The sequence below is a fragment of the Lygodium microphyllum genome, chromosome 13 (genome assembly GCF_053477565.2).
Source record: "Lygodium microphyllum isolate KBCC chromosome 13, Lygodium_microphyllum_v1.1.10, whole genome shotgun sequence".
In the NCBI taxonomy this organism is placed as follows: domain Eukaryota; kingdom Viridiplantae; phylum Streptophyta; class Polypodiopsida; order Schizaeales; family Lygodiaceae; genus Lygodium; species Lygodium microphyllum.
This window is the reverse complement of record NC_141147.1, coordinates 17,441,377-17,585,555: the sequence shown is the minus strand read 5'-3', so window position 1 is coordinate 17,585,555 and position 144,179 is coordinate 17,441,377. Positions and strand designations below refer to the sequence as shown.

General features: G+C 41.3%; 1 protein-coding gene across 4 annotated transcripts; it reads right to left on the bottom strand.

Moving 5' to 3' along the window:
• Positions 1 to 64,851: 64,851 nt before the first annotated feature.
• Positions 64,852 to 130,387, bottom strand: FIE (Transducin/WD40 repeat-like superfamily protein). Of its 4 annotated transcripts, none has more exons than XR_015692831.1 (13): positions 129,997 to 130,387; positions 97,064 to 97,129; positions 96,705 to 96,827; positions 96,543 to 96,623; positions 94,974 to 95,066; positions 94,813 to 94,888; positions 94,288 to 94,367; positions 69,637 to 69,708; positions 69,469 to 69,531; positions 69,234 to 69,330; positions 65,727 to 65,783; positions 65,557 to 65,616; positions 64,852 to 65,462 (listed from the first exon to the last, which is right to left on the bottom strand). XR_015692831.1 is itself a non-coding variant. In XM_087690820.1 (13 exons), exons 1-13 carry the CDS (start codon positions 130,183 to 130,185, stop codon positions 65,405 to 65,407), a joined length of 1,122 nt encoding a protein of 373 aa, XP_087546946.1. In that variant the 5' UTR covers positions 130,186 to 130,383; the 3' UTR covers positions 64,852 to 65,404. The 4 variants fall into 4 exon arrangements, 2 of the variants coding, with proteins under 2 accessions (XP_087546946.1, XP_087546947.1); XM_087690820.1 differs by having other exon boundaries at positions 65,727 to 65,790; positions 129,997 to 130,383; XR_015692832.1 differs by lacking the exon at positions 64,852 to 65,462 and adding an exon at positions 68,787 to 68,855 and having other exon boundaries at positions 65,727 to 65,790.
• Positions 130,388 to 144,179: the final 13,792 nt, after the last annotated feature.

Here is a 144,179-nt window from a genome sequence, read left to right as displayed (position 1 = left end):
TATTTTGAGTTTTGTGATTTCATTATTTTAATATATATGAAGGAAAATGAATGATTGTTTAAAAGTATAGGCATCAACAAACATATTTCAACCGTTTCCAATCATCTTTCCATCATATATCCAAAAGAAACATCATAATAATTAAATAAGAGTCACTTACTCTAGAATCTACATATGTGCATATCATATTTCAAGAAAGTGGAGCCATTGATGCTATTTTTGATCTGTTGATGCATCTAAATCACCTAATCTACGTGCAATTATGCTTCAAAACCATCGTCCATCCTTGATTCATTGAATCAGCCCTCCCTCTCTCTCATACACATCCATATGAACAAGGAATAAAGAGGAGAGAGAAAGATTGAAATTGGATCTTTTCATTCACTACATCATTTTTTGCATGGTTTGAAGCATTGAAGAGTAAAGAATTGAGATATTTCATACCTCGGAGATGGGAGAGGATGACAATAGTCATGAAATATCATTTTTAAATGAGGAAGGGGGACCGAAAAAAAATGCCCCTTCCCTCTCATGTAAATTTTGAGGCTTCTTGCCTTCTAAACCTATAAAGAAACTAATTCCCATAGAAAACAATTAAATTGAAAATACAAAGAAATAGACTAATGTGCCAAAAAACTATAGCCAAGGTGGCCAAGTTGAAATGATATTACCATTAATGACTAAGAATCAGTTGATGAGAGGTTGCATCATGGTATGCAACCCAAGCTATGGTGGCCAAGAGTATGCACCCTCTTAGATGGTGGGAGGTTGAGACCTCAAATATGAAATGTTAGAAATAGAAAATAGGTTCTTGGCTAGTCACAACTTAGTCTTTTATACTTAACCCTAGTAGACTAAATATTGGCTAAGACATTAAAGCATTTTTACTCTACTACAAGCCATCCCGACCTAGAAGAGCTTTATCCTCAAAGTTGAATTTGAGACAAGATATAAGGATGAGCACAAGAATAGATGAAATCATGCTGAAATAAAATTTCATACTGAAGAAGACCAAATAACTTAATGAAGAAGGACCATATAAGTGGAACAAACTGATATAGGTTGTCTAGAACATGCTGCAATACAAATTTGGCCATATCTTGAAGTAGAAGTATCTAGTTTTCATGTGCAAGCTATAGAAATGTAGAGGACAATATGTAGTATCCATCCATCCCATCAAAATTGAATTTTGATGCAGATAAAGCAATTAATTTTAATATAGAAATTTTGTTATAGCAAGCTAATTACTGTTCAGTGAGTGAACTATCCTCTTGAAGAAGCCATGGAAATTGTTCCCAATATGAAGCATATTTCCAAGAAGACTCTTCTATAGGCAAGCCCTTCCACTCTATAAGATACTTCATAAGAACTTGGTTCCTTAGAGCTTTATTCCGCTTACCAAAAATATTTTCAGGTTCATAAATGATCAAACCATCTTCATCAAGGGAAGGCAATTCTTAAAGAACTTGGATTTTAGGGCTAACATACTTCTTGAGTTGAGATACATGAAAGACATTGTAGATATGTGTAGTTGAAGGTAAATTAAGTTGTTAGGCAAGATCCCCAGCTCGCTTAATTATTTGGTATGGACCATAATACCTATGAGCAAGTTTATTATATCCTCCCCTAAGAGAAGCATAACATGATTTTGAAACCTTCAAGAAAACCCCCTCACCTTTGTCAAACTCCACATATCTTCTTTTCTCATATGCATAGGCCATTATCTCTTGAACTTTTCCAATGTTATCCTTGCATTGCTTCATAAGAACCTCCATCTTTTCTAACTCTTCATGAGCATTAGGATTCACATCATCATGAAACAATACGGAAGGAACTTGAACCTTATAGCCATATAATGCTTCAAAAGGAGACATTCCAATACTCATGTGATGAGTATTATTATAACAAAATTCCCCAAGATGAAGCCAATGATCCCATGAGTTTTGTGAATCATGGAAAAAATGATGCAACCTCTAGCCATTTTTGGACCCTTTTGGTTTGCCCATCTGTTTGTGGATTATAAGCCGTAATGGGAGTCAAAATAGTCCCCATAGAAGAAAACAAACTCCTTCAAAAGCTACCCATAAATTTAATGTCACGATCGCACACAATCTTCTTCATTGGGATTCTATAAAGCTTAAAGACACATTTCATAAATTGATTAGCCACGTGCTTTGCTATAAATATTGAGTATTGGTTGGAATGAAATGGGCTAATTTAGTCAACTAGACTACCACCACATAAATGCTATTCCATCTATGTTTTGTTGTAGGCAATCCTGTTATGAAATCCATGCTAATATCAGTCCACTTTCCATGAGGAATAGGTAGCAGCTGAAGCAAACCATAGGATAGAAGAGTGGAATCCTTATTATGTTGACACATAAGACAACTCAAGACATAGTCTTTAACATCTCTCTAAATACCCTTTTAATAAAAACTCTTATAGATATTATCAAATGTTTTGAAAAAACATGATGTCCCGCTAAAGGTGAAGAGTGCATCTCTCACAAAATGTGGTCTTTAAAAGATGATTGAGGAGTCAAGAAAACCTGTCCTTGATACCATAAAAAACCATTGTGCCATTTATAATTTGGGTACTCTTCTCCTTTTCCTTGCTACAATTCCTTCATCATTTTGGATGCTTTCTTATCAAGCAAATACTCTTCTTAAATATCACGGATCCAATCCTTATGCACGATTGAAATGGTAGAAATGGAACATGTCCACATTCTTAGTAAGGCATCCACTACCACATTATCTTTTTTAGCCATATAAGATATCTCAAAGTCATATCCTTGAAGAGTAGCTAACCATCTTCATTGCTTGGGAGACAAATTTGGTTGTGAAAGAAAGTATTTTAGCACACAATGATTACTTTTGACCTTGAAATGGCTGCCATAGATATAATGATGTCACTTTTTAATAGCGTGCAATATTGCCAATATCTCTTACTCATAAACATGTAATTAGTGCTCCTTGTCATCAAAATTTTGAATTTCATGAGCTATGACTCCATGATCTTGACACAAAATAGCCCTAATTCCTCTTTCACTAGCATCACATATATGATAAACTCCTTAGAGAAATCTGAGCATACAAGGATATGTGCTTAAATTAAAATAAATTTAAGCTCATTGAAACTTTTATTGGCTATGAGTTCCAAAAGAAAGGCTCTTTTTTAAGCATATCAGTCAATGGAGACGTCACATGAGCATAATTCTTGATGAACCTCCTATAGAAGGATGATAACCCAATGAATTCTATTAAAGAGGTTGTATTCGTAGGAGTATGCTATTCTTTAATACATTTCACCTTGTTGAGGTCTACTCAAATACCTTATTCTCCCACAGTATGACCTTAGTATTCCACTTCATCTTCCATGAATGAACACTCTGTCATCTTGGCAAAGAGTGTGTGTCTTCGTAATATGTCAAAGACATCTCGTATATGCTTCAAATTCTCATCCTTGGATTTGCTATAGATAAGGATATCATCAAAGAAAACAATGAATGTTTTGAACAAGAAGGGCTGTAGTATTTCATTTATAAGTGCTTGAAAAGTAGCAGCGCATTATTGGAAAGCCCAAATGGCATAACCAAGAAGTGATATAATCCCCTTTCATTCCTAAAAGCACTTTTGAACTCATATCCTTCCTTCACTTAAATTTGATGATAACTCGAATGAAGATCTATTTTGGTAAAGTCCTTTGCATCTTTAAGTTTATCCAAAAGATCATCAATTCAGAAAATAATATACCTATTCTTGACTATGGACTTGTTCAAATCCCTATAATCAATGCACATACAAAATGATCCATCCTCCTTCTTGACTAAGAGCATGGGAGAGGCAAATGGTGATTGGATTGGCTAAATTAAACCCATTTGTAGCAAGTCTTTGACTTGTCACTCCATCTCTTCCCTCTCAAACTTGGAACATCAATAGGGAGGTTTGTTGATGGGCTTTGTGTTGGGCAATGACTCGATAGGATGGTCAATCTCTCGCTTTGGAGGCAAAGATGATGGTGGTTGAAATAAATCCTTGTATTTCTCCAATAGCTCTTTCAATCTTGGATCCCTTTTCTTTGTGAAGAAGATGACTAATTTGATGATTTTTTATCATCTACTTTGCAAGCAAAAGAGTGAAAATGCATGACTTGGCATTGATTTCCTTTTGCAATTTCTTCATGGAGATGAGTTCTATATGTTTTTGATCTATGTCTTTCAATTCTATGTGCTATCCTTGCCAATTAAATTCTATCTGTATTTGTCCCAAATCTAAAGTAAACTTGCCAATGATTTTCATGCAATTATAATAGATAACAATGTCAATAGGCCCCATGTCCAATGTATTCAAATCCACTTGTATTGTGTAAGAGGGATAGTTCAATTGAAGTACATGGACACACTTCTTTACTCATATGCACCATTGGCAACTTGTATCGGCAAAGATGATTCCATATCAATCGGTAGCAACTTTAGCCCATTCAAAGATTTGGTGTTGACAAAGCTATGAGTACTTCTTGTATCTACTAAAATATATGCAACCTTACCATTAATGATACCTTTGAGTCTAAGCGTACTTTCTCGTTTGCATCCCATCCACACATCGTGTGAAATAGCACACAATGAATAATGAGAATCATAAGTGCCACCCAAATCAAATGGAAACATGTCCATGGGATCATAGAATCCTTCATTAGTGGCATCCTCTTCTTCATGAATTTCTTCGACCATTGGATAAGCATCAACATATCGTAAATTTTCCCCTTGCTCCTCTTCTTCTTCAACTTCCACATCTTGAGTTATTACCATATTGATTTTAGAATTCTTGGCTTTGCACTTTAGCTTATGGTATTGTGACCAATTCTCTCCACATTTGAATATAATCCTTTTTGCATGCATTTTCCTAAGCTTGTCATGAGGAAGGAAGTTGAAGTTAGAATTTTTTTGGGATATTTTAGAAGCACTTTTAGCTCTTGAAAATTTTCCTCTTATCTCAACCACATTTTTGAAATTTGTCCCTATTTCTGTGCATAATTTCCACCCTATTTAGAGGCATAAACAGTAGGGAAAGTTGGCACTTTGCTGTTATAACTGTTATGACTATTATAACCTCTATTTTCTTGCTTTAAAGTGTCTCTTGATTGGTTGAAAACTTTCCTATATTTTATAGGTTGATTGGAAAAATTATTGCCCAAACTCCTTTGCTGGAATTTTATTGCAGCTCTCTTGTACTTCAAAGAATATCTTTTAGCCAATTGTATGGCCTCATGCAAGGTTTTTGGTTGGTGAGCTCCCACCTCTGATGATAGGGTAGGGTCAAGAACAAAAATATATTTATTCAGCTTTGCAAAATCTTAAATACCTTCAATGTACATGGAGAGATTTAAGTAGGTGTTGGAGTAGTCTCTAACAAACATCCCTCTTTGAGCACATGAAATACCTTCAATGTACATGGAGAGATTTAAGTAGGTGTTGGAGTAGTCTCTAACAAATATCCCTCTTTGAGAACATGCATACCATCTTCTTTGAAGCCTTTCTTTTTCCAAAGGGGAAACAAAAACATCAATCATTGCTTGCTTGAACTCCTCCCAAGTGAGAAAGTCTTGCCCAATCTTGCACATGTATTGCCATCAAGTATGGGCACAACCTTCAAGATAAAGAGTCACAAAATAAATCTTAGCTTCTTCACTTTGAGGATAAAGGGTAAAGTACAATTCAAGCTTGTTAATCCACTCCTCCCATTACAAAGGTGAAACATTATCCCTTTTTAAATTGGTGATATTGATATTTTCCTTATACTCCTTTTCATGTAAGATGGTTGCCCATAAGAATATTGCTTCCATGAATCTTTGTTCCAAGAGTGTTGCCTAAAAGTAGGGGGCCCAAAACTATAAGATGAGAATTGACTGTTTGAAACATGCTCTTTATTTGAGAGATCATGGGTTGATCTTCTCCCATCATTTCTTCCACCTTCATGAACTTGATGGTCAATTGCATTTCCTTTTTGCACATTAGAGGATTGAAAGTAAAAAGACTTGTAGAAGGGTTGCATCCATGATAATCATCATCCCATCGATTGTTATCTTGTCGCCCTTCATGTTTAAGACTATCTTTTGGGCTGCTGAACTGAGGCCTTGAATTGAGGCCTTGTGGTATGAATGCCATGGATTTGTGAAGGGTGATGGTTATCCCTCACTCTTGATGGTTATCCTCTTTCAAAAGTATGCATAGCTGACTGAGAAATTTCTTTGTTTGGATAGGATAAATTATCAACAAGAGGGGTTGCATGTGAATCTTCAATAGTTTGAGGTTCCCTTTGTGGTTTGCTACCAAAAATTGTTATGGCTAAGATGAGTTCTTGAAATAAGGATTTATTTCTTTGCTGCAAATTAGTGATACCCTTATTTATTTGTGCCATCCCTTGTATCAAACCTTGATTCATATATATTAAGCCTTCACTTGACAATGTTTTTAAATCTAAGACCTTCATTCATATGTCCCAACTCTTTTGACGGTAATAAGTAATCATTCATTGCATGTACTTCATGTGTGTCCTCCCTTTCTTTGTGTATGTTGTAAGTAATTACAATACTTTAGTCTTCATCTATTTTCTCAAAATTATTGGCTTCATTTTTGTAATTTAGATCCTCTTGAATGTTTCTGACACCCTCACTCAATGCTTTTGTAATAGGGCATTTCTTCTTATTCATGTGGCCATTAGAAAACAATACTGTAGTAGTAGATAGTTTGTCAATAAATCCCCTGTTTCTCTCAAAATATAGCACCAATCCCAATTCTTAATAGCTAAATGGGAAGCACATTATATGAGAATATAATAGATTTGAAAATTTTTCAATTTGGGTTGGAGATTTTAGATGAAACAATGATAAATAGTGTCCCATGTATGTTATCTAGGTGTTGTCTCAATGTATCTACTATCAATAAATTAGCAATAACTTGAGCTCCCGATATCGGATTGAGAAATTTTTTGATTCAAATTGAAGCTTAGGATCCCCTCTTCAAATGGATCTATCAAGTTTTCAATATGGATCAGTAAAAAAATTTCTATAACAGGATCTCCAGTGCTGAGTAGAAGTTCCTTGCACCCTGTCCATAATTTGTAAGTGCCATGTTTGACTGTGAGAGTTCCCTGAGTGAGAGTAACCCTTGTACACCCCTGTAATAACTTGAAGGGGTTTATGAGACACATGTAGGGCTCAATAATGACATGTAGAATGGTAGGTACGTGCTGTATAAACCTGTGAAATTGTGACCACCTGTAGGTATCCAAAGAATAAGAGATGCCATTCACCTCTTCCAATATTATACCAATGGAACTTCAACCACTTGTAGCTCTTTAAATAGGGCTGATCATTGCTGTGCTACTACCAAACTCTAACAATGGGCATGTACCTATACTTAAACTTGAGCATGGGCTTTGAGACTTGAGGGGTGTGTAAAGTTCCTCCTCAAGCCAAGTTGTGCACCCCTTCAAGGTCATAATCAAAAAGGGAGGGTCAACTCACTATTGTCTTCCTGACTCGCTTGACATTTACTTTTCCTCATAGAAATCAACATTCTAATGGCTAATCAAACAAGGATGCTATGCATTGATGATATTGAAAAAGCCGTTGGATTCTTCAATGAAGTGCAAGTGGGTGTTAGAAAATGACTGAATTGAAAGGGCTAGGGATAGGGCATTACCCTTTTGTAGCGACTCACTACTTTTACAAATATTCCACTTACCATTTTCATCATTATTTTAGTCTTATAGCATTAATATTCAATCATCCAATCAAATTCCAAGTTAGCTAGGCAATGAATAGTATTTATGCAATCAATTTGGCATCAACTTATGAATGGGCAGGAAAGAGAATTCATAAAGCAATCACAACCAGTCCTAGGTTGAATTCTACATGCTCTTAAATGGTGATTTAAGAGGATATATTACACTCAATCTCTCTTTATCAACAATAGGATTGGTTCAAAAATTAGATGAAAAGAGATATTCACAGCTGAAAGCAATAGAATTACCTCTTAATGTTGATGAAGAGTAGTAGTTGAACCACAACAATCAATACTCAACACAATCCATCATCAATGGATCAAGATTGAAGAGCATAAGACTAGCTGCTGCAAGAAGAATTTATCCCATGATGATCGCTTCCATATAACTTTAGCTTCCAATCATTAAGATTGCTCCAATGCATCAAGAGAATCCAATACTTAAGTAGAAGTCCATGATAGTTTGTTGGAGAAGAACCTTTGAGCCTTGAAGAATCCAAATTCTTGATAAAATCAAGAAATTTGAGAATTTTCAGACATTGCCATGTTCAAGAGACTGAAAATGTCTTCAATCTTGATGGAATGCTTCAATGTAAGCCAATCATTGATAGAATAGCTTCAACCTAACCTTCCTTGGGTTGTAGACAATAAAATCCCCATGGATTGATGCCTCAAGAAAGAAAATTTTGATGAAGATTAATGGCTGCCTTGTTTTGCCCCAATTTGAGATGGAAAAAATGCTTCTAATCTTGCTTTAAAGCTTCAATGTATGCCCAATATCAGTTGTTGTAGATGCTTACCTTTCACTTCTTGGAGCTAAAAGACACCAAGATTGACCCAAAACTTCAAGAAATCTCTAAAATGTTCATGCTATCTAGGCTTAGCCATAGCTAGCATTGTGATTAGAGCTCCAAGGTTGAAGGAGAGTGAAAGATCAAGTAAGAGATAGCTAGTAGTTCATGCCAAGGTTATATTTGATCAGGCAAGAGAGGGCATAGCTTCCTCATGATCACGTTTGTTGATTCAAAGGAGAAGAGGCTACGATAAAAATGGCACAAACTATCCAAACACCTCCTCTTGCATCACCTATTGATAAATGGCTGAAGATGGGGTATATAGGTAGTCTACCAATTGCTTAAGACCTCAGCAATCATCCTCTGTAGGTAGCATGAGAAGTGATGGCCATAGGAAAGAGATATGAGAAGAAAACTCCATGAAATCTCTCACAAGGAAGCTTCCAAAGAGGAAAGAGAAGCATGCTTTAAAAAGTAACTACAGTTTGACTCTTCCAAATCCTATTTAGACTCCAATCAAGTCTAAGAACCTTCAAAATGACCCCAAATTGACCATGAGCCACTAAAATAACCTTAAATTTGCCATTATTCCTTCAAGCCTTCTTCAAGATCCTCAAATTTAGTCCCAACTTACTGCACATAACCTTAACTAGTTATGGTTTTAACTGTGTCAAGTATTGTGGCTAATTCTTGACTTCAAGCTACCATGTGCTTAGTCTTGTAACCGGATTCACCATGAAAATGACCTTTCCATTGGATCAAATATTTCCTCTGATACCAATGTAAATAAGCTAATTCCCATAGGAAATAATTAAATTGGAAATACAAAGAAATAGAATAATTTGCCAAGAAACCATAGCCAAGGTGGCTAGGTTGAAATGATATTACCATTCATAGCTGAGAATTAGTTGATAAGAAGCTACAACGTGGTATGCACCCCAAGCTATGGTGGCCAAGAGTATGCACTCTCTTAGATGGTGGGAGGTTGAGACCTCAAATATAAAATGTTAGAAATGGCAAAAAGATCATTGGCTAGTTACAACTTAGCCTTTTATAGTTAACCCTAGTAGGCTAAATATTGGCTAAGACATTAAGGCATTTTTACTCTATTACAAAATCATGATTAACTACTAACCTCTAAATTATGTACTTCATATTTGCATTTTCACACTTGTTCACAAGCGATTCTGGTCTGGATGGAGAGATAAATGACTTTGGAATCACGATCCGACTAGATGGCCGACTTTTTGGCATCAAAAGCTATCATTGTCACATGCTTTTTAGCTTCGGATCTAGTAGCTACTTCATAACACCAAACCTTGCAACCATTAAATGGGGGGTCAAATAGGCTCCAATTGACAAACAGACAGTTGCATTGGATTTTCGACATCAAAATGTATTTAGAAAAACTCTAGTTCCTTAATCTATGACCGTTTCATTTTTCGCAAAAAATGCCTCTTTTATGGCTCTTGAGAAACTTTTGCAAAGTTGAATTTCAACTTTAAAATTAGCTCTCATTGGTGGCCACGAGATAGGGTGACTCAGCTTGTCAAACCACAAATTGATCAATATGAATAGAAACCATTAAGGGCATCAAGTTGCTACAAATAAGAACACATAACAAAGCACAAACACAGCTCTCACTCTATCCCCTAATTAGATCAAGGCATGAAGTCCACTAGGGATAGGCCAAGTAGAGTCTTATAGAGATTCAGAGCTAGTTACTAACCAATTTCTCCAACATAGACTGGCTTAAAGAGAGCTATCAAAGGAGTCATCCTAAGTGATGCTTTGACCTGCTTGCCAATTGTACCAACAACTCCTACCAGGCGAGGACTCCTATAGCTTGGTCTACAAAAAGTCACATATTTTTTTATTTTACCATATTTTTTTTTAGTATTTTATACTCGGACATGTAAAAAGGAGGGAGCTGAGCATATTTTGATCCAAGGAGAACAGGGCATCGACCTGAAATCCTGTCTCAATACCCAAGAACCTACTAAGCTCCTGCAAGGTGATACTAAATCCTTTTTCTTTCGCTCACTTTTGTTTTTGCTCCAACCATCCTTATTTATTTTTACCAACCAAATGCCACCCCTAGGAAGACAAGTCATTAGTGACTCTCATCCGTAGGAACCTATTAAAGCTTCACACAACAATGGTCATCTGCTCTTGGAACTTTTCTCCCTTTATTTTTTTATTTTAGGGGTTAACTATGCAATTTATGTTTATAAACTCCCATTTAATTTGAAGGATGTCAAGTGGCTAGAGATTGCTTGGCATCTTGACACATTCATCTCTTACCCGTTGGTAGCTTAGGCATTCACAGTAACATACGTACATTGCCTTAAGCTTCTCCCAATGATAGCTTTCCTTATGGCATTGAGAGTCTTTGCATAGCCCGAGTGCCTTGAGAATGGGAGTCATGGGCTTCCTAGAGTATCTTCTTCTCGAGTTCTTGACTCAAGGGTATGCATAGCCTTGTCTTGAAGTAGACAAGACTTTCATCCATAAAGAAGTTTTGATACTTGAGCTTGAGTTTAGGGTTTATCTCTTCGGCTAGGATCTCCTTTTGCATTTATTGATAGTTTAGATCCTTATAGTTGCTTCCTACTTGACCATTTCTATGATCAAATTACTAGGCATTGATACCATGGCAACTAGAGATCTTGCTTTAGAGGATTTCTCTAAGATGAGAGTATTAAGAATGCTTTGTGGCTTAGGGTATCCTTAATTGCATTCTCCTTGCCTACCCTATACTTGATTTCAAAACCAAGGCCTAATGAATCTTCTACGATAGTTATCTAGGATTATACTTTATCTTCTATAGTTGATTTTTTTCTTACCATGCTAATAATATTCTATTTAAAATTTTAAAAAAGTTACAAGGCCTTACTAGATCCGTTTTCATTGATTGCTTTGCAAAAAATCCAATGCTAAAAATTATGGCAAAAATAATATGGATATTGTCAGAGAGAGAACTAGGAAGAGAGAAAGAGGAGAGACAAGACTACAGAAGAGAGAGAAAGACTACAGAAAGAGAGAGAAGAAGAGTGACGAGGAGAGAGAAAGACTAGATTTAAGAGAAAGACAGGAAAGAAGGGGAAGCCATAGAAGCTGTGAGCAAGAAGGGAGAGAAAGTCTGTAATTATATTAATGTGTCAAAAAAAGATGTGTAAAATTACATATCCTCTCCTTTTATACCAATGTCAGTGTGACATGGCATAATATCAATATTATTTATACTAATTCCTTATTCTCAGCTTCTTACAATCCATCCCCACTCAAAATGAAGTTTTTGTCCTCAAAAATAAATATCGGACTTATTGGTATAGCCAAGTAGTGGGCTGCAAAGTACTACTCTGTACAGCATTACAAGTGGTAAAATAAAAGATTATCTAATATTCAATAGCAATACTAATCTATACAGAGGGTCAAAATCAGCCTGTAGCTATCTGGATCAAAAGGGAAAGTGGTATCGTTGTCATGCATTGGATCAACTTTCATAAGATCATAGTCAAGTACAACTGGAAGCTTGATCATCATGATGGTATTCACTAACTCTTCCATAAGTTTCTCAGGTATCACCATGTTCTGTATAATTGAAGCATATGAGGCTGAAGTCACCATTGCATGATGATCATCCAAATCCACATGTTGTTCATGATCTGCTTTCTTGAACTGAGCTTCTTGCTGTGGACTCATACCAAAATGGTCTTCAACAAGGTCTTCTCCATCCTTTGCATCATAATATTCAAATATCAAGAATATTTTGGCAAACTTTGCCCTGCATGTGGCTTGGTGATTACAAGATAGTGGCTTAAGCACATCGATAGCATAAGCCCGCAGCATGCAGTTCCCGTATCGTATCACTAGTAAGGTGTCTAACGCGTTTAGCCTTAGATAGCAATTTACACACTTGCTCATCACCATTGGTCAACTCAACAATAGTTTTGACATGCTGCTCATAGTCATCTTGCTGCTCATGTACAACAGATGGCTGTCCATGCTCATGACCATAATACTCATGCTGTCCATACTGCATATGGTGATAACGGCCCTGCTGCACATCAGAGGAACAGTTTGTTTAAGCATATGCATTTGCTTCCACTGATGTTTGCTGCTCACATACATAACCATGCTGCCTTTGATCATTGATCCCACAACATTGGTCATGCTGTCCATAATCTCTATGAGAATACATGTCACAAAAATGTTCATGCTGCTGTCCAAATACATCTATTTGCCGATGCCTACTACCAAAACTTTGGTCATATTGTTGCCCATAAACATGCTGCCCAAGATTGCATGATAACTGTCCAACATGATTACAATGATGTCCTTGCATCCTAGGCTATCCATAAGTATGATGATTGGCAAGTCCATGAGCATAGGTATTGGCATAATGTCGGTCATAATCACTTGCTTGCTGTTGATCAAAGCTAGAAGGGTACTGATAAGCATAACAATTTCTGTCACATCCATAAGAACTGGGCTGGTCAACCAAGAGAGCTTCACAAGTATAATCATAACTATGTTGCTGAAGAGGTGGATGCTCATAAGCATAAGCATGTTGACCATAATAGCCATTCTGCTGCCAAGGCTCAATGGAATGATACTCATCAGCATATACATGTTGGCCATAAGCATAAGCATTTGATTCAAGTGTACCATCAGCATATACATGTTGGCCATAAGCAGAAGCATTTGATTCAGGTCTTGCTATTTTTTCCATAACCATCTTCATAAGAGCAATATACTGATCAGTTAAAACTCCAAGTTTGTCAATTTTAGCCTGTGTTTGAAGCCAACCTTGTTCACTAGAGCTGGAGCTATTGATCTCAGCTACCATTGTAGTCAAGTTGCTTTCAAAATCTTCTTGTTTGATGAGCATCAGCAAGGTTGCATTACTTGTCTATTTCTGTTCTTGTCTTCCACAAGGTGAATTGCGTCAATAAACTATATCGACTCCTAATATCAGCATTGATGCCTTTAGTAGCAGCTGGTTCACTTGTCAGAGAGAGAACTAGGAAGAGAGAAAGAGGAGAGAGAAGACTACAGAAGAGAGAAAGATTGCAGGAAGAGAGAGAATAAGAGTGATGAGGAGAGAGAAAGACTAGATTTAGAGAGAGAAAGACAGGAAAGAAGGGGAAGCCATAGAAGCTGTGAGCAAGAAGGGAGAGAAAGTCTATAATTGTATTAATGTGTCAAAAAAAGATGTGTAAAATTACATATCCTCTCCTTTTATACCAATGTTAGTGTGACATGGCATAATATCAATATTATTTATACTAATTCCTTATTCTCAGCTTCTTATAGATCTAGAGTATCCCATTACTAGGTTACAAATTTGGATCTATATAGAAAATACATATTAAGACTTAAAAATATGGTGATTTTTTACCCCAAATTTAAGCTTAAAAGGTCTAAAAACCATTTAAAGCATTGTATAATGTATCCTATCATAAGGGCATTCATATGATTCTATTTAAAGCTCAAATTTTCTTGTAGTGCATCCTATCATTAGAGCATTCATATGACTCCGTTTAAAGCATTGTACGGTCAAGAATGTCTCATAGTGCTCAAATTTTTTAATCTTATCCTAAAGGTAAAATCTTCCAAAAACATGTTAGAAGAAATGGATGAGCAAGCTAAAGTTATCATGCAAGATATCCAAGCTACCAAGGATCAACAAAAAGCACATGATGTTGATCTAGGAAGGCAAGGGTAGATCTTCAAAGAGGGAGATATAGTCTTTCTTTATGTCTGCCCTAAGAAGAGTTCCTTGTCCTTAGTGAAATTCATGAAATTGAGCCCAAGTTATTGCAGGCCATACAAGAACCTCAAGTTACAACTCTTGAATATATGAAAGTTCACTATGTATTTCATATTAACCTATTAAAAGATTAGGTAGCCAACCTTGATCGTGTTCTTGATCAACAAGTTTTAATGCCAAGCCAATGAGTCCTTGAGCTTAATCTTGATAGGATACTTGATGTAGAAGAGAGTACCTTAAGAAGTAGGACCATTAGAAAATACCTCATCGAATAAGCAACGAGGAGAGAGAGAGAGCGCTCGACATCAATAATGTCAAGGAGAGAAGGAGAGGCTATTAATCTTAGACTAAGGCTGTAAAAGCCTTAGCTTTATGCCCCTTACACTAGTACTTTTTTAATGTTCGAGCACATGCATGTGAGCGTGCATGCGCGCGTGCACACACACACACACACACACATGCACGCACGTGCACGTGCACGCGCACGTGTGCACGCACACACACACATGCGCGCGCGCATGCACGTACGCATGCACGCACACATGCACACAGAGAGTACTAGAAGAGAAGAAGGACATAGTGAAGTAAAGAAGAGAAGGAAGGAATAGGAAGAAAAGAATAGAAGAGGAGAAATAGAAGACAGAGAAGAAGAGGATAAGGAGAAGAAGAGAACAAGGGAAGCAATATCACCTCTAACAATCCAAGTTGCAAGAAATCTAATGTTCTCTGCTTATGAAGACCTACCCCCCCATCTTGTGGAGTTTTTTCCCACTCTCCACAAATTCCCTAGCAATCCTTGCAGGGTGATCCTAACATCTCTCTTGGGAAGTCCCTATTTTGTGGAAGGCCCTACCATCTCTATCCTAGCCACTAGATACTAGATGGTGCATCATCAAGACCACCAAACTTAGGAGCATTATACATAAGGAGATCACAATCCACGATGGGCACAAAGAAGCAAAGCTCTAGAGTTGGAAGTACTGGAGCTGCAAATGGTAATGCTCCATCACTAGTCAATCAATCATAGGTTTACCCTTCGTTATGTTTAGTATTTTAAGAAAAATAAGATAATATTTCCTTTCACATTTTAAAATAATTGTTTCATAGTTTAGGGAATATTTTAATGCATAAAAATAAAGAATGAATAATCTAGGATTATCTGATTAAGAAAATTATCAATTGGAAAAGGAAAAAATTGAAAAAAATTTGTGCTAAATTTTTCTTCCTTTTAAACAAGTAAAGAATGAAACTATACAAAATATATTGAATTTAGGATCAAGTGGTGATGAGAAGTCCATTTTAACCAAATTCATTGAAACTTAGGACAAATAATACCTTAAAAAAATAAAACTAAAATTTTTGCATAAAGTCTCAACTTAGCTAAAGTAAGCATATTAAAATTTAAGGCATCTTAGATCATTTAGAGATAGGAAAGAAAAAAATGAATTCAATTAGAAATCAACTCATTACCTTGTTAAAACATCAATTAAGTACTTAAAAATTCTCTTTTAATGAGATAAATTGTAGTAGTTGTTGAAACAAAAGTGAATAAGCTAGATTCTTTGTATGAGTGCTTAAACTTTAGAATTTGATAATTTTTTTCATTTAAATTCTTTGAAAATAAATAGATAGGATATGCCTACCAAGGACATGGAAGTATAATCCTTACTAGAAGGGGACAAATAAAAGTGTTCATTGACCCTTTTCTTGAAAACCCTCTAGGAAACAAGATACACATTCAAGCAACTAATTAATGACGACCCCTAAGTGAGCTTCATGTTAGAAAGATTTTTCAAAGTCATGGATAGTGTAATCAAAATAAGTTTTCTCTAGAAATGCAGATTTAGGTCGATCCTTAGGGCTTATGGCTAGAACCTTCTGTTGTGAAGTGGACTCCAAGAGAACCCAGATGATAAACCTTGTGTTATTCAAAGGAGTACTGGGTAGTTACGTATCTTAGGAAAAACCCTTGATGGACCACTAAAATCATGTCATTGAAGGCTTCTCAGTCGAGCATGTTACATCATGTTTGTAATAAGAAATTATATTTTTAGCTTTAGTTCCTTCTACTTCTATTTTCTCTTTGATTAAAAGATATTATTCTACTAAATCACCAACTTATACATTTCATTATTATCTTATAGCTCCAAGTTGAAATGAAGAAGGTAAGATAATCTACATGCTAATGTACTTAGTATTATATTTTTCATGGCCTTATAGCCTTTTTAAATAACCTGAGTTGTATGAAACGCTAGTTGAATTTATTTTGTAAATTGAATATTAAGGACATCCTAAAAAACATAATTCAATGCAGCAAGGTAAAGTACTTGATGTCAATGCATAGACAATGGTAGCTATCTTGATTTACTTGATATCAATTCTCTAAAGCATAGACCATGTCAAGGAGCATAGTAAATCAAGATACTCTACTAATGGAATATTATTAACCTCAATGTTTGTATGCATTTCTTTTGTGCTTTGCCATTCATTAACATGGGCAATGTTGGTAGTAGTCAACATTTTCTTTCCTTGTAGCCCATGGTAGTTTACTTATACTTTGCTTCTACTATGTTGTTGTGCTTTTCCATCTTCTTGAGAGCTTCTTTCAATGATACATTATCCTCTTCTTCAGATGATTTTCTTTGCATCTCTTTTGCCATAACTTGTTCAATATACTAGAGATTATCTTTGTATTGCTTTATTTATTCTTCTATCTTAATCTCTTTATTTTCATGGTCATGCATGGCTTTTAATATATTCATTCAAAGAACCTTGTACTCAAGTAGCATCACCACCACAGGGTAGAGTGCAGACATACTTAGAGTGAACATAGGTGGACATCCACATCCTACTCTATAGTGACTATTTTGAGTGCTAAGACCCCAAGAAGTCCACCTTAAAGAACATGTAAGATACCATGTGAGGCTCTCTTTCCTTGCTTCTTCTCAGGTACGAGTAGAGTAGCGGTTGTCTACTAAGGTAAACTTGGTATTTGAATCTGGCTCATTTGATTTGTTGGGAAAGGGTGGGAGCTTGGAGCAGGAGTCCATCATGGTAGCCTAGAGTTATTGCTTAAGCTTTTCCTAGTGGTGAAGCCACTCCTTCTCATAGTTGTGATAGAGTTCTTTGATGGTCTCCAAGTTGAGTGGAGTCACGCCATTTGGGTGCCCCATTCATGCAGTATGTGCTTGGAGGAAGATATTCTCCCACTCCAGCTATTGTGCTCTACTCTTGATGTTGTCTACAAGGCCAGTTGTGCTTGTTGGCATGTCTCAAACCTTTGATGATATTCATGGGTGAGGTATCCTTTACTATTGGAGCTATTTAAAGAGGGAGGTGTTGGCATGCTTTCCACTTGGGAGAAGAGCTCCTATTTCTAGTGTTGCTAGTGTTGATTCAAGAACTAATTGAAAAGCTCAAGGATTGGTGGCCCATTTTCCAACGAAACTCTAGATGGATGAGAACAATTTGTTGGGTAAGTTTTACAGAGGAGGGGGTGATAGTAGAGGAGGTCTCATTCAGACTAGTGAGGGTCATTTTGGAGCAGGTCCAGTGGGGTGCTTGTTGTCATGTGAAGGTTCCTTCTCTCACTTGTTGAGATAGCAAGCTCAACACGTGCGGACATTGATGATGGACCGCTTGGCTAGATCAATGCTTTATAGGATTTGAGTGGTGGTACTTTCTCCTACTATACGTATGGGATTCTGGTCCTGAGCCCTCACTGCTCCTCACAAAGGGATTGAAGTACGTGTGATTGCAAATATCTCAACACCCCTCCTCAATCACAACCAAAAGTACAAAGTGTGTAGAGGCTTTAGTGAAAGCAACACCTACAAAGTGTGGGCACACCATAAACATGGCAAAACACCAAAGACTGTTGCAGAAAAGGCTAAATGTGGGTACTACAAACATGATGGACATAGAGAGGCTATAGCAGGGGCCTCACAAAGTGTATAGAGGCTGTAGTACAAGGATAACTGAGGAGTTTACAAGTTTATGTCTGAGGCATTAGGGCTAGGAAATACACAGCTAAAAAATTCTGTTTGAATAGAAGGATTGATGAGGTTTGTCCTTCTCATGGTGATCTTCTTCTTCTTCTTCCTTTTCTCTATTTTCTTATTCTTCTTTGATTGCAACTAGGTAGGCCTTTTGGGACCTCTTTCTGGCATGGAAAAACTTCTCGGTGTGTCCGGTCCTTCTACAGAAATCACAAAAGGGATGATCCTTCTTGCCTTTGTACCTATTGCCAACATATAATGCATGCTCATCTCTAGAGGTACTTGGTTCTTCCTTAGTTTTTATCTTCTTTTCCTCCTCTAACAGTGATGCTTGGATATCAACAAGTTCAGGGTTTGGCATATTAATTTGAGTTGTTGATACATTATTATATTCAGGAGGAAAACTCTTAAGTAGAACACCGATGCAAGCATCTTCTTCCATTTTAATGTTGATTCCTGAAAGTTGGGTTAGAAGTCCTTCCATGTAATTTAGAGGTGTGGCAAGTGATGTGCTGGACTTCATTTCAAGCTTGAAAAACTCAATCAAGAGACCATACCTTGATGATTTAGACTTGCACCGAACAAAGTGTCAAGTCTCTTCCATGTATCCTGTGAAGTCTCACAGTTATCCACATGGTGGATATAGCTGTCGTCTAGCTCCAGTTTGATAATGCCCTGAGCCTTATCATCGTTCTTTTGCCAAGTGATAGCAAGATCCGCATCACGAGGCTTCTTCTCTTTTCTAGTGGTAATGGCACAGAGGCCCTTCTTCATCAGGATCAGTTTGATGCGGGTCTGCCAGGTATGAAACCCGACTCCTTTAAAACAGACAGTTGGAGAATCTTTGCCCATATTCTACTTGAGAGACCACCAAAAAATTATCTTCAGACTTATCAAATTTAAGCAGCGGAAGAGTTGGTTGAGATGTGTCAAGAGACATAAGTGTTTAGATCACTAAAAATGAGTGTCAATAGACACTATGTTTCTTCCCTGAGGCTTTCAAGCCTGCAAAAATCCTTCAAGTTCTTTCAGATCTAGATCTTCCCCTTCTTGATTTGATGCTGGGACCTTCAAGACTGAGTGGCAGTGGGTTGTTCCAGGTGGCAGAAGAGAGAAAATGATGATATTTTTAAGCTTGGTGAAGTTTGGCTATGGCTGTCCTGTCAAAACAGGGACCAGGACTGGTAAATGAGCTTCCACGAGCTCCATAGGTCAAATCTGCTCAAACCCTTTGAGATGGAAGACCTTCAACTAATGGTTCTAACTCCCCCTAAGAGGGTTTGTACTCATTTTTCCCGAGTTGAGAGATCTAAGCCTTCAAAGTGGTCGCTGATAAAACTGCATCCAGATTTGGAAAAATGCAAATACCGGGCATGCTATGCATCAATCTCCTTAATTTTTGTGCCAAGAAGTTGCAACTTGATCTGAAGAACAACTCTTGAGAAGAAATATTGAAGAGATATGGCCTGGTTGATGAGATATGGCTGCTCCAACAGAGGTAGGTAGGTGTTGTCCACAGACACAGTTATGGCAGTAACCCAAAAAAGAGGCAATGCTGAAGCTATAGTTGCCCAATCTCAATGATTGAGGTTCCAACGAGGAATTTTAGAAGTAGAGAAACACTTTTCCAGAAGGAAGTTCAAAGAGATTTGGCCTGTGGAGAGAGATATGAAAGCTTCAAGTTGACAGGGTGCTGCTGGCTATGGCTGCCATGGAAGCTTCATTAAAGGTAGGAATGCAAATGAAGTTGGACATAGGGTCCAGTACTCAAACTAAGCTAAGCAGAGATGGAAAGGAGCTGAGAGGAGTGAAAGGAGAGTTGAGCCATGCTCAATTGAGCTCTGATACCATGTGAAATATGCGGGATCTAGAGCATGGCAGATGCGGAAGCTATGGAGGTTGAAAGAGGAAAAAGAAGCTCATGAAGACATTGACCCTGACTAGGATAAATTGTTACACAAGTGAATTAGGTTCCAAGATTGAGACTTGGACTCATAAACACAATCTTGTGTATTGATAGTGACATGACACTTTACTAGAAAGAAAACAGTACTATCATTATATTAGAAAAAGAGTGCAAGTACAATGCTTTATAGGATTTGAGTGGTGGTACTTTCTCCTACTGTGCATATGGGATTCTAGTCCTGAGCCCTCACTGCTCGTCACTAAGGGACTGAAGTAGGTGTGATTGCAAATATCTCAACAATTTTGGGCATTTGAGGCCATTTCAAGCCCCATTTTAGAGCCGCAAGGTTGCGGACATCAGTTTCAGGGTACACTGTGATTTCGGCTGTATTGACCGAAAGTGGGTGCACAGGTTATAGATTTAGAATCTGTAATTTTTGAGGTGTTTGCAGGAAGAAAACATAAGGTTTACCTACAAACAGGTTGCAGATTACATGTACTATTGAGCAATCAGTGAAAAAGGTTGCTTGGTGTAGTGATGTGCATGTGTTGTGAAAGATTGTAGAAGACTAGCTAGTTGTGTTGTATCCTTGTGGGGAGGATTAGGTGAAGTGGAAAGCGATTTTGGTGCTGAGTTGACCCAACCATTGGCAAGAGTCACATTTTTTGACCCACTTTTGTGCATCACTATGCATGGTTGGCCACCACAATCTAGCCGTGCAAGATTTTTTTGATGGTCACCTCAGTGGAAAAATGGCCATCAGAAATCCCTTGGTGACCTTCCTCCAAAAGTATAGACTAGTCCATTCTTAGAATTACTCTATGTATTATAGATAGGATGCGATGATATGGCTAGCCCATAATGGCCTCCAAATGTTAGCTTTAGAGAACTAGTTGTTTTGGCTAGTCCTTCTAGAGATGGAGCGAAGGCACTTCAGTCTCCAGGAAGGTTAGTATTCCCTCATACCGTGTCCACAATGGATTTGGTGGTTCAGGCTCCGGTTCATCCATTATTGCTACAAATAAGTGAGCATCCAAAAATTCATCATCAACACTGGTTGGTGCTTCTCTAGAATCTAGTTGGAATAGCAAGTCGACAATCATATGTTGAGCTCTCGATCAATTTATCACTTTGTACACAAATTCTTGCAACAATAGAATCCACCTTGCTAATCTTTCCATCACATTTTGTTTCTTAACTAGATAAACCAAGGATGAGTGATCCACATGAAAAATAAAAGCATGCCCTAGCAAATAACACCAAAATTTCTTGATGGAATAGATCATGTCTAGGCATTCGCTTTTAGTAAGGAAGTAAATTTTCTTTGCATTGGGCAATCTTCAGTTGGCATAGAAGACTAGATAGACCTAGCCATTGGAATCTTCCTACATGAGAACACTACCAATAGCCACATCAAAATCATAAAAAAAGACACGAAATGGTTTTCTCCAATGTGGGGGAATCACTATGGGGGCTTAGAATAATAACTACCTAAGGCACAAAAAAGCTAGGTTTGCCTCATCATTCCACTAAAAAACAACTTTTGCCTCATGTTCAATTGATTCAAAGGGATGACTAAATGCGCCAAAAGTCACAAGTGACATCCATACTGTTGGAAGAGAGGGAGAGAGACAGAGTGGAGTGGAAGATGAGCCTCAACTCATCGTTGTTCTTCTTCCATTATTCTTCCATCATACTAACTGAAAGAGACTTACACACATAGGTATGACTAACCAAGACTAACTGTGGTTAAGTCACTAACTACACCAACTTATTGAATGTCACACACGTGTACAGCTGTATCCAGCTAATGTCGGTCACACACATAAAGATAGACTGACTGAAGAGTAGTGGGAGCTTGATATTCTAACACTCCCCCTCAAGCTCAAACCATCTGATAAACTCCAAGTAGCTGTCTAAAATATATGGAATTTTCTTTACCAAGAGACTTGATAAATATGTCTGCTACCTGGTCTTCAGTCTTCACATGAATCAAGTCAATCTTCCCTGTAAGAACCATTTCTTTGATGAAATGGTAGTGAACCTCAATATGTTTGGACCTAGCATGGTAGATAGGATTGCTAGCCAACATAACACTAGTGAGGTTATCACAATGCAATCTCACTCTGCTTTCCAGCTGTATTCCCAAGTTTTTCAATAGTTTCATCAACCAAATTGCTTCGGAAGCTGCTAAGGTATCTCCTCTGTACTCAGCTTCTGTATTAGACAATGCAACAGTAGGCTATTTCTTACTCTGCCAACTAATCATACTATTGCCCAATCCAAATGCATACCCGCTAGTTGATCTCCTGTCATAGGCACAACCAGCCCAATTAGCATCACTAAATCTTGTCAAGTTAAGAGATTTTCCATATGCATAAAACAGTCCATAATCTGCAGTACCCTTTACATATCTCATGATCCTCCTAACTACATCTAAATGTGGTTTGTGAGGCTTCTGCATGAACTGACTAATCAGCCCCACTACATAACATAAGTCAAGACAAGTAATAGTCAAGTATATCAAGCTGGTCACCATTTGTCGATACATGGTCACATTTTCTATGTCATTCCCAACATCAATTTGCAGCTTGACATTCTGATCAAGAGGTGTCTCCATAGGCTTACATTCAGCCATACCATACTTCTGTAACATGTCATGAGCATACTGCTTCTGTAGCAGCCATATACCTTGAGGCGTAGAGACTACCTCAATCCTAAGAAAATACTTTAGTTCAGCAAGGTATTTGACTCTGAATTCAGCTCTATAAACATGATTTAATTTTAGCAATGCCCTCTTCATCATCTCCAGTGATGATAAGATCATCTACATAAACCACTAGAAACACATATCCATGATTTGTCTTCTTCCTAAATAGACTATGATCTACATCACCCAATCTAAATCCATGTTGCTGTAAATAACTATTGATCTGAGCATTCCATGCTCTAGGTGCATGTTTCAGTCCATATAAAGCCTTTTTCAGCTTACATACATGTGTAGGAAAGTCCGGGTGAACATAGCCTTCAAGCTGCTCCATATATACTTCCTTAACCAAATCATCATTCAAGAAAGCATTCTTGACGTCCATTTGCCATAATTTCTAGCCTTTGCATGCTACTAAAGCAATGATAGTTTTGACTATTTCCATTTTAGCCACCGGACTGAAATTCTCCTCATAGTCAAGGACATATTGCTATGCATACCATTTTGCAACCAGCCTGGCCTTATAGCATTCTAACGAACCATCTGACTTGCCCTTAACCTTGTACACCCATTTGCAGCCAATGGGAACTTTGTCTTTAGGCAACTCAACCAATTTCCATATCTCATTTTTAGCTAGGGCTGCATACTCCTCATCCATGGCAGCACACCAGTTATCATCTGTATTTGCATCATCAAACTTTGTAGGTTCTTTATAACCTGTCACACTAGCCATATAGGCATAATGACGGGCTGAATAACTAGTGTATGTAAACCTGTCAACTAGTTTTCTGACTCTCTCAGATTTCCGTAACTGTGGCTCAGTCTGAGCTTGCCTCTCATGAGGCGGTACATAACGACTCTGCCTTGCTCCAGGTGTCATAACAAACGGAATGCCCGACTCACTATCCAAACTATCACTGTTGGATGACTCATAACCTGCTATAAGTGGACATGTCACATCCTCAAGTATCTTTTCTTTTCCCTTATCCAATCTTCCCCTCACTGAAAAATCTGTGTCAGTGGACATAGGAGTACGACTCCGCAAGCGTCCTAACCAAGGACTTACTGTAGGTGACCCATCACATGCAGGACCACTCATAGATGTACTCACTGTAGGTGTATTTTCAGCATTACTAGTGCTGGTTGATCCATCAGTAGCCATGCAACTAGATTACCATACCACGATGCCAACTCATAAAAAATAACATCTCTGCTAATCAATGTCTCATGTGTAGACGGTACATAACACTTGTAAGCTTTCCGGTCTTGTGCATAACCAAGGAACACACACTTGATAGCTTTAGGATCCAACTTCTTCCTCTTTTCATTAGGAACATGCACATATGCAATGGTGCCAAATACCTTCAAGTGTGAAATGTCAGGCTTATGACCATACAACCTCTCATATGGAGTTACATCATGAATCCCTACTATAGAAGTTCTATTTAGCACATAGACAACAGTCACTACTACTTTAGCCATTTGGCAAACTCTTCTCATTCAGCATAGCTCTTGCCGATTCCATCTGTACCCTATTTTTCCTTTCTACTACACCATTTTGCTGCAGTGTATAGCTGCAAATTAACTGTCTTTTGATCCCATGTTTAGTAAGGTAAATGTCAAAGTAATTAGAGACATATTCTCCACCTCCATCTAATCTAAGACATGAAATTTTACAGCTCAATTCATTTTAAGCATGCTTCTTGAAATCCTTGAATGCATCAAACACATTATCATTATGTTTCAGTATGTAAAGCCAAGTATACTTGCTGAAATCATCAATGAAGGATACATAGTAACGAGCACCACCAAACGAAGCATTATGAGATGGACCCCATACATCTAAATGTATCAACTGCAAGAGTCATGAGCTATTCCGTACATGTCTCACAAATGGAAACCATGCTTGCTTTCCAAACTAACATGCATCACATACGTCCAAAGTCATGATACTTGAACTTAGGCAGTCCAAGCACAATCTCCTCTTCTGCTGCATAGATTTCAGCTTTTGTACATTCACATGACCAATCCGTTTATGCCATATCTCAACATCCTGTATAGCACCATCATCATGTGCAAATATGGTTACTTTCAATTCTGGAATTGATGCATCAAGAGTAAACATTCTACTATCTCTTCGACCTCTAGCAATCAATTTGCAGGCATTACCATATTCTTCAACAAAGCACCCATCTTTATTAAATCTCACCTGTAGATTCTGTTCTGCCATCTGTCCAACTGAAAAATATTCTTGGTTATTGTAGGTATATGTAGTGCATCATGCAGGCTCTTTTTCTTGCCATCAGGCAACAACAACGGAATAATTCCTGTGTGTTGAATGTCATGTTGGGTATCATCCTCAGTACACACATAACCATGTGAACCTGCAACCATCTCATCAAACCATTCTCCATGGGGTCAAATGATTTGAAGCCCTTGAATCAATGTACTATCTCTCATCTTTGTTATGCCGAGATGCATTCTTAGACACATGCTGCATGGTAAACAATCTGTCAACTTGCTCATCATGAGCGCTGCTAGAAGATGCATAGTGCCCATGCTATTTGCTCCTTGTGCTTCTTGTAACAATCCTTTGCAATGTGTCCATATCTGCCGCAATAATGACATTTCTTATCTTTGTTTGACTAATCATTTGACTGCCATGAACCAGATCCACCACCTCTACCATGGGGTGATCTCCCCGTGCCTTTAAAGCCGCTAGATCCACATTGGCCCTGTGTATTTGTGCCATGCCAGGCATTTTGTTGATGTTGTCCATAAGTGTTTTGAGTGTCTCCTTGACTTCGAAAAGAGCCACGACCTTTGCCGCCTCTACTACGCTGGCTAGAGTAAAGAACATTGCTTCTACTTTGAGATGTACTAGAACCTATATTCAGCCCAAGCTTAACTTCCTCATGTAGCAACAAAGCAATCAGCTCATCCCAATCAGGGGATTCAACTCTCACAGAAATAGACGTATCAAATTCTTTATACTCTTTGCGAAGTCCACTCAATGTCACTGCAATCATATCATCCTCAGACACTGAAGGTCCAATGGTGGCGAGTTGATCCGCTATATTCTTGATCTCTGTAGTGTAGGCCTGAATGCTTCTACCATTCCTAGACATATTATTGAATTGTTGCTTTAGCTGAATCTTTCTTGCATGTATTACATTTTCATAATTCTTCATGAGTAAGTCCCATGTATCCTTTGGAGAATTGCATCCAATAATCTGTATAACCATAGCATCTGATATACATAAGGAAAACCAATGTAACACCTTGCATGCTCTCTCAGTCCATAGCTTATGATCCCTTTTCCGATCATTTGTAAGATTCCTTTCATGTATTTCAAGTTTAGCCTCACCACATGTACATAAGTCCCAATAACCTCTGCTAACCAAAAAATTCTTCATACGGAACTTCCATAAAGAAAACTTTTTGTTGTCTATCTTTTCTCCCACAATTTGAGTGATATTGTCAATGCCTTGAGCATTTTTCATAGTTGTAGCTTAGGTATTCAGTGATGTATACAACCTGTAAGTATCTAACTCCTTTTCCTACAGTTCAAGACCAGTTTCTTACTATTCATGATAGTTTCCTGAAATTCAGGACAGTTTTCTTGACAACTTGCTTGCTATAAATTGTATTCCAACAATGAAAAAACATATTCAACTGAGCATAAACCAAGCTCAAATCAGTTCAAAACATTCTATGGTAGTGGCAAAACATCCCAGCAACAAACTATGTCTATACAAGTATCAATGTTTGTACTGTATGCAAGTAGCAGTACCAAATACAACTAGCCCACTGCTATAACCAACGCTATTTTCTCTATTAAAACAAGAGTATTTAGACCTCAAAATAGCCCCAAAATAACTCATTTAGTTGCCACTCTATGTAGGAGTTGATACACGTCCAACCGGTTAGAATATATTGAATGTATGTAAAGTGAAGATGATAGGTATCCTTCCTGCAGACAATAACTAGTCCATACCCTGGTATAACTAGCAACAAATCAGTACAAACTTTGAAATTTTAGCACTCACAATATCCCAAAAAATCATCTACCACTCAAGTGGTATGATCCAAGCATTTGTGAGTTGCAAATAAACATAATAGATACTTCAACCATGTAGGTATATTGTTTCCAAATTCAGGACAGCAACCAATTCACAATTTCCAGCCTGGAAATAAGCTCCAAAACTGAGCATTTAACACTCCAATATCATGCTCAAATGCATGGTAATAAGGGCATATACATTGTTAGGATGAAAGCCACCAGTGTCCTATAATCACCTGCTGTTTACTGCAGTAAACAACCAGTCTCCATAGGTCTGTGCTGAATATCTCAAAATCTGTGAGGAATTTGAGAAAACTTTCTTTTGCAAAGTTGTAGACCATGTCAAAACAGTCAGGAATCGCAAGCTATCCAAAAACCATTTTTGTAGCAAGATATAGCTTGTGAGTCCACCAAGGTCAGGGGGTCCAGGACAGGCTATGGAGATGAAGAAGATAGGATGAAAAAATGGAGTTCTTCTTGTGCACTTAACTGAGATAGAGCTATGGGTAGCAGATTAGAGATGGCTCCGATACCATGTGAAACTATCAGAGAGGCAAGCATTGGAATGTGTGCACAAGAGGGAGAATATAGCTCAAAGTACAAGAACAAAACCTTGTTTACTAAGTTGCTTACAAGTACAACTTGGGAACACTCTCTCACACCTTGATAGTGACCCATAGGCTTTTTATATAGCCTCTCCATGTCTAGGGTTAGGTTTTCCCCTATCCTTCAAGCTATTCACACCCATCTACCCTCATACACCCTTGCTTACGATGTGTTCATATGCCTATCTTCTAACATAGATAATAGGGATTCATCTTAAAAGATAGATTTAAGATATATATATGAGTTGCTAAAATTAATTACAAGACGCAATTAGGTAAATGAAGTAAGGCTAGGATTTAATTCAACTCAGCTAGCATTTAATTGCAAATAAGTTAAATTATTGTTGCAATCATATGTTGACTTAGAGTCAAGTAAACACACTCATTAGTCATCTTAACAACTAGTCGTGATAAGTCCAAAACTCCCTTGGAGATATCATTCTAAATTATGATACAACTTGAATCCAATACAAGAAAACTCAAATGTCGTATCCATACGAAAGAACGACCATTTGCCATGTGACCTTTGATGCTCGCAAGCGTTTAAGGATTGCAAAAGAGCTTGGTTTACTCTTGACTTGCGGAAGGAAGGACCAAAAGTTCCTATCATGAATCCTTAAGGGAGTGAAACCCCAAGGTGAACTTAGAAACCCTGATAAGATTCTAAGGAGAAAAAATGGTTACCAAATAACCAATTAAGACCCTAGATTAGGCAAGACCTATGATCCCAAGACAAGAACCCCAGACTAAATCCTAGCAAATTAGGGCAGCTACCATCCGAAAACTATTAGAGATATAAATCCAATAGCGTAATTGCTCGCTCCTATCACATAAGAATGAGGTCAAAATGAGGGTATTCTCTATCGCTCAGAAGGTCATGGTAATTGGCACCAAGGCAAGAAAGACCCAAGAAGGGTGAACGCTAAGTGTTCAAAAATAGGAACTCCACCTTAGCAGATGTCCTGAGCACTCACCTTCATTATTGTTTGTGCTTGTAAATTTACGAATACCACCTATGAAAGGAATGTATGACCTCAAACTCACAAAAGAAATTGGAACAATGAATCAAGTTAAATTCATGGAGGGCACGCCAAACTACCCCAGTTGGCTGCCTATCCTATCCAAGGGGGTTCTAAATAACTGTGATGGGAACGCTGACCAAACCTGCCACGAGAGGTCTCTCCATGGGTGAGTTTCAATGTAGGAGGACTCTTGGATACCACGGGGGCTTTAGCTGTAAACTCCCTACCTTCGAGTCCTACTCAAACGATCTACATAACTCGAGATGGATTCTCGAGGCCCCGTTACTAGTGCAAGGATGGAAACTTGGAGGAAATAAGATGCATCCTCACGGATTGTGAGAATTGTCCTTTTTGGACAAGACTTATATCTTAGTTAAAATGCTAATATAAAGTTTACTCCCAAGGAACCTGTCTGAACTATTTTTGTGTTAGTGCCATAAGTTACGCAAATGAACCTTGTTTCTTAAAAGGCTTGTCACACATAACATTTATGACCTAATTAGATAACTAAAGAATGCCTATTGAGGGAAGCGGGTGGGTGGAACCCACGATGGGTCTGTCCTATGGAAGAGTGGTCCTAAAGGACTGGGAGGCTTCTCTCAAGGTTCTAGAGTCGTACGACCTTTAGGTATTGTTAGGTTAGAACCCGATTCATTCCATTTTAGGGGACCGAAATGGAGCTATTCCCTACGGGTAGAGAGGTTGAGCGGCGCATCCCTCTCGTTTCCCATTCTCTTTGAACCAAGTACGGCATGGTCTGCTTCGGCTTGGATACCTCTGTGTAAAGTAGGATATCCAAGTCCAGATGCTAGAATGTTGTCAAGAGACCCTGTCCACTAGGAACCCTAATTTCAAGTTGATCCCAATGGGTTCTTGGCTGCGAATGTTCCGTTGTGAGGTGGACTCGAGAAACCCTAGGTGACAAACCCCGTAACATTCCATGGGAGCGTCGAGCAATGTAGCGTGTCCGCTTGTCCACTTGTGGGACACGTCTTAGCAGCCCATCGGGAGGGGAGTCTAGAAAGCGCCACCTGGCACTCGTAAGGAATGTCACAGGGTTTGCGATCTAGGTCTTCCCGAGTCTGCCCCGAGCAAAAATATCCGGCCGTTCCCACTTAGGACCGACCTGAAGTCAGGGTTTCTTTCCTATCAGCCAAGTCTCTAGGAAGTAGCTAGCATCGAGCTCCAGATGACCCACTTTGAGTAGGAACAACAGAGTCCAAGCAGATTTATGCTGCACTTGGTTCATAGAGAATGGGAAACGAGAGGGATGCACCGCTCAACCTCTTTGCCCGTAGGGCATAGTCCCATTCCGGCCCCCTAAAATAGCATGATTCAGGTTCTAACTTAACAATACCTAATGTCATCCGATGGTAAATCCTTGTGAGAAGCCTCCCAATTCTTTGGGAACACCCAGCCATAGGACGGACCCGTCGGGGGATTTCATCCACCCGCTTTCCTATAGCTTTAGTTGTCTAATTAGGTCCTACCACATTTATGTGTGACATTTAAAATCGGCTTCATTAATTAAGCCTTTTAGGACATAGAGTTCGTTCATGTAATTTACAACACATACACAAAAACAAAACAAGCAGTCATTTTATCAAACAAGTTCCTTAACTTATCTTTAAGTTAATCTTTGTCTCTTGCCCATACAGGAGAATTATGTATCACTTCTGTCCAATAGAAGTACCCGGTCCAAATCTCATGGCACCAAAATTTCCATCCTTTATCTAGAATAGGATCTTCCAACGTCCCAAACATTGGGCTCACGGGGATCTGCAACTCCATTCTAGACAGACAAGGGGTGTCTAGAGCTCCACCTGACCCACAAGCAGTCTAGGAGTGAGATGTCATTTCCATGGTTGACATTTTCACCACTTGACCATCGGCCTGTGAATCAAGCAGTGTCCTCTCGGGATAATCTACGATGTGATCTTGGAGATGATTCACACATGCAAAATATCCTTCCTTAATTAATCCAATTAAAATTCAAGCAGAATCAAAGCAATCAATCCTAATATCATATTCTAGAAAAACATTCCTTTATTCCCATGGCAACTTGTCATTACAGTTCCCTGCCATTCATTTGCCATCAACACAAGCCTTGGAATATTTATCCAAATCACAATGCGACAATACCTTGATTGAAAGAAAAACATTTAGGGTGTTGCTCAATCAACTAACAAAACTAATTGTATTTTTTCCAAACAATACAATAATAGACACGACAATAATTCCATCACATATTCGCTCTCCCCTTGGGGCCAAAGAGTAGAATTTACTTAATATTCCCTCCTTTAGACTAAGGCATATGCTAAAGGTTCCAATACTATACATGATGTAAGTCCTATCATTCCAATGTAAATTAATTTTCCTACTATGCAACATTTTTTCTTGGTTTTATCTTCCTTTCTCCTAAGGCAAGGAGTCGCATGTCATTGATGTAAAGTTTACATAATCTCTCCCATGTATGTACCATGTATATGCATTTGTGAACTTTAAACAATATTATCCTCGGTAAAGATTAATCAAAGACTCATCGATGCTCAATACTTTAGTATCCCATATGTTTCTTATGCTATGCATGGATTCATCACATAGCAACTAGGTGCAATCTAACTCCCTTTGATACAAGCACTTCACAAACTTCATCTTTGAATATTTGAGATGCGATTTATCTTTTTCAATGACATATTCTGGCACCACAAGATATGGAGCCTAACATCGGTACCGCAATTGGATTGATAGTAATGCCTTCGCCCGAAGCTCTGTTGTTGGTTATATGATTGTCATCCTCACGCGACATTCTTCGCTTGGAGGCCATTTTCCACAAGTAGACTCAAGAGATTAAGAAGGTGATATAGATTCGAGATAGGAGAGCGAAAGAGAAGATGGTTAAATTGAGGATCGAGATAGAGGAAAATTGTGTAGCCTCTCGGGGTAACTCTTCCTTCTCTCTCTCTCTCTCTCTCTCTCTCTCTCTCTCTCTCTCTCTCTCTCTCTCTCTCTCTCTCTCTCTCTCTCTCTCTCTCTCTCTCTCAAACTCTTGGAGGGGTATACTCTCTCTCTCCCTCTCTCTTGCAGCCTTTCAGGTTCTCCTTATGCTCCCTTGTGCCTCCCCATGCCTCACATTTATAATGAATTAGAGAGGAGGGGATAAGTCTGAGAACAAGACTGAAGGGGCTCTTAGAAGACTCAATGATCTGATGCTCAGATCATAAATCTGATGGTTTCATTGGCTCCAAAAGGGGGTAAAACTCCAAGACACTTGATTAGAAAGCTCTTAGTTCACTCCTTCTTCTTTTCTATGTTCGAAGTGCTGTCTACTGCTTGTAGATTGCGATCGCAACGTGCTGATTTTGCCAGTCACTTTTCTTCATTTCTCTTTTTATAAAATCTCCAAAACTAACTAAAACATAACTTGTCTTTTCTTTTAAATGACTTTTAGTTTATATGGCTCATAAGTCCTATTCACATTGTACTTTTCGTGAAGGATGGCTACAGTCATTATCAATCTGAGAAAAATGTCAGATTTATGACTCGATTTTTTTTAATATATTTTTAATTAAATAAAAATTATTAGCTATTAATGCTAGTCAGTTTTACCTTAGTTAGTCTTAAGTTAGTAATCTTACTAACTTATTAATTGACTAACTAACTTTCAAACTAACCAACTAGCTTTTATTGCGTGGAAATATTACAAGCAATGTCGCTTAGATTCATCTCTCAATGGACCACTAAAAATGTGCCTGGACAACCAATAGGTGGGCACATTACACCCTCCATCGATTGTGCAAGGCATCCCCGAGCCTCCTTCCAAGGCCAATAGTCTAGAGCATCAACTCCACCTACTAGAGATCAAAACATCAAAGCATATTGAGATAGACTGCTTAGAATAGCCAAATGATGACTAAGACAACACTTGGTCTATCATATCTCTAAAGTAGGCCACCTAATCCAGAGACATATGCATGAAGATATCCTGCAACTCCTCATATGTCATCCCTCGACTCATCCTACTCTCTAGGTATTGTCAAAGGTAACCTACACACTCAAAAAATGATGTTAGCATAATCAATATAGGATTTAGATAAAGCATGATAACATAACTTTGCAAATGAGGATATTGATTGAAAAACATATATTAAAATACCCTTAAAAATGAATTATTAATGAATTGAGTAAGCGGACACAAATACAACCGGCCCTATGGCTCCATGTCAAGCTCTTGGCATAGCTCGGCATACAGTGGAAGGTCTATACATAGGTCTCAGAGAGAAGAAACCACTTCATTCTCAAAAAATTCTTGATCTCATCAACTAATGGATGGAGATAGATTTCCATGTTCTTGACCTTATAGCATCCAACAATGAGCAAGCTAAGGATCAAGTATCCCTTCTTTGTAGAAAGCCATGGCAGAATGTTGTAGTTAACAAAGACTACCGGCCACACACTGTAAGAAGTTGAGTAGAGACTGAATAGATTCACACCATCCATAGCAAGACCAAGCCAAATATTCCTTGGCTCTCATACAAAGCCTAGAAAAGTGGAGTCAATGTGACTCCATACATATGAAACTATTGATATTCATTGGACTCCATCTATATATCTATTTTACGCTTGACACATTGTCAAGCTCTCCATGCTTGATGTGTAAAACATATGACATATACATTATATAAGTGAAAAGTATGTGAGAATCTTCTAAAAGATGGTTTGCCATGCAAGTCATGTCGATACATATGAGCATCACACTTTGAACATGTCTCCATAGTCTCATAGTCTCCTAAAAATAGCACAAAATCATTATCACATGTATAAATGCTATTATATTCCATGCTAAGTTTTCATAACACCAATTATGTATCATCATGAGACTTTGGCATCATGCTTTCAAGTGGTAATATGTGATATTTTAGTAACTTTAAAGAAAAACTCAAGCACCTTTTAAGAGCAAAAAAAAAAAATTATAATAGACTCAAAGACAAAGGAGCGTAGTATATACCTGAACAACTTGATCACACTTGTATCACTCTATCAGTTTTTTGCATGTACACTTAAAAGTGCAAGTAGCATCTTTAAGTGAGACACCCGACACCCATCATATAATGGTATGGAAACCTCCTCTCTCAATGGATCAAATGATTCTACATCCATGGGCAATAATGCATCAATCATCACCTCTATCCTAAGCTTCAAGATTGAATGAAGGTTTGAAAGGCCTACCATCTCTTCTGGTGTCACAAGCATAGTTAGTGGCATTCCCTCTAGTAGGTTTATCGTCTTAGATACTCCATCCATTGCACACCCATGAAATCTTCTTACGAGCTACAATAGGTACATTCCTTGGGAAGGAATGGCACCTCTTTATAAACATTTATAGGGCACATCTAATATTATTGTATATAATATTCAATTATAGTTTGAATGTAAAGCATGATTGATACACACTTTTCTAACCATTAACTCAAAGTCTGAGATTACTTGGTTAATGATCTCTGTTTGAAAATTGCCAAAGCATCACTTGTGGTCTATAGACAAGAGACACTTTTGTCAAAATGCCAATTTGCACTGAGTGAAAGGGCACAAGACACACTAATTGAGATACCCCTCATCACAATCTTGAATGTCGTGGCCATCATCATTGTCCATTTCATTTATATTACAATAGACAATATGCTTTTTTTTCCTCATTGTTTCTCTTCCCCCATCTCTCTCTACTTTTCTCTTTCCATCTCTCTTGTTCTCTATTATTATCTTTCCCTCCATCTCTCTATTTGAGTCTCCTTTACTCTCTATTTCTTTCCCATCCATCTCTCCATAAACAAAAGTAAAGAGAGAAAATAAGAAACTTATAAAACAAAAAAAATGGGAAGCAATGTCTCCCTCCCTCTCTTTATCTCTCTCTTTTCCTCCATCTCTCTTTCTCTCTCCCTCCCTCCCTCTCTTTCTCTCTCTCCCTTTTTTTCATTTTTCCTCTCTCTCTCTCTCTCTCTCTCTCTCTCTCTCTCTCTCTCTCTCTCTCTCTATTTTTCTATTTTTCTCCATCTCTCTATTTGTTTCTCCCTCCCTCTCCCTTCCTTTCTATCTCCCTTCCTTCTCTTTCTCTTTCTTTCTCTCTCCCTTCCTTTCCCCCTCTTTCCCTTTCTTTTTTTATCTCTACCCCTCTCTCTCCCTCATTGTTTCTCCCTCACCCTCCCTCCATCTCTTTATTTTCCTCTTCCTCTCCCTCTCTCTATTTTTTATGAAGCTCTCTCTCTCTTTCCCTTCCTTGTCTCTCTTCCTTTCTCTCTCCCTTTCTTTCCCTCTCTTTCGTTCTTTGTTTCTCTCTCCCCCTCTTTCTACCTCATTGTTTCTCTCCCTCCCTCCATCTCTCTATTTCTCTCTCCATCTCCCTCTCTCTAATTTTTATGAATCTCCCTTTCTCTCCTTGCCTTTTCTCTCCCCTCTCTATTTTTATCTCTCCTCACTCTCTACTTCCTCCCTCCATCTCTCTATTTCCCTCCCCACTCCTCTTTCCCTCTCTTTGCTTTTCTCTCTTTATCTCTCTTTTTTTCTCTCTCCCCCTCTCTCTCCCTTACTATTTCTCTCCCTCACCCTCCCTCTCTCTCCCCCTTCCTCCATCTCTCTATTTCTTTTTTCCCATCCCTCTCTCTCTTTCTCTCTATATTTCATGAAGTCCCCCTCTCTCTCCTTCTTTCTCTCTTCCTCTCCCTCTCTTCTTCTCTCTATTTCTCTCTCTTCCTCCATCTCCCCTTCTCCCTCAATGCATCTCTCTACAAAAAAAAGTAAAGAGAGAAAATAAGAAAAACTTTCAAAAAAGGAAATGGAAAGCAATGTCTCCTCCCCTTTCTCTCTATTTTTCTCTCTTTTCCCTCTCTCTCTCTCTATTTTTATTTTCTCCTTCGTCTCTCTCTTTCTATCTCTCTTCTTGCCTCTCTCTTCCTTTTTTCTCTTTTCCTCCATGTATTTATTTCTCTCTTCCTCCCTCTCTCTTCTTTTCACTCTCCTCCCTCTCTTTACCTCACCCTTATTTTCTCTCTCCTCCCTCTCTCTTCCTTCTCTCTCTCCCTCTGTATTTTTATCTCTCCTCCCTCTATTTCTCTCCCCATCTCTCTTTCTCTCTCTCTTTTACTTTGTTTCATTCTCTTCCTTTCTCTTTATTTCCCATTCCCCTCTCTCTCTTTCTCATTGTTTCTCTCACTCACCCTTCTTCTCTCTCCCTCCCTGCATCTCTCTGTTTCTCTCTTCCTATTCGTCTTTGTTTCCCCTCCTCTATCTCTTCCTCTTCCTTTCTTTTCCCTCCCTTCCTCCCACTCTCCCTCCCTCCCTCTCTCTCAATGCATCTCTCCACAAACAACAAAATAAAGAAAGAAAAGAAGAAAATACAAAAACAAAGCAAGAAGAGGTAATCTACCTACCTCAAGAAGATGAAACCCTTTGCACCTCCCTTTCGTGACTTTCCTCCCTTCTCCTTTGCACCCTACTCCTTCTTCTTTGCATACAACAATGGCAGTGGAGGCTCTCTCTCTCTCTCTCTCTCTCTCTCTCTCTCTCTCTCTCTCTCTCTCTCTCTCTCTCTCTCTCTCTCTCTCTCTCTCTCTCTCTCTCTCTCAGCTTTGAGCTCGCTCACTCTCTCTTTCATTCTCTTTCACAAATGGTTTTGAGAAATGATGTGATTGGGTTTCCAATGTTCTTTTTTTCTCATAGTGATGTCATTATTTGCATCATTATTAGCGTCTCTATGAGCATCACTATTAGTATTGCTATTAGCGTCATAAATTTTGATTAGCAACGTTGATATTTTTTTTCAAAATCAATCATTGATATCGGCCCAATCCCTATGTAATACTTCTTCAACAAACATGTCTTCATCATCTTCCTTCTTGCCACCTCCATCTCTTGTATCATCCTCACATAGATCCCAATGGTCTTTCCTCATGAGATGGTACATTGTATTTTCTTTCGAGGTGTGAAAGCCTTCACCATTGAATTTTACTATTTGCTCAAGTTTAGAAATTTTGAAGGAGATCTTACCAGGATTATACTCGAGCAATGTTTATTCTTTTACAATGAGATTGAGGCTTACAAGGGATTTAATCAATTGGGCATTCCATATTAAAAAGCTTCATGTTTTTCATTGTGAGAATTGAAGTAAAACCAGCAAACCAGATGATCTCAAATGTGCCAAAAAGACACAAGTGCCAAGAAGCACTAGATTAGTATCAAAAGATACTAGCTATGAAAAACTTGATGTCAAGCTTGATTATGCTTGATCTTCAAGTGGACTACTCCAAATCTTCTTCTTGAGGGTTAACTTGCCATGAACTAATCAAATCTGAGTAACAGAGGGTTACTTGAGTTGAGAACGATGAGAAAATGAAGTGGAAAAAGGCTTGAAGCAAAATGGCTATGGAGTCTTTGTTTAGGGTTTCAAGACAGGACTGGTTTTTCTATTGCAGTAGCTCCCATAGTGGACTATTTAGGCTCAAATTTTAACAGGAGAAAGCTTATGTGATGATGGGCTTCAAATGCCCTATAGCTACAAAATGAACCACAACATGCAGGAGGAGAATCAATGGTATGAACATTGATAGGCATAGACAAGACAATGACAATGAATTTTGGCAATGCTAGAGCTATTAATCACCAATGTCAGACTGCAATGTGACATAGAGGAGCATTCTGAGGTGAAGAACAAATCTCTAGAAGGAAGCTTGAAGGGATTTGTCTTATATGCAGATATATGAGAGCTCCAAGTAGGGTAGGTGCAGGTCGGCTATGGCGACCATGAAGGAAAGATTGGAGTTGGAGTGAGAAATGAGCTCATGAGCTGACCAGAGATGAAGAGGAGTTGAAGGAAGATTTTGATGAGCTTGGCCATGCTCACCATGGCTCTGATACCATGTTGAGAAACACGGATATCACACTTGTCCCTCCATTTTGTGTGTAGTTAGAAAATGATATTTGGTAGCTAGTAGAAACTAAAGTGCCCAAGGAGACACAATATATTCTCTCTTGCATCTTCTAATGGACTCGCTATCCTCTTGATATAATTTTTAGGCAAGCAAGTGGTGACAAGGTCTACATAAAAGGAGATGGAGAATGCAATGTCAATTGGTACTTACATGGTGATATTAAGACACTCAAGTGTATCTTTAATTGTGATACTAAGGCATTAGCATTGGTATTTTGTCCCTTTTGTATTAAAACAAATTATTATTTTAAGCCCTTATAATATATCACATAGTATAGAGGAGCATTGTCAAGGAGCTCAGTATCTAGCCACAAATCCAGAAAGGATTAAAAAACAAAGCAAGACAGAAGAATGAAGATATTTGATGATACGCAATGAACCCTATGAACACTATATTCTCCAAAGATTGACCTTAGAGTCGTAGTTTGGTTGTAAACCTCTAAAACCAAGATCTTACATTAATCAAAGATCTTGTAAATTGACCCTAAAAGTAGTCTTCATCATAACATATGTAGGCCTAAATAATGTTTTATGACAAGGTAGAGTCACAAGTATGCATATAGCTTATAGGATTGGCACAACCCATCTGTAATCATTACATGGATAAAGAAAAAGAGTCATGATACCCTCTCAATTCACACATGAACATATATGGACAATGATAAAAGAAAATGGAGATGGCAACTCAGAACTAATGCTCTCTTTACTACAATATGGGAGTCAGAAGGATAGCATCCTACTAGGGTAGCTATATTCTTTGCTTATTGTCAATGGCTAGAAAGTCTAAATATTTATAATTATGAAAGGATGCTTTCTCTTTACTAAGTAGTCATCCACACAAAGAACATGTAGCATAGACGAAAGCCTCCTCAGTCATCAGCACCTTTTGTATGCCTTGATGGCTACTATTCTTGGATGGCATGAAGACAAATCCTTCCAACCTTATTGTAGTTTGTCATCACATTTATATTGAAGCTTTGCTCTTCAAAAACTTCCCATGGTTGTACTCTTTTTTTTTTTAGTGGTTTGCTACTTTGTTAGCAATTGTGATATTCACACAGTGTAGCACTTATTTGTCGGCTACTATTCTTGGATGGCATGAAGACAAATCCTTCCAAGCTTACTGCAATTTGTCATCACATTTATCATGAAGCTTTGCTCTTCAAAAAGTTCCCATGGTTATACTCTTTTGTTTTAGTGGTTTGCTACTTTGTTAGCAATTGTGATATTCACACAGTGTAACACTTATTTGGCAACACTAATCCTACATAATGCCTAGCTCTTAGCAACCTACAATTTTGCAAATGGCATCCACCATGCAGCTATCAACTTCAAGTGACTTGCAGTTTCAACATCAAGTCACATTATAGTGTCATGAATTCCTCTTAATCATGCAGACTTAATAATGCAATTGGCCTAAGAACATACAATATCACGGACTCCATCATGATCTAAACATTGTAGCCTCATTGTCATAATCTCCTACAGTCAAGTGATTCAATCCTTTGTTGTCTATCCAAGTCAAGCAATCCACCTTGCTAAGGCAATCTTGAAAGTTTTGTGATAGTTGATAATCAGTTGAGAAATGGTGTGTAGAATCCATGATCATGACTATGAGCTATTTTTGCATGCACTTGATAGGCGATGTCTTTGAAGCCATAGTCCCCTCGAGTCCCTTCACTTCCAACCCAAACCATTGCTTTTGATTCCAATAATAGAGTCAACTAAGACTAAAAGAAGTATTGTTTTGGAAAAAGATTGCATGGAGCTTCAACCCTCACAAGAATATCACATATCCAAAAGCAAAGTGTTGAGATGGCAAGCTCAACATGTGTGGACATTGATGATGGACCGCCTAGCTAGATGGGTCCGCATGTCTACACTTAGCACGTTGGTGGTCATTATGATACTCACATGGTCACTGACTTATCACTTATTATATTTATTTTGTTACACCTACCTACAGCTGGCAAAGACATAGCGCCAGTCGATAAGTGTAGTTGGTTATGCACTATTTGACTTAGTAGGCCACTTTCCTTTATGTTGTATCTTATCTATACTTTGTGTACATTGTATAGTGTGTGGAAGAAGAAGAAAAAACCAGCAAGAAAACATTTTGGCCTCTATCTCTCTTCTTGTGTTCTTGAGTGAGCTTCCTCTTGTATATACAGTGTGTGTTTGGCGCCGCAGCTCAAGCAAGTCCCCCCATCACGCGATTCTTGATATGGTATCAGAGCCGCACCACTGAGAGAGGCTAATTTCGAAGGCTGAAGTGAAGCAAAAGAAGCAAGGTTCGAGCAAGCAAGTAACGGGTAAGAAGCTCTCCCATTCTTCCACTCTCTCTCTTGGATAGTGCCTGTGGAGGCACCGGAAGCAAGGTTGAGCAAAAATCTCAGATTGCTGTGAGATTTGGTGTGCGAGCAGATCACTGTATATTTCTGCAGGCAACCCCTTCAGGGTTTTTCCGTAGTTATTTTGGGCATCTGAGGCCGTTTCAGGCCCCGTTTTAGAGCCGCAAGGTTGCAGACAGCTGTTTCATGGTGCACTATGATTTCAGATGTATTGACCGAAAGTGGGTGCGCAGGTTACAGATTGCGAATCTGTAATTTTTGAGGTGTTTGCAAGAAGCAAACATAAGGTTTATCTGCAAACAGGTCGCAGATTATATGTACTATTGAGCAATCAGTGAAAAAGGTTGCTTGGTGTAGTGTTGTGCACGTGTTGTGAAATATTGCAGAAGACTAGCTTCTTGTGTTGTATCCTTGTTTGTGATAATGGTAGAGAACAGTGGAAATCCCATTATTGAGAAGCTCGACAAGAACAACTACCCTTCACAGAAGTTTCGTGTGACGAACTTCCTCATTGGAAATGGCCTTTATGAGTTTGTCTCATGTGAAGAAAATGAGCCAGAGATGGGTATCCCTCCGATTGCTGGCAGATGAATTAAAAGCATGGAAAGAGTGGAATGCAAAAGATAAAAAGGTGATATACTGGCTATTTGCAGTCATTGATAATACTATGCTATGACATATCAAGAATGCAGAAACTTCACATGCAGCTTGGACAATTTTTGAGAGCATGTTTTCAGTAAATACAAAGGCACGAAAGATTCAACTCAAGCAAGAGTTGAATGCCTTGGAGAAAGGGAAAATGTATGTCAATGAGTATGTATTGAAGGTGAGGAGCATTGCAGATGCTTTAGCAGCGATTGATGCGATGCCGGATGATGATGATTTGGTTTCATCCACTCTGAGTGGCCTTAACAATGAGAAGGCATGGAAATCATTTGTTACTTCAGTATATATACAAAAGCCATTTCCAAATTTTAATGAGCTGATCTCTCTCATGATTACTGAAGAGATCAATATGCAAGGTGATTCGTCTGAAAGAAATGGTGAACAAGTCTAAGCATTTTACTCAAGTTCAGGAAGGGGACATGGTAGATCCTCTTTCAAAGGCCATGGTATGGGAAGTGCTGGCGATAATCAGCAAAACAGGTTCAATCAACAGTTTGGTGAAATGCAGGTTTCTGGAGACAAAGGAAACTTTAGAGGCAGGGGAAGCTCTAGAGGAAGAGGTGGATGGAAGAATAGAGATTCTAAAAATTCTGCTATTGTTTGCCATTATTGTAGCAAAACAGGCCATATTGTAGCCCATTGCTATGCAAAGAAGGATGATATTCATAGTGGTAAATTGCAGCAAGGAAACTATGCATCGACTTCACGACAGAATGAAGAAAAAAATGAGCGTCTATTTGTTATGCAGCATATGATGAATGCAGTTACAGGAAAGGGGACACATGATGATGTATGGTATATCGATTCAGGTGCATCTAATCATATGACCAGTCATGTTTAATGGTTTGGAGAGATGGACTTACAAAATCCAAGTTATGTGCAAGCGGGTGATAATTCATGCGACCCAATTTCACACATTAAAGGTTCCCTTGTCCTTGTATGATGGCCAGACAAAGAGTCTGACAGATGTATTACATGTGCCATCAATTACAAAGAATCTAGTATCTGTTGGCCAAATGGTAGAGCAGGGGTTACAGGTCCGATTCATTGCAAAAGGTTATTTTGTAGAAGACTTTAACGATAAGTGCAAGCTGGTCGCAAAAGGAAGTAGAGTTAGCCGAATGTTCACTTTAGATGTTGGAATTCCTGCAATGGATGCTGCTATGTATGCTAAAGGAAAAGGAGTAGTTGCAGATATTGAAATATGGCATAAATATATTGGACATGCAAATGTGTAAAGGTTCAAATTAATGCAGTCCAGATGATTGATTATAGAATTGCCTTCTTTTAGAGTTGCAGAATTGCATAAAGTCTATGAAGCATGCCAATTTGGTAAGCAGGCAAGACAACCCTTCTTCTCGCATGATAGAGAAGTGAGTAGAAAAATACTTAATTAGTGCATATAGATGTTTGGGTACCTACACAAAATGTATCTCTTGGTGGCGGCAAATACTTTGTCACATTTATTCAACATTTATTAATGACTATTCAAGGAAGTTATGGATATACTTCATGAAGGAAAAAAGTGATGTGTTTGAGCACTTCAAATATTTTAAGGCAGTTGTTGAAACAGAAACAAGCTTAAAAGTAAAGTGCTTGAGATCAGATGGAGGGGGAGAGTACCTCTCTAATGAGTTCAGTGGCTTCTTGAGGACTCATGGGATAAAGATGCAATTTACTTGCAGGTATACCCACAGCAAAATGGTGTTGTAGAAAGAAAAAACAAGCATATTGCAGAAGTTGCACGGGCATTAATGGCTGAAAAGAATATGCCCAAACATTTTTGGTCTGATGCTGTCCATATTGATGTTTACATTATGAACAGAACTCCCACAGCTCCAGTTCATGGGATGACTCCTGAAGAATGCTTTACTGGCAAGAAGCCTAATGTATCACACTTGAAGGTATTTGGTTGTGTTGCATACGTTCATGTGCCAGATGAGCTACGGAAGAAGCTTGATCCAAAGGCAGAAAAATGTGTTTTTATTGGATACTCTTTGGAGCAGAAAGGGTATTGTTGTTATAACTCTTTGGAGTAGAAAGGGTATCGTTGTTATAACCCTGTCATAGGTGAGTTCAAAGTGAGCAGGGATGTTATCTTTGATGAGAAGGGAAGTTGGTATACACTTGCTGGTGATGTTTTGGATGATGATAATGATCTGGACAGCTATGTGCAAAAAGATAAACAAGAATCGTAGAGTCTTAGTGGACCAAAAACATCATCTGGTACTACACCTACGGTGAGCCCTTGGTCTAGGAGACTAAGGAGTAGCCCCACATCTTCAGGTGGATCTATAAGTGTTGCAGGGAAGGACAAAGGAAAGAAGAAAGTGTTGGATGGTAATGATGCATCTACCAGTCATTTGGGATTGGATGGAGATTCTAGTGGTTCGGAGAGCTTGGATGATAAGCTTGGTATTCCTTCAGTCAGGACACCAGGTGTACAGAGAGCTCATAGTAATGTAAAGGCTACATTGAGTGATCCGGTGGTACGCAGATCTAGCAGGGTCATATACCCTATTAAAAGATTTGGTTTTGAAGGTTATACAGCTCACCATTATGCTTATATGGTGAAATTAGTTGAGGATATTGAGCCCACTTGTTTTGAGGATGCTGTTGGTCATGCTCATTGGGATGCAGCAATGGATGAGGAGATGGCTGCATTAGAAGCCAATAAGACTTGGGATTTGGTACCCTTATCTAAGGGTAAGAAAGCTATTAGGTGTAAGTGGGTTTACAAAGTCAATCATAATGCAGATGGTTCGGTTAGCATGTATAAAGCTAGGCTGGTTACAAAAGGCTATGCTCAAACATATGGCATAGATTATGAAGAGACATTCAGTCCAGTTGCTGGAATGGCAACTATTAGATGTGTGATTGCCTTAGCAGTAGCCAAAGGTTGGATTTTGCAGCAAAAGGCTGGTTACAAAAGGCTATGTTCAAACATATGGCATAGATTATGAAGAGACATTCAGTCCAGTTGCTGGGATGGCAACTATTAGATGTGTGATTGCCTTAGCAGTAGCCAAAGGTTGGAGTTTGCAGCAAATGGATGTTAAGAATGCCTTCTTGCATGGTGAATTGCAAGAAGAAGTGTATATGGAGCAGCTAGCAGGTTATAAGGATTTAGTGACAACATGAGCAGCATATAGCTAGCTAGGAATTCAGTGTTCCATGCTAGGACAAAACACATTGAGGTGCACTACCACTTTGTGAGAGAGAAGGTACTTTCAGGAGAGATTGACTTGGTATATGTCAGCACACAGGATCAGATAGCTGACATTTTCACAAAGGCATTGGGTGCAGAGAAGCTTCAAAAGTTCCGAAGCTTACTTGGAGTTGCAGAGATAGGGTTGAGCTTGAGGGAAAGTGTTGAGATGGCAAGCTCAACATGTACGGACATTGATGATGGACTGCCTGGCTAAATGTGTCCGCATGTCTACACTTAGCACGTTGGTGGTCATTATGATACTCACATGGCCACTGACTTATCACTTATTATATTTAGTTTGTTACACCTACCTACAGCTGGCAAAGACATAGCGCCAGTCGATTAGTGTAGTCGGTTATGCACTATTTGACTTAGTAGGCCACTTTTCTTTATGTTGTATCTTATCTATATTTTGTGTACATTGTATAGTGTGTGGAAGAAGAAGAAAAAACCAGCAAGAAAACGTTTTAGCCTCTATCTCTCTTCTTGTGTTCTTGAGTGAGCTTCCTCTTGTGTATACAGTGTGTGTTTGGCACCGTAGCTCAAGCAAGTCCCCCCACCACGCGATTCTTGACACAAACTACATGCTTTCCCACTCCAATTCCGTGCCATCATAAGGTTGACATTCAAGGTGACAATATAGCTAATTGAGTGAGTTCATGGCTATGTATAATCAGCCTATTTCCTTCATCTCATATTTGTTGAAAGTCAGAGAAGGGTTGAGGCAACATAGAGTAGTAGTGTGCTATCTCCTCTCATTTCTCTCTATTCCATAATCACACATAACTAAAGTGAATACAACACTTAGGTATAACTAACCATCTACACTAACTATGATTAAACCTAGCGTCACCAACTTATTCAATATCTGCATATGGAGACAATTGCAGTTGGACAATAGCTAAGTGTCAGGTACACACTAACTAAAGGTGAAAGAGCTTGAAGTCTTAACACTCCCCCTCAACCTAAAGACAACATTTGTATACTAAGTAGCTATCAAAAAACACTTAACTTGTCTTTACCCAAAGACTTGGTAAAGATATCGACAACCTGTTCATCTTTCTTCACATACATAAGATCTATTTTGCATGCCAGAACCACATCTCTGATAAAATGGTAGTGTACCTCAATGTGTTTAGTTCTGGCATGGTATACTGGAGTTGTTGCCAGAAGTACACTACTGAGATTGTCACAAAATAAAGTCACTGAGGCAACTGCTTGTATATCCAAATCAGCCATGCAATCTCACATGCTGCCAACACAACACCCTTGTACTTTGCCTTGATGTGTTAGACAATGCAACCATTGGTTGCTTCTTGCTACTCCAACTGATCATTCCACTTCCAAAGCCAAAGGCATAACCACTCGTAGACCTGTGATCATATGAGCATCCTACCCAATCTGCATCCGTGTATCCAACCAGTTTTAGGGGCTTATCTTTCTCATAGAATAGCCCATAATCTACAATGGACTTTACATATCTCATAATCCGTCTAATAGCATTCAAATGTGGCTTTCTGTGCTTCTACATGAACTGAATTATGCGCCCAACATCCTAATTCAAATCAGGCCTAGTGATGGTTAAGTAGATCAAGCTTCCAACATCTACCCTTGTACATAATCACATCATCAATTTCTAATCAGTGCTAATTTCCAACTTGACATTCTGATCAAGAGGTGTATCAAGCGGTTTACATTCAATCATGCCATATTTCTTCAGCATTTCCATGGTATAGTGTTTATGCATCAACCATAAACTGTTTTCAGTCTTGATTACCTCAATACCCAAGAAGTACTTCAGCTCATCTAAGTTCTTTATATCAAATTCAGATTTCAGCATTCTCATAACATTCTATATCCCAAAGTCATCATCACATGTGATTATCAAATCATCCACATAAATAACCAGCACTACCAAGCCTCTATCTATCTTTTTCGTGAACAAACTATGATTATCCCTCCCAATCATGAATCTCAAACTCTACAAGTAATTATTGATCCTTGAATGCCAAGCTTCAGTCCATACAATTCTTTTTTCAACTTGCATACATAATGTTGAAATTCAAGGTGTACATATTCTTCAAGCTGATCCATATAAACATCCTCTTCTAAGTCACCATTGAGGAAAGAATTCTTGACGTCCATCTACTGCGATTTCCAACCTTTAGTAGCAACCAATGCAATCACTATTCATATGGTTTCCATCTTGGCAACAGGGCTGAAAGTTTCTTCGTAGTCTAGTCCATACTACTGAGCATAACCCTTAGCAACCAGCCTGGCTTTGTACCTCTCTACACTACTATCCGACTCGCATTTAATCTTATAGGCCCATTTGCAACCAATGGTCTTTTTTCCATCTAGTAGTGGAAAAAGATCCCAAGTACTATTTTCAACCAAGGCATTTATTTCCTCATTCATAGTTGTGCACCAATTCTTATCCATCAATGCTTCAGCATAAGTGGTAGGTTCCTTAACTTCCATAACCTTTGTCATATAAGCATAATGCTTCGTAGAGTAACCAATGTAAGTCAATCTATCTACAGGATGCCTAACCCTCTGCGAGCGTCTGACTTGTGGTGCACTACTCGATTCCCCTCTCTCATGAGGCGGAATGTACTTGCTCTACCTAGTACCAAGCATATACAAAATTGGAATACCAAGTTCACTGTCTAGACCGCCAGCTGAGTCATAGCCTGAAGTCATCATGCCAAATGTCATTATACCAGATGCATCCTCAAAGACTTTTTCTTTCCCTTTGTTGTCCATCACAGCATATCTCCCCCTCACTGGCATAGTGGTGTTAGTGGACGATGAGCAAGAACTACGCAATCTCCCTGTCCATGGAGATACAAAGGAAGATTCATATGTCACACTAGGACCTATCAATGTAGTACTCTGTTGCAAATCAATTGTAGAAGCATGTGCAGAAGGCATATTAGACAGTACTACTGTAGATGATGCATACCAAATAGCCATCTCATCAAATATAACATCCTTGCTCACAATTGTCTCCCGTGTAAAGGAATCATAACATGTATATACCTGCTTTTCCTGCACATAACCAATAAATACACACTTATCTACTTTTGGATCCAACTTTTGCTTCTCATCAATAATATGCAGATAAGCAATACACCAAATACTTTCATGTGACTGACATCAGGTTTGTAACCATGCAACCTCTGAAAGGGTGTCACATCATGAATGCCTGTAGTGGAGTCCTGTTCAAGATATACATGGCTATCATAACAACCTTGGTCCAATAATAGAGTGGCATATTCTTCTCATTCATCATTGCACGAGCAACTTCCATCAATACCATGTTCTTCCATTCAGCTATTCCATTCTAATGTGGAGGGTAGCTGCATGAAAGCTGTCTACGTATGCCATTTTTAGCCAAAATTTTGTCAAACTCATGTGATGCATACTTCCCACCACTGTCCGATCTCAAACAAGAGATGTAGCAATCAAATTCTTTCTCAACCTGCTTCTTAAACTGCTTAAAAATAGCCAGCACTTCACCTTTTCTTTTCAATATGTACACCCAAGTATAGCAGCTAAATTCATCAATGAAGGTCACATAGTATTTGGAACCTCCCATAGATGCATTATGGGTGGCCCCCACACATCAAAGTGAATCAACTGCAACGGCCGCGTACTATTCCATACATGCTTGACAAAAAGGCAACCTTGACTGTTTACCAAATTGACAAGCATTGCAAACATGACCAATATTAGTGTATGCAAACTTGGGTAGACCTGTCTTACAAGTTATTTCTTCTATATCATTTGCAGCCGCTGAAGATTAACATGCCCCACTCTCTTATGCCATATTTCTAAGTCTCTAACTATGCATGACAAACATGGCTGATTTCAGTTGTGGTAATGTGGCATCCAAAGTGAACATCCTACCTTGTCTATGACCATGAGCAATCAATTTGCAGCCATTACCAAACTCTTCAATGAAGCATCCATGCTTATTAAACTGAACCTGCAGATTTTGCTCAATCATTTGACCCACATACAAAAAAAATTTAGTAATAGATGGGACATGCAATACACCATGTAGATTCTTCTTTCTGCCATCATGAATCACTAAAGGTACTCTGCCTTTATGCTAAATGCTATGCTGCATGTCATCTCCCATGCATATATAGCCATTCCTATCAAGCACCATGTCAATAAACTAGTCACCATGAGGTATCATATGATTCGATGTTGCTGAATCAATATACCAAACTGCATCCTCAGTAGACTTCTTAACAGCCCTGTCTTTCACACATGTCATGGCAAGCTGTTTATCCCTAGATCCATCTTCTCTCTGACTGGACGATGCATAATGTCCATGTTGCTTGCCCTTTTGATTGCCCTGCTTCTTCCAGCAGTCCTTGGCAAAGTGACCGTACTTACCATAGTAGTGACAATCCTTATCCTTGTTAGAATTGTCAAAGGTCCTCTGTGGATACCAGGAGCCTCTGCCTCTAAGGCTAGATCTCCCCTTGCCTCTAAAATTTCCACCTCCTCTTGCATTTGAACCCTAATGGTTATTATTGCCATAAGACACATTCTACTGAGATCCTTTGCCAGAGCCATAACCCCTACCATGGCTCCCATGGCCGCGTTGATTTGAATAAAAAACAATAACATTGCTCTTAGCGCTGCTAGAACCTGTAGCCAATCCCAGTTTAACTTCCTCATTAATGAGCAATGCAACAAGCTCATTAAAATTTGGCATTTCTTTTGCACAGATATGGAAGTTTCAAACGATATATATTCAATCCCTAAGCCATTTAATGCTATTGCAACCATGTTTGCATCCTCCACCCATGTGCCAATGGATGGTAACTAGTCCGCAATGGTCCTGATTTCAATGACACAGTAATGAATAGACCTACCCTTTCTATCCATATTATTGAAATCATGCTTCAACTGTATCTTTTTGGCACTTGTGGTTGTGCCATAATACCTTATCAAAATGTTTCATGCATCTGTCGGTGACTTGTAGTTCATCACCATAGCATTCGAGATACATAGTGACAGCCAATGTAAAACCCTACATGCTCTTTCCATCCAAGCTCCGTGTGCACATCTCTGATCAGCTGTAGGATTCCTCTCTGGGAGCTCGGGCTTAGCTTCAACACGTGTTACCAAATCCCAATATCCTTTTTCTATCAGGATGTTCTCCTTGTGGAACTTCCATATGGCATAGTTATTGCTATCAAGGTTATGTTGTCAATTCTATCTACATTTTCCATATTAAAAACACAGCCTAACTACCTACAAACCAAGGCTTCTTAACTTATCAATTTCAATCTTCCAATGCAATGACACTTTTCAGCATCAACCTTTGCTGAGATCAATGATATTTCAGTCCAAAATACATGTCACATGCATCCCTGTCAAGTGACAAACCACCTAGGTATTACAACCCATTTACTTGAACTGCATTCATTGCATATTCATCATGCATTTAAGCTAACTGAGAGTAAGCAGACAAGCACTCTGTGAGCAAAAAATTTTACTGACCAGTAGTCCTTTTCCAATCAAAAACGAAGTATATATGCCTCAAAACACCCCTACAGCACTTCAGATAGTTACCTCTACATATGGGAGTCTATATATGTCAATCTAAACACAAATTAATTCATGTACAGTAAGTACAAGAGTCAAATAACCTTCTTGCCGTTGCAGCTAGCTCAAACATATTCAAAACAAGGTGTATCTCAGTCCAAAAGCTCCTCAAAGTGTCTCGTACATATGCCACCACAATTGGAAATCAATACATGATCATTTCATCATCCAAAGAGGTCCTATCTTCAAGAGCTAGTGTCATACAATGCATTTACTATTCATGAATGACCAAAGCCATGTCAATACATTTTTTTTCAACTCCAAACATTAGCATTCAATCCCCTTCTCAGTTCACAAGACATTTACCAAACATATGCCAAGTCATACATCTCACAGGAGCCAACCAAAGTCATGGAGTGCTTCGACATAAACCAATACTTGCTTCCAATAGTTTATGACAAATTTTCAGTCTATCATGAACTCTCAGATCTGTGTATTTTCTTCAAGAAATTGCAGCTCAAAGGCATGAAAAATAATGCATATGTCTTCCAAGATGTATGTATGCTTAAATGAGGTCTATACGACATATCAGATAGCTCTAGCTTCCATCCAAGATCAAGGGTATGTTGCATATGCCTACACTTAATTTCAGATATGTACCTCTATCCTCACAATCCATAGCTGAGCTCCCATGCAAGCATTAGAGTTCCAGTGTCTTCAACAACCTTCCAAGGTATGTTTGCAAGCATTTGATAGCTCAATCAATGCTTGTTACCTTGATTTGTAGCCAAGGGAATCGCTTGCATCAGCAAGCGCAATCACAATGACAGCCTGGAGTGTGTTTCAACAGATTTGCATCACAATAATGATCAATGCTCAAACTACAATACCACACATGTCCTTCCAAAGATTAGTTTTGTGAAACATGTGAGTGCCAGGCCATAGACATGTGATGGACCATCTCGACAATCCTCACACTTTAGGAGATTTCCAAAGACTTCCTCGTTGAACTTTTTGAAGATGCATATTTCTTTGCTACCTATGTCCACAAAGTGATTGTCATCCCCAAGGATTTCCATAGCTTGCACCACTTACAACTCCATTATGATAGGCTTTGGAATCTAGTATAGATCTCAAACCTTCCTATGTAGGATATTCTTGCCATCCGCCATCTTCACCCACAAGCTAGACCGAGATCCCCTATCTCCTACAAGAGGGACATGCACTTACAAAATGAGTAGTAGTTCAAGTAGCTTGTAAACCCCAGCTCGAGCCTCAACCCCCATCTCCAACTCAAATCCAAGCCCCAACCCCAACCCCAGTAGCCCCAAACCTAGCTCCACTGAGAGCCAACTGCAACTTGCATGTGCGAGCCCCATCCCACATGCACGCCCACACCCAAGCCCTAGCCGCATCCCTAGCCCCAACTCTAGCCTCAACCCCAAACCTAACCTCGAACCTAACCTCGACCCCAAACCGCCTCTTCCTCACTCTTCATCAACCCGAGCCTCGACCTCCAACTTAGCTCATCTCAAACCCTAACAATAGCCAATTTTGATGGAGGAGCAACATGCTTTGAACAACCAACTTGACAACCTCCCTAGTGTGATTGAATGGCTAAGCTGAAGCAGTTAATGCACCCCCACCCGGGTTGTTTTAGCCTTCAAAGGGCAACGGGACATGGTACAACTCAACAATGTTGACATTTGGATACTTTCTCACCCTAATGATGAGGAGCTAACTAGCTAAACTGTTCACGATCTCCGATTGTAATTTTTTCATGTTCAATATTTGGGCATCTTTACCCTTGCTCATTGGGTATATTGACTTGATCATCTGTTTTTGTTTTCCTTGTTTTTTATAGATATTTTCTTACTGACATCAATCCAGGGGGTCATGCCTTGACACATTGATTTCAAGGTATCTTCAAAATGATGCAATCTCATTTTTCTCAACTTTGAATATTTTTCCTCTAAGGACTCTTGATGAACTGCAAATTATTTCCATAGCCTACAATGAAGAGTGAGTACTTCATCAAGGGCATTATTGGTTTGTTACACTAGCTTCTTCTGTTCTAGTTTTGGTACTAGTGCTTTAGAATATTTATCTAGTTTGATTGATTATATAGGAACCACTAGAGTTTGATAATGTGTGATCTACATGCAAACACAAGTCATTTTGCAAATACTATCAGTGGCAAGTTCTACCACACAAGAACTTGAGAGTAAGTACCTATGTTTCTCCTTTTAAGGTTAATTAGTGTTCTTTCAAGATATCATCAAGAGCATTAGCTTGTCCTATGTTTTTAGAGCTACATGCAAACTTGTATACCACCTAGAGCACCTTGTGGTAGAGTGCAACCTTATAAATAACATGACTACATGGGTTGTGCAAGTCCCACAACCGCCTACTCACACCTTGACGATGTTGTGTGGGGGTGGAGAATGTGCCTCAATGCCTTTCTTATTACGAACTGTATATGTAAACTTCCAACCATGAGTGGATTTTGTGATGCAACCTGATTTTGCCAATGAAATCTCACATCTTGTAACAATGTTTTTTGTGCGAGATACCGATGTACAACTCCCTTTTGATGTAAAGAAAATTCAAAGTCACTACCATTCAACATTTTGTATTTGCAATTGTCGAAACACAAAGAGGAGGTGAAGCAAAGAGATAAACTTGCTACAAAGAGAGAGTAGAGGAGGCATCAAGGTGAAGATGCCTAGCTAAGATTGTGCAAATGTAAGAACAAACCATGTGGCGGCAATTTGGCATCAATCAGGTGAATGTTACGCAATGATTGCAATCAAGGGCAGCATTGGAGAGTGAGTTGCAAGAGACGAAGAGGGTGTTGCAATAGATGGACACAGTGGAGGCACTATGTCAGTCCTCCCAATCACAATCTCAGTACCAAGCACAAACTCATGTCCAACCTCACCACTGCCCATGCAACAACCCGACCCTCAAGGTAATGATCAACCCTAGCATTCAAGGCCTTAATCTATGTATTTTGTAAAGGCTTGTTACTTTGTACATGGTGCATAAGAAAATGGAAATGCAAAAAAGAAAAAAGTCATCATATTGCCAAACTTGTTGATTGCATTTATTTCACAATACTATCTTTCTTGTGTACAAAAGGCTCGTGAAATGTTTGTCTTTCTTATATTTTTAAAAAAAATTAATGACCTCTATAAATACAGATGTGCAAGTCTAACTAATGGCTTTATAATGTAGATACACAGTATTGTTTGTTATCTCTTTACCTCCGAGAAGTAGACAGTATTTCTCTTTAGATCAATTTGTGTTACTATAGTGCTTGAGAGAAGATTTCAAGGTGCTTAGTTTCTTCTCAACTTGTCCCATGGTTACATGGAGGCAACTCATTGAAAACTACAATGGGGGAAATGTTATTATAGACTTATATAAAATGGGATCCATATGAATGCTTCTATGTGAGTCTCTCTACTTTCCTTGCTCTCCACTTTACTATGATTTGTCCAATAGCCTAGAATTCCCAATTTCTCACAATCATGAACAATGCTTTTTACCACACAATGCTTACCTTTTGGTAACACAAGGCATAATTCACCTAAACCACCATGACTAATGAATGTTAGCACCATGATGACTCAATTGGGCATGCATGATTGATCACCATGAGTTCATGACTATGTTTTTTTACCATGACTTATTGAATTTTTAGTATTTAGTGCATAATCACCACCATTGAATGCTTTTTGAGTACCTTGAACCATCTCAACATATACATTTTGTTGACCACGAGTATATGATGTGATGTCCCCACCATGATGGGAAACTACACATACTTTGAGTGCTTCACTCCACAATTGGACACCATCACCAATTTCTTTTAATCCTAGACCTTGCATCTACCATGTGTACTTCACAACTTTCTTGAACATCGCCCAATATACACTTGGACCACCATGAGTGACCCTTGGAGACCAACGGATCACCATGACTGGATGTGTAGAGATTCCTTGATTGTTGATCATATGACCCCAACTCCACAACAATCTTTCAAACACACATATGCACCATCCTAATTGAAAACATCTTGAACCTATTTCTAGAAACTCCATTGAACATTGATGAGCACCTAAGGCCATTCACACCACTATGATTGATCTGGAAGTAAAGACGAACACCTTGATTGATACAAAGATCAACACTACTAATAAGATCCATCACCTCCACTAAATCAAACTATATCTACATTATATAAACATATCCACTAGAGGGCAAGTCTCAATATAACCGAAGGACCACTACATAACACCTTAATGCACTTGACTAGAAAGTGCTACATCAATCACAATGACTAATCATAAGACCAACATGATGGGTCCCTAATTACCATGGCTATATCTTGCATCACCACAACCATTATTGTTCATGTTAAGTACAACCTTGGCTTCATCCAAATTTATGGGCATGACATCAATAAAGTAGAGATCCTAACTAGCATTAACATATACGCTCTAATATTTAGCAAGTCCAAAAAGTAGAGATCCTAACTAGCATTAGCATACACACACTAGTATCTAGCAAGTCCCCAAAAGTCCAAAAAGTAGATATCCTAACTAGCATTAGCATACACACACTAGTATTTAGCAAGTTCCCCCAAGTCAAAAAAATATGTCACAATCTTATGCCTCAAGTGTTGAATTTAGCTATTAGGCTTGGCAATATACTTTGACGGATAATGTTTGAAGTTTGTAAAGTCCTGAATTCAACCCTCTGGTTTGAAACTATACTTCGAAGGATAATCTTGTTTTAACGTTAAAAATAAACCTAAGGTGAAACCGTGTCTTAAATGCTTATAAGTTGAACTCTAATTAAGTAACTTGTGAAAAGGGCTAAATTCTTAAAAGACCTTAATATAGCATTGCAGACCCTAAGACAAACCTCTAAAACATTTGACCAAAACAAATTATTCCATAAATCCCTTTAAAGGACGCCTAGCTTCCATGCTAAAAGACTTGCCAACTTTGCAAAGTGTGGGAGCTTTCACTCAACCGCCAAGACCCACGGACCGCTTATTGTTTCAAGCGTTCCAAGCCGAGCACTAATGGCTACCTCTCACATAACCAACGTGCCATCCATACCTACGGGTGTAGTGAGCTTACCTCCATGCTGCTCGAGTTACCTCCTCTCCCGCGCACTCCGGTAGCTCCACGATCCAAGTGCAAGCTTCAAGCAAGCTCCATCCTCAAGCTCCACGCTCCAAGCTCCATCACCGCGAGCAAGAGAAGAGAAGAGAACAAGAGAGGAGAAGATGGAGAGCTTCTCCACCCCACGGTCCCTCACCCTCACACACTCACTCCCTCACACTCTCACACTCCCTCTCTCAAGCACAAGCTCAAGCAAGCAAGAACAAGAAGAAGAAGAAGAAGATGAGAGCTATTTTTGGCCACACACAAGAATGAGCTTCTCATTCACTTTTCAACTTTATATACAAAACCCTAAATCCCTTTTGGGCGGTCATCCCCTTTTTACATGGCTGGCCGTAGCCTAGCCGTAGCCTAGGCCCTTTTTCCCATTGTCCTTCTATCTTCCTAGCTTCCTTTCCACCGCCCGTCTACATTTACAAATTGCACGGGTGAGAGCTCGGCGCTCCTTGAATTAAACCATGATGCGCTTGCACTCTTTTACAAAAGTTTTGACTTGCGCTTTTCCTTGTGTGCCTTTCTCCCTTATTTAGGACTCTTCTCCTTTTGCGTCTTTGTCTTCCGTTTCTCTTTGCCTTGGCCTTTGTCTTTGTCTTCTGCTTTAGATTTTTCAGATTTTTCACCTTGTTCATCTAACGGTTAACATTACCCCCCTCCTAGACGAGTGCCAGTCCCATGGCACTCTTCGTCGCAGGTAGCATGCGGAGCTTGCACCAAAGACGTGGGTGACAAGGACGCCTGTGGTTTCCATGGAGGAATATTGGTGGTGGTGTGAAAGAAGGTCCTGGGGGCCTGTTGGTGGCCAAGGTGGCAGGTGGAAGGGTTGTTGGAGTTGATGGTAGGGCTATTCTGTGTTGGGGATTGCATTGATGGCCAGCACAAGTGTAGGTTTGTTGGGGATTCTGCACGTGACGATTCTTTGCGGGCTTGTCGGATGGTAAGGGATAAGCCTTCAGAGTTGGGTGTCGCTAAAGAGCGATTGAAATATCGTTGGAGGCTTCAATACCTGCAATTTGAAAACCTCTCGTGTGGTCTCTCCCTAAGGGGTAGTGCTAGTCTTCTTATCGTGCACAAGACATTTTTTATTAGTTTGGGAGACAGGTCGAACTCTAAGCAAGTTGAGAGTATTGTCCTGCACTTGAGGATCCAAACTGTGTATATACTTCGGTGTAGATACTATGTAACTGCTCGTGCATAACTAGATATTACATAGTTAGAAGACCGTGGGCTAGTTTCTCGTAACAATGTGTGGATGAAGCAAAGTTGTCCATGTTGAGAAGAAGTACACATGAAGGTATATGAGACATCCTTTGCATTGTGACTGCACGACGTAGCATAATTGACTACAGGGACACCGCACTTTCAGTAGCTATAAGCTATTGGACTTGCTTGATGAGGACGATGTACTTTTCATGGCCAATCGTACGGTGCTTACCACCACTGATTGCAATGGTACTAAGGCAGAGTGCAAGAAGGAATTGTGCAAGTGGGTCAGGGTAACAGGTCTAACCATAGGCGAGACAGACTCCCTAGGTATGTCCTGCCCTTGATGTGCCCTGAACAATTGTGGGTGATGCTAAAGGGCTAGGGGACTAGGGACGGAGCCAGTCAACCAAGGTCACTGGACATACCTGATTTGAGGACCCTTAGGTGTTGTGCTGTGATCGTGGGTGCTTATTATCTTTTCGTTCATTTTTTTTCTTTGTTTCTTTCTTTCTTTCTTATTTGTTTCTTTTTCTTGTGCTTTTTTCTTTCTTTCTTTCTTTCGTTCTGTTCTCTCTTTTTTTTTTTTTTGGACTTGCCTGAGTACAACCATTACAATATGTTGAGGCTATCAGCCTTTTAATGGGTTGAAAAATGTCAAGCTTCGAAGGCTCAGGAAATGGATATTACAATGATGATTGTGCCCTAGCCTCGTTGTTAGAGAAGCAGTTGTTGAGATGGGGAGATACACTTGAGATATTGCAAACCTCCTTGCGACACACGCGATGTTGGTACAATTGAGGTAACGACTGCCGTGAGCTAACTATAGAGCTTGACCTAGAAAGAGAGCGTAGCCCATGAATATGCTTTGGGCAATGCGATGTGGGCAGTCGGCAAGGGTGATTTTTTGCTTTCGGCAACGTGGCTTTGCCGCGGCTCTTTGTGGGGTCGATGGTCTTGCGGTGATCGGGCATTGAACACTTTCGCACAAAGACTTGTATCATCCTGCATCCACTTGTCACTTCATGAGAGTACATGCATGGTATATGCCGCAACTATAATAAGCCAATGCAACACAAGGAGACATCACTTATCTGAATTCTATGGTGTTGACTTAGATACTTATCACCTGTGCTTGATTAGCTTTTTCTTTTGCTAAAGACATGAAATACATTAAATGCAAATATGAAAAGTTCGTACAATTGGGAAACATGTCAATACTTAACCATTTGAAGACAAAGAGTCCTAGCCAGGTAGCTTTTAATAAGACTTTATACAACATGGGGCTACTCTATTTGTATGAGGCAAGGCGAGTCTGGGTGGTCGGGCGATTGGGGCTCTGCTGGTGCGGGGCTCCCGTGGGGTTGCGCAGGGAACATCTCGACCGGGACATAAATGGTGTAATCCCTAGCCGCCACCGTTTCCAAAATGCTTTTAAACAAATCATTGAATTCTTCCCTGTCTCGAGCTGCCCTTTCTGCCTTTGAGCACCTAGTGCCCGAGCGTCCGTTGGGTGTTTGCGCAACTGGTGTTGCCACTTCTTGCGTGCTGCTTTGAGCTTCTGCTCCCCTGGCCCGGGGATTCTTCGGCCTACGTCCGAGACGGTGTCGCCTAGGCCCTCGTTTCTTTGCATACCGTTTGAGGGTGGGCATGTAGCGCACCGGCGGAGGGGCGTGTGCTGCATGTTCCTATCGGCAGCAGCGGAGAGCGTCTTTGCAAGCCAGCTGCCCTTGGCTCTCCATGTTTTCCTCGTAGGGGGACCTGCAAGGTGCGAACCAAGGATTAGGCCTTGATACAGGATACAACTGTTTGCATGGAAGGGATTTTAATGTGGTTTATCAAGCGCATATGACAAGAAGGGGAGGGGTGAGGCATGCAGTGTTTGTTGTAGAGGGATGGCCCCCATGATGATGTTCGTTTTGCCTCCAGCCATTAGCAGATATTGGCTTATGCTAAGAGTTGTGGACTGGTTGTCATGGAGTGGGACAGGGCACATCCTCGGAATGATAGACCAGAAAGGGGGAAAGGTGTATAGAAAGGGATGGTACTCCGTCTACACCATCAGAATTGTTGGTCAAGGCTTCCTATGGCAGTAATGAGGGTTGCATACCCTTCACTTGGAGGTGGGAATGGTCATACGACTTTTAAATGTGTGATGAGAGAAGGACCTGAGGAGCTTAGCTTGTCAAACCCAACTCTTCTCCCTGCGCTTGACTATCATTGCTTGTGTGTGTTGATATTGTCTATACAGGGTCACACAAAAATCATTGTGTGTGTGTATATATATATATATATATATATATATATATATATATATATATTTACGAATCCATGTCACCTCACGAGGATATAAACCAATTGTAGAACTCGGGATTGTACTGGAGCGTGGCACACGCATCCAGCACTCGTGGCAGATTACTCAGTACCAATAGATATTTTGCCACATCGAGCAGCATGGAACCTTGTCCAAGTCTACTGGCAACATGTAACTCCCCCTCAGCAAGAACTTTATCAAACAGAGGGTTTTCTTAGCCTGATTCGGCCAAGTCCTTGCCCCGAATGGCAGTTAGCACTCGAAGGGAAGTTGGTGCCACATAGGTTGGGTCTCTTTGAGACCGCCACTTGGCCAATCGCTCCTCAGAGACTGTCATGATCTGAGCCCCTAGTTCGGCCATTGCAACGCGGTTCTCACATCAACGTTGTTCAAATTGACTTTGACCCTCTGTTAGTCGCTTTAGTTGCTCTATCTCTAAGAGATTTGGTTGGCAGAGCACATCATTGAACGTGACAGTTAAGCGCAGTTCGTCAGCTTCCTCATCAGAGATGAGTCGCATGCGTTCATGCAGGAGCCTATCATAGTGCTCGTTAAGATGTTCTTGCTCTTCCCAGGATAGAGGAAATGACTAATCTCCAAGCTGCTCCTTGGAGATTGTGCCCACGTCCGCAAGGACGTAGACTCGTGCGAACACCTTGAGCTTAGCATCCATCTCAGCTAGGCATTCTACGATACTTCTATGTTCAACGAGGACTTGCTCGGTTGCCATCTCATGCAAGGTTCTAGGAGTTTCCTTAGGCTTTAGCATAGCTGGGGGCTCAGGCCTAGATGAGCAAGATTGGTCAACGCTAGGATTACTTATGCTCTTAGGGATTGTGCGTTTTTCCTGAGGTTTTGCTGCTCTTTTGTCATGGTTCTTCTCGGATGTGACTGGTATAGATTTGTCACCCTGTTGTGACAATGTTGTATCCACTCTTGATTGGTCGATGTGAGTTCTATTGTCGGTGGATTGAGTGTTGAAAGAAGCCATTGATGGCAACAACTGCTTTGATTTTTCAGAGCACACAGATGTGTCTGAGGTTTCACCGCTATTAGGAGAGGCATCAGTGGGCTCATTGGTGGATGGACTCGATGCTTTATTAATCAGCTCTCCAGCGCCCTTCGTCTCAATGTTCTTGGGGTCCACAACCACCTGCAACTGTTGTTTTCTCTACTTTCTCTTCTTTTTCTTGGTCAGTGAAGGTGCCTCTCTCAACGACTCAGGACCCTGGACTAGGTCAACCGTTGACGTGCTTGGTTGGGCCTCAGCATTCTCTCTCTCTAGTGTGTCCTTATGGGACATAGTCGTGGCCTGCTGAATAGCCTTACCAAGCTGTGAGGGCACAACTGCCTCCCTTTTCGGGGAGTCTAGCTCTTCAGCCAACTCCCTTTTGTTTAACTCCTCCAGCCTAGGCTTTAGGCACTTTGAAAGTGCTGGAGTTTTCGAGGAAGTTGGTTGCGACACCTCCTCTAGAGGTAAACTACTAAGGACACGTTCCACACGGGGCATTGCCACGGCCAAGGGCTGTGACTGCTGTGATCCCTGTTTGGAAGTAGTAGCAGCTAGTTTAGTGAGCTAGCTACCCTTAGTGGATTGCGGTGTCAAGTCCCTAGGGTGATCAGAAGTGGTCGCATCTCTTGTTGCCCTTTGAGCATTCATCTGTATAGATCGAGCATGAGTTGATCTAGTCACATTAGGTTGCTCATGCATATCCTTGAGTCGAGAGCTACAGATGGCGTCATGTCCCACCTCTTGGACATTTTGAAGCTTAGATGGAGATAGAGATTGGAATTGAGCAGTTTCCCTTGACAACCGCTGTTGTGCTACCTGTGTCCTTTTGGAAAAAGAGGATGTAGGAGATCTAGGACTCTTAGGTGGACTTGGCACTGGCTGAATGATTTGCTCAAGACTATTAGACAATTGTGCCATTTGCTTTGTTGAGCGATCAGCCTTGCCTTGAGCAATGTTGTGCCTATGATGCTTGTTCTCCCCTTGGGAAATCAAAGGCTCTTTGGACACTAATGATTTTTGTACATGCTCAATGGCTACATATGACATCTGTCTATTTAGCATGCTAGGCTGAGGCTCTTTCTTTCGAACAATCATGTCTGGTTTCTTGCCTCGAGACCTAGAGTTTCTCTTAGATTTGCTCATGTGCTTCATTGCTTTTGATACACTCTGGCCTTCAGCTGATAGAGGCGGTTTAGCAAGGGATTTTGGTACCCAAATCCATCGGTTACCTACGTAGTACCCTTGAGCACATAGCAACGCTTTGAATATCCATCGCGGCGTTGTGCTGACCCTCCATCGATGCCTGTGTCTATAAGGCTTGGGCTTCTTTTGGGGTCTTCTACGATATTTGTAAGTCCAAAGCCCGTCCTTGGCATTGTCTCTTGACCTTGTTTCAGGCATGGCCTCACTCACTGGTTCTCGGTGTTCGACATGTGCTTGTATCAGTTTTTCCAACAAGTCCTTGCTCTCGTTAGTAGGCTTGACTATTACGTCAGCACCTTCCTTGCCTTTCCCTCGAGGTTTGATGAGGTCACCCTTACTAAAGGCTGTGACTATCCTCACACCCGGTAGCGTCAGGTGTATCCTCTGAGCTACGTAGTCAACCTCACATTTGGTCGCCCTTTTGAAGGGTCTTCCTAGGAGGGTTTCTTTCCGGCAGCTAGCACTATTTGGAGGAACATGAAATAGGATAGGCAAGCTTTCCGTTTCAATTGTTGCAAGGATTTTGCACTGACCTATGAGTGCTTGTGGGTGTCCCCCATAAGGGCTAAGAGTTGCATTAATCGGTGTGAGCTCTAGTTGGCCTAACAGGGTCCATGATTCATAGGTCAAGATGTTAAAATCTGCTCCTTCATCAATTAGAGCATCAATAGTATGCTCTCTTTTCGCGGTGAGTTTGACCCTAAGATAAGCAGGTGGTACTATGTCTTCATCTTCCGGGTCTTGGCTTGTAAATTTAAGCCTTCTGACAGATGCCCTTGAGTTCTCGACTGCACGACCAAATGTGGATTCTCCACTGCTGTCTTGGATCGTCAGTGCAGTGCTATTCAAGGTACATCTCTCGTCAAAGAGTGTCATGTCTAGTCATCTTCGCATTTGTAGCTTATTGAAGTTGCATTTTGCTCTGACTAGACACGGTCTGAACACAATGTCTTTGTGATCTCATGGCGTGGCCTTTTTGCCCTTGATGGCTAGTTTGGCCCATTGATGTTCTAGGGTCTGTTCCTCTCTGTTCGGGTATGGGCTTTTGGTTGCTCTTTTGCAAGTGAGGTTCCATGCTCATGTAGAGCTATTACTACACTAGGGTTCAATTTGGAGGACCTGTCACTGCGCGTGTTTTCTCTCCAACCTACTTGGGGGAGGTGCGGAGAGCCCCCTCTGCGGGGGTCGGGGGGGGGGGGGGGGGGGGGGGGGGGGCAGTCCCCCCCGACCCGCAGGGCCGTTACGGTAAAAGCCATACACAATTTGGAGGACCATTTATAGCCAAATTTTGAACTACGTGCTCTAAATTTCAGCCCAGTGATGGATCTGTGATGTGCCTTTAGCTCTACGTAGCCTTTGGGGTCAATCTCGGGGTTTAGATGTGTCAAATTTTGTGTTCTAGATACCCGTCCGATTTTAAGAAATCCGATTATCAGATGTCCAATTTTCAGGAGTCCGATTCCGGATGGTCTGATCGGCCCAGTGGTCCGATTTTGGTTACGTCCAATTCTGGACTGGTCCGATTCTGGGAATCGGATCGGATAGGGTGGTCCGATTGCCTCAATCGAACGGGCGTCCGGTCGGACAGAATGGTCCGAGTGTCCGAGTCCGAGTGTCCAAGCGTTCGAGTGTCCGAGTGTCCGATCGGATGGTAGTCCGAGCGTCTGAGTCCGAGCGTCAGTGTCCGAGTCCGAGTGTCCGAGTAAGACAGGGTTGGTCCGAGTGGTCCGATCGGACAAGATGGTCCGATCGGACGGTTGTCCGAGCGTCCGATTATGGACTAGTCCGATTCTGGGTGGTCCGATTCTAGGACTCGGACGGCCTAGTCCGATTCTGGGACTCGGACGGCCTGGTTCGACTACGCGGCTGACGGCCCATGAGTTGCACGCAATGCCTCTAGACTGACGTCTACTACACCGAATCGTCCAGCGCCTTCCAGATAGATGCAAGACACTACAAGAAAATGCCAGACATGCCTGGAACCACTGTGGTGCTCGAATCAAACGGCACTCCAAGAATCTGTGCCCCTATTTCCCTGTTTAGCATGTTATACAGCAACAGAGAACCCTACTGTTTGTTTCTTTTTCTTTGTTTTTTCCTATCCTAATTGTATCCAAATCACAAAGTAAATACCTACACTACTCCATCTCACAACATAAATCTCAAAAAATCAAAAAAAACCTACTTGCAAAGGAGATCGAATACCATCTTCAACCCCCTCCCTTCCTACCTATCTCAAGCACCGGTTCGGGAAAAGCCCTTACTTCGATGCTCGATTTGAAGCGCACAAGCGCTGAAGGCTTGAATCCGTTGGTCCCGGCAACGGAACCAAAATGTGGAAGCTTTCACTCAACCGCCAAGACCCACGGACTGCTTATTGTTTCAAGCGTTCCAAGCCGAGCACTAATGGCTACCTCTCACATAACCAACGCGCCATCCATACCTACGGGTGTAGTGAGCTTACCTCCGTGCCGCTCGAGTTACCTCCTCTCCCGCGCACTCCGGTAGCTCCACGATCCAAGTGCAAGCTCCATCCTTAAGCTCCACGCTCCAAGCTCCATCACCGCGAGCAAGAGAAAAGAAGAGAAGAGAAGAGAACAAGAGAGGAGAAGATGGAGAGCTTCTCCACCCCACGGTCCCTCACCCTCACACACTCACTCCCTCACACTCACACTCCCTCTCTCAAGCATAAGCTCAAGCAAGTAAGAACAAGAAGAAGAAGAAGAAGAGGAGAGCTACTTTTAGCCACACACAAGAATGAGCTTCTCATTCACTTTTCAACTTTATATACAAAACTCTAAATCCCTTTTGGACGGTCATCCCCTTTTTACATGGCCGACCGTAGCCTAGGCCCTTTTTCCCATTGTCCTTCTATCTTCCTAACTTCCTTTCCACTGCCCGTCTACATTTACAAATTGCACGGGTGAGAGCTCAACGCTCCTTGAATTAAACCATGATGCGCTTGCGCTTGTTTACAAAAGTTTTGACTTGCGCTTTTCCTTGTGCGCCTTTCTCCCTTATTTAGGACTCTTCTCCTTGTGCGTCTTTGTCTTCCGTTTCTCTTTGCCTTGGCCTTTGTCTTTGTCTTCTGCTTTAGCTTTTTCGGATTTTTCACCTTGTTCGTCTAACGGTTAACACAAAGGAGCTCTATGGACCAAGCCATCTAAAGATTCAATTTCCCTTTATGGAGTAGGTCTTAATGGCTTAACTTCTGAAAGTCAAGTTGCAAGAGAACCTAAAATCTCCTAGAAAGAGCATTATCAAGTACACTTTACATAATAAAAGACCTTCAAAAACCCCATAACTAATTAACACCTTGACCTAAGAGTGCTAAAGAATACAAACACTAGAAAAGTTAAAAATTACTTCTACTTTGATGTGATAAGCCTGAGTGGAGTACATACTAAATGGACCAAAAAGCTCAAATAAGTGAGAGAACAAATCCTAGAGACAAAGAAGCACATGAATCAAAACCTAATAGTGCTCTTGAAGAGAGACTCTCTTGCAAACACCTTAGAGAGACCAAACCTTAAGAGGGTAGACCTTGCAATAACGAACAAAAATGGCCTATCAAGCCAACAACCGATATTAGACAATCCATTCCTTTAGAATAATTGACCCCTATACACAACAAACTCAACTTGAAAGTAGTTTTTCCTTGAAATACCAACTTCTAACAAAGAACCCCTATCCCTCTAAAAGAGGCCTCATGGACAAGCTCATAAACCTAGAGAACCAAGTGAATGTTGGAATGGAGGAGGAATGCATTAACAACTTTATTGTGGCCTTGCAAGCTTAAACTAATAACTACCAAAGAGCCTAAAGGGTCAAACTTGCAATAAGAATTGAATGAGATACCCATTGGAAAAAGAATTTGTTGGAAGTTCACCTCAAAACCTAGCAAAAAAAGTTAATTGAATACGATGAACAACATAATAATAAATACAAGCTAGACTTATTTATTGCAAACCATGGCTTTTAGTCAATTACCATGTCTTTGTTAATCCATTCACCATCAAGTCCTCGTGTACACACATGAAAATATTATTAATATGAATTAAACACAACCATGTAATTTTGAAATCCCTCATGGCACCTTAATCATCAAGCTCAAACTCCAAATTCAAGGCCACAATGATTAACATACCCTTTGTGTAATAGATCTTGATGCTTTTTATTTGATTCTTGGTATACGTAAAATCATAGGGCAAACTCGACTGCCTTTTCCCAAAGGAAAAACAAAGTCGAACTTACAAAAGCAAGAAGAACAAGATCCAAATTGGGGTAAGTGGAGACATTAAAAATAAGCCTTGACCATTAATATATTGCAAGAGAATAGTTAATGCATGAAGGATATGAAGTTTTGGCCATTAACAATTAAAGATGTCACTTTTCATTTGAAAACAATTTATCACAGTATTTGTTCTTATGAATTACATTGTCAAAATTAAATGAGATTCTAATGGCAATGCATAGGAGTCGAAATGAAAATGAATTACTACAAATGATTGCATATATGTTCCCTTACAATCAAAGGGTGCTGAAAAAGGGCATTAGAACCTCTATTTAGAGGCAAAAATCCTAAGGGCCTTTGCCATCCTAGGAGTAGTAGGCATACTTCTATATGGAGAAAGGCCCCATCAAAGGAAGTAGCAAATGGTTGTGGTTTAGGGGTAGACACATTTCGAGATGCAATAAACACACGTGTCTACTTGCCGAACAAAAAAAGTGTTAATGTTTTCCAAGGCCAAAAGGCCAATGAAGTTATCCAGCATCACATTTGATCGTATGGATGATAAAACTGAAGCTATCTTCTAACTTACTGGGGCTTCAAGTACACTACTCATTCGGTGCCAACAAGACAGCCATCCACTCTCTCTCACTTTCATATATTATCAGTTGGAAGCGGCTATGTAAGGTCCCACTTATCAGTCTGAAGTGGTACTCAAGTCACTGCCAGAAGGTCATTCTAGTGTACATTTGAAGAACCTACCACCTAACACTTTTTGTACAGATGCTTGTGCAGTGAGGTTGATTCTCAAGGCACGGCATCCCATCTCCAAATGCTTCCATCTTCACATGAGCAAAGTATAGTGCTGCATCAAAAACACAGCAGATAAACTTATCGAGAGGAAAAAAAACAAGTTGATGATGTCCCCCAGTCAATTCCAGGTCTGGAAGTCCTGTTACCTTCCATCATAGGACATCGCAGTTTGCCTAACTGGTGATTTGCACTGAGAATACGAAAGTCTGCAGTGTAATCATATTCAAACCACTTGAATTTTGACAAAAATTAAGAAAATCAAACAAGCTCTCCCGAAACAGAAAAACAAAACTCGGATAGATAGTAGATAGCATACTTAGCAATTAAGCTAGGAGGGCTTGTTTGCAGCTCCCAAACATATACTTTTCCTTCCCTGTTTCCTGCGTAGAAATGGATAAGCAAAAGTATGGTTTGAAAAAATAGTCACTGCCGAAAAGAAATAATGAATGATACTGACATCATACGATTTAAAATCTTTCCCCTACTCAGGCACAAAAACCATGTAAAACTTTCTGTTTATGCATAAAGCTGACAGTCTGTACTTATGCAGTACACAACAATGTCAAAGACTGCTGTGTTTTGGTTTCCAGCCTGCTACCCTTTTATTGTCAGCATCATCTCAGCTCCGACTCGTGGATACAACCGAGATCTGTCTCCAATGGACATCACTTTGCAACCAGCCTTGCCTTGTATCTGTCAATAGACCCATCAAATTTCCTTTTTAGCTTGTAAACCCAATGTGTGCCAATGACCCTTTTACAAGAAGGCAAGTCAACAAGACTCAAGTGTTATTCTACTCAATAGAGCGCATCGCATAACTCATGGCTTGCACCCAATGCACATCTAGTTGTGCATCACGTAAGCTCATCTTCATCCAAAAGAGTACTAGCAAAAGCATATGCTTCCTCATCATTAATAAGATGGCCTGTAAAAACAAAATGCCCCTCTTGCATTTCTAGCACTAAAGCATGTGCGTTGAGGCAAAGGAGCCCAATGCAAGATGTTTTGGCTCAATGCAAGATGTTTTGGATCATCTTGGGCCCCTCTTCTAGCACTAAAGCATGTACGTTGAGGCAAAGGAGCCCAATGCTGTAAATGCATTTCTAGCACTAAAGCCATCTTGGGACTGTTTTGGCTGTGTATATAGCAGCCCTTTTTTGCACAACTGTGTCATCCACTACCAAAGTGGAAACTAGATCAGCTGGAGGCTGATTTTGGGCAAGTGGGGTAGGTTCAGCATGCTGTAATGCATCTGTTTCTGCATTTATAGCAAGCACAGATCCCATTTCCAGCAAAAATTACATCTCTGCTGACAAAAACCTTTCGAGTGCAAGGATCATGCAAACGATAGCCTTTGCCCTCTAAACTATATCCAACAAAAACACATTTAAGTGCCTCGTCATCGAGCTTCCCACAAAGCTCTTTAGGCACATGAGCATATGCTATGCATCCAAACAGCCGAAAGTAATCAAACTTTGGTTTCTAATCATCCCATGCCTGAAAAGGGGTGATCATCTTAAGTGCCTTTGTCGAAGCCCTATCATGTACATGATTGGCACAGTAGGCCCTCAGGCCAAAACTTATGTGACAGCCCTTTACTTTTTAGCATACATTCGGTCATCTTCACATAGAGGGAGGCCCGTAGACCAATGAGGACCCTCGCTCACCATAACTTCAAGAGGCAATCATATGAGAAGATGCCACATTGAGATTTCTATCATTTGTTAATGAGTAGGGATGTAGTCACCACATGGTGCAAATTACGAGAGCCATGCCAACCCGCACCCATAGGAGACCCAGAAATCTAGCACTCCTATACAAAGAGGTTATATGTTGTACCACACAAGCCACCAATTCCAACCCTCTCGCGCTTCACCCTACCACCTCCACCTTCTTCACACAGGATACGGTGAGGAAGGCCAAAGAGCATCTACAATATGGATGATCAATAGACCATACAAATATACAAGGTACACAATGGATATACAAAAGCCAATGTCTTATCAAGCCAACATCCAAGCCATATGGAGCAACATAAAAGCAGAGATTATCAATGACCAAGACTCTATCAAAATAGCACAAGAGAACAAAGGCAAAAGAACACAACATAATAAATCAACTAACACAATGATACCAAGTAAGGAGCCCACTGGCAAGGATCAATAAGACACAACTCACACAACAATTTGCTACATGGAATGTGCGCAAGTCTCCTCTCCATCACACATGCAAAGCAATCGTACAATGAACTATGTATGTGTGTCCATGCTGAGCCCTCTATATATAGGCACCCACTATCGTGAGGCATCTACTACAACCAGAGTGGCATACAAGTGGTACTGGGTACAAAAGTGAGCGCACATGATTTGTAGGTGGTTATTTGTGTCTTCTCTAGAAACACTAAGCAATGCTAGATTGTGCACCTATGCAAGAGCTGCTTTAGTTTTGATGTGAATGATGAAGGCCCTAGTGAGGACACAAAACCTATAAACAGTTACATAAAAAGTTGCTACATATGTTAGCAAATCAACAACACAAGGGCAACAACAATCAAAGGTACATGACAAGACCCACATCTTCTCGAGCTATCAATTACTAAATTTATCTGCCCTTATTTGATCTGTACAAGAATAACTATCCTTGATCCATATTGTGCAAAGACATGCTAGGAAAGTACCAGTTTGCTTTTGCATCATTGAGCCAAAGCTGTGTGTCGTAAAATTGTGCATCTAAAGCTTTGTAGCTTTATCTGTATTCACCCTGGACAGTCCTCTATTGGATGGAGCCAATTATAGCAGTCAAGTCTGTGATGGTGGTGCTATAGCTGTGAAGAAGTCTGCCAATGTCCATTCTCTCTTATCATGCACCTACATATGGCGCTACTTCACACCAGGTCATTGAATCTCAGTGTCTTCAAATCTCCAAGAGGTAGAGTCCTGGGCACCTCTTTTCAGGAAGCACCATAACATCCAAGTATGAGACCCAATCCCTTGTGGAAAAGACAAGGATAGAAGAAGAGGACCCGTATCTTCATAGTAGGAAAGACACCAACATGAGAGAGAGAGATAAAAGTGACAATTGAAATGACAGATTGGGGTGTTAACTAATGAACTCTCATAGTATCACTTCCTTACATGAAATTTTTTGACAATGAAATAAAAGAGTATCTGTATCAGCTTTTGTTATTTTCCCACTAACAAAAAGGTGTAGGAAAACCACCATTAGAGCTATCCATATGGCAAGCCAACAAAGGCAACCTGTATCAACATCTTCAGATTAACAAGACACAAATAACTTGTAATGAGTTTACTTGTACCTCTGTTGCACATTACAACTGGGTCTTATGTGTTACATCTGGAATAGGGCATCTACTAACCGTAAACTCAGGCTCCTTAAGACTGACGTCAGGCTGGAATTCTTGCTCAGGTTTAACCAAGTTAGCCATCTGCACTCAGTTGACATTGTGGCTAAGTGTCATGGATCAGATGGATCAGATCACTGAGAGTGGAATAGGGTACATTACGAGTTGACTATTGCTGCCCACATGTAATATGGCCGAAGGTTAACTATCTCTACCCATATTTAATATGGCTGAAGAGATCAGATTCATGAAAATACATTTGCCGAGTATTAAAACAGATTCCTTAGACATGAAATGTTCTCTCTCTCTCTCACTTAAATTCTGGTTGATAATGCAATTTGGACCACATTGAAAAGGGCGTAATCAGATGAAAAATCTTATCTGGTATTAACCATTCATTATCAATCCCTTCAATACGTCTCCAACAAATGAGAACCAGTAAAATATCAGGAATGTACTTACCAATTGCCAATGAATTGCAATGAAAATCACATGAAAATTTTATGAACCAAATGTCACACTCTGGGACAGGGTACTTTTGTAAAACATCCACAGCGCCCTGAATGACAAATTCAATACAACAGCACAAACTGAGAGAGCGGATTTCTTTAGAAAAAGGAAAACTCAGCAGCAATTAGGTACTACACAGTGCTTTAGTCTAGTTCCATCAAAGAAAACGATCAAATGTGCTACTTACATCATTGCTACCACCATGTTCTTTCATCAGTGGCTCCCATAAAACAATCTCATTATCGACACTCTGTGTTTAGTAAGTTAGTGTGGAAGTATGAAAATTTTGAGAGTTAAAAGAACCCATACATCTTCCAAGCTTTGTCCTTATTTAACCTTGTGTAGATATTCCCACCTTAGACAGAATGAAATCTCCAAGCCAGCGAGTACAATCCACATAATTTGAATGAACATTGGCTGTGAATATCTGCAAATAATTGATGCTCATAACCACTCTGAATTACTCATTTGATACTACAAATTCATCTATGTCAAGAACGGACCTTACATACCCATGCCATCCTCAAAAGTTTACATGCAATCAATCTTGTAAAAGAATATACTCTGATTCAGCATGGTGCTATGAAAAAAACATTAGTATCCGTCTTTCAAAGCACAGCTCTGAAGAGGTAAGCAACAGGAATGGTTTGCAAAACTGACATTAAGGAATGGTAAGATCCAACCACATGGTTGGCTTATCCAGATGAGGTACATCCGACTTTAAATTATCACAAGAACATGCAAAGGAGAGAAGTAACCAACCCACAGCAATAGCTTCATAGTTGATCATTGCACCAGGTTGGGGAGATAGCAGTCTGCATATCCATGACCATCTCTGAAGGACCATGAAGAAGAGGAAGCATCATCCAGAAGCTGGTCCAGAGGGAACCGGATCCCAAGCACAGTGTGCACAGGAATCAACCATATTGACAGACTGAGAGATAAGATGGTTCCTGATAGGGGCTGCTAGGGCTACTCCTTTAGAAATTTGGGTGGATCCTGAAACAAGGATCCCAATAGGTTCTTTTCTACATGGGATGAGATCGAGGCTATGCAACAGCAACCGATGAGGATTTCTTGAAATGATATGTACCCTCATGGCCTTCTTGGGCCCACATCATGTATTTTTTATCTTCATATAGTGTTTGGATTGTTGGATACCCCCATCAGTTATGATAGTACCAGCTAGGATTATACTATCAGCAAAAAGGTTTCTTTTTGCTCACTGTTTATTTCCCAAACAGTTACATCATTTTACAGACACTTGTGACTTATGGATGGTCTCATAGGTCATTTTGGCATTTTATAGACGTTCACACACACACTCTCTCTCTCTCTCTCTCTCTCTCTCTCTCTCTCTCTCTCAGAGCTGTTATGAAGCAAACAAAGTCTCTCCAAGGGACAAAGGTATGGATAGCAGACGAGCTGACTTCACTGCAACTAAATAATCAACTAGCAAAATTGGCGAAAGTCAGAGAGGCAATGAAGAACAGCAAGTGGCAATTTACAGAGGAGGAAAAGCAATCATTAGGGACTTCCGTACCCCACTCCCAAGAAATGAATCTATAAACTACGATAGCTATCTTCTAAACACATGTAATGATGTTTGCAAAGTAACACTATTATGAGAGTCATAAGAGTACAATACTACCATTTTATCCCTTTTTTTGTTTTCCATTTGCCTATATGGCAAGATGCCTGAAGTGGATTGTAACAATTAATGTATTTGGTTAGCCCTATAGGCCAATTTTGGCCTCCCGACGACATTAATATGACCTCTCTCTCTCTCTCTCTCTCTCTCTCTCAAAAGGTAATTGATTAACTACAAAAAAAAGTACAAGATTACAAGATAAAGGAAGGCTCTAGGCCATCATGCATAAAATCAGAGACATCACAGTGAAGGTACAAAGGAAGCACAGTGACTAAAGGGGGGCAAAAGAAACTGCAATGTGCAAAGGAAGCAAATCCTATCTAGGGAGAATATATGTTAACTCAATCAAGTCTAGCTGCCAATGAAGAAGCCCTTTCAAGTGGGCTATATGACTCTGCACACTTGATGAAGCCTCAAAGATGAATACATTCCTCTTTGTCCAAATATGCCAACAACCCCAAAAGCACAAGAAAGGATTTAGCACTTTCATATCCGCTTGCACGGGGTCCACAAACTTGGGATATTCAAAGACCCAGTCCTTTGGAAGCATCGGTAGCCCAACCACTCGTAACCAAATGGCTGATAGTAGCATAGTTGTTAGGACGATTGGGATGAGTTAAATAAGCTTGCACGCCCAACCATAGAGCTATCGATTTCTGATGCCTTGTTGTTCAACATTGAAGGTTTGGATTCTGCATATGCCGTATGGACTAGACTGGGAGAACTGTATGCACAAAAGAGTGCTGCAAGCAAAGTGTATTGGCTGAAAAAGCTTAAGGATCTGCATATGAAAGAGGGTACAGCAATGTCTACTCACATGAGTGAGTTTAACTCCGTTTTCAGTCAGCCAGCTGGTTGCCTTGAAATTCATGATTGATGAGGAATTTAAGGCTACTTTCTTGCTTTGCACTCTACCAAAGAGTTGGGATACATTCAGGACTGCTATGAGCAATTCTAATGTGATCCTTTTGTATGCTGATGTAGAGAGTGCTCTACTTATGGAAGAGATCAATCGGCAGAACAATGCATCCAATAAGTATTCCAGTGCTTTGCATACTAGGGACAGATCACAACAAAAGGGCAAATATGATAGCAAGGGGCGTAGTAAATCACGTGGCAAAGATGTAGAATGTAATCATTGTGGCAAGAAGGGTCACTTTAAATGTGATTGCTACAAATGGAAGAAAGAGAAAGGAAAAGGCAAGAAGACAGATGATAGCAAGGAAGAAAAGGACAGACAGTCTAAGAAGAGCAGTGTAAAACTTGAAGAGATGAATGTATTCACTCATGACAGTGATGGTGGGAGTGACGTACTCTTTGTCTCTTCACACTTTGGTGCACATGCTTTACTTGCAGATACAGATGATGACATGCATACCTAGATTCTCGATTCAGGTGCTTCCTTTTATATCACCCCTCATCGTGAGTGGTTCTCTACCTATACAGAGGGTCGACATGGTGTTGTCCATCTTGGGGACAACTATGCATGTGAGATTGCAGGTATTGGAAGTGTGCAATTTCAGTTTCAGCATGGCTCTGTCTTTACGCTTCAGCATGTACGGCATGTATCTTAGCGCAAGAAGAGCTTGATTAGCACAGGGCAGCTAGATGATGATGGTTTTCATACCACCATTGGTGATTGAAAATGGAAGATCTATAAGGGATCAAGAGTGATTGCCAGAGGTTGCCAGAGTAATACTTTGTATTCACTTCATGTATCTAGTGTGCATGACCATGTTGTTGCCGTGACCGAGCAGCCAAGTGTTTCTTTGTGGCATGGCCGGTTTCACTTGGGACTTGGTGTAGTTGCCTAAGGGGCAGAAAACACCTCCATGCAAATGGATTTACAAGATGAAGGTCACTACTGGTTCCTCACCAAAGTACAAAGCAAGATTGGTTGCAAAGGGGGAATTGACTTTGATGAGATTTTCTCTCCTGTAGTCAAGATGACTACATTGAGAACCATTTTGGGATTGGTTGCAGTTGAGGATATGGAGCTTATACAGATGGATATAAAGATTGCATTTTTACATGGTGATATGTAAGAGAATATATATATGCAGCAGCCTGAAGGGTTTGTTGAACAAGGGAAAGAAAAGATGGTATGTAAACTCAAAAGGAGTTTGTATGGGCTGAAACAAGCACCAAGAGAATGGTATCATAAGTGTGATACATTCATGCAGTCCCAAGGCTTTCATAGAAGTCAAGTGGATCACTGCTTGTACACTAAGAAGACAGCAGATGGCAGCCTGATTATCTTGGTTTTGTATGTTGATGACATACTGATTGCTGCCAAGGATACTCATGCCTTGGATTCATTGAAGCAAAGTCTTCATGGCAGCTTTGACATGAAGGATCTTGGTGATGCAACATTCTTGGCATGCGAATACTCGGAGATATGTCGACAAGCTTACTCTATCTATCTCAACAGGATTATATCTCCAAGGTTTTGCAGCGTTTCAATATGGAGGGGGGGAAAACAATTGGGGTTCCATTGCCTCCATATGTGAAACTTAGTGCAGAGGACAGCCCTACATCTGATGATGAGAAGGCTGAAATGGCCAAGATACCATATGCTTCAGTTGTTGGCAATTTGATGTATGCTATGATTGCTACACGTCCTGACATTGCCTTTGTAGTGGGAGTGGTTAGCAGATACATGGCAACCCCTGGCAAGAACCATTGGGATGCAGTGAAAGGTATAATGAGATACCTCAAAGGCACAAAGAAGTTGTGCATCTACTTTGGAAAGCAGAAGGCATCTGTTGTTGGCTTTACGGATGTAGACTATGCTGGTCATGCGGATTGCAAAAAGTCCACTTCTGGATATGTGTTTACTTTCACAGGAGGAGCAGTCTCTTGGATCTCCAAGCTACAAAAGTGTGTTGCAATGTCTACTACAGAGGCAGAGTATGTGGCTGCCACTAAGGCATGCAAGGAGGCTTTATGGCTTTCACGTCTGGTGGAAGAGCTTGGCATCACAAAGTTACATATTCTCCATTGTGATAGTCAGAGTGCTATCATGCTAGCACGGAATCGTGTCTTTCATGCAAAGACAAAGCACATACATGTGAAGTACCACTTCATTAGAGATGTACTTGACAACAAGAGCATTGAGCTTGTCAAAGTGCATACAAATGATAATCCTACAAACCTTCTCACGAAGGGTCTTCCAACAGAGCGGTTTGCTCATTGCCGACAGATGATGGGAGTTGGATAGATATATGTATTTCAACTTTGTACATACCTAGACTTAGCTGATTCTTTTCTCCTCTTAAAGCACATTGCCTTTAGGTGGGAGATTGTTGGAAATAAAGGCCTCGTGTCTTTATATGTGCTCGGGTGTGAACACACCCTTAGCACTTGTACTTACACATATAGTCATTGTACCTATAAACGTGCTCACTCTCTACTCTCTCTATCTCTCACTGCGCGTTACGACTGACTCTCTCGATCTCTATGCTGGACCATCACTACAACCATCACTACAAAGAGAGCAACTTTGAAACCACCAACATTTTTGCTATCAAGGAGTTACCCACTTCCCGATCCGAAGGTGGGTGCCAAGAAGATTTAACAAGGACCGATCTCCAAGAATGGATCAAATGATTCAACAGTATAGAAGACTTTAGATGGATACGACAGATGAAGAGTAATCATATGTGTCTCCAAATCCACAACAGCCCCACCACCCATCCTTTTGGGAGTGCAAACATGGTGCCAAGAGATCCAACAGATACCCATCTGAGTAGAATCTTTTTTCCGTAGCAAAAACTGGATGGGTTAAGTGATTTGCTGTAAATAAGACTTTGGCCAAGGGAGCAAGGAAAGGTAATATGAAATCATCTATATCATGATTGTCTACACTATTTTTAATCTTATGTGGAAAGGCCAAGCTTGTGATTTCCAATACACAAAACTTATCCATAATGCCCAAGAAAATCCAATCTATTAGCCCTTTAGGCAAAACCTGCACTCCCAAAGGATAGCCAAGTGTCTAAAAATAGAGCCTTTAAGCACCACCTCGCCTTGCCATCACAAGGCCTAGAGATCACTCTTAGTGAAACTAATAAGGGCCACTTAGATACATTATTGAGTAATCCTGAGGCAAGGGCGAATAAGTCCCATGTAGCCATCGTTGTTTGTATGTTATCGGGATGAGCCTTAAGAAACATGAAGGTGTCGCCCGCCAAGGCTTGACCCACCAACTGTTCTTGGGAAGAGGGAGAGAGTCCAACCACATCACCATTAGCTGCTAGCCAAGATAGCATCATCAAAATGGGATGAGTGGCCAAGGCAAAGAACAAAGGACTCAGCAGGCAGCCCTGCCTAACTAATCGACGAAGGTTAAAGGGTGTTGTGACACCACCATTGAGCAAAACCCTTGACGAGGAATCCGTGCTGATAGTATTGATAAGCAAAACCCATGCCTTGCATCAATTGACCCAAGACAACCGTTCCAAATGATTGAAGGCTTTTTCCAAGTCCAATTGCACCAGCACCATTTCCTGCTTCGTGTATCAAGCATAGTCTATTCCCATTTGGACATTCAAGATGTTGTGCAGAATATTGTGCCCTTTGATAAATCCATATTGGGCAGGGTAAATAATGCCCAAAAGATATTCATGCAGTCTATTAGCTAGGACTTTGGTAAAGATCTTATACACAGAGCCCATCAAGGAGATTGGTCGCCAATGCTTCAACATTGAGGGGGATGGCACTTTAGGGATTAATTTAAGTAGACCCTCCTTCCAAGAGGGTGGCTTATGTCCAATTGTCCAAATCTGCTAGTATAAGTCTATCAAAGGTGCAACCACGTGAGTGGCATAGGTCTCAAAAAACTCATTGATGATACCATCCCACCCTGGGCTCTTGTCTTTAGGCAAATACAAGAGGACATCCATGATCTCATCTTGTGTAATGTCCATATCCAAAGTATTGGCAACATCTTATGTAACTTGATCTTTAACTAGATCACAAAATAATGAATGGGCCACACTGATTGCATGAGAAACAGAGGATTGCGATCAAAGAAAGTCCATGAAATAGGTTCTATACATCTGCACAATTCCTGGAAAATCTGTAATCATTTCACCGTCGAAGGTGCTCAAGCAAACCACATTCTCCCTAGCGAGGGATGCATGAAGACCACGATAAAACTCCAGTGACAATTATTATCCTACAAATCCTTTGATAGGGCAGCAAGTTTGGCCTACTGGTATGATCTCTTTTGAAAAGTATCAACAAGTTGTGTCAATCTCATGGAGATGGAAAGAAAAAGGGGATCTTGTGATGAATCCGTCAAAACACAGTGTATCAACGAGTTGCTTGGCAGTTTGCAATCATTGCCTATGTAGGGTGGCATGATATATTCCATATTGCTTGACAACCATTTGCACATTGCATATCAATTGATCGCAGGAAACTGCCCCTCGAGATGGAAGGTCCAATTAAAATTGATGTAGCAACTGCTGCATAGAGCCATCAAATATCCCATGGCAGAAGGACGAGTTGAAACGCAATGGAAGCTTGCTTAAAAGGGCTCGAAAAGGACCCACCAGACGCATATGCATCTCAAATACCACGGGTAAGTGATCTAAGAAAACATAACCCTGCAATACCCCGATTTCCAAAACCTCTAGTAAAAAGGAATCATCATGCATAATGTAGAGGCCATCCAAGCAACTCCAAGTTTCCAGGTGTTGCACTGAATGGAAAGTGTAGCCATGATCTAGGGGAGACAACCAAGACTAGAGATACTGTTTCAAAACTACTGAAGCAAAGGCGTTCCAAACTTGGCATTCCAGGCCATCCATGAGTCCATGTCTTGAAGTTAAATGTGATGGGTCCACACCCATATTAAAATCTACCCTGATAAATCCAAGCCTTCCAAGGGAGCGGCATGCTCTCAACCAGCGCCATAAGTTGTGACAATCAGGAACATCAGTAGGAGCATAGAGACCCACCAGCCATAACACTTCCCCTTCATATGTGATTTCCATAACTATAAATCTGCCCAATACATCTCTATTGATCACTACCAGTTGAAATTTGTCTCTAACAATCAACAACACACCGAAATTGGCTCCTGTTGAAACCCTAGCATAAAAAAGCTTGAAGCCATGATAGTGTAGGATTTTTCTTGTTTCTTTGTGACTCTTATGCTCCATCACACACAAAACATCCCAAGCATTAGAGTGTAAGGCTTGCCACATAGCATGTTGCCTGCTACATGAACAAATACCTTGAACATTCCATGTGGTGATTTTCATGATGAGATAGGAGATCAAGGGTGGGGTTGTAGCTACCTCTCTACAGCTTTATTAGCCAAAACAGCAAGGACATCCTCATCTAGAAAATCTGCTAGCATAATAAAGGCATTTGCCCCATTACCACGTGCTTTTGAAGTCAAGGGCTGATCCACATCCATTGTGCTAATGTGCGGGTATCTGTGGTCCCATGGAGTAATGACCTTACCACACTTGTCAAAGGCCACATGCTTAGGGGGCACACATAATGACTCCTATCGACCCTTAGAATTAGAGGTTTCATTGATGCTCGCAGATGCACCAGCAACACCTTGGGACAAAGGACTATCCTTACAGCATGCATAGGTACGCAGGGCATTCTATGTGTCCTCCAAAGATCCAATATTCTGAACATTGTTTGACTTTTCTCCTTTTCTCAACTATACCTCTTGCCACCCATGAACATCATTAGTGAGGGGTGAAAGCACTTGTTTGCCTTTGCCCAAATTTCCCTCCATGGGCTGGGCATCTATATGCATAGCAATACCATCCTATTGGATAGCAAGAACCTCATTTGTCTATGTTATGCCCTCTTTGGCTTTGGTACATTCTGCCATTAAGTGACCCAATTTTTTGCAATTGAAGCAATGTCCTGCAAAAGCTCCCCATTTAAGATGGAAATGCAAAGTATGCATACTAGGGGAATTGACCCATAGCCAAGTGGGGCGCTTGCAAGAGGTGCTCCAAAGCATGCACATTCTGTTTCTATTCATGGCTAGAGTACTAGGAGGTACCAACACTTTGCCAATCCTCTACATGGGATCAAGCAGAAGAGGCCAATACATGACACACCCAAACTCGGCATTCTTGCTTTAATAATTTTGTGAAGTCTGCCATGGGCCGCCTAGGAGAACTCGCACTAGTTTGCAGTCATAAGACAATGGTAGCTTACTTACAAGAACCTCACGTTGATGAGGGGATCGGAGCAAGACCTCATAAAACCCCCTTGTGCCCACAAAGACATCCTCCACATAGTCTTCTTCCACAACACTCATCAGTCATGAGTGTACCAAATCCTCCCAGTTCAACATACTGAATAAGATGTAACTGCCAATGAAGGAGACCCTTGATCCTAGCAATATATCCGTGAACACCTGCAACCCTCCTTGGTCCACGCCCCTCACAAGAGGCATCATCTACAAATACAGAGGATACTACACCGCCACCAGGGAACCCTACCCTACCTCCCTGCTTTAGCATCTTTATACTTGATAGAACCAAGAGAGACATCCTAGGATGAGTGCCTCCTGAGCAGTTCCACATCGTATCTGGCTTCGACATCATTTTGTACTCATCAGCTGTATTGTTCCGTGTTTTTTCTCCATTTAGTTGGTCATAGCATTGGATGACAGCCTTTTTGGGACATGGGAAATTCCCAAACTTTTCAAATGTAACTGCCATAAGAGTAATCCTCACACACGGGCCACATGACCACAAATACACGAGGCTAAGTCAAAAATAAAAGCATTATGGATGCGCCAAATGTGCCAAAGAGCCGTCCATCTGAAAAGCTAGAAAAGGCAAGCATAATCCGAATGCAAAGAAGACAATGAAGGCATATTGCTCAAGACCCCTCCCCCTCTCTCTCTCTCTCTCTCTCTCTCTCTCTCTCTCTCTCTCTCTCTCTCTCTCTCTCTCTCTCTCTCTCTCTCTATATATATATATATATATATATATATATTGCACGATCATCATGGTGGGCCACTGTCATGAGGACATGTATTTTTGAAACCTTACTTAACATGTGGATTAATTTCTAATCACATGATTAAGTAAATGTTGCACGTGTGAGGTGCAACTGGGGTTAAAGTAAATTTACAAGCCTGGGACCCGAAGAAATCACGAGATGTCAAAGGCAAAAGTTGTTATAAGTTATGCCGCATAGGTACTTAGTGGTATCTAGTGCCAGCTGTTGGCCTAGGTCATCCATTTGGCCATAAGTGTCAGTTGGTGATACTAGAGAAGTGACATTTAATGGTATCTAACGCCAATCTGATGGTCAAAGATAGCGCAGAGACACTCGGGAATGGAAGTTGCCTAGCCAATTTAATTATTGGCTAGTCAGATTATTTTTCAAGGCACCGAAAAAATTATTAGATTATTTTTTAGTATTTAAAGATTGAAAATTAATATTTAATTACAAAAAATGCTGGAAAAACCATTTGGGAAGGCTGCCACTTGTCAAAAATGCCCATGCAAGACTGAAAAACGTCTTTAGAGGCTGGAGAGAAACATTTTTATAAATTCAACCTATAAGAGAGAGAGAGAGGAGGTGGTTGGTCTGATTTGCACCCATTGGAGGACCTTCTGAGGTAGCTAGGGACAAAAGAAGACCAATCAACAACAGGAGACAGCATCTACAAGCTATTGAGGCATGGCAACAGTAGTAAATGACTGATTTTCTTCAATTCCTTGCATCTTCATGCTGCTGTGGTAGGGCAGTAACTGCACTTGACTGATTTTCAGTCATTCTTCGCGACAAAACTCAGAAATTATTTCTCTCTACAGCTTTCCCTCTCATCTCCCAGCCATTTCACAGCCTTGCTCCGAAGATCTCAGCATTTGGACCCTTAGAGTCTGAGAAACATAAATTTCTCTGCTCTAAACCCTAATTTACAATAAAATTTAGTGTTTAGCAGCAGCCTTGGGAAGCGTGCTAGAAATTGGAAGCTCCAAGACTTGGATTCAACAAGGCTGAAGGTGAATTTCAGCTGAATTCAAGCGGAGGACTAGCCAGCCATTGAATTTGGGGCATTTCCATCGTCTATGAAGTGGGTGAAGGCCAATTGAGTGCCTAAATCAAGGGCCAAAATAGATTGAAGACTTGCTGGTCGCTTTGGACAACAAGGGGAGTTGAAATACCGAAAGGGATTGGGAGAATCTCATTGTAAGTCAACTTTTTTCTTCAATAAAGCTAAAGAAATACCGAAAGGGGTGCTGCTTTGTAGGAAGATAAACCTGCACAAATGTCTAATGCAGATTGGGCCAGAGTCAACAAAAAAAGGTTGTGGCTTATATAAAGATGGGTGTCACTGATGACATTTTGACAGACATTAAGGGCTTAGATATTGGTCATGCAATATGGGAGAAGTTGAAAACTACCTATGAGATCACTACACCTGTTAATCAAATGTATTTAATGCGCAAGTTGGTGAATATGCGGCTCGATGAGTCCAAGCCTGCAGCTGAGCACTTGAGTGCATTTATTGGTATTTTAAATCAGCTCAAGGATGCTAATTTGGATTTTGATGATAAGTTGAGGACGATCTTTTTTATCATAACACTGCTTGATTCCCAGGAGACCTTGGTAGTTTCTCTCAATAATAACCCTAATCTCTCATATGATAGTGTGAGGGGTTCAATCTTGAATGAAGAAATTACACGTAAGTCTAGTGGAGAAGGCAGCAACTCAGCTTACAATGTTAGAGGCAGGGCTGAAAAGAAAAAGGAAAATGTTGGATAGAGAAGCAAAAGCAAGAGCAAAGGAAAGAAAAAGAGTGATGTTACTTGCTATCAGTGTGGTTAGAAGGGCCACAAGAAACATGATTGCACGTACTATAAGAAGGAACAAGAGAGAAAGAAGAATGCAGGAGACAAAAAGAAGAAAGAGGATAAGACAAATGCATCTGAGGCAGCCAAAGGCAAGGAAAAGGACAATGTGGCCTCCAGTGTAGTCATAGAGGAGCTCTCGGATGCAAAGGCCCTTGTATGTCATATGCAGGATATGCAGATTACCAAGGTTGATGTGATTGATGCACTTTTGTCAGTTGATGATGGTGTCACTCAGACTTGGATTATAGACTCTGGTGCCTCTTTCTATATAACTCCTTGCTCGGAGTGTTTTGCTATGTTCAATGCAAGCAGTTATGGAAAAGTATATCTTGGAAATAACCATGCTTGCAGCATTGATGGGATAGGCACTGTACACTTGTCTTTGGATAATGGGCAAAAGCTTGTGTTGAAAGATGTCAAATATGTACCTCGCATCAAGAAGAGTTTACTATCTGCTGGTCAACTTGACTTGCATGGTTACACTACACTGTTTGGTGGTGATTTATGAAAATTGAAAAAGGGTTCCATGCTGATTGCAAAAGGAACCAAGAATGGCACTTTGTATTGTTTTCATTGTAAAGCTTTGAATGGCAAGTTTCTTGCAGTTACTGAAATTGACTGTCATTTGGAGTTGTGGCACAAGAGATTAGGCCATATGAATCAGAAAGAACTTGATGTCCTTAACTCTTTGAAGAGGGTTGATGAAAAAGGATCTAAACTTGTTTTTTGTAATGATTGTCAGTTTGGAAAGCAAATGAAAATTTCCTTTTACTCTGGTGTCTCCCGTAAGTCCAATGTCTTGGACTTAATGAATTCTGATGTATGTAGTATGCTCGTGAAATCGTTGGGTGGTGCTGCATATTTTGTCTCTTTTATTGATGATTGTTCCAGGAAGATTTGGGTTTATCTATTGAAAAAGAAAAGTGAAGTATTTGTTGTCTTTAAAACTTTTCATGCATTTGTAACCACTCAGACACATAGAAAGCTGAAATGCTTAAGAACTGATAATGGGGGTGAGTTCACATCTACTGAGTTTAAATCTTTTTGTGACTTGCATGGAATCAAGAGGGAGCTTATAGCTCCTTACAGCTCTTCTTCAAATGGCGTGGCTTAAAGATACAATAGGACTTTATGTGAGAGAGTGCGGTACATGCTCTCCACTACTAATCTCCCTCATGAATTTTGGGGAGAGGCACTTAAAACCGTGGTTCACATTTGCACCCGCTCTCCAAACAGGTCCTTAAGTAATGGCATTCCTGAGGAGGTTTGGTTTGGCAAATCGGCCTCATATGACCATTTATGGATATTCGGTTGTGATGCTTTTGTGCATGTTAGAGATGAGCTGAGAAGTAAACTTGACCCGAAATCCACCAAAGGCATTTTCATGGGCTATGGTAATGAGGGTGAATTTGGCTATAGAGTGTAGTTATCACAGTCCAAGAAAATTGTTCGCAGCTGTAATGTTGTGTTTAATGAGGCAAAGTTGCTGAAAAGTACTTCAGCCTTTGATGAAGACATGAAAAAGGCCAAATTTCAGAATTTGCAGCCACCTATTACTTCAAATGACGAGCCTCATGATGTTGTACCACAAGCTGAAACTGATGATCAGCCGTTATTTTTTAGCCAGATGACGATGGATAGCAAATAGAAGCACAAGGAGGTCATGGACAGCAAGATAGACTTGCTGATTATGAAAATGCAAGTGCTGGAAATGAAAATGAAGGTGCTATACAGTATAAATAGCATGCTGAAAATGGCTTACAGCAGCCAATAAAAGCTGAAAATATCATGCCTCCAGATGTAGACCCAATTCCTGAGAATGTAGATCATTGGGTATGCAAGTCTACACGCTTAAGAAGGCAGCCACATAGGTATGCTAGCTATGCAGGAAGAGATTAAATCTCTGTATGCTAATGATACTTGGGATCTTGTGTCGTTGCCCAAAGGAAGAAAGTCTCTTCCAAACAAATGGGTTTACAAAGTAAAGACAGTTGATGGGAAACCCAAGTACAAGGCAAGACTGGTTGCCAAAGGGTATGTGCAGAAGGAAGGGATTGACTTCCAAGAGGTCTTCTCACCTGTTGTGAAGATGACCACTCTACGTGTGCTTTTTTCTCTCACTGTTATATTGGATTTAGCGCTGTACCAAATGAATGTGAAAATAGCTTTTCTGCATGGTGACATTGATGAGGAAATCTACATGAAACAGCCCGAGGACTTTGTAGTTCCTGGAAAAGAGCAATTGGTGTGTAAACTAAAACACAGCTTATATGGGCTAAAGCAAGCACCACGGCAGTGGTACAAAAAGTTTGACACTTTTATGCTCTCTCATGGGTTTACACGCAGCCATGCAAATCATTGTTTGTACATGAAAAAGGATACAGATGGCAGCCCCATCATACTTGTTTTGTATGTGGATGATATGTTGCTAGTTGGGAAAAGAAAGACTAGCTTGGATGCTCTCAAAGATCAGTTGAAATCAACTTTCTCCATGAAAGATTTGGGGAGTGCAAAGATAATGGACAGATTTAACATGGCTGAAGCTAAGCCTCTTAGGATGCCCTTACCTCCATATCTTAAGCTTAGTAAAGCCAACAGCCCACAAGATGACATGGAAGCCAATGCTATGAAGGGAGTCCCTTATGCATCAGCTTGTGGCTCTCTTATGTATGCTATGGTCGCTACTCGTCCAGACATTGCTCGTGCAATGGGAGTTGTCAACAGGTTTATGTCAAATCCTAGCAAACCACATTGGAAGGCTGTCAAGTGTGTTCTTCGATATCTAAAGGATACACAAAGAAAGTTTATTTGCTATGGGCAGGGTGTACTTAGTCTGGATGGTTATTGTGATGCAGACATGGCAAGTGACTTGGACACTCGCAAGTCCACTAGCGGGTATGTCTTTACAGTTGCTGGTAGGGCCGTTTCTTGGTGCTCCATGTTGCAGAACATCGTAGCACTGAGCACTACTGAAGCTGAATGTATATCAACTACTGAAGCTTCTAAGGAAGCTATATGGTTGAACAAACTTGCAGAGGATCTCAGCATGTCTATGAGTACTCCAGTGTTGGGATGTGATAGCCATAGTGTTGTGTATCTGGCTAAGAATGCCATGTATCATTCACGCACAAAGCATATAGATATGCGATATTACTTTATCAAAAAAAATTTGGAAGATGGTCTAATCACATTGACCAAGATCAAAACACAGGATAACCCTGCAGATGTTCTCACTAAAAGTCTAAGCAAGGCTCAGCATGAGCATTGCATACGACTAGTGGGAGTTGGTTAAAGGTTCACTTTGGACCTTTAAGTGGGAGATTGTTGGGATGTAAAGGTCCTTTATTCACCTCCGTGTATCGTACACGTGTATTATTATATTGTACATGTGAATGCACCCTTATACCAACACATTGTTGGTACACCCAAATCAGCTCGTAACTCTCTCTCTATCACTGTCACTCACCTGCACACTTCCCCCGCTACAAATCTTCACGCTTCCGTCCGCGCACTCACAACATTTCCGGCCAGAATCAAGATGAGACTCTCTAAGAGCTAGTGACATGCCCAGAAGAGACTACAACAGTAGATGACAGCAATTTGAGACATTTCAACCAAGCAACATCATATTTAGGGTTTCATCAGTGGAGACAGCTTTCGTGGTTGTCTAGACAGGGCAGCATTTGATTTCTCTCATTTTCTCGCAAATGGAAGTCTATATTTTCTCTCTCCTCAGCATTCCCTCTCATCCTCTAGCCTATTATCATCCTTTCTCAATAATTTCCAGCAAAATCAGCCATTGGAGGTAGAGATTTTGACTACACTTACAGCAAAAATTTGGGTTTGACAACCACCTCAAAAAGCACACTCAGAAATTGAAGGCCTAGAGGCTTGAATTTCAGTCACTAAAATTGGAACAACTTTAGGAGATTCAATTGGCCATCCAGCCAGCAAACATTTGGGGCTGAATTTGTCACCCAAGGAGTACAATTGAAGGCCAATCCCCAAGCAAACGAAATGGCAAATTGATTTGAAGACTTGCTGGTCATTTATTGTAAACGCCCCGAACAACGTAGTATGCTTAACAATTATGATATTTGATTGTTTTCAAGATTTAATATAAAAGAAAATGAACACTTAAAGCTGAAAGTGAAATTTACTCACAAAATTACAGCCATGAAAATGTAAAAGTAATGGAGACAAGATTGAGGGTTGAAAATGGGCAACCTCCCCCCGAAGGAATGTATTTCTGCTCAACCCAAGTCCCTTAGGGAAGAGCTCAGTTACAATCAACCTAAGAGTGAGGAGAAGTAATTCTCACTCTCAGAAGATCATGCAAAGATATACAAACACACATGCATTATCTATTATGCAATGATAAGAACTGATTTCTTTACAGTATGAGAGAAGAAAGAGGGGAAATCAGCCTTTCTTCATCGTTGATCAGCAGTACATGGATAGGGCTTGCTTCTTATTGCTAAAATGGAAGAAAGAGCTCAAGAAGGAGGTGCTGTAATGAATTTACAGGCTTCTTGTCCTGTAAAACAGCAGTGATAGAAGAGGGAATATGGAGGAATTTGATAATGGAGAAGTGGGGGATGATGATGGGGATGGATCGGGCCAGTTTCTAGCTATCTGTGGGTGTTGTACATGAGTTTACAGCAAAGAAAAATGATGCTGAATGAAGAAAAACGAGCTCTTATTTATAGGAGGGGGAAGAGCTAGTACAAAAGGGGAAAGTGGCGTAGCACAAGACAAGTGTCCAACCACATGTCATGAGATGTGATAAGTGGTGGGACACTTGGAAACTTGTGTGACAAGTGTCTTGACACTTGTCTCTTCTCTATGGCCTTCCTTTTTGGGCTGAATACTGTCAAGAATAGAAACAACCAAATTTAGTAAGCACAGTCAGAATACAAAATTTACTATTTTTAGAATGACATCCCTATTTTTTAGGACTAGCATTTTTAGGCTAATTCGAGGCTCCTAAAATTTAGGGACCTCCTAAAATTTAGGGACCCCCCAATATGGGTGTCATATGAAAGCTTTTTCCGTGTACATCGCAAAAACGGTATCAGAATCTTCATGTGACTTTCCTATGCAAAGAAATGTGCAGTTCAAGCTTTCAGCCCACACATGCACATTGTACAAGCATTTCATGATCATGCCATCTTGTTGATTGTAACTGTTTGTTCTGGCGGATCTAGCCCACACTTCAAGGCATCAATCATTTTTGTGTGCGAGTCTAACCCTGATATGCGTGAGTTCTGGTCACAGGCGCCCAATCGGGCCATATAGGTGGAAGTGTGAACTATCTTTTCTCTAACCCACCGCGTGGGTCCAACATAACCTGTGACCACTCATCAGTGGCCAGCTCCAATGCACTTTTCTTTATATCTAATTAGTGCAAACGAAACAAATTTTTAATAAATCATTATATAGACAAATTAGTGAAAAAGGATACAAATTCTGTTTCTATAGAGTTGTGACAGCCCTCTGGCTTTTATTCAGCTGTCCTCAGCTGAAAAGCTTCTTGATATGGCTGAAGAATGTCTGGATAATCCTTCATGAATTTTTCATCTACCCACTGTGCATCTGTTGTGGGTAGATTCTTGAATTTTAGTAAGAATTTTCATGTCACAAGGCCACTTCTCGTGGTTCGATCCTTGTGAAACAAAATCTGTTCAGGTTCCAAGAGTTGCTCTATTTCTTCAACTTCTGGGGGATCTTCAGTAATGGGTTCCTTTGGTTCTAGTCCTATGTAAGGTTTTAGCAAACTTACATGAAAAGCATTGTGTATTTTCCAATGAGCAGGAAGCTCAAGTCGATAAGAAACTTCATTTATTTTCTCGATCACTTTGAAGGGTCCAAAGTATCTACTGGAGAGCTTTGGAAAAGATGAATTTTGACCGGAACCTTGTTTGAGCCAGCTTTTATCAAACTTTAGCAAGACATATTGACCTTTTTCAAAAGCCAAATGTCTTCTTCGTTTATCTGCTTGCTTCTTTTGTCGCTCTTGGGCAACTTTGATAGTGACTCGAACTTGATCCATTGCTGTTTTTAAATCTGAAGCAAACTCATCAGCAACAAAAAATTTATCTTTAGTGCAAATAATTGGAGGAGGAATCACTTTACCCTGTACTATTTCATTTGGAGCTTTTCCTGTGGATGAGTGCACTGTATTGTTGTAAGCAAACTCCAATAATGGAAGATATTTCTCCCATTGTGACTTATGTTCACTAACATAAGCTTTCAACATATCCAAAAGAGTGAGATTCATCACCTCTGTTTGGCCGTCAACTTGAGGATGAAAAGCTGAGGAGAGCTTTAAAGTGGTTCCCAAATTCTCAAATAAAGCACGCCAAAAGTTACTTGTGAATTTGGAGTCTCTATCTGAATGATCTCAGAAGGCATACCATGTAATCTGAAGATATGTTGAATGAAAAGTCTTGCAGCTTGTGCGGATTTCAATATTTTATGACATGGAATAAAATGTGATTGCTTGCTAAATCGATCAATTATGACCCAAATCATATCATGACCTTGAGGTGTTCTTGGAATACCTGAGATGAAATCCATTGTGATAGATTCCCATGGATCTTTGGGCACTGGAAGAGGTTGCAACAATTCTGGAGTCTTCTGCCTATCATACTTGGATTTTTGACATACTAGACAAGCCTCAACGAAGTTATGTGTATCTCTTCGTAATATTGGCCAATAAAAGTAACGCTCAATTGCACTTAGAGTGGCTGCCCTCCCTCTATGCCCTGCATAAGGGGGTTCATGACTTTCTTTAAGCATCTTTTGTCGACAGGAAGAGTGACACAAAGGCGATTGTTCATGAGAAGGTAACCGTCTTTGATGGAATAATCTAGATGAGAACCTCCTTGCTGTAAATTTGACCAAATTGCTGCAAAATCAGTATCTTCATCATAAGTATTCTTCATCGTTTGAAAATCTTCATGATGAGCCACTGTAATAGTTGCAATGCGAGGCACTCTAGAAAGTGCATCAGCAACTACATTTTGTTTCCCTGGAGTATACATAATTTGAAAATGAAACATAGACAAGAAATTTTCCCATCTTGCATGTTTCTCCTGCAAATGCTTTTGAGTCTTGAAATACTTCAAGCTCTGATGATCAGTTTTAATAAGGAATTCATTGCCTAAAAGATAATGTTTCCATATCTTCAAAGCATGAACCACTGCTAAGAGCTCCTTTTCATAAATGTCATACCTTTTCTCCACATCATTTAGACGGCGGCTTTCAAAGGCTACGGCATGGCCTTCTTGATTTAGCACTGCACCAATACAATCACCGCAAGCATCTGCTTCCACCACAAATGGTTTTACCAAATCTGAAATGATAAGAACACGTCCAGAAGTAAGAGCTGTTTTCAGCCTTGTAAAGGCTGCCTTCTCTTTTTCCTTCCATTGGAAAGAGGTCTTCTTCTTTGTAAGGTCATGAAGTGGATAAGCCATTTGTGCAAAATGCTTGATGAAGCAGCGGTAATAAGAGCATAAGCCAAGAAACGATCACACCTCAGGTACATCATGAAGATGAGACCATTCTTGGATTATCTTGATCTTTTCAGGATCCATCTGAATCCCTTCAAAAGAGATGACATGCCCAAGGTAATTTATTTTATGCATGAAAAATTCACTCTTTTTACCATTTACCAAGAGTTGATTTTGTTGAAGTAATTATAGAACAATCTCCAAGTGTTGATGATGCTCCTCTTCATTCTTGCTAAAGACAAGAATATCATCAAAGAAAGTACCGACATATTGTCGATGCTCTCTAGAGATGCGCTCCATCATTCGATTAAAGGTGGCTGGTGCATTGGTTAATCCGAAAGGAACCACCAAGAATTCATAAAGACCGTATGAAGTGCGGAAAGCAGTTTTGTGTACATCTTGTGGTATTACCCTAATTTGATGATAACCACTCTTTAGATCAATGCGGCTGAAAAACTTTGAGCCTCCTAGACGATCCAAAATGTCGTCAATTCTGGGAATAGGAAACCGATTCTTCACAGTGATTTTGTTGAGGGCTCGATAATCAATGCACATCCTGAATGTGCCATCTTTCTTTTGAACAAGAAGAACCGGTGAACAAAATGGTGAGCTACTTGGCCTAATTAGCCCACGATTGAGTAGGTCTTCGACTTGCTTTCTGATTTCTTCTTGTTGAGGACGGTTCACACGGTATGGTGCTATATTAGGAGGGGAACTGCCCGGAATAATATCAATATGATGGTCTTCTGGCCTTTCTGGGAGAAGCTGATAAGGAAGATCTTCCGAAAAACAATCTTTATACTTTTCTAAGAGCTGAAGTCGCTCTTGGTTTTCAGCATTCATATTATCTTTTACATCAGTGACATAAAGCAAACAACATTGAACACAATCCTTAATTGCTCTAGAGACTTGCATATGGCTTACCATAGGTATGGTGTCTCCAGAAACTCCAGCTTGGATCTCGTACTTCTTGCCTTTGTTGGTGAGTTCTACCTTCTTTTTCTGAGAGAAGATGGTTGAATCTACTCTATGATTCCAGGGCATGTCAAGAATCACATCGCAACCATCAAGGTCTCTGATACAGAAGGTATCTTCGTCACTGTAGCCTTGAATTTGAAACTTGAGCTTGCCAATGTAGGGTGTCACAGTCTTCACTGTGTCACCTTCATCGACATTTAAAGCTTGGCGAACTTCTGCCGGAGTGTCCATCTCTTCATTCTTTAATCCGAGCTCTTTAGCTAATTGCAAGGAAATGACATTTTCATTCGCCCCAAGATCTATCAAGAATAGTGCTTGCTTACCTTGCAATTGTCCCCAAGCTTTTAATAATTTGCGCATCTCTGGAGTGTGAGTTGTGTTTACAACTACATCACTGATAGCATTGATTTTCACTGGCGACTTAGGCTTATTGTCAGAAACCTTGCTTTGTCCTTTGTTAGGACATTGCTTCACTATGTGGCCTGTTTGTCCACATTTAAAGCACTTCCCTTCTTTCATGAAGCGCTGCTTTTCTTCTTCGGAAAGTTGCTTTTCTTGTGGGTATAGATTGGAGCGAAATCGAGGAGCATTAGGAGATGCATAAGGCTTCATCTTCTTTTGATTTGATGGCTGCTTTTGCCGCTGTTTTTGTCCTTCATTTGGGGCTGAATACTCCTCATCATCAGCTACTCTCTTCTTATTATTCTTTTGGAATGATTTGTTGCCATTGTGCTCCATTTCCCATGTCTTAACATGGTCCATGAGTTCCTTGAGACTAGAACAATGATAATGATTAAGAGCAGTACGAAGTTTAAAATGCAAACCTCCTTGAAACTTCCTTAAGCTTTTCCGAACTGCTGATCTTCTTGAAATGTTGGACCTTCAAAAGTAGCTCCCAAAATCTCTTGGTATAGTCACCAAGTGACTCATTTTTCCTTTGCCAAAGCCGATCCCATTCCATTTTTACATCTCTTTTGAAATGAACAAGAAGAAATTGGCTTTGTATCATGCGAACAAAGGACCGCCATGATTTTGGGGCAACATGATCATATTCCAAACCCGTCCACCAAGTATGGGCTAAGTCGGTCAAATGTAAAGCTGCAAACTTAATCTTTTCTTTTTCTTTATACTTGTCACGACCATACAAAATTTGAAATTGACGAATAAACTTCAGAAGAAGATCACGATTTCGGGAACCATCATACATACTGAACTTGATCTTCTTTTCAAGTTGAGATAGTGACTTAGTCTCCTTCTACTTCTTATCCCTTCGTCCATGCCCGGATCTTGAGGTTGAAGATGATGAAGTGCTTGATGGGGATGAAGATGGAGACGAGGGTGAAGAATGTCGACGCCTTTGACGATGATGAGGTCTTCTACGAGAAGGGTGTGACTCTTCGTCACTAGAAGAGAGTCCATCAGAGTAGGCGCCAGATAACTTTGAAGAAGAGGATGAGCTTCGACGCGATCTCTTTCTTTGTCTTGAAGTAGAATGGGACTGTCTCTTAGAAGTAGTTGGACTTCTTGATCGGCTCATTTCATTGGTATGGCTTTGTCTCCTTGAAGCAGATAGGCTTCTTTCCTTGAATTCTTTGGGATTCTCAAATTTTTCTAGTTTGAGAAGTTGCTCACGAATTTGCTGATTCTCCTCTCTAAGACTTTGAATGGCTTGAAGGATAGCACTCGACTGATCCATTGAGACTCTAAGAAAAATATGCTCAAGCACTCAATGCAAGGGCTGAAAACAAACAAACTTATAATTGTAAGCACTACCAGTGTTGGGGTGAGGACCGAGCCAAAGCTCTGATACCACTGTAAACGCCCCGAACAACGTAGTATGCTTAACAATTATGATATTTGCTTGTTTTCAAGATTTAATATAAAAGAGAATGAACACTTAAAGCTGAAAATGAAATTTACTCACAAAATTACAGCCATGAAAATGTAAAAGTAATGGAGACAAGATTGAGGGTTGAAAATGGGCAACCTCCCCCCGAAGGAATGTATTTCTGCTCAATCCAAGTCCCTTAGGAAAGAGCTCAGTTATAATCAACCTAAGAGTGAGGAGAAGTAATTCTCACTCTCAGAAGATCATGCAAAGATATACAAACACACATATATTATCTATTATGCAATGATAAGAACTGATTTCTTTACAGTATGAGAGAAGAAAGAGGGGAAATCAGCCTTTCTCCATCGTTGATCAGCAGTACATGGATAGGGCTTGCTTCTTATTGCTAAAATGGAAGAAAGAGCTCGAGAAGAAGGTGCTGTAATGAATTTACAGGCTTCTTGTCCTGTAAAACAGCAGTGATAGAAGAGGGAATATGGAGGAATTTGATAATGGAGAAGTGGGGGATGATGATGGGGATGGATGGGGCCAATTTCTGGCTATCTGTCGGTGTTGTACATGAGCTTACAGCAAAGAAAAATGATGCTAAATGAAGAAAAACGAGCTCTTATTTATAGGAGGGGGAAGAGCTAGTACAAAAGGGAAAAGTGGAGTAGCACAAGACAAGTATCCAACCACATGTCATGAGATGTGACAAGTAGTGGGACACTTGGAAACTTGTGTGACAAGTGTCTCGACACTTGTCTCTTCTCTATGGCCTTCCTTTTTGGGCTGAATACTGTCAAGAATAGAAACAACCAAATTTAGTAAGCACAGTCAGAGTACAAAATTTACTATTTTTAGAATGACATCCCTATTTTTTAGGACTAGCATTTTTAGGCTAATTCGAGGCTCCTAAAATTTAGGGACCTCCTAAAATTTAGGGACCCCCCAATATGGGTATCATATGAAAGCTTTTTCCGTGTATATCGCAAAAACGGTATCACAATCTTCATGTGACTTTCCTATGCAAAGAAATGTGCAGTTCAAGCTTTTAGCCCACACATGCACATTGTACAAGCATTTCATGATCATGCCATCTTGTTGATCGTAACTGTTTGTTCTTGCAGATCTAGCCCACACTTCAAGGCATCAATCCTTTCTGTGTGCGAGTCTAATCCTGATATGCGTGAGTTCTGGTCACAGGCGCCCAATCGGGCCATATAGGTGGAAGTGTGAACTATCTTTTCTCTAACCCACCGCGTGGGTCCACCATAACCTGTGATCACTCATTAGTAGCCAACTCCAATGCACTTTTCTTTATATCTAATTAGTGCAAAGGAAACAAATTTTTAATAAATCATTATATAGACAAATTAGTGAAAAAGGATACAAATTCTGTTTCTATAGAGTTGTGACATTTATGACAGCAAGAGGCAATTGGAGAGCAAAGGAGATTCAAGGAATCTCATTGTATTCCATCTAGATTTCAATTCAAGATAAAGAAATACGAAGGGGCACCAATTTTGGGCCAACATTTGCATTTTCAGTTTATGTAATTTTATGCTTGTTGTAATTGTTGATTAATCAAGTCATTTATTGCATTGTTCCATTGCCGGGATACTATCAACTCCCTTGAGTAGGTGGGTCCAAGGCACTTGTGTATAAGTCAACAAAGTTGCATATTGCTGAAATTGTGATCAGCTAAGTGCATTTATAGTAAGCATGTCATCATACAACGATTTGGGTTCAAGTCATGATGATGCTTCACCATCAAAAGGTACACAAAGCAATAGAGGAAATGCAATGCCTAATCTTGGAATGGGCATGCAGCCTGGACAGCAAGGAGAAAATGTGTGTTTAGAGCAAGAAGTGGGTCCCTCTAGGCCACTAAATACTCATGATCAGCAAGAAGATGAAGAATCTAATGACCAATTCAAAGATCGTTTGAGAAGAGTGGCTGATGTGTTTGCAGAATTGGCAAAGGATATCCTCAATTTCCTCGGTTTTTGAATTCTTCCAAGGACAGCGAGGGCACAATTTTGCTATGAGGGTACTCTCCAAGTGGCACATTGCATGGCGTTTTGCATAAGTATGACCTCTTGCATTGCCCTTTGCATTACTCCATACATTGGCATTTTGTTCTTGTAAACACGCATTTGTGCACATTTATTCCTTTTGGGTTAGAAAGTGGTCGACTCTAGATCCACCATATTCATGGCAGCTCACATGATAGTCTCTCTAAGGCCTAGGCAATCTCTACGGCAGCTCTTGGAGCATTGTTCATCTTGTAATAGCAAGCAAAGCTATTGAGGTGCTTCTTGTTACCACTTGGTATGTAGCTTCCTATCAATGTGTTTGATGTCTTACACTGCACAACTACACTGCTTTGATTGAGAATTTCCAACCATTTAGTTTCACTCGGACCCAAGGCCCAATCCCTGGGTCATTACCATTTGACATATGAACAAGTCACAAAAGCATGGAAAGTAGATCTTAGCTAATTTGGAAAATCGAATTACCTTTTGACATGTTTAGTTGGATGTTTTTGGGTGAACAAAAATTGGCTAAGTGCAAAATCACCTCTGCCAGTGTCTGCGATAGTCACAGACTAAGAGACAATGCCTTGGCATTGCTTATCCAGTCTAGTACTCTTGGATAAACATTACAATCAGCTGCATGCTAATTTCCTGCCCAGAGATTTGCCAGTGAGATTAGACTCTAGTCATTTCGGACAGTGGAAATAAACAGATTATGATTTCCTTGGAGCTCAAACTTTTTACGTCTACAGTTTTTTTTTTTTTTCATTTCCTGCAGCAATCCCTATATAATCTTTGTTACATTGGTGACATGCATATCCAGAGATGGATGCATACTATTGCTGTTTTTTTAAATCATCTGTGGATAGACCTCCCTCTGAGGACTACCCCCTCGGCAGATTGACCCACCCCCCCCCCCCCCGTACGCCCGCAAACAGCAAAATAAAAAGGTCTGTTCATGTGTGTGTCTGTGTGCATGAACACTCCTAGCAATCATTTATTTGACATAGAATCTGATATTCCACCCAAACTTGTAAGCCCACAAGAATCAGTTCTTTGAAAGAAAACATGTGGAAGATTAATCATGCTCTTGAAAATATCAGAATTTTAGCAAGTGTATAAAAACTTACAGGAAACTGCACATATTTTGATGCGAACTTTGATGGCGCATCCTTCCAATCAAATGAATTTTCAACATAGATCCAATAATCTGAATTCAAGAGGATTTTAAGTCATTGGATTGCACCTACAAATGTAGGAACTGATTGTTTAGAGCATAAAAACTGGCCCGGTCCCACTTATCATCCAAAGAGCTCGGGAATTCCAGCTCTCTTGGCCATGTAACATATGGGGAATGGACTTGCAAGACAAGCATCTACAAAGGTTCACAGTCAAAGAAAGTTTAATCTAGCACATACTACAAACACACTTAGTGTTGTCTGCAACAAGAAGCATGGGAGTTAAAATAAAGGACACAACAATGAATAGGATGCTCCCTTAATGATGGCAGACAAAAGTGTAGCGACAAAATTCCTCCCATCAGACAAACATCTGCTATCAATGGACTGGTGGAGCTTCGGAGCCTCAAAAGAAAAGTTTCAAACCCCTTTCAACAACCATTTTCTTGCAGCTCAACTTTACACATGGACCGTCACCTTTCAGGGACCAAATCTTGACAGTGTTATCCATTCCACAGCTGGCTACAAGGTCCTTGTTTGAGGGATGAAAATCCTGTTTACAAGGGGAAGAACTAAGGACCACTTGCTTAAAAAATCCAACTAAAGGGCCAAAACCTGGAAAAGACAAAGCTAATTACCATGCTAAGCACTTCATTTCGGTGTCCATTGGATCCCGCAAATATAAGGATGCAGACACCTGAGTTCACATTCCACAGTCTCACAGATTCGTCCTGCAGGCTCCAAAGTTTCTATTATGATTACCACTGTTCCTACAAGCATATAAGCACATTTACTAACGCAAAGTCTGTTACACAGATCATCATGAAGCATCAACACAACAAGAAAAACTACCAAATTGGTCCAAGTAACAGCAGCGAGGAATAAAAACCCCATACACCGCTATAAGCCTGAACTCAGCAAGGACTACAACTGAAGCAAACAAACCAAGACTAGAACATTAGGATCACAGACTAACGACCCTGCTGCTGCTGCTCCTTGAAGCTGAACCAGCTGCACTTGGTCTACCACCACCACCTTCCCTGTCTTCACCTCCAACCAGCTGCACCACCCCCACTTCCAGCTGCTCCTGCCACCTTGCCTTCTGCCTGCCCATGTTCTCCCCACCAGCACCTGTGCCTCCTCCTCCAGGTGTTCCCCCTCTTCCCCTGTTCTACGCCTGCTTCTCCTGCCTCCTCCCCCAGCTGCTCCCACCTCTCCTCTTGCCCATGACTACTCCTGCTCCTCTCTGCCAGCCTGCCTGCAAACACTCCTCCCTCCTACTCCCACCTGCCTGCCCTGCTTCTTCCACCAGCCTGCCCAGCCTTTCCCACCCTGTCTCCTCCCTCCCTTCTACTTCCGCTTACCTGTCCCAACCAGCTATCCACCTGCTTGTGCCCTCCCTGCCAAACGCACCATGGAATCCCCCCCCCCGGGTTGCAGCACTCTTTCAAGCAGTATCTGCCCTCTCCTCCTCAATTCCCCTTCCCGCTAAGTGACAGCATAAGACCAGCAAATCTCAGTCAATTCAGCTGCACAGGAACCCATGCAGCAGCGCAAGGGAGAAAACTTGATTTGTAAGACAGTTGCCAGTCCCTCTTCTCCTTAGGGAACTCCAATGCAGTCCCTATAGCTCCCACAGCCGATACTATCCCACACATCAGGATTGATCCCAATCTAGGGCTCACCATTAGGGATAGAGTGGTGGCCTTGGAGGCATCATCTTTGGCATGCCAATTGGTGGGAGACAGACATGCACTCATTGAAAGACATGATATAGGGAGCTCTCAAATGTTCCCCCACGAGGGGTCATGAAAGTAAACCCATTAGGGAAGGGATGTTTTAAGGTCAGCCTCAGTCCAGAGTGGTGGTTACCACTAGCCCAACGTGATGTTCAGACCAAAGGCCTTTTTCAACAAGTGGAGAGAGCAAGGATTACCCCATGCTCAGGGATAGTACAGCAATCACAATTCATCTTCCAAGCTTCAACAAGTACTTCTTGTCCTTGCCCAGATTGGCAGATCTTTCAAGCATGTCATTCAGAGGGTAGGACCTTTGCAGGTGGAAATTCAAAATCTCCTCTAGGAAAAGAAACTTTAAAAATGCCACATAGAATCCTGTATGCCCTGGCAAAACCTCACAAATGTATGTTTATAGTAGACCAATACCATGACAGTAAATAAACTTCCACTCAAATATGTTCTCAGTACCTTGCTTGCAGATGCAACCAGGCAGGGCTTGAGAGCCTGTGTTTTTAGCTCATTGATAGAATCACCATGCCCAACAAGACTCTGCCATCAAAGAAGGAAAGCTTAGCTTAAAAGAAATTGAAAGTATATCATTTCTTTGTGGTGTGTGAGACATAATCTTACTCTAGAAAGGTTCTCCTTGCCAACATCTATGACACGAATAACACCATTACTCCCACTAGCCACCAGCAAAGGAGAATTGGAATCATCTGCAGCCCAACTCACAGTGTAAAAGGCTTCGTCTTTCTGCCACACAAAAGTAGCATGCTTAACTGTTCCACACAAACTGCTTCTGCAAAATAAGTGCACTTGAATTGGGTTGTAATTTCCAAAGAGATGGTTACTGAAAGAAGAAGAAACACAAAAAGAGATTGAGCAGTTCAGCTGTGAGAGAGAGAGAGAGAGAGAGAGAGAGAGAGAGAGAGAGAGAGAGAGAGAGAGAGAGACTAGTATATCAGCACAAGCTGGCTGTGAGAGCATACATCATCATCCACATAGGTTTGTAAGACTGCGATTCCATTGTTGTCCAATAAATGATACACAGTCACCTGCAAAAGTTAAAGCAAACAAAAAAGCTTATACTCATGCAGACTATGATAGTGGAAAACCCTCAAAGAAACAAAGATTTCCTATTTATTTCGTAGTTCTTTCAGGATACTTCCCTTTATCACCTCTTTCCCAAAATTGTATTGTATAAACTTGCTCTAGGATGACTGCATCAAGATTTGGAAAACTTTGAAACTGCAGATATTCAGGAAATAATACACCTTAAACTTTTGACCCATTGGTCCTACAGTGAATGTCTGAGAATCAGGACATGTTACAGGCTCATTTTCCCTCTTAGAAATTTTGCTTGTGCAGTGTCAGTTGTGTCTGACACCTTAAATTTTAGCACATAGCTGATTAATCTTCCACACCTGCAGGTAGTCCAAGCAGACAGTTGGGATCTTAATATTGACCAGTATCAGTCCATAGGCCAGCATTCATTACTTAGCTGTAGTAAGTAAGAACAGCCAACTTCTACTCTCATGTATTGCTTATTGAAGGCACGCCAAGATTCTAGCTTGTATGTTAACATTACATACATGTTTATGTACGAAGTCCAAACACTTAAAAGTCCCCTCACATGTATGAGAGAACAAGACTTTCTGAATTTCCCAAGGCCCCTATAGTGGAGCACAAGCGAGGTGCAGGATGTTGAGCTAAAAATTCATTACCCACTGATTAGCTCTTTAAAACAGCCCCAAAACAGTAAATTACCAAAAGTTTCATTAAACAAGAAGCGAGCTCCATCCTTGTCTTGCAGGTTTCAGTCCTCAGTCCTCTTCCACTAGTTGTCCAGCCTCCAACGATTGCTATTACATGGTCGATAGCAATCACCCAGCCTCCCACTACTAGCAATGACCAGCTTCCATTATCTACATTAGGTCATTTTTGTGCTTTCAACACTTTCTTCATCAGCCTCTGCTCTAACTAGTGGTTACTGCACTCTGGATCCGTCTCCAATGGACAATACACATCAACACCTCCCTCAGCCCGCTCCCACAAGCCACCAGCTGTTGGACAGCTCTGACCTTGAGCATATTGTACATTCTTTCCTTCATTTACAGCATTCATCCGTTTACTTCAGAGTTCTCTCTCTTCTCTAACTGTGTTTGTGTGTCTTGTGTTATGCGTTTTGCGTTTAGGATTTGAGTTTTGCACGTCACTGTCCGAGTCTGTGTGTTTCAATCGAGGTTGTACTTTTTGTGTTTCCTCAATGCAAACCCTAGCATATCTTCACAAAGGACATATAGTGAACAATATCAAGTAGCATATCTAACACTTAGACCTGTCATAGTATTCAAGAGTAGCATTAATAGCAGCCAACAACAAAACCAAGTTGAGCCTAGGTATAGCTACCACTAAAGACCAACATCAAGTCATTCTCCGGAGTCCCTAATGTGGACAACCATGTAAAATTTTTGCAGCCTGCACATGATTTGATTTTTGTGCAGCAATCATATTCTCATATGTGATCTATGCCTCAGTTGAAAACCTATCAGCTATGCACCATAAGTTTGATTGTTCATCTGTACTGTTTATTACTTGCACATGTTTAGCATTACTTACTTTTTGGCCCACCAAGACACTTCTATTTATAGCCACCAGTGTAGAGTCAACTTGCGCTCCAATCCAAGTACAATGAGTCTTGAGACAAATATTGTTTCAATGGAAGAACTATTGTCACTACTAGGAAGTATGTGTGATGGGAAAGCTCCAAACAAAGTATGAAGGGCTCCCTATATCTAAACATACACACATACAAGATGCTCAAAGTGGCCAACCGAAAACAGGATCTCATACCTTAAAGTGGACAAAGCTCCTAATGTATCCCACTGGCCTAGTGATTGGGCTTGACAAGCAAGTGATGAACATGCAGAAAGTAGAATAAGCTTGCTAATATTCCTCTCAAATACTCCATGTGTCACTAATTTTAGAGCAAAAGCTGGCAATACCATCGCAAAAAGAGATACCATCTGGCAAGGAGCTCTACCTCTAGAAAAGTCCCATGCGTCACCTTAGTAAAAGCCCAATGTTGAGCATACGGTCTTTCCAAAGGTCAAAGCCATGACTATCAAACCATTTGATCTCCATCAAACTCTTGATGTCTGAACTGGAAGAAGTTGCAGCCATTTTATCACAAACACGAGTAAATGCACTAATCTGCAAAAGCACAAGCTGAACGAGCAAAATGCACTGCTGTTCTTTCTCAACCAGAAATAAATCTCTACTGTTTGTACATGAACCTGTTAGAGATCAGATCGCTGTGCAGTCGGACAAGCAGAGTGCAGTCGGACTGCCTGTACAGTCAGTCGGCTGCATTTAATGCAGCCGACAGGGTATTTCTGGCGCCTATTTTCTGGCAGATCTCGGCTATTTATAGTCGACACTTTCAGCAGTCTGGACACACTTCTCTGACGCAGATTACAGACTGGTGACGCGCAGTTTCTGTCTCTGTTCACAGATTTCAGACAGCAGACAGTGCAGACTGCAGCAGACTTCGAGGTGGCAGGTTGCATCGTCGAGGTGGAGACACGCAGTCCAGCGCACTGCGCCCGTGTATATATCTGCATATCTTTGTATTCAGCATTCTATATACAGCAGATCTTCATCGTCCACTGTCTCTTTCTCTCCCTTCTCTCTCTGCGTTCTCTCTCTCTCAGTCCTACGCTTCCGCACCGCTGCACTCTGACATGGTATCAGAGCAGTGTTTGAGGGCTGACTGAGCGCAGAATCAACCTGAAGAGGAGTTTCCATCGCGACACAAATTTGCGTTTTTTGCGTTTAAGGGCAGACAGGAGGGCTGCGCCTTGGAACAAGGCTGAAACGATTGTGGGCGCACAGGAAAGGAGTACAGGTGGTGGATTTGCTGCTGTTTACTGCTGTTTGACGCGGAGGAAGTTTGAGTTTTCAGCCTACAAGTGCAGGTTTTGCTTTTTCATCGCCTCCGGCGGGTGAAGAAGGATCAGGACGCGGAAGAGCCTTAGCAGGCTGAGTTTTCCCAGTCAGAGGGGGCTGCTTTTGCGTTTGTGAAGGCATTGCAGGTGAAGATGTCTACAGAGATAGACTTGGAGTTCCATGCCTGTCTTACCGGCTCTTCCTACAGATCAGAAGCTCGACGGCGACAACTACCGCATTTGGCGCGTCATGATGTTGGCCATTCTTGAGTCCTATGATTTGGCGGAGTTGGTACAGGAGGAGATTGACCGGCCCTCGGTAAGAGATGAGTCCAAACTCTCTTCCGATGCTCGTGCGGAGTTGGCCAAGGCCCAGTCTCATTGGGACAAACTGAATGCGAGGATTCGATCCTTTCTCTTTCTATCATGCACTACAGCCGTGATCGCTCACATCGAGCACTTGACGGTGGCTCGGGAGATATGGCTGGAGCTTGATCAGATGTACAATCGGATGACCCTAATGAAGAGGGTTTCTTTGGAGGTACAGATGCGGACCTTGTCCGTAAATAAGTCTTCTTCACTAAGGGAACACATTAACAAGCTAAGGCAGCTACAGATGCAGGTTCAGAATGCGGGGAAGCCGATTTCCTCCGAAGACATGGCGATCACACTACTGTTCCAGTTGCCGCCACGATTCGGTACATTTTACTCTGCCCTCATTGCTTCTGGGCGAGAGTCTACTCTTCGTTGGGAAGAGTTGGTTCCTATGGTCTTGGACCAAGAGGAACAGTTAAAGGGACAGAATGCTTCCAAGACGGAGGCGCTGACAGGTCAAGCCTCTCAGAAAAAGGGGAAGGACCAAAAGAAGAAGAAGGGGGATAACAAGTCCAAGAACGACAAGGAGAAGGATAAGGACAAAGACTCCACATGCCATATTTGTGGAAAGACTGGCCATTGGAAGAAGGATTGCCCTGACAAAGACACGAAGGACACCAAGAAGAAGGAAACCAAGGATTCTGGAGCGGTGGCTGCACCCTCATCAGCTGCATTTCTTCATCTAGCTGTCATTGAGGACGCTTCACCGAATGCTTCTGATGCTGCGATGACGGCCCCCCAGGCTCGAGAGTGGATTGTTGATAGTGGTGCCTCACGGCACATGACTCCTTCATCAAATGGTGTTGCCCAGCTGCGACCCTCGCGTGGGCAGATTCTCATTGGAGACAGCTCTTCAGTTTCTGTTGCAGGTCGAGGTAAGATGCAGCTTTTTCCGGATGGACGAGGTGGTACCCATACCTCAGAGGTTTTGCATGTACCAGGACTAGGGTACCATCTCCTTTCAGTTCATAAGATCTGCTCCCTTGGTCTTCTGGTGGAGTTTGACAGTACTACAGTGCGAGTCCTTGATCGTGGATCGAGGAAGGTTCTCTCATTCGGATATGAGGAGAACGGCATTTACAAACTGAAGTCTTCCACCGCCCTCACTACTCTTCTTCTTACCTCACAGTCACAGTCAGAGTTATGGCATGCTAGGTTTGGTCACCTGAACTATGACTATCTTCGGAGGGCGTCACGTGGGCAGCTTGTTCGAGGGTTGCCGGATATAGTGGTGAGCCAGCAGCCATGTGTCTCCTGCATTCGGGGGAAGCAGCATAGGGATGCCATTCCCCACACAGCTTCGCGGCGGTCTGCTTCACCGATGGAGCTAGTATCTACGGATCTATGTGGCCCTATGAGGAATGAGTCCCTGCGTGGGAGCTCGTACTTCATGCTGATCGTGGATGACTATAGCAGGATGACATGGGCCTACTTTTTGGCACTAAAGTCAGAAGCTTTCTCGCACTTCAAGGATTGGCTCCTCTTTGAGGAGAACCGCTCAGGCCGGAAGTTGAAGACCTTGCGATCCGACAAGGGAGGTGAATTTGTGTCTAATGAGTTTGCTTGGTTTTGTGCAGATAGAGGAATTCACCAGGAGTTTGCCAATACCAATACTCCTCAAGAAAATTGTATTCTTGAACGGAAGAACCGCGGTGTGATCGAGATGGCGCGCACCATGATGGAGCACCGACAGACCCCTCAGGTTCTGTGGGCCGAGGCTGTGGCTACTGCAGTCCACATCCTTAATCGATCCCCTACTTCGGCCGTGGAAGGGATGACTCCATTTGAGCCTTATTTTGGGACGAAGCCAGATGTTTCTTACTTTCGGGTCTTTGGGTGTGATGCCTATGTTCACATTCCCAAGGCTCACCGTGATAAATTTGAAGCGGCTTCTCGAAAACAAGTATTTGTTGGCTACAGCTCCCAGTCCCAAGGCTACCGACTGTATGATCCCGTCAAGCAGGATGTGTACACTAGCCGTGATGTGCGGTTTGTGGAGGTTCCGGCTACTTCAACGGGTGAGGAGCATCCCGTTTTTGGAGATCCAGGGGAGAGTTGGGCTCCTTCTACAGTTCCACTGGAGCCCGTGCCTTTTGATTATGATTCTGTTTCTGACACAGAGTCTACTGTTCCACCGGACACCTCTGAGGAGTTACCACCGGTGGATATTCCAGAGTCTTCTGCTGATGGAGAACGACGAGGGGAGGTTCGGCCTCCTCCTCGCTGGGCCCGTGACACACTCCGTGATTCAGGGATCGAGGGGGTTCCTGAGGAGTAGGGACCGCAGGATGGTCCGCGGCGGTCACGGAGGCACCAGGCACATTCTACGGAGCTTGTCTGCTCCAACTATTGTTTGATGTCCCGTGTTATGCAGGATCGAGAGCCCACCTCCGTGAAGGAGGCTTTACAGTCCGCCCCATGGACGAAAGCTATGGAAGCTGAGTTGGAGGCTATTGAGAGGAATGGCACTTGGTCACTCGTGCCACGCCCCCCGAAGAAGAAGGTGATTGGAGTCAAGTGGGTCTTCAAGACCAAATACCTCAGTGATGGTACTTTGGATAAGCACAAGGCTCGCCTTGTTGCTAAAGGTTTTGCACAGCGCCCAGGGATTGACTGTCATGACACTTTTGCCCCCACAGCTCGTATGGCAACCATTAGAGCTGTTCTTGCTGTGACTGGCCATAGGAGATGGCCTGTTTATCAGTTGGATGTGAAGTCGGCCTTCCTGAATGGTGATTTGAAGGAGGAGATCTATGTTGAGCAGCCTCCTGGCTTTGGTTCTTCAGATGGGAAAGTCTACAGGTTGAAGAAGGCCTTGTATGGCCTCAAGCAGGCCCCGCGTGCTTGGAACGAGAAGATTGATTCGTTCCTCCAGTCTCAGTTGGGATATCGGCGGTCCAAGGCCGATCCGCAGCTGTATGTACACACTTCCGAGGATGGTTGTGTGCTGTTTGTATTATATGTTGATGATTTGATTGTCACAGGTGATGCTGCACAGCAGGTCCAGGAGACAAAGTCAGCTTTACATCGGACGTTCGAGATGACGGATTTGGGTCTACTCCATTTCTTTTTGGGCCATGAGATTTATCAGTCTCAGAGGGGGATCTTTATCTCCCAACAGAGATATGTACAGGAGCTCTTGGTGTCTTTTGAGATGGACGATTGTCGGGCCCTCTCTACTCCTATGGATCCGAACTGGAAGGCCACTTCCCATTCAGCTTCTCCTTTGGCGGATGCGTCCCGCTATCGACAGTTGATTGGGTCCTTGATTTGGCTTCTCAACACAAGGGTTGATCTATGTTTTGCTGTTGGGCTCTTGGCAGGGTTCATGAGTGAACCTAAGACGGTGCATTGGCAGGCTGCTCAGAGGATACTTCGGTATCTGAGGGGGACGTCTGATTTAGGGATTCATTACCCCGCAGGGACAGATGGGTCAGATCTTGTACTTGCAGGTTGGAGCGACTCGGATTGGGCCGGTGACGTGGACCACAGGCGGTCTACTACAGGTTACTGCTTTACTTTGGGTGCAGGTGTTATTTCATGGAGTAGCAAGAAGCAGCCCACGGTAGCCCTTTCGTCTACTGAGGCGGAGTATCGGGCCGCGTCTTCCACCACATGCGAGGTTGTGTGGCTTCGGAGATTGTTGGAGGAGCTTGGGTGCCCCCAGACTCATCCTACATTGCTGCGATGTGACAATGAAAGTTGCATTGCCTTGGCAAGGAACCCTGTTTTTCATGCCCGGACGAAGCACATTGAGATCCAGTACCACTTCATCCGAGAAAAGCTTCTGGATGAGACCATCACTGTGGAGTATTGCAAGACGGAGGATAATCTTGCGGATTTGTTTACGAAGGCGCTTACTCAGGCTCTACTTCGGAGACATTCCAGATCCCTCAGGCTTCTGCCATGCCCAGGCTCTGAGAGGGGGTGTTAGAGATCAGATCGCTGTGCAGTCGGACAGGCAGAGTGCAGTCGGACTGCCACGTGGCAGTCCGACCTGTACAGTCAGTCGGCTGCATTACAGCCGACAGGGTATTTCTGGCGCCTATTTTCTGGCAGATCTCGGCTATTTATAGTCGACACTTTCAGCAGTCTGGACACACTTCTCTGACGCAGATTACAGACTGGTGACGAGCAGTTTCTGTCTCTGTTCACAGATTTCAGACAGCAGACAGTGCAGACTGCAGCAGACTTCGAGGTGGACAGCAGGTTGCATCGTCGAGGTGGAGACACGCAGTCCAGCGCACTGCGCCCGTGTATATATCTGCATATCTTTGTATTCAGCATTCTATATACAGCAGATCTTCATCGTCCACTGTCTCTTTCTCTCCCTTCTCTCTCTGCGTTCTCTCTCTCTCAGTCCTACGCTTCCGCACCGCTGCACTCTGACAGAACCAGCCACCACATGGGCAAAAATGCAGAAATTTCTCAAATTCTCCGCAAATCCCCAAAATTTCAGGTCCAAAATTACATGAATGTCAGCTAATCTGACCCAGCTAAGCAAAATTTTGCCAATAAATGAAAAGCTCCAAATTTCTGGGATCCAATGTCAATAAATTTTGCTCAAAAGAGCAAAATTCTGACTAATTTGGCAAAAACCACTCGCAATGTCTGCAATTTCTAACTCGAAAATCACTGACAGGCATAAACGATGTCAAATCTGGGAAAAGCCCCAAATTTTTGGCTTGATTTTGCACAGAATTGCCAATTGTGCTTCCAATGCGTGAATCCCTAGTAAGAAGGAGTAACTTTAAAATTTAAGGAATTTTTTTTTAATTCCTCAAATAGATGACAAGGAGGGAGGGTCCGTTGACCCTGCCTCGTCACGTGACGGCTGTCATGCCTACCGGCGCCTAGAGTCCCGTTGTCACGCGTACTCGGTGCCTGTCCGCTCCGTCGCCTACTTCACGCACGTCGCTAGCCCGCACACACCGAACTTGTCAGGTTGCCCACACTTGGTCGTCGCCTGCTCGGTTCTTGTTGGTCGCGACTGCTAGACCTGCCGCAGCCCACGTGCACAGTGCTGTCGCCTAGTCTCCACACTAGTCACCCTTGTCGCCAGCGCTCAGCGCTTCCTCACAGGTCACTCGCTGAACCTGCCACAAGCTGCTTGCTTGTCGCCTGAGCTGAGAGCCCGCGACTATCTTCAGCACGACCTCTTCGCAAGCTACTTGGACTATCGACTGCACTTGGTCTCGGGAAACATGCAGGACCTTGTGCTCTGATATCAATTGTTGGGGAGCTCAGCTGAGAGAGATGGAAGTGAGGAGTGAGCGTGAGAGTGTGACGGCTTGAGAGAGTGTGAGCAGAGTGAAAGTACGAGACGATAAGAGTGTATCAACAATGTGAGGGTTGGGAGGATCGAGGTGCAGCTGAGAGTGCAGTAGACAGTGTGAGAGTGAGAGAGACAGAGTGAAGCACGACACCCAATAGAATTGACTGAAAAAGTGTGGGATGAAAGTACAAAGTACAACCCTTAAACCTTAGGGTTGTAGGGGGTGTTCACACCCGAACACGGTAAGTGCCCATAAGTGTGTAACATAAGCACATAAGCACATACGAAAATAAGACTATAAGTCTGCGGGAAAAAACCTCTCCTACCGAGAGTAAAAAGTGATGTGAGGGTTGGGAGGATCGAGGTGCAGCTGAGAGTGCAGTAGACAGTGTGAGAATGAGAGAGACAGAGTGAAGCACGACACCCAATAGAATTGACTGAAAAAGTGTGGGATGAAAGTACAAAGTACAACCCTTAAACCTTAGGGTTGTAGGGAGTGTTCACACCCGAACACGGTAAGTGCCCATAAGTGTGTAACATAAGCACATAAGCACATACGAAAATAAGACTATAAGTCTGGGGGAAAAAACCTCTCCTACCGAGAGTAAAAACTGCCCCAGTGTCCTACTGATCACCGACACTCCCATATGAGCGTAGGCGTGAGGCGTGAGTCAAATACCCAACAAACCCCCCTGGAGTGAAGAGTGATCAAGAGTACAAGGATCATCCGCCACCAAAGGATATCAAATTTAAAGCATCGCGAAATGCTTCAAATTTGTCACGAGGAAGAGCTTTAGTGAAGATGTCTGCCACATTACTAGTGGTAGGACAATAGACAAGGCTGATATCACCTGCATGTAGCCTCTCTCTGACAAAGTGATAATGGATCTCAATGTGTTTCATGCGGGCATGAAACACTGGGTTCCGTGCCACTCCAATGGCACTCTGACTGTCAGTGAACAAAGGAGTAGGCTCCGTAACAGATACATCCAGATCAGCTAGCAAGCGTCTAAGCCATACGCATTCAACTGCGGTAGTGAGACCCAAGAAAGAAACAATTGCCACTAGTGGAGTGACGTGTATCATAATCACCAGCCCAATCAGAATCACTGTAAGCATGTAACTGCAGTGGTCCCCCCTTGGCATAAAGCAACCCAAGAGATCGAGTACCCTGCAAGTAACGAAAAACACGCTTGACAGCTTGCCAATGTGACATACGTGGCTGATGCATATAGCTACTCAAAGCTGAAACTGCAAACTGTATGTCCGGCCTAGTGTTGCATAGGTAGATAAGACATCCAACTGCAGGAGCATATGTATGTATATCAAACAAATCACTGTCATCATGTAATGACAGTTTTAGTCCAGGTTCCATGGGGGTACAAACTGGCTTGCAGTCCTGTAAGCCAAACTTCTTAAGAAGCTGCCCAATATACCTTGACTGTGATAGCCCAATACCTCGAGCATCATGTATGAACTGGATGCCCAAGTAGTAATGCAACATTCCCAAGTCAGACATGTCAAAAGTTTGCTGCAAATTTTGTTTGAATGCTGAAATCTGATCAGCATGTGTTCCAGTGAGCAAAAGGTCATCAACATAAACACATATAATCAGCATAGATTCCCCTTCTTTACATTCGTAAAGGGTAGACTCAGATGAGCTGTTTAGAAACCCCTGACCAAGCAAGAAAGCATCTATTTTTGCATACCAAGCTCTAGGAGCTTGTTTCAAACCATATAGTGCTTTTTTGAGCTTGCATACTAAATGTTCTGAGCCTTCAACTGCACAACCAATGGGCTGTTGTACATAAACTTCCTCTTGAAGTTCCCCATGTAAAAATGCAGTCTTGATATCCAGCTGATGCACTGTCCAACCATAATCTGCAGCCAAAGCAATCATAGACCTGATGGTCGTCATACGGGAAGTAGGAGCAAATGTCTCCTCATAGTCAATGCCCTTTTTCTGTGCGTAGCCTTTAGCTACAAGCCGTGCCTTCTATTTATCAAAGGATCCATCTGGTTTCCTTTTCAGTTTGTAGACCCATTTCGTTCCAATGACTTTCTTCCCAAATGGCAAAGACACCAAATCCCAAGTTTGATTCTTAGTGATAGAATCTAATTTAGCTTGCATTGCTGCCATCCAACGCACACTGTGTTGTGCATCCTCAAAACATTCAAGCTCTTCATTATCAAAAGTACTTGCTACCATAACAAACTCCATGGTATGTGCTGAATCATGCAAACGAGTTTGCCTTCTAGTACGACCAGCCATGGGTGCATCCAAAGGACTATCCTCCATAGTCTACAAATACCATCTAGGTAACTGTCTAGCTTCCTGACTGTGTGCAAGCTCTTGCTGAATTTCAATTTCAGCATTATGCTGAATATTCCGATCAGCCAATGGCTGAATTTCTGCACTTTCCATAGGAGCAGCTGGCTGAACATTAGGTTCATTTTCTGAAGCTCCAGCTGAATCACCAAAAGTAATGGGCAGCAGCCCTTCAAAAACATCACAGGCAACCTGATATGTGTCCAAACCAGCCAAGGATAATTCTGATTTTTCATCAAAAACAACATCCCTGCTGGCAAAAACCTTCTTTGTAACGGGATCATAGAGTCTGTAGCCTTTGCTCTCACTGCTATATCCCATAAAAATGCACTTAACAGCCTTGTTGTCCAACTTTTTTCTAAGTACCTGTGGAATATGGGCATAGGCAAGACACCCAAAGGTACGGAAGTGGCCAACAGAAGGTTTACGGCTGTTCCAAGCCTCAAAAGGTGTGATGGTCTTCAAGGCTTTGGTAGGGCATCTGTTCAAAATATGGCAAGCACACATGACTGCTTCCATCCAAAAACTATGAGGCAAGCTCTTTGCCTTCAGCATACATCTGGCCATCTCCATGAGTGACCGATTCTTCCTCTCTGCTACCCCATTCTGCTGTTGAGTATAGGCAGTAGTGTACTGATGGACTATGCCTTTCTGTTTCAAAAAAGAATTCAGTATAGAGGACATGTATTCCCCCCCTCGGTCAGAACGGAGAGTCTTAATTTTGCATCCAGATTGATTTTCAACAAGTGCACTGAAAGCCAAAAATGCATCATACACTTCTGACTTCTTTTTCAAACAGTAGACCCAGCAAAAACGTGTAAAGTCATCAATGAATGTCACAAAATAGTAACAACCGCCCAATGACATTGTTTGCATAGGCCCACAAACATCTAAATGCACCAACTGCAATCTGGTTGTTGCTCTGAAAGCAACATCACGGGAAAATGAGAAACGATGCATTTTTCCCAAAATGCATCCCTCGCATAAGTGCTCAGGAGGTCTCTCCAAGAGAGGTAAGCCATCCAGCATCTGAGTACGCTGCAAAAGCATCAAGCTGCCAAAGTTTACATGCCCCAAACGAGCATGCCATAACTCCGCCTGTATCATAGCAGGAGTAAGAGTGGATGTCAAGTATGCCGACTGATCTACTGAAAGAGCATCCAACTCATATAAACCATGACACAAAGATCCTGTCAAGACCAAAGTCATGCGTTCTTTATCTCTAACCATGCAACGGTCATCATCAAATGTGACCTGCAAACCACAACGTGCCAAAGAAGAAATAGATAGCAAATTCTTCTTGATCACAGGCACAAACAAAGCATCCTGCAGGCGGAGAATAGAGCCATCAATGGCTGTGAGCTGAATCTCCCCAATACCACGAACAGGGTATGATGCATTATTGGCACACTGTATAGATTTCCCAACAGGAGGTGCACTAACTGAAGCAAACAAATCTCTGCGAGATGTAATATGCCTAGAAGCACCACTGTCAAAGAACCAAGTGTCAGCATCCTCTGTAGAGCTAAGTGCTCTATCAGCCCAAGAGATGTCATAACTACAAGTGTAAAAACAATAGTCCCTGTCTACAACAAAGGACGCGAACTCACTAGCAGTGGAAGGAGTAGTAGAAACAGACATTCCTGACTCCTTCTCTTTGGCAATGCGCTTCCTGCACTCGGTGATATAGTGGCCTCGCTTCTTACAATAATGACATTTTCCCTTTTTAGCTTGCGTCCCCCCTTGTGTCTGATTCTATGATGTGCCAAAAGTACCAGAACTCTATGGAGCATTTTTTACCTTGCTGTTTTTGCCTTTCTGTCTTGCCACAAAAGCCTGCTCAGAGACTATAGCATCCACACCACTATTTTTTCTTGTTTGCTCCTCCTCTAGAAGCAAACTAACCAACTGAATAAAAGTGAGTGGGTGCTCGGCAATCCTCATGGTGAGGTTCAAGGCAGTATGAAAAGACAAGTACGAAGGAGGTAAGGAATTCAAGATGGTGGATATCAACTGTGCATCCGAAAAGTACTCATCTACATTCATGAGCTGCTCCCGCAAGTCCTGAATCTTGTTCAAGTGATCCTGCATAGAATCACCCTCATTTATCTTCAAAGTCTCTAACTCTTTCTTCAAGAAAGAGATTCGAGTCTCATTCTTTCCTGCAAACATATGCTCCAAAGTCAGCCATGCATCTCTTGAAGAAGATGCTGAACGAATGCGAGGGATGATGGACCGCTGAACTGCCAAAGCAATCAGCGAGCAACAAAGCCTGTGCATCTCGTGTATCCCAAGCTTTTTGAGCTGCAGTTCTTGAAGGAAGTGGCTGAGGTAGAGCGGGCTGAGGTCCCCGTTGTCCACGTGCCCCTTGAGGAGGAGGAGTAACGGGAGCTACAACTCCCGGTCTAGTTTCCTCTCCACTGACATAATCCCATAAATTCTTAGCCGCTAATACATTCTTCATCATGAATGACCATAGCGAATAATTGTTTCCATCCAATCTGTCTTCCTTGGATACATAGGTAAATACATCACCTCCCTGATTTGCCATGATGACAAATTTCCAAAAGACAAATGAGCAATGTCAAAGCAGTAAGGGCTGGAAATCTGCAAATTTCCAGAAATTGCAGCAAGCACACTTCTGCAATTAATGTGCAAGGGTGTACTCTGTCAAGAACTGTCTTTAATGCACACTTCCCAAGGTGCAAACAGTGCTCAGCAACACTGTAATGTCAAAATCCCCAAAATTTCTGCCAAAATTTCTGTTACAAATACCCCAAAATGTGCATTTAATGTGTCTCTATCACAGACACAAGCACATGTCCCAATGCAGAAAACTGATCCTGCTACTGCATGAACTCTTGTGTTTGAAATTAAAAAATGCAAAATGTTACCTCTGCAGAATGATTGCAGCTGACTGACGACGAGCACGGATCCCGAGGCAATGTTTGCGCACAGGAACAAGGCACGCGCAAGTACAGGTGGCGCGCGCAAGGACTGGCGGCGCCTGAGGAGGCGGCAGCTGCAGCTGGCGGCGCCTGCAGGAGGCACGCTGGGCAGAGGAGGCGGCGCCTGGACTGGCAACATCTGCAGGTGGCGCGCTGGTACAGAGGAGGTGGCGCCTGCAGCTGGCGACGTCTGCAGGAGCAGCGTCAGCGCGCAGGTACACGACGCGCTGGAGGTAGGAGGCGGCGCAGGCTAGCTCAGCGCAGGGAGGCTGCGCAGGCAGACTGACAGGCGCAGGGGTGTCACTGCCAGTGACGGGTTGTCTGGCACAACTGGCAGGGTGTATCACAGGTGCTGGCAACCACTACTGCACTGGTTGTAGTAGTACCGGCACTGCTCTGCAAATGCTGGGGGCGGAGTAGGTTGAGCTGCAGATCTCTGGAACTAGCTATAGTGGGAAGTAGCTCGCGGGCACTCCTAGAGGATGAGACCAGAGCTGAGCTGAACTGAGCTGAACTCAGCTCTGATACCAAATGTGAGGGTTGGGAGGATCGAGGTGCAGCTGCGAGTGCAGTAGACAGTGTGAGAGTGAGAGAGACAGAGTGAAGCACGACAACCAATAGAATTGACTGAAAAAGTATGGGATGAAAGTACAAAGTACAACCCTTAAACCTTAGGGTTGTAGGGGGTGTTCACACCCGAACACCGTAAGTGCCCATAAGTGTGTAATATAAGCACATAAGCACATACGAAAATAAGACTATAAGTCTAGGGGAAAAAACCTCTCCTACCGAGGAGAGTAAAAAGTGCCCCAGTGTCCTACTGATCACCGACACTCCCATATGAGCGTAGGCGTAAGTGAGGCGTGAGTCAAATACCCAACAAACAATGTGTTGGTACACAAAGAATAAAATGTATTTTTACTTAGGGCACGTAAAGGGTGCGTTCACATGTACAATGTGCGTCTACTATATACACGGAGGTTACCAGGCCTTTATATCCCAACACAGGCAGGAGATGACCACACAAGACACATATGATTGCTAACATATCCACCTTCCCTTTGTGAGGGGGAGTTCCTTCCACAGATAGGTGCTTTATAGATTCCAGAGACTTCTCGATCTCCTTTGCAACGGGATGAGTCAATCACCATTCCTCGATGGTATTAGGGGCTTATGTAGGATTTAGGGATTACTCGGTTTCTTGAGAAGCCTCTTGGCTTCCATAGATCAACTAAGTCATAAACCTGACGGGATAGTTCACTGTGTGAACTATGCCCTTATGTCTCAGATTCTTCAGAATCATGAGCCTACTACAGTTGATGAGGCTCTTGCACAGGATGTTTAGCGCAGTGCTATGCAAGCTGAGCTCGATTCTACTGAGCAAAACCATACTTAGGAGTTGATTCCTCGTCTAAAGAAGTAGAAGGTGATTGGTGTAAAGTGGGTCTTTAAGACCAAGTACCTTGCAAATGGGACCTTGGACAAGCATAAGGCACGGCTTTTTGCCAAGGAATTCTCTCAATGGGCAGGTTTGGATTATTTTTAGACTTTGGCATCGACAGCTCGAATATCCACTATTCGAGCTATCTTGGCTTTAGCCGCCTATCAACATTGGTCCGTTTATCAGATGGATATGAACTCGGTCTTTCTAAATGGTGTCTTGGAGGAGGAGATTTATGTTTCACAGCCTCATGCTTTTCTTGTGTAGGGGAAGGAGGACCACGTTTACAAGTTGTGGAAGGCCCTCTATGGCCTAAAGCAAGCTCCTAGGGCTTGGTATCAATAGATTGATCAATTCTTCTTGGACTTAGCCACAGGTTATGCAATATGGGAGAAGCTGAAAACTACTTATGAGATCACCACACCTGTTAATCAGGTGCATTTAATGCGCAAGTTTGTGAATATGAGACTGGATGAGTCAAAGCCTGTATCTGAGCACTTGAGTGCATTTACAGGGATTCTAAATCAGCTCAAAGATGCAAACTTGGACTTTGATGATAAGTTGAGGGCGATCTTTTTTATCATGACACTACCGGACTCATGGAAAACCTTGGTGGTTTCACTCAGCAATAACCCCAATCTCTCATATGATGGGGTGAGGGGTTCTATCTTGAATGAAGAAATTCGACGTATGTCTAGTGGAGAAGGTAGCAACTCAACTTACAATGTTAGAGGCAGGGCTAAAAAGAAAAAGAAAAATGTTGGATAGAGAAGCAAAAGCAAGAGCAAAGGAAAGGAAAGAAAAAGAGTGATGTTACTTGCTTTTACTGTGGTCGGAAGGGCCACAAGAAGCCTAATTGCAGATACTATAAGAAGGAACAAGACAGAAAGAAGAATACAAGAGACAAAAAGAAGAAGGAAGAAAAGACAGATACATCGGAGACAACCAAAAGCAAAGAGAAGGCCAATGTGGCCTCTAGCATGGTCATAGAAGAGCTTTCAGATACAGAGGCTGATGTATTATGTGCAGTTGATTATGATGCCCTTGTATGTCACATGCAGGATATGCAGATTACCAAGGCTGATGTGATTGATACACTCTTGTCAGTTGATGATGGTGTCACTCAGACTTGGATTGTAGACTCTGGTGCCTCTTTCCATGTAACTCCTTGCTTGGAGTGTTTTGCTATGTTCAATGCAGGCAGTTATGAAAAGGTGTACCTTGGAAATAACCATGCTTGCAGCATTGATGGGATTGGCACCGTACACTTGTCTTTAGACAATGGTCAAGAGCTTGTGTTGAGAGATGTCAAATATGTGCCTGGCATTAAAAAGAGTTTACTATCTATTGGTCAGCTTGACTTGCATGGCTACACCACACTATTTTGTGGTGGTTTGTGGAAAGTAAAAAAGGGTTCCATGCTGATTGCAAAAGGAACCAAGAAGGGCACATTGTATTGTTTGCACTGTAAAGCCTTGAATGCAAGTTTCTTGCAGTTGCTGAAATTTGTAGCCACTTGGAGTTATGGCATAAGAGATTAGGCCATATGAGCCAAAAAGGACTTGATGTCCTTACCTCTCTGAAGAGGGTTGATGGAAAAGGCTCTAAACTTGATTTTTGTAATGAGTGTCAGTTTGGAAAGCAAATAAAATTTTCCTTTTACTCTGGTGTCTCTCGTAAGTCCAATGTCTTGGACTCAGTGCATTCTGATGTATGTAGTATGCCCGTGAAATCATTGGGTGGTGCTGTATATTTTGTCTCCTTTATTGATGATTGTTCCAAGAAGATTTGGGTGTACTTGCTAAAAAAGAACAATGAAGTGTTTGCTGTTTATAAAACTTTTCATGCATTTGTGACCACTCAAACAGGTAGAAAGCTAAAATGCTTGAGAACTGATAATGGGGGTGAGTTCACATCGACTGAATTCAAGTCATTTTGTGACTTACATGATATTAAGAGGGACCTTACAACCCTTCTTCAAATGGGGTGGCTGAAAGATATAACAGGACTTTATGTGGAAGAGTGCAGTGCATGCTGTCCACTGCTAATCTCCCTCATGCATTTTGGGAAGAGGCACTCAAAACCGCGGTTCACATTTGCAACCGCTCTCCAAACAGGTCCTTAAATAATGGCATCCCTGAGGAGGTTTGGTCTGGCAAATCGGCCTCATATGACCATTTACGCATATTTGGCTGTGATGCTTTTGTGCATGTTAGGGATGAGCTGAGAAACAAACTTGACCCAAAATCCACCGAAGACATTTTCATGGGCTATGGTGATGAGGGTGAATTTGGCTACAAAGTGTGGTTACCTCAGTCCCACAAAAGTGTAGTTACCTCAATCCAAGAAAATTATTCACAGCCGTAATGTTGTGTTTAATGAGGCAAAATTGTTGAAAGGCTCTTTAGCCTCTAATGAAGATCTGAAAAATGTGAAATTTCAGAGTTTGCAACCACCCATTACTTCAGAAAATGAGTCTCAAGGTGCTATACCACAAGCTGAAACTGATGATCAACCGGTTATTTTTGAGCCAGATGATGATGGACAGCAAATAGAAGCACAAGGAGGTCATGGACAACAAGATAGGCTTGCTGATTATAAAAATGCAAGTGCTGGAAATGAAAATGAAGGTGTTGTACAGCATGAACAGCATGCTGAAAATGGTTTACAGCAGCCAATAAATGCTGAAAATAATATACCTCCACATGTAGACCCAATTCCTACAAATGTTGATCATTGGGTACACAGGTCTACAAGCGTAAGAAGGCAACCACATAGGTTTGACCCCTCCTTGCATTATGTAATGCTTACAGATGAGGGTGAGCCTCTTACATACAAAGAGGCCAAGTCATGTGAGTTCAGCAGTAAGTGGAAGCTAGCTATGCAAAAAGAGATTAAATCTCTATATGCAAATGATACTTGGGATCTTGTGTCATTGCCAAAGGGAAGGAAGCCACTTCCAAACAAATGGGTGTACAAAGTCAAGACTGTTGATGGGAAACCCAAGTACAAGGCAAGGCTAGTTGCCAAAGGTTATGCACAAAAGGAAGGGATTGACTTCCAAGAGGTCTTTTCACCTGTTGTGAAGATGACCACTCTACGTGTGCTTTTTGCTCTTACTACTATTTTGGATTTAGAGCTATATCAAATGGATGTAAAAACAGCTTTCTTGCATGGTGACATTGATGAGGAAATCTACATGAAACAGCCCGAGGGCTTTGTAGTTCCTGGAAAAGAGCAAATGGTGTGTAGGCTAAAACGCAGCCTGTATGGGCTGAAACAAGCACCATGGCAGTGGTGCAAAAATTTTGACACTTTTATGCTATCTCAAGAGTTTACACGCAACCATGCAGATCATTGCTTGTACATGAAAAAGGATACAGATGGCAGCCCCATCATACTTGTTTTGTATGTGGATAATATGTTGTTAGCTGGGAAAAGAAAGACTAGCTTGGATGCTCTCAAAAATCAACTGAAATCAGCTTTCTCCATGAAAGATTTGGGAAATGCAGAGCATATTTTGGGCATGAGAATTCGTAGAGATAGAATGCAGAAATTGTTGTTTTTATCTCAAGAAAAGTACATTGGAAAGGTACTGGATAGATTTAACATGGCTGAAGCTAAGCCTTTTGGGGTACCCTTACCTCCTTATCTAAAGCTTAGCAAAGGCAACAACCCCAAAGATGATGTGGAAGCAAAGGCTATGAAGGGAGTTCCTTATGCATCAGCTTGTGGCTCTCTTATGTATGCTATGGTTGCTACTCGTCCACACATTGCTCATGCAGTGGGAGTTGTTAGCAGGTTTATGTCAAATCCTAGCAAAGCACATTGGGAGGCTGTCAAGTGTATTCTTCGATACCTTAAGGGTACACAAAGAAAAAGTATTTACTATGGGCAGGGTGCACTTAGTTTGTAGGGTTATTGTGATGCAGACATGGTAAGTGACTTAGACACTCGTAGGTCCACCAACCGGTATGTCTTTATAGTTGCTGGTGGGGTTGTTTCTTGGTGTTTCAAGTTGCAGAATATTGTTGCACTGAGTACCACTAAAGCTAAATACACATCAGCTATTGAAGCTTCTAAGGAAGCTATATGGTTGAGCAGACTTGCAGATGATCTCGGCTTGTCTATGGGTACTGCAGTTTTGGGATGTAATAGCCAGAGTGCTGTGTATCTAGCTAAGAATGCCATGTATCATTCACGCACAAAGCATATAGATGTGCGATATCACTTCATTAGACAGATTCTGAAAGATGGTCAAATCACATTGACCAAGATTAAAACACAAGATAACCCTGCAGTAGTTCTCACTAAAAGTCTAAGCAAAGCTCAGCATGAGCATTGCATTCAACTAGTGGGAGTTGGTTAGCTAGAGGTTCATATCGGACCTTTAAGTGGAAGGTTGTTGGGATGTAAAGGCCCGGTAACCTCCGTGTATATAGTACACGTACATTGTACATGTAAACGCACCCTTTACGTGCCCTAAGTATAAATACATTTTATTCTTTGTGTACCAACACATTGTTGGTACACTCTTATCGTCTTGTACTTTCACTCTACTCACACTCTCAAGCCGTCACACTCTCACGCTCGCTCCTCGAACTTCCATCTCTCTCAGCTGAGCTCCCCAACAGCCTGTGAGCCTAGAGCTCTGACATTGTATTTGTCTGTCATTTTATATATATTAGTGCATTTCGTTTTTGGTACTTTTGGCTATTTTTAGGGATTTTACCATATTTAGGGTTTTGCCACTTGTTTGCCTACATATAAGTAACCTTCGCTTCCACTTTCATCATTCATCATTGATCCTTCATGATCAGCTAGCTCTCCTCGTTGCCGAAGACATATTGACTCAATGATTCCAAATTAATTTAATGCTCATGTACTTTGAAGGCGATTTGTATTATTTAAGAGTTTCAAAATATGATTAAATGTTCATCTTTCTATTTAAGGGTGGTCAATGGCCAGAACACCCTATAATTATACTTGGATCGTCATTGACGAGATGCAATGACGAGATGCCCAAGCAAAATTAAAAGTTTAGTCAAATGACTAGATTGACCAAAAAGCTCAGATGACTACGACTTTTATATTCATATAGTCACGTTAACTAGAAGCCCATATAATGAGTGGTTTCAAAAAGTGAAACCAAATGCTCATGATCAAAGAAACAAACCATGAACTGGTGAATCTATATAATGAACCTCTCTAGAGGCTAAATTTAGTAACTCCTAAAATTTAGGAGGTTACCATTTTTTAAAGTTGCTCAAATGGAGATTCTGTTCACGACAAAGACTCCAAAATTTCGTAAGGAACAATTTTGTAAGAGACAACTATCTCAATTTCTTAACCATTTGAGAGATTTTTAGAGTAGAATGTTTGAAAGCTGCTTGCTCTAGAAAAGTGACATGTGGCATCTCAAATAAGACGTGTCATTTTAAAGAGAAATATCACTACACTTCTGTCATTTTCAACAAACACTTGTCATTTGTAACCTCTATTTCTCTCATCTCCGATTGGTGGTTATTGCACTTAGGATCTGTCTCCGGTGGACGTCACTCTCCGACACTGCAATGCTCTCCCCTTGGGCATTCTATACATTCTTATATTCATTTACAACATTCATTCGCTTCAGAGTTTCTTCTCTTTGTGTTTGTCTCAGTGTTTGAGTTTTGAGTTTTTGCGTTTTGCATTTTGCATTTTGCGTTAAGGGTTTGAATTTTGCTTGTCTCTATCTAAGTCTTTATGTTTCAACCTTGGTTGTACATGCTATGTTTCCTCAATGCAAACCCTAGCATATCTTCAGATGGTATCGAAGCCGATGCTCTTCTAAAGAGTATCTTGCGATGATTATGGAGGCAAGTCTTTATACGAGACTCACACGCGACTCGATTCTGACTCATAATGTCTCAAGCACCTTCTTCTTTGGATCCTGTGATGCCATGCCCTATCAAGCTTCTCTATCATTAAAGGCTCTGAGAAGGTATTATGGTCTCCAGGAGGAGATAGACACACCTCACCTTTACCGTCTTTTTCTTATCATTTTGTAGATCTTGCAAACAAAGATTTTGAGGAATACTTGCACATCATGTACAATTTGGTTTACACCTCCAACGAGTACTACTACTCTGTCTGGACCGATTGGTAAGACTAGCTATCTCTCTAATCTTGGAGGAATTATGACATTCGGCACATCTAGCGATTCATCTCCTTTATCTCCGCCCAGCCTTGTGTCAAGTTTGTATAACCCTTACATTCGTATAAACCAAAACCCTCTCCTGTTTCTCCCTTTGGTGTGCAACATCGGAATGGTTTTCAATATATTAACGTTAATAGAGGAGGCTCTCGAAGCAAATACCCTTCATTAAGTATATCTCTATCATCCGTTTCATTTGAGGAAGTAAACCACACTTCTCAACTCCCTCCCATCCCACTACTATTTTCTCCACATTCTGATCTACTCACATTCTCACTCCAAAATCTTGGATTACATTGCACTTCCACTCAAAGCACACTAGGGGTTGGATCTTCCATCTCTGCTCCCAACACTTTCTCTTTCTCCATCCCACCATCTACCTACTCTCCATTCACTACACCTCTTAGTGCATTGTTAGGGGAAATGCCACCCTTTAACATTGTACCTTCCACCTACCGTTACTTTACCACATCCTTTCACTCTGGGATGGCTGTGATGAGCATCCCCCTCACTACCCCCGGACACTCACAAACCCCCCACATGACATTTCAAATGCAAGGATATTCATCCTCTACTTATGGACTGTCGTCGCACATCCCTTGGATCACTCCTACATAGGGATTTCCATCCTCTACTCCCCATATCCCTATCCCTCCACCTTGGGCTTCAAAGGCGGTTACCATGCCCAATCCGCCCTTGTCCACATTTGGATCTGCTATGCACACTTTTGTATGCATGGTGGATATTCTAGGATTCCTTCTCGAGTGTACTCCATCCCCCCACCTTATTCCTCCTACTCACCCTACCCCCATTACATACCTTCTTCGTCTCCTAGCACTACCACTTCTATTGCAAAGGCCAAAAATGCCTTCATGGATAAGACTCATTTTAATGGGTCATATTTCACTACTGGGTTGAACTTCATACAACAAGTTTTTGAATCTCAAGGACTTTGGGACCTCGTCATTGGTACCGAGCCTATGCCGGCGGCCCTTGATTAGCTCACCTTGATCGCATCCATCAATGGAGAGCCCGCAATGCCACAGCCAATGTTGAGGTAATGTAGAGGATGCTTCCTAAATTCCACTCTCAGTTACAGCATTTTTCCCTCACATCTGAGTATTGGAGTCATATCATTGACCACTATACAGCTGGAGATCGCACTCAACGTATCAATCTCGATTTTGAGCTTCAAGAGTTCTCCATTTAAGGAAGAGGATGATCTGAAAGTCAAGTTGGTTGAATATCGACGGTCACTCGCGCCATGTTTGCCACTGACTCCCCAAAGTCAAGAGGTCATGTTCTTCTTAAATAAGTTGCCCGACAAATACTTCCATTTTATCCAACACATTATCTCACTACCTAGATTGCCAACCTTCTACAATTTTCAATGTCAGTTCTTGCCTTACATGACAGTGCATAATCAAGTCCACAAGAGGTCCTCCACACACATCTATTCAGAGGCACAAGGGTTGGTTACCTCTTCGTTGAGCGGAAAAACCACCAATTACAAAGACAAGCCAAAACAAGGGTGACACCACTTCCTCTGATGGAACCAAAGAAACACAACCCCTTTGGCAACAAATTCCTAAGAAACATAGGTTTTGCGCATATTGCGACAGGTCGGGGCCATGTGGACAAGAAGTGTCGTACCAAAGCCCAGGGTCTTCCTCCTAGAAAACCACATCAAATTGCTATCACGGGGACATGAAGTTTTGAGATGCTTTAATCTTGTTAATAACATTTGATTAACTTATTAATCAAATGTACAAGGTTGTTTAGCACATGTGATGCACACGGTAGTTATTTCATGGTTACAAACCAAGGACCTCGAGGATGCAATGGATGTCAAAGGCAAAAGTTGTGATAAGTTATGCCACCTGGGCTTTGGGGGTCAATTGGTGTCAGTTTTGACCGTAGTAGAATTATTCGGCCAATAAGTGTTCGCGGTGACACTAGGGGCTAGTATTAATTAATTAATTGATACCAGTCTAAGGATCAACGAAGGTTGGGGGACCGCTCCATGCTGCAAATCGCCTAGCCAATTTAATTATGGATCATCAATTAGGCAAGGTCAAAAGGGCTGAAATTAATTTTCAATAATGCTAAAAAATGGGTTTAGAAGGTTGCCACTTAGCAAAAATATCCGTGCAAACTGAGAAAACGTTTTTGGAGATTGGGTCTCAGTCATTCAATTAGTTTATAGCTTGGGGGAAGAGAGAGAGAGAGAGAGAGAGAGAGAGAGAGAGAGCTGTTGGTACACTTTCACATCAGAGAACGGCAATTTGCTGCAGAAGACAACCATCTGGGGGCCTCAGCAAGCAAGGGGCAGCAAGGAGTCACTTTCCGAGGGCCAGCAACAACATTGTTGATCAGGTGACAACATTTTGGAGGTGTCTAGTAATACATGACTGCATTAGATGCAAGCTAGAGCAAGCAATAGGCCGAATTTAGGGTTTTCTCACGAAGAAAATCAGATTTCTCTTTCATCTTGGCTTTCTCTCACCTTCTCCAACCAAGATATATCAACATTTCTTAGTCATTTTGAGCAAATCTCAACCAAATTCAATGGACAATAGAGATCTCTATTGTCAACCCTAAATTTCTGCAGAAATCAGGGTTTGACAGCCACCTCGGGACCCATGCCAATTAATGAAGGCATCATACACTGAATTCAACATCTGAAATTTGTGCAATTGTCAAGGAATTCAAACGCTAGCACATTCATTGTAATTTGGGGCAGCATTTGGCCACTTGGTAGTTTCATTTGTGCAAGTCTTGGGTGAAAAATCAAGGGGCAATTAGCCCGAATCGATTGTTGATTGTTGCTATAGCAAAGAGGCTTTTTTGGTACAATAAAGGAGATTGTGAATCTCAGCTTGTACTCAATCCATTAGCAATTAAAGTTAAAGAAATACCAAAAAGGGCACCAATAACTAGGTGTCTATTATCCAAGATTATTAAGATAAATTGTGCATTTCAATTTATGTTTATTTGCTGATTGCTGTAACTAAGTGCTTAATCAGGGAATTATCACCCTCTCCAAGAAAGAAGACCGGTTTCAGATTGTTGCGAATACCTCCACTCTAGCTAGCCAATCTAGTGGGGCTACGTCTCCCACTGTTGCACCATTTGCTCCATTTGGACCAGTGGCTAATGGACATGTGGCACACGGACAGCCTCAGCAACCTATCTCCTTCACTACTCCTGAAGGATTGGTTGATTGGTTTGCTAGTGACTTCCCTATTGCACTTTACACATCCATTTCTAGAACTATTAGTAGATATGTCAGCTCATGTGTGAGTATGAGCTGCAGAGGCTTGGGCACATTATTTCGGCTATTTAGGTATTTTTTATTGTCATTTTATGGTCGTATTGGACATTTATTGCTGGCCGACCTAACATATTTTATGGCATTATTCATGCCTATTTATTCTAGGCTCCTCCTCCTCAATTGGTCAGTTCACCACCTGGAGGTCTTGTGAAGGGAGGAGCGGATGTTGGTGCCCACAAAGCCAGTGACTCACTATTGTATGCGACAGTCTTGTGTCTCATATATGGATTCCATTTCCCGAGCATACATCTGAGTTCTCATCTATATAGTGTTATTTCCCTTTCTCTTTTGTCTTGTGTTTCAACAGTTTATTACAAACTTATGTTTATCCTTCCATTGTTGCACCACTTCTAACATGGTATCAGAATTCAGGATTTGTGCTCCTGTTGTGTGTTTTCACCCTTGCTAATTAGGTGACTGCTGCTCCATACAAGCGACCTGTTTTACCTGCGTTTTTTATAGATTTGCCATCGCCTGCTGTCTACAGCCCCTCTGCTGCCTGTGTTTTCAGTTTTCAAGCTGCTGTGACAGTTTTCCAATCTATTTGTGACGGTACTCGGCTTGCATTTTGGTGTTCCTGACTCCTTCTTGGCTGGGTGAATGTACCTTCAAGTCGTTTTTGCCGTTTTTGGCAGTTTTTGACTGATTTTTTGATTTTTTGCAACGGCTTTTGTCTTCTTTTGGTCAGATTTAGGATTATACTATATGTGAACTCTTGGTTTTTGCAATCCGTGCTCGTGTTTTGGCTATGTTGAATGTTCCCTCTCCAAATACCTTCTTTTCTCCACTTCCCTTCTAAATCCTCTACAGATGGCTCCTCCATGCACATCCACTGATGACAAGCTCCATGGACCTAATTATTACATGTGGAGTGCGGTGATGAAGGCCTGGTTTATCCGGTTATGGTACGTGGTTGGCAGAGCTATTGCACGTCCTCAACAGCCTTCTCCTGTTCCAGCTGATTTTGATGAAGACAACCATGAGGAAGTAGTGCTTACATAGGATTCGGATGATGCCCGTGCTTATTCGGCCTTACTTCGGTGTATTTCCAAAAAATTCCTACCGACGGTCACCTCCTGCAAGACAGCTTCAGACGTATGGTCAAAGTTGCAGTTGATGTATGAGGCTCCTTCCATCATGAGGACCATTACTCTCTATGGCCAACTCCAGCAACTGAAGTCTGAAACCAAAGATACGATCCAATCATTCCTACTTTGAGTTACCCAAATCCAAGACTAGCTTTGCACTATGCAGTCTACCCTATCAGAGGCACATCTTGTTGGTACGGTACTCTACAAGCTTCCACAAGAGTTTGATGGAGTGGCAAATGCTTTACGAGCGCAGACATCTATGACTCTTGTCAATTTTCTTCATATATCCTCGATGTTGCTTGAGCATGAGGTGACTTTGCGACTACAGGGGCGGCCTCTGTCACATTATGGAGGTTTAGGTGAGGCTCTTGCAGCTTCAAAGAGGGGTTCGAAGATGAAGAAGTCAAAGGCCCAATGTTACCACTGTGGCAAGAAGGGTCATTTACGGAAGGACTACAAAGAGTTAGCAGCTTCCAAGAAGAAAAAGGAGTAGAAGACGAAGCGGGATGCGAACTCCTCCGACGAGTCATCATCTGTCTCAGATTCCAACTCAAATCCTCCAGCCAAGGTGAAGTCCAAGGCACGGAAGGGATCCTCTTCTTTAGATCGTGGAAAGGGCTTGGTGGCCCCTTCCTCAGCTACTTTCTAGTGGTGGTAATGAGGTCATCCCTCATCCAGAGAGGGAGTATGAGAGGATGGTGAGATGGGGCAGCCGTGCCTCATAAAAATTTCTATACAGATGCACAAGATCCAGAGAGGGACATCCCTGACGCATCTGGCAGGTTCAAATCCTGCAGCTAGGATTGACATCCAGGTTCATGATGAGCTAGTTACTTGACAGAGAGCGGGTGGCTTTCGTCAAGAGCTCACATGAGGGGACACTTTGGCGGTCTGGCCAAAGAAGGGCAATTTATGGTCATTCATGCGATGCAGCATTGGTGACAGGATCGTCACATATGCTACATTAGAGGCATTGTCGACAAACATTGCTATGATCTTCTCTATCTTCAAGAGCTGGTACGATCGACATCGACATCAGGTTCTCTCCGAGGCACCTTGGTGGTGGCTTGATCACCCACTACTTGGGTAACCATGGTTCTACTTGGTGGTTCTATGTTGTATGGTTTCAGATTCATTCTCATTGTACCATTGTATTGTATCAGATCACCCATGATCTGAGAGAGGGTGTTAACAAATATGTCAGCTCATGTGTGAGTCTAAGTTGTAGAGACTTGGGCACATTATTTAGGCTATTTATGAATTTTTTATTGTGTCATTTTATGGTCATATTGGGCATTTATTGCTGGCCGACCTGACATATTTTATGGCATTATTCATGCCTATTTATTCTGGGCTCCTCCTCCTCAGTTGGTCAGTTCACCACCTGGAGGTCCTGTGGAAGGAGGAGCCGGTGCTGGTGCCCACACAGCCAGTGACTCACTGTAGTATGCGACAATCTCGTGTCTGATATATGGATTCCATTTCCCGAGCATACATATGAGTTCTCATCTGTATTGTGTTCTTTCTTTCCTTCTCTTTTGTCTTATGTTTCAGCAGTTTATTACAGCTTATGTTTACGCTTCCATTGCTACACCACTTCTGACAAGGACATCCACTACACCTTCTAGGACCACTTTCTCACCTCACCGTACGCAATGGTGGCCACACATATCTCCTTCACTACTCCTGAAGAATTGGTTGATTGGTCTGCTCTAGTGGCTTCCCTATTGCACTTTACACATCCATTCCTAGGACATCCACTACACCTTCTAGGACCACTTTCCCGCCTATCCATATGCAATGGTGGCCACACACTTGGCCTTTCCCATTTTTTAGACTTCCACTATATACTTACATACTTATTGCATTGCACTCAACTTTGCTTTCTTTTATTTTCAGTTTTGTTTTTTGGAGAATCTCACTACTCACCTTTGTGCTTACAGATTTTTTCTCTTTTGCAAGGTTTCGTATTTCAGTGTAGGGCTAACATACAGGCCTGCACTAGCCCTTCCTGAGCTGGAGACCAGAGCTGCATATTGTTCCTTTCATGATTCCATCTACTTGGAGTTTTGCTACTCTACCAACATGGAGACTTCCCCTCCCGCATCAGATCGTGCAACATCTCTCCTAATGCTATCATGGCCATGTCTTATATCCATGCTCTTCCAATAGGGATGCTTCATCACATGGTTCCTGGCACCACACGAAGACCAACATCCTCAAGCTCCTCTTCCTTCTTCGGCATCGACATCCAAGTTGAGAGGGGGTTCCTATCCTTCTTGGTATTCTACAAGTTTAAAGGTTAGAGACTATATAATGATGTACTTGGTTCACTTTTCAATGAAATGTCATAGTACTTTTGTCCTTCAATCAAGTGTCTATGTCATTGTCTTACACACAAGATTGTGTTTATGAGTCCCAGTCTCAATCTTGGAACCTAATTCACTTGTGTGACATTTGATCTTGTCTGTGTCTATGTCTACATGAGTCTTGTCTACATCTTCCATCCTCCATAGCTCATGCCATGCTCTAGATCCACGTCTTTTGATAGTATTTGACATTTGCCTTCCCCCATGTTGTACCTTCTCCTATGCATTGCATGATTTCATCATCTTTGTACTAGGACACTTGGGCAAGTGAACAATTTGCCCACGAGGAACACTATCCAAGTGGCACTTGCTGCATGAGCATTCTCCAACATGTAGCATATTATGCATCCCATTGTGCAAAGCACCACTGGATGAATCCTAAGCTATTTCCATCGATGGATTATACCACCGTCCTTTTTTCCATATTACATCATCACCTTTTCCTCATCATCGACACCCTCAAGTGGTTGGGTAAGCTTGTATTGTTTTGTGATGTGTTGGATACGGCTGCTGCAATAACTACGTTTTTGCTATCCAGCAAGCTGTCCACATCAGCAAACACCTCTAGTGTTGTCACCTGACAATTCTCTGCCTTGGCTGGTCAGTTTTCAGCCTTCCTTTGGTGGTACACTACTGCGTTTACTAGATTTCAGCCTTCGACTACTGTGTTTTGGTGACCAACTTGCTGCCCTTCATTATTCAACACTCTCTCATCTCCGATTGGTGGTCATTGCACTTGGGATCCATCTCCAGTGGACATCACTCTCCGACACTGCACTGCTCTGTCCTTGGGCATTCTGTACACTCTTATATTCATTTACAGCATTTATTCACTTCAGAGTTTCTTCTCTCTGTATTTGAGTTTTTAGTTTTTGCATTTTGCATTTAGGGTTTGAGTTTTTCTTGTCTCTATCTGAGTCCTTGTGTTTCAGCCTTGGTCTCACTGCAAACCCTAGCATATCTTCACACAGTGGATCCTCATGATGGTGTAATCGCGGATTCGGTAGCTTTATGGGATTGGTTGAATGCTAGAGCCTGCTCTTTTCTCCTTTTGAGTTGTACAGATTCTGTGCTCATGCATGTTCAATGTATCTACATCGTTGCAAAGATTTGGAGAAGATTGGCATCTCTGTTCTGAATCCAGACATTTGGGCATCAATTATCTCTTTAGTTGAAGCTATGTCAACTTTCTATTGCAAATTCCCCTACGATTAGGAATCACATCCACAAAATGGAGAAGCTTCAAGATGAGTTTGCATACCTTGGTATGGACATGTCTTCAGGGAACCTAGCTATGACACTTCTCTCGTATCTTCCATCACCCACCTATGATTTGTTCCATAACAATCTTCTCACTTCTCATAGCCGAGAGAGACTCACTTAGGAGAAGCTAGTCTCGTTGGTGCTTGAGCACGATGCACATCACAATGAGACAAATTCTGGCAGAGCCCGTACGCATATCCGTGCTTATGCAGCCTTATCTCCAGGTATAGGACAAGCCAAGCAGAAGATAGGGAAAAGGAAGAAGTTGGAGCCATCTTTCAACTCTAATAAAGATTTTGTGAAGGAGCACAAAGGATATCCCACATGTCCTCATTGTGGGAAGACCTTGCACCCTGAGAAGCGCTAGAGGATATACCCTCACCTTTGTCTAGGAGCAAAGGGTCAATGTTTCTACACATTTATCAAGTGGAGGAGCCTTCTTCGATTGTCTGGTCTCCTAAACAACCTCGGCTCATTGATAGTGGTGCATCGAGTTCTATGACTCCCCAAAGTGATTTGTTGCAAGATCTTTGTCTGTCAAAGGGTATCGTCACTACTAGTGACATCTCTTTTGTGCCTATTAGTGGTGTTGGGATGTTGCCTCTATTGTCTAACCATCCATCGAGCTTTGTTCATGACGCCCTATAAGATCTGGACTTGGGCTTCCCTCTCCTCTTAGTTTTTGGCCTTCTTAGACTCGAGACCCGTGTTATCTTCTCCGAGCTGGCCATCTTTGTGAAGGATTCCTCTCAAGGAGTCACTTTTGTGACAAGTTGGCAAGACAGTGAACTATCTATACTCCATTTCCCTTTCACTGTGCAAGGCCCTCCAAGGCAACTTTCTATTGCTGCACCCATTCTCAATTGTACATCATTCATTCCACAAGTTTCATCCCATCCCCCGCCATCTCCTCTCATGGTTTCCTCGTACGTCCCATCCCTTTTAAAGAGGGGCGATATTGCTCATGCGGCTATGGATTTCCAGGCCCTTTGTGTTTCAAAGGGGGGCTGGGTTTTGATCCTTGGCAGGCTTTCTTCATCGACGGACTTCATCATCATTCTCACTCTTCCTGCCACCCTTGAATCCACGTCTCCTTTGGCCTTCCATCACATCTAGGATCTAAGAGGGGTTGTTAGCCATCACGTGGGTCCTGTGTGGTCATCTCCTACCTATGAGGAGCCTTAGTCTAAGTCAAACAACGGCATTAGGAGCTTTGACATTGTATTTCTTTGTCCTTATATGTGTTTTAGACACTTTACAAAGAGAGCATATTAGTGCTTTTTTTTTAAAGCACTTCTGACCATTTTTAGGGGTTTGACCATAATTAGGGTTCTACCACTTTTTTGCCTATATATAGTTGGCCTACCCTCCCACTTTCATCATCCATCATTGATCCTTCATGGTCAACCAAGTCCTCCTCATTCTCTCGTCCCCTTGCAACTGTATGGCACCCACACTAACGCGTAGAGCTACGTGTTGGGGCTAACTGTTGCAGCCTTGTACCTTTCAACCATTGCAGTCACATTGTTCCTTCTCTCCTACATTCTCTCTTTGTCTCTTCTCTCCATGTTCACTTTCCTCTTTCCATTGCACATTCTCACAAAATCCTCCTCGCCTGATGAAGAAGACTCCCCCTCTGATGGCTCAATCCCCCTAGAGAAAACCTAAGGAGATGGGGAAGGGATAAGAATACTCAATGACAAAGTAGTAGATGAAGGAGCCGTCAGACGAGCACAGGACGAAATCAGCTAACAAGTGGTGTAGATGTGCTATCTGTGTGATAGATGTTGTCACCTACTACAATAACCTATTGCTTGATGGAGAAGGCCTTCACCTGGAGGAGAAAACATGCATTTGCAGCCAGAAAGCTGACGGCTAAGGGAAAGGACCTGTCGCCTACAATCAAAGGACTATGGCCTAGGCTGAAAAGTTGTCGCCTCAAGCGGAGAGAGGATGCATGTGGAGCAAACGCAAGAAGAAAACCTGCATTTTGTAGGCTAGGTGGTCGCCTCATCGACACGCAAGAGGGGGGAGGGGGGGAGGGGACTCAGTGTGTCACACTATTGGCTCTGATACCATGTGAGAGTGCGCAATGGAAAAGGGAACACAAACACAAAGAGAAGGGAAGAGAGAGACGAAGGAGAAGGAAAAAAATCTGCACTGACTAATAATGAATGCTGAATACAAAGGGAGAACTGACCAGTCCCTACACACAGCCCAAGGCATCAGTAAGGGCACCAAATCAGGCTAATGAAGATGGCAGCACCAGAGAGTGTCAAAGTTGGAGAGAGCACAAACTGCAGAAGATAAGTGAATGCTGCCCCAACCAATGACTGCTATAAGTAGTAGAAATATACTGAAACTAGTCGACCCATCCACATGGCAAATCTGGCCAACTAACTGCATTCAATGCAGTCGAATGCTGCTAATGTGGCAGAAAATGTCAGGAGAAATGCCAACTGACTGGATAATGTCAAGCAAGTGATGGCAAGCTAGAAAATATAGAAAATGAACCAAAAATGCACACTAAGAACTGCCACAGCTCCTATGTCTCTGTCAAACTCTGACAGGTGCTCACAACTAGGATATGGCAGAATGACACGACTAAAATAGGCAGGCTAACATAATCTTCCTCCTCAGCAAGTGAAAGAATATACTCAAGTACTTTCAGTCACACAAATCATCATTCTCATCATCCATCTTAGCTTCTTGGATGCCATGTTCTAGATCTAGGAAGCCCAAAACTCATGATCAATTCAAGAGTTCCTTTAGGATGTAATGAGAGGTGCCCCTACATACTAGAGTGGGTTTGAGCTATTTAAATAGAGCATGAGGAGGAGGAGAGATGCCCAAGCACCTTCTTCCCTTTAGAGCCACTTAATTATAGACCTCTACTCGGCTTCTCACAAAACCCTTGTATTAGACTAATACGAGTGCTGGAATTTGAAGGGCAACCCAAAATTTCAAATTGAGGGGCTCTACTAAAACCCTTGTGGAGAGATTGGAAGGCTACATAACTTCTTATCCTAAGCGTATCCAAAGACGAATTCATTTCTACTGTTCTTGGGAAGGATAAAACCTCCTTTGAAAACCGTTGAAACCTTCAATTTTGAGCCCTCGATCGACCCTCTCTAATTATCAAATGTTCTATCATTGCCGTCCTGTGCAGGTATTCTACAATGGTCTCTTTTGACCGACGTCGTTATTAATAGGATACTTTGTGCTTGGGAAGGGGAAAAAGAAAAGAGTCGTTTAAATAGTATCGATGATCGAAGGCACGGCCAAAGGTCAAGTAGGCCAGCAAAGTAAATGATGGGGGGGTGGTGGTGGGGGGGAAACGTTGTGCTCAAATACCCGGTTCCCGCCAGCAGTGGCGAAGACGTTGCGGTAGCGGGAGTCGATGAAATTGAAGCAGACGCCATAGATGGGGCGCTTGCCCTCCTGCAGCCGATTCGTCACCTTGAACTCCTTCTTCTTGCGCCCGCCGCCTCCTACCCCTACCCCCACCACTGGCTCTGTCCCCAACCCACTCTTCACAGACATTCCTTTCCTTTGTCACCTTCTTCGAAAGTTCACCCTAGCCGCTATAGTGTCTTTGCATGCGGCCTTCCCTTCGATGTTTTTCCCTACCTTCGGCATGCCGCTCGCCCAAAACAGGTTACTCAGAACTTCACCTAAGCGGGGGGAGAGAGAGAGACCGAGAGAGAGAAGGGAGAGGAAATGAGAACTATAAGCAATAATAGGCAATCGCATTGCATTGCAAGCTTATTCAGCAAATATCCATTTCAGTTTATCATCCGTAGAAACTACTTTCTAAAAGGATTATTTATGTCAACACACGTTTGCAATAGTAATTTCTAGCGATGGAATCAAGGTTTCCCAACACGGGTGCCTTCCCAAAAAGTAAATATTAGCATAACTCTTCATTAGACATTACCTAATCTTGGATTGCAAGTGTTCCTTGCATGCAATGATGTTCTCCCCTTCTCAACAATCATGAAGCACTGTGAGGGATGAGAAGTTGTCACACAATAACTTCACTTCCAATAGCACCAAAACCTCATTTCCCTCATACCAAAAAGTTGTGTAAACTATCACAGAAATTACATACATGAATGAGGGATATGTAAGACTTTAAATCAATAAGGATCTCTCTCTCTCTCTCTCTCTCTCTCTCTCTCTCTCTCTCTCTCTCTCTCTAGGTTCAAGTTTGTTTTTGGAGTGGCATTCTAGGGTTTTTGGTTTTGTGGAGGGGGCTAGGCTTTTGGCATAGTGGAAGAGTTATGATTTTGGTGGTTCATGCTTAGTTCTTTAGGGCATTTGGAAATTTGGTGCTCTCTCTCTCTCTCTCTCTCTCTCTCTCTCTCTCTCTCTCTCTCTCTCTCTCTCTCTCTCTCTCTCTCTCTCTCTCTCTCTCTCTCAATAGGAATCAAGGTGAATTGAAGACAGGGGGCCATTAGTTTGCGAGAATAGAGAAAGCCATACTTAGAATTGCTAGATAGTTGCAACTTAAATAGGCATATGGGTACATGAAGTACAATGTATTCGGTCTAGTTTAACTTGATAACTCACACCTTTATCCATCCAACTCATCATTCATATCCCTTTGCATATAAGCTCTAATTCATATTGTTTCTTACAAGTAGAGAAGGCACCACTTAAATACACACCCACACAAATTTATCAACATCCTCCCTTAGTGCCTTCTTCAGCTCTATTACAAGATGGCCAGGTGTATTACAATATTGATTTTCCAATGATTGATTGTCCCCCCTCCCCCCTAGGTGCATCTTGTGGCTACTACTAATGGTTTGTCTTTAGGTCTTCAAGTTTTCTTCTTCTTGTCTTAAAAATGGACACTCTTCTGTCTTTTTATCTTGGTTATTTTGCATTCTCTACTGATGTGTCCTTTCCTCCCATAGTACTATAGTAACATTCCTTGGGATCCTTCTTTGTAAAGAATACAATGCCGTTGCTTGTAGATGAGTTGACTTGCCCTTTAAGTTCCTTTTCTTTCAAAAGAGTGAAGATATGCACCCTTCAAGGTCAAATGATTCATGTGCAATAAGTAAATCTTTCATAAACATATATTCCTTTGGTAGGTTTGTAAGTAGCATTGCTATTATGTCCCTTTCAGGAATTGTAACTTTGATACCTTCAAGTTGGTTGATTAAGCTTCTTAATTTTGATGCAAGTTCCATAAAGTAAATCCTTGTATTCATGGTGCAAACTATAGAAACCATCTTTTAAGTATCTCTCCTAATCTTTTGCTTTTACACCAAAAATTTTATTCAACTCCTCCTTCACTTCCTATGTTGTTCCTTTGATGTTAATGTGGTAGATAAGCCTACAACATGATGTAAAACAATTAAAGCAATTGCTTATTCATCCTTCTCTATCCACTCTTCAGTTATTTGTGATGGTGCATTTTCTTATATTATGATCCATAGTTTTTTATGCATGAGTAGAAACTCCATTTGAGTAACCCAAGTGTGATGCTTCTTCCCCTTTCCCCCTCCCCCCACCTCCCCCCAAAAATTTCAATACCAAATGAAATATTGAAATTTGAGGCCATTATCTTTATGAAGAGGTCTTACCAAGCTTATAGTAACACTTGGCAATATCTACCTCAATACCAAAAAAAAAAAAGTAGAGACTATGAAGAATCTGAACAATGAGTGAAAACCCACAAACAAGCAATCCCTTTATGCTTTTACAATATCTGGTTTTGGCCTTCTAAGAGTGTGAATGGCCTTCTGACAAGTGGTTTGGACAAACAACAATGTGAAGGCATATTCTGGGCAAGTGGTTCGTATTAAATCCATTCCCATAATCTAATGTGAAAGAGGTTTGGTGATAAACTAGTTCAACTTTTTGTATTGTGCGAATAGGATTTGATTTATAAGGTTGACATCCATTAGCTCCTTTTTAATAATGGCTAGAAAATTAGACAAGTAGTCCTTCAAACTTTCACCTCCTGGTGCACTTGTACTGGATTTTGAGTTGGCTCTATGACCTGCGCAGATACATTAGGTTGATGTAGAAGAGGCTCTATTCTAATTGTGCTTATTTTATAAAAATAGGGTTGTCAACAAAAAACGATGCCATTTTGACAAGGATGACATCATGGACTGGTTGCAAGTAAATCTAGTAAGGCCATCCTCTTGCAATAGGTAGCTTATGGCAAACAGCTGCTCCTTCTTCTTCTTCTCTAATAGTCAACTAGCATGGAAGCTAGCAATGTCTTCTTCTATAGCAACATGGGTGTTGAAAGCCGAGATCCAATTGGCATTGTTATATTGACAATTGTAATTGTGGATGCCCAACTATTTCTCAAAGTGGACTTGACAGGGCATTGACTGTAAAATTGTGACGGTTGTTGTAGTCTCTCGATGACACTTATACTTCAAAGTTTGATTTTGCTACTAACAATGCTCTAATCACAACACTATGCATATAAATTTAATAGCGCACCAATTCTGTGACCTTGACTTTGGTGGAAAGGCTAGGTAAAGATCTTGATAGATCAATTATTGATGGAAAGGTTTGGTAAATATCTTGATAGATCAATTATGGCAGCAGAGTGAGAGCTAAGCATGGCACAAAGAATAGAGGATAGAAGCTAGAGGCTTGAAGATGAAGAAATGAGTAGATAATAAGGATACAAGAGAGAAGGAAAATATGAAAGAGAATAAAAGAGGTTATGGCTTCGATACCAAATGAAAGAGATAGGAGTCAAAGTGGAATGTAGACAAAGTGGGCCATTAGTTTGAAAGATGGAGAAAGCAATACTTAGAATTGCTTGATAGTTGCCTCTTGAATAGGCACATGGTACCTTAAGTACATTATATTTAGTCTAGTTTGACTTACTAACTCACACATTTATCCATCCAATTCATCATTCTTACCAGCAAATGGGGCAGATTGGTAGATAAAAGTAGCAATCAATGCTAATGGCAGCGATGTAGTAATAAAAGGCAATGGTCTAGCTAAAGATAGCAATAGAAGGACTTTAAGACAGCACAGGTAACAAAGAATATAACAGGAGCAAAGAGAAAGTGATGAGGGTTACATCCACAAGCTATTGTTGGCATGCATACAAAGCCAATTCACCTTCATATATACAATTCCACACATTCACATTTAGCTTCATTGTAGTTGTGTTTCAATCCCAAATCTATGCCGAATGTATAATAGGACTGAACTACCTCATACATGAATAAAGTAAACTACATTAGGCAATGCAAAAAATACCTAATACCTCATCAAGCAACTAGTAAGAAACTCAAAAATAATGACACAGAGACATAGAACTACACTCTACAACACTCATAATGGCAAATCACAGATAGAAATCAGAATATATATTGGAAATAAGACAAAAATATAGAGATATGAATCATGGCGCCCATTGTCATATTGTATTGCTAAGCAAGAATCTCCAACATACAAGTTGTCGTGATTAAGAATGATGATCCATATGTAAGAAAGACATATAATACCTCTTTAGTGTTGAGAAACATGGATCTTGAGCAAGGTTAGCTATGGAGGTTGGAAGTTAGTGACAAGTAGCATGATGACTAATGACTGGACAAGACTCTTACTCAAGTGAATTAGGTTCCAAGATAGATTAACTTGGACTCATAAACACAATCTTGAGTAGACATGGGCAAGACTGAAAGCAAAAAATACAATAGCTGTAATGGGCCATCGGACCCCTCCCCTAAAGGAAAAGGGAAAAAAAATTCCAGTAAACTCAATTTTTTTAAAAACTTCCCCCCCCCCTCTCTCCCCGTCGACAGCAGTCAAGGGAGGGGGAGAGAGAGAGTGGGAGTGGTGGATGATGGGGGGGAAGGCATGCAACCTCCAGGTGGAGGGTGGCCATGCCACCTATCTCCTCCTCCTATAAGGGGAGGGCTTCTCCCCTCCCCAGGGAGGAAGACTGAGGCTATGTTGTTACGTCACGAGCGTGCTGGTCTGCCAACTCTTTCGCCTCCTGAGCCTTCTGGCTGTCACGTCCCGAGCGTGCTGCTGAACGGGCCTGGACTTTCGACGCGGCACCCTCCCCTAGTTACTAGAAGCTGCGCAGTCCCCCCCCCCCCCCCCCCCCCCCCCCGACGTGCTGCAACGATAGCTCCTGTCAACGTGCCACGGCTCGGCCTCCCTGGGCCTCCACATAAACGGCCTCCCTTCCTGGTTGCCACTTCCGGGCTCCCAAACATGCCGCCTCCACGTGCCACGACTCGGCCCCTCCTTATGTCACCTTCCCCCCGTCAACACTGGTGGTGCTGCTGGGGCCTCCGACTGGCGTTTTCTCCCCCCCCCCCCCCCCCCCCCCCCCCCGTGTCAGCTAGCAACCGAGGAGGTTATGGCCCTCCTTACGTCACCCCCCTTTCTTTTGACTGAAGTCGCAAGACCCTCCCTAGGCCCTCCAAAATAAACGGCCTCCTTGTTTGGGCCGTGAAGAGAAAAAGTTGAGGGAGAGGATAAGAAGAAGAGGGTGGGAGAAGAGAAAGAAGGTGAGAGAGAGAGAGAGAAGAGGAGGAAGAGGGAGAGAGAAGAAGGTGAGAAGAAGGAGTGGAAGAAAGAGAGAGAAAAGAAGGAGGAGGTGGAAGAGCAAGAAGGAGGGAGAGGGAGAAGAGAAGGAGAAGGAGTGATGGAGTAGGAGAGAGATGGAGTAAAGAGAGAGAAGAAGGAGGAGAGGGTAAGAAGTAGAGGAAGGAAGTAGAAGAGCAAGAAGGAGGGAGAGAGGGAAGAGAAGGAGGAGTGAAGAAGAAGGAGGGAGGCAAAGAAGGTAGAGGAAGAGGGAAGTAGAGGGGGAGTAGTAGAAGAAGGGAAGGAGTAGGAGAGAGATAGAGGAAGAGAAAAAAAAGGGAGAGAAGGAGGAGAGGAGAAGGAGAAGGGAAAGGAGAGAGGTAGAGGAAGAAGAAGAAGAGGTAGAGGAAGAGAGGTGAGAAGTGGTAGAGGAAGGAAAAGAGGAAGGAGCAGAAGTAGAAAGAAGTGGGAGAAGGACAAGAAGAGAGGTAGAGGAAGAAGAGAGAAAAAGGGGGTAACCGCTATGAGTCACCCAAACCACTCTCCTAGCAACGAACCACATATGGCGGTCTTCCCAACCGATCGTGTCTAACCGAAGCCGTTAAGGTCCGGATTGCCCAATCTCCGTGAGGCGAATGGCTCCCAAGAAGAAAGTCACAGGAAGCATAGGCGCTCAAGCCACCGGTAATGCTGGAGGGACAAGCGGAACAACCAACGCAGCACACACGAATCAAGCCCAGGTTCTAAGCGTTAAAAAAATTAATTTAGGACTTATTTCTCGTGGAAGGGATAATGTCATGCATAAGGTTTTGTTTATTCTAAGAACTAAGTTGCATGTGCGAAACGGTAGAGGTTGATTTCCCATAAGATTTTACGCACGTAAAATGATAAGGTTAACACCTTACCTCACAAGAAATGATAGCTTTTACTCACATAAAATGATAAGGTTATTGCCTTATTTCACATAAAATGATAGTTTTTTAACCAGTTCAGTGCATAAATAGTCATTTAGAATTCACGTTTCACAATCATGGTTAAAAGAAACACATGAAATGTTAATTTCTGCTCATAAGATACACGCTTCGTCAGAAAATAAAACCCTAGACGTCCATAGACGCAAGTCACATGTGATCTGGTGCATTAGAGATAAGTACTCATTACCAGGAATAAAGAGAGATAAAAGCCATTTAGGGGACAACTATACTAAACGCACAACGTGCATTATGGTTGGGAAATCCTTCATAGAATCGCATTAAGAGAATTGGAAGGATCGCATGCATCTAAACCACATCTTGAAAGTTTAAATGAGAAATCATGTGTTGCCATGTGTGTTAACTGAGCTTGGCTAGAATTAGAGATTAAAAGACCCTAGGTTGGGTTGCGAATAAGGTGTGTCCACTGCCTTGACTAACCAGTTAATGCTTGAGTTAGGGACTAAGATACCCTAAGAAAAAAAAACCCAAGGAAAAGGGGCAAGTATAAGCCAACTTACCAAGACCATTTGATCTTGTTGAAATTATTGGAATCTCGCCAAGTCACGGAAAGACCCAAGATCGGGTGCTGGGAGGATCCGGGGAAAAAAGAGAGTCACACCTTAGCAGTTGGTCACTCAAGCGACTTCCGAAATGTTCGTGCTTGTACTTAGGTGCATTTGATCTCTTTGCTCAAGGAACTAATTCAAGGAAAAACACTTAATGCTTTAGGTTGAAAGCCTGGAGGGAGAGGCAGGAACAGTTACCTCCGACTATCTGCCTGGCCCTATCCAAGGGGGTTGTTAGCCGCACTGGGTATATGGACCTAACCTGCCACGAGAGGTCTCTCTGTGGGTACTGCTTGGAGCGGGAGGATGCTTGAGTGCTAGGGGAGGCTCTAGCTGTAAATCCCTTGCCTCCGGATCCCATACAAGAGGTCGACGTGACTTGAGATGGGATCTCGAGGCCCGTGCACTAGTCTACGGGCGGAACTTGGAACAACGATCCTGTAGATTGCTGGGATGGCCTTTGGGCATGATGTTGGATGTAATCCAGAATTATGATAAATAAAAAATAGATGCTTGAGAAAAAGGAACTTGCTTGACAGTGTTTTTGTGTCAGTGCCTAAGTTACGTGAAGGAACCCGTGATTAATTTGTTTAATTAAGGGAGCTGATTTTACATGTAAAAACGTAATGTGTTAGGTAATAGATAACTAAAGCAAACTGAGGAAAGTGCGGTGGACGTGACTTAGGTCCGTCCTACGGAAGGGTGGTCCCGGTTAGCTGGGAACTTTTCTCAAATGCTGAGATAATAAAGACCTAGCATCAGTGGATGTAGAATCTCCGGTTTATTCTATTTTAGGGAAAAGGAATGGGTCTATGTCGTTCGGTAAAAAGGTTGAGACTTTGCTGGTAGGAAAGGAACCCTGACCTCAGGTCGATCCCAAGTGGAAACGGTTGGACACTTTCGCTCGGGGCAGACTCGAGAAGACCTAGATCGCAAACCCTGTGTCATTCCCTACGAGTGCCAAGTGGAGCCTTCTAGACCCTCCTCCTGATGGGCTGCTAAGACGTGTCCCGCAAGTGGACAAACGGGCACGTTACAATAGCAGTCATATTCAAATGATTGTCAAGTACATTCTTTTATAGTTGCAAGATGGTACTACTTTCCTCCAATGTGCCTATGGGATAAAGGCAACTCTTCCCAGATTGAGTTGCATGTTCCTTGCCTAGTTGTTCCATACAAAGAGGCACATATGGGTGTCATTGGATATTTCTCAACACCTCTCCTCAGTCACAACTGTGAAAAGCAATGAGTATACTGAGGCTGTTATGAGTAGAACCTTGCTAAGTGTGGGCATACCACAAACGCGGCAAAACATCTAAGGGTTGTTACAAGGCCTCACTAAGTGTATAGAGATTGTGGTGCATAGGTTACATAATGAGTGCAAGGCTCATGATAAGAACATTAAGGCAAGTACATATAATGCTTTAAAAATTTGGTCTAGATAGTGGGAATAGAAGGACTGATGAGATTTGTCCTTTTGCTCTTGAGTGTCTTCTTCTTCATGGTTGTCTTCTTCTTTGACAATTGCAAGGTAAGCCTTTTGTGATCTTTTCCTGGCATGACAAAAATTTTCAATGTGCTTAGTTCTCTTACAAAAGTCATAAACAATGCATTTCTTCCTTTTGTACTTCTTATTAACATAGAGCACATGTTCTTCTTTTGAAATGCTTGCTTCCTTTTTACCTTTGAGCTTCTTCTCTTCCTCAAGGAGTGATGCTTTGATGTCTACCAACTTTGGAGTTGGCATATTGATTAGTGTGGTGGAGACATTACCAAATTCTAGAGGAAGACTCTTAAGCAAGACTCTAATGCATACATATTCATCCATTTTTTAGTTAATCCCTACAAGTTGAGTTAGCAAACTTTTCAAATAATTGAGCTGAGTTGCAGGGATATATTAGCCTTCATATCTAACTTGAAAAACTCAATCAACAATCTATATTTTGAAGATTTAGATTGGGCACCAAACAATGTGTCCAACTATTCTGAAGGGGCATGAGATGTATTACATGTGTCTATATGGTGGATATAACTGTCATCAAGCTTAAGCTTCATGATTGGTTGGGCTTTTTCATCATTCTTTTGCCATACTATTGCCAGAGCAGGATCTTTGGGTCTCTTCTCCTGTCCACTAGTTATTGATCACAGACCTTTCTCCATGAGAATAGTTTTATCCTTGTTCGCCATGTGTGGAAGCCCATTCCTTTGAAGTGGCATGACGGTGAATCTTTGCCCATACAAGATGGCGGGAGCAGTAACAAATCTTTGGAATCAGATCAACAAAAGTTGAACCCAATTGTGTCAAGAGACACAAGTGGAAGTAGTATTAAAAGATGCTATGATTTGATGATTGATGCTGAATCCTCCCCTCCTTGCTGATTTGACATGTAAATCTTGTTGCAAATTGAGTTTAGGCTTAGCATAGAATGGAAAACAATTGAGTGAGCTGAGAGGAGTGAGAAAATGAAGTGAAATACGAGCTTCAATGAAGTGGCTATGGTGGATTCTAGGGTTTCTGGGACAGGGGTCTGATATTTTGATTGTAGTAGTTCGTAGACGCAACCAAACCATGAAATATTTGGTGGCGGGAAGGCTCATGTAGTGGGATTCAAAATCCCTATCTTCACAGGATGACCATCCATGTAGCATTAATTGTACGACCACAGGGAGTATAGAGATGGACATTGAGGAGAAAAAAACACAATGCTAGAGTGGATGTAGCTTAATGTCAGGTTATAATGCGATAGAGAACTACACCAAAAGCAATGAAAGAAGTCTCCAAAAGGAATCATGCAAAGATATGGCCTGTAATAGAGATCCAAGAGCTCCAATAGAGTGGGGTGCTGGTTAGCTATGGTAGTCAAGAGAGGTAGAGTGAAAATGGAGTGAGAGATGAAGTCATCTTGTGTAGTTGAGTTGACCAGAGGTTGTGAGGAGTAGAGGAGTAATGAGTTAAGTTGAACCATGCTCACCATGGCTCTGATACCATGTTGAGAAACACGGATCTTGAGCAAGGTTAGCTATGGAGGTTGGAAGTTAGTGTGTGATAAGAAGCATGATGACTAATGATTGGACAAGACTCTTACTCAAGTGAATAGGGTTCCAAGATAGATTAGCTTGGACTCATAAACACAATCTTGAGTAGACATGGATAAGACTGAAAGTACAAAGTACAATAGTATTCATATTCAAACAATTGTCAAGCACATTCTTTTATAGTTGTAGGACGGTATTATTTTCCTCCACTATGCCTATGGGATAAAGGCAACTCTTCCTAGATTAAGTTGCATGTTCCTTGCCTAGTTATTCCATACAAAGAGGTACATATGGGTGTGATTGCATATTTCTCAACATTTAGGTTATGCTTTACAACTAACTACTACAAACTACACTTCATGAGGCATATAACTTCATGAGACATTTAAAGACTGCTTTATATAGGAAATAATAAAGACTAGGGCTCTAAACCATGTTAAGGGCAAACATAGTGCATTAGGCCAATGGCTAACACCTTGGCATAGCCCAATGGATGGATGATATAGCCATGAATTGAACCCTTACTTGCCATATCATAGTAACAAATGCCTTATCCAAACTTGATATACCAAATGAGAAAAATTATGCCTTACTTATAACCTTGCACCACGAAGTAAGCCACAAACAGAAATGATAAGTAAAGCCTCTCTAGTAGGATACTTATAGCCCTCTACTTTAGTTTCATAATTCGCTCAAGAGATAGTCAAGACAAAATAAAGGCACACATGTCATAGTATGATGGAGATACAAAATCTGAGTGGGCTATCAAAACATCTCATGATCTAGGTTGTTCATGAGCATCATGAGACTTAGTAGTAGACATCACAAGATATTGTTCTTGCACATTATGATCATGCGATGTGAAAGGTACAACTTCCATTTGTTGAATTTTTTTTGGAGTAAGTTCTCTTATCTTAACTTGTTGATTGATATCCTACAAAATTTCACTAACATAAGATCTTATGGCATCAACTTCACACAACTAATTTTCAACTTTGTTTTGAGGCTTCAACCCAAAAGCATAACAAGTATCTTATCATGCTTAGCCTGCAAAATTTCCAACTTTGCTTTGAGGGAATCCTTCTTATACATTAATGCTTTCAAATTTTTAGAAATAAAACCCTGCTGAACTAATACATATGGCCAAGATATCACCCGAGACATTCTCCCAGCAATGGAAACCCACTGATCATACATAACTTTGACTAAAGCATTCTTCATTATGGTAGTAATAGTTTGCATAAAAATTGATCTATATCTACATTCAAATCTAGTAACATCTAAACCCTTTCATCAATATGTTGATTTTATTGTATGGTATTAATGGTTATTTGCTCCAAACAACTACTTTCCTATATTAGGTTAATTATCACTTGCCCCAGTGAATCTACTGCCTGCAATAAACCTGTTGCCTACAAAGATGAAGTTGTTGCCTGCAGTGGTAACCTTATTTTCTAACCTTGTTTCTTGTTGCGATAACCCTATTTCCTGTAGGGGTGTTGTGGTCCCTCGTAGCAAGGTTGCAACTGCCTTCATCAAGATTGTGGTTTCCTGTAATAAGAATGATATCTGTTTTTCCCATTCAAGATAAATAAATACTACTACCTGCACTAAAAATATCATTGACATAAGTGCAATGTGATATTGCCAAGGTTTGAGAACTATTTATCTCATAAACCTGACAAATGACCATAATGTCCATAGAGTTTTGCACTATTGCTGCTTCAGGCAGCACTGCAGCAGTGACTTGTATAAAATTGATTCCAACTACTTGCTAAACCTGTGAATCCTTCTATGGCTCATCATAATTAACTTAAATTATCATTTGGAGCCTAAATCCATTAATTGCAAGTGGCTTAACAATGGTTTAACAATGTCTCCTTGCATTATAGCTAAAATGAAAGTGGCTGCACTACTAACAGGTAATGAGCCATAGTTCTATAGTACAACCATTTCAATAAAATATGCCATGGTTGAGAACTCATCATATACAATGACATCCATATAATATATCATAGAGAATGAAGATATAGCACCATAATAGATATAAGTAGATTACCACTCCAAAGGTACACATGTAATTGCTAATTGTCAGACTCTTGAGACTGTTGATCTTCAAACTTCTTTTGTGATTGTTGTTTTTATCTTGTTATAGCACTTCTTGCTGCTATAAGAGTTGTAGGAATATAGACTGTTGTTGTAAGAACACAAGAAATGCTAGTTGCTATTGTAGGAATAACAGAAATGTTGGTTTTTGCTATAGGAATAGCAAAAATGTTGGTTGCTACTATAGGTAAATGAAAAATTCAAACTACTACTGTAGGAAGTTTGGTTGATGTTGCAGGAAGTTAAGATACTATTGCAAGAATTTAGAGTTCAGTAGTAGGAATTGCTGAATTTTAGGTTCTTGTAGATCATTCTAAAGCTTTCTTAATACATAAAATTTAATATACTCTTGCTACAAGCATCCACCTCATACAACATCAGCACTTTCATTGTTAAAAACCAATCAACATGAATAATATCAACCATTCCTACTACAATATGAATTGCATAGATATACATTATATGTACTTGCATACTTCCAGATACTTCAACTTTCATAATAGATTGATCAAAGTCCTCAAAGACTTCGAAAATAGTAGTTTGAATTAAAACATCAATAACTTGATCATTCAATGCATAGAGATTCTCAAGAATGACATCTTGACTTGAAGCATGAGAAAATACCAACTATGTATGCAAATTAGCAATTTCATTATCCTTTTGTAGAACAACTTCTCCGAGAGTATTAATGACTTCAAACAATGAGAAACTTGGAAATCCATTGTGTTCCTCAGTTGAGAAATCTCCTAGTATAATAATACTTTCTCCTCTTGAAGTCAATTAATAATAGACAAAAGCTTCAATTGATGCAACATTGGATGCATTTCTCTCCTTGTCAAGCTCAACAGAAAACCAATGAATGATCTCAGTTGGAGATTCAATCACAGAGTGTACCTCATGTGAAACTTAAAAAAAACCATACAATTTGATTGCATTTTGTATTTGTTCATATTTAACCAACTCTTGCAAAGGAAATATAGTGCCAATCTTATAATCATGCTCTTCTTGCAAAGGAGTTACAATGCTAATCTTGCAATTTTGCAATTCCTCTAGTGGAACACTGACTTGTTCTTCAAATTGAGCCATGCAATGACCTAAAATATTATCTTGGATGTTGGAAACATTAGTATCCTAAACAAATACATCCAAATATGGTGCATTTTGCACTATGAGTAGTGGCACTTCTTCAAGTTATGGCAAAGTTCCTTCATTGAAATCCAACTTAATAGATGCATTATCTTCCTTAGCATCAATAAGAGAACTAAGAAAATCATCCACAATGATATCCTCATTGCGAAAACCATAATTCTCAAACTTATCATCCATCACAACATCATCTTCTTGAATACATAACTGATCTTCTTGATCACCAATTTGATCATCTTCATTGTTCATAACTTCTGGCTTGTTTTCTTCTTGATTAACGTTGACTAGAGATTGATTATGGAAATTTGCAAAATACCAAAATATAGAAAACACTTTGAGATTATTGTTATAAATTGTGTGATGATCTACTCTCACATCGGCAAGTTTCTCTGTTGGATTTGGGGCACTCGAGGATTCTTGGCTTCTTTGGCTCTTGTCCTCTCTTGCTCCCTTTACCTCAATCTTTGGCAAGTCCATGGGTAAAGAGCACCAATCATCATCATTATCACTTGAGCTTGAATTAGAATTAGAATCGGAATCCAAAACATATTCATGTCTTTCCTTGAGCTTTTCAACTGTTGTTGTAAGCAATCTCCTAATATGCTTAACACTTTAACAAGACCTAACTTTCTTGCTTGCCTTCACGATCATCATGTCATTCATAAGCATCATGAAGAATATCCTCAAAAGAATCTATTTTCTCCCATGCTTTATCCATCTTCAAACTTGAACCCTTCTTTGCTGTGCTAATGAAGACCTCTTTTGCAGATACCATCAAACTCATTGTATAAATCAAACATGCATAAATGCTTGCAAGATTTTCCTTTTTCACAAGACCCACGAACATGAGAACAATTCTTTGAAGTATGTCTAGACTCAAAACAAACTTTGCACCGCTTTTTCTTCTCCTTTGATTTACCCATTGGAATTAATCAGATTAAAATTTTAAACTTCAAAATTGAAAATGAAACTTGAATGCTCTCCCATTAATCCTTTGTAAGCTTCCTGGTATAGTAGACAAAAGATAGTGCTTTCTCTTTCTCACTAGATTTAGCCAGAGTTTGTTACAGAGAGGGCATTCCTGCAATAGTGCTTACATTTTGAAATATCTATGTGAGCAATCTGTCTCTATTTTCATCTAAGGTTGAAAATCTTCATGCTTCTCCTCCTATAA

Excerpts from the sequence above, each read along its gene's own strand:
- FIE (XM_087690820.1), bottom strand. The coding sequence starts at position 130,185 with ATGTCTGTGAAGAGTGGGTTGGGGACAGAGCCAGTGGTGGGGGTAGGG. Across the intron at positions 94,368-94,812 it reads CAAGATTTGGTCCCTGAAAG|ATTATTGGATCTATGTTGAA; the intron begins GTGACGGTCCAT and ends TCTTGAATTCAG. Across the intron at positions 65,791-69,233 it reads TTGCAATTCATTGGCAATTG|GAAACAGGGAAGGAAAAGTA; the intron begins GTAAGTACATTC and ends ATTTCTACGCAG.